We start from the raw sequence: 124,096 nt of genomic DNA, 5'->3' as shown, positions 1-124,096 counted from the left end.
TACTTATTTGTATTACTTAAATTGCATGTTAATAATAATAATAATAATAATAATAATAATAATAATAATAATAATAATAAACTTTATTTTATAAAGCGCCTTTAAAGCAGCTTCTCAAAGCGCTGTACATAAAATCACAGTCCACAGAAAAATAAAACAAATAAAAGTTGATAAGAAAAAAAACAACAAAATTAATAATAAAACATAATTATAAAACAATCTAAAAAGACATCAGCAGTCGAATGCAAGTTTAAAAAAGTGTGTCTTGAGAAGAGCTTTAAAAATGGCAAAAGTCTGGGCTTCCCTGAGTTCAGGAGGAAGAGAGTTCCAAAGTGAAGGAGCATAGACAGAAAAAGCCCTGTCACCCATAGATTTTAGGTGTGTTTGTAGAACAGTTAACAGATTACACTGTGAGGAGCGCAGTCTGCGATTTGGGGTGTAAAGGATTAATAAACCAGATAAGTATTGCGGAGCCAATCCATGTAATGCCTTGTATGTCAACATCATGATCTTGAAATCGACACTGAACCTGACCGGGAGCCAGTGTAAGGACTTCAAAACAGGAGTAATATGGTCACATTTCCCGGTTCCCGTCAGGATCCGGGCGGCAGAGTTCTGAACATATTGCAGTTTGTTAATTGCGGTTTTAGAAACTCCGGCTAAAACGGCATTACAGTAATCCAGCCGTGTGACAACAAATGAATTAATCAGCTTTTCAAAGAGGTTCAAAGAGGTTATTGGTTGTAAGATGATTGCAGAGTTGAGAGGCAACAACACGCTCAAGTATTTTTGCCAAAAACAGAAGATTTGAGATGGGACGAAAATTGTTAAAAACGTCCACAGAAACATTTTCTCTCTTTGGTACATGTGTAACAGCAGCAGTCTTTAGTACTGCTGGAACGACCCCAGTCTCCAGTGATTCATTTATAATGCTGAGGATAGTAGGGTACCACACAGTGAAGCACAATTTGAATAGATTCGTAGGAATTGGATCCAGTAAGCAAGTGGTAGATTTCATGCTGGATACCTCCCTTGTGAGAGCCTCAGAATTAAGCAGTCAGAAATGAGTGAAAGAAGCACCAGTGAACCCAGATGGATGAAGGAGTGAAGTGGCACAGTCAGGGTTAACAGAAATTTCTTTGCGAACATTGACAATCTTAGAATTAAAAAACTGTAGAAAAGAATCACAGAGCTGCTGAGAAACAGGCAAAGTGGTAACAGCATTAACTTGAAGCAATCTGTTTATGGTTTGGAATAAGTGTCTGGGATTATTTTGATTGTTTACAATAGTCTGAGAGAAGTAAGAGGATCTTTCAGTCTCCATTAGTGCACGATAATCCCCCAGAAGATCCTTCCACGCTTGATAGTAGACATTCAGTCCAGTAAGGCGCCATTTTCGCTCCATTTTCCGACATACAGCCTTTCTAGAGCACAGATCATCATTATACCAGGGAGCAGAGCGCCGAATGTGACCTTACGTGACCTTAGAGGAGCAAAAGTGTCAAGATTAGCAGCAAGAATGGAATTTAGTTGCAAAACTTTCTCCTCCAGTGATGAGTGATGAAGATCGCTTAGGATGGAAACCACAGAACTGGAGAAAGCTGTCTGATCGATAGACTTCCACTTCCGGAAGGTTACTGTTCAGATGGTAGGCTCACTTGAATGATACAGTTCGAGGTTAAAAAAGACAGCTGAATGATCAGACAGTCCAATGTCAATAGATGAAAACTGCGATACAAATGAGCCGTTTGCAATCACAAGATCCAGCGTATGACCCTTGTTATGAGTCGGGTCAGTTACAAACTGTGTGAAGTTAAAACAATCAATTAGAGACAGAAATTCCTTAGCTGCTACAGAGTCACTCCGGTCCACATGAATGTTAAAATCTCCCACAATTAGAATTCTGTCAAACTTCATACTCAACATCGATAGGAAGTCCGCAAACTCTGACATAAAAGCTACATGTGCCTTAGCCTTAGGTGGTTTATAGACAGTAGCAATGATATTGGATACAGGAGCTGAAATACTCAAGACCAGGCATTCAAATGATGAAAACTGGGGAACAGACACAGTGCTTGTGTTGAACTTCAAGTTGTAAACCACAACAATGCCTCCGCCTCTGCCAGATAGCCTCGGGAGATCTAAAACTCCAAAGCCCGCTGGAGTGATCTGGTTAAACAGGAGCCCATCATTTTCTTTATGCCAGGTTTCAGTTAAAAACAACAAGTCCAGCTTTTTATCTGTAAGAAAATCCGATAAAAGCAGCGCTTTGTTATTCACAGACCGCGCATTGAATAATGCGGCATAAGCCAGGCTCTGAAGCGGAGACGACAGTGGTTTAATCTCCACGTGGGGAACTGATATTAAATTGCTGTGATCAACACCAGTATGGAGTAGTTTGTTGGTCTTACGTCGACAGATAGGGACATAGATGTTAGGAGAGGATGAGACAGCAAGACTGCGCCTCAAACCCCGATGAATATATCGCTTAGGACGTAGCAGACCAGCATCTCGACAGAGATTGTCTAGCCTATAGGCCTATATAAACTCAGTAAAAAAAAGACACGTCCCTTTTTCAGGAGACTGTATTTTAAAGATAATTTTGTCAAATCCAAATGAGCTTTACAGATCTTTATTGGAAAGGGTTTAAACAGTGTTTTTCATGCTTGTTCAATGAACCATAAACAATTATTGCACATGCACCTGTGGAACAGTCCTTAAGACACAACAGTTTACAGGCAATTAAGGTCACAGTTACAATAATGTAGGACACTAAAGAGACCTTTCTACTGACTCTGAAAAACACCAGAAGAAAGATGTCTAGGGTTCCTGCTCACCTGCGTGAACATGCCATAGGCCTGCTGCAGGGAGGCATGAGGACTGCAGATGTGGCCAGAGCAATAAACTGCAATGTCTGTAATGTAAGACGCCTAAGACAGTGCTACAGGGAGACAGGAAGGACAGCTGATCGTCCTCGCAGTGGAAAGTTACATGTAACCAGACGTGATGGAGATCTTGTAAATGTCTTGGTGGAAGAGTGGAGTAACATCTCACAGCAAGAATTGACAAATCTGGTGCAGTCCATGAGGATGAGATGCACTGTAGTACTTAAAGCAGTTGGTGAACACCACATACTGACTGTTACTTTTATATCGACCCCCCTTTGTTCAGGGACTCATTATTCTATTTCTGTTTGTCAAATGTCTGTGAAACATGTTTATGTCTCAGCTGTTGAATGTTTTTATGTTCCTACAAATATTTACTCATGTTTAGAAATTGCTGGAAATAAAAGTAGTTGAATGTGAGAGGACGTTTCATTTTTTCATGTGTACATATGCCTGAAATTTAAAAAGAACAATAATCATTCACTGTGTTTATAAATAGAAGCTGTTAACATTCAGGTCTAAAATATTTAAGGTTCACATGGCCAAAATGGAGAAATTATCATTTGTTTAACAAATTATAGCAGTATTCTTGACATGTACGATATTTAAACAGTTAAAGGGATATTCACATAAAAAATTTAAATTCTGTCATCTATTACTCACCCTCATGTCATTCCAAACCCATAAGACTTTTTCTTTCATCTTCGGCCCACAAATGGATACATTTTAATGAAACCTGGGAGATTTCTGTCCTTCTGTTTATAGTCAAAGTTACCAAAACTTTCAATCTACAAAAAGTTCATAAAAGCATTGTGAAAGTAAATCATGTGACTCCAGTGCTTTAATCTCAATTTTATGATTTTTTTTAGTTAGTTAGTTTAAATTTAAAATTTTACAGTTAAAGTAATCACAGACTGCACAAAGTTTGAGAACCCCCGATTTAAAATCACACTCAAAAAGAGAGACTGAAACTCTTGAACTTATACAAGTTTGGTTGTAATAATATCAGTATATTACCATACAATCAGGGCCAGTCCATCCACAGGGGCAGATGGGGAAGAGCCACACCATCAGCTGTTCAACAAATGTTGATCGTTTTAAAGTCCTCATTCACCACTCCATACTTTCTATATTCAACTGAAATGCCAAGGACCTCTTTTGTGTGACCAGTGATTTAAAGATTTAAAGATGTTCCTATTTGACAGCTACAATCATATTGCAATTCTCACCTTTCTAGATGAACAATCATGGAGAAAGGTGCTTTGCATGGCTTGTTTTTGAGATGTAGATGGGCTGGAAATTTTGATGATACTGATATTTGTTGCACACACTGGAAGCACAGCTGCTGTATAGAACAGTTGAACAAATGTATTTCTGAAGGCACTCAAAATGAGCTGTTAGACTGTATGCTGGATGACCATGTTGTCGACTCTCAAGTCAAGTGTGATCTGTGCTCACGAGTCACTGCTGCATACATCATTTGACCACTGCAGTCTTGTTTAAATTGAATTTCTGCCTCCTTCCATCTATCATAAGGATATGTAACCAACTATACTTTGGTTAATATCAATATATGGCTATAAAATAATTTCTGTATACAAACATGGAATATTTAATATTCTCGTTAAATAGATTTTTCATAATTTTCTTGAGACTCGTTTATTATAAAAATAGTTTCATACTGAGCAGCAGTTCAAAAAAAAAAAACATTTACCTTGACATTATATACTAAAAGGACACATAAAATAGAACATTTTACATAGCACTAATATGACAAGGTAAAATGAAGAAGGTAGGCAATTCTAAACACCAGCATGCTTAGATTATAACTCAAATGTGATTATAGGACATAATATTTGAGAAAACCTTACAAAAAAAGTATGACATTTGGGGGGGACCCCACATGTTTACAGCTCGTAAACACTACAAACTTTGGCACAATGTGATTTCAAATTCATATTATGCAATTATTGTGAAAGTAAATACAGCAAGATTTAGTTAATTTCTTAGTACACAGCCAAATTCTCTCATTCCAGTCAAAGATAGCTCAGTGTTTTTAAGACACAAATGAATCTAAAGTTATAATTTGCAGAACACTGCAGATTTGAACTAGGGCTGCGTAGTACATGTGGTGGCCTGTGAAATCCCTTCACCTGGTGAAACTCTGACATTTCCTACTATTTATACACAGAGTGTATCAAAACTCTCCACACACGGGGCAAATTAACATTTCTTAGTGAAATGTCTTCCAAAATTTTTCATACATGGTTCATATTATATACTTTTTCCAGCCTTTAAGAACACCTTTGACAAAAGAAGAACACATTGAACTCATTCTCATGACTGCATCGGGAAGCTGTCGTAAGGTTGCAATGGACTTTATGAAGAAACATGACACATGACATGCACATCACACAGAGCACTGTTGCCGAACTTATTAACAAATTCAAAAAGACTGGAAGAAGTGGAGGTCCACGAACAGCCACTGAAAAAGGCACAACTGCCATGACACTGGCACACATACTCCCCTAAATATGGAGACTTTTTGGACACCCTGTAGTTCTGAACATTTAATGGCACTAAGCAATCACCTTTTTAGATCATGTTTTGTAAGCCTTTGGATTAATTGCAATTGTTCTAAATAAGTTTCATGTGGATGTTTAAAACAATTATGGTATTGTTATGATTTGTTTTTTTAATGTCGTTTTGGGCAAATAAATGCAGACCGTGACACATCACGGGTTCACCTCCTTGTTTTAATATTTTGCAAGGCATCTCACAATCCCACTGTGTAGCAATAGTCTTTTCATATTGTGCTGCCCTAGTAAGAGCGTGGAAAAATGTAAATTATACAGTGCTGTGGCTCTTGAGGGATGGAACTGGGGAATCCTGCTATTGGATCATATTAACAGTCAGTTCTGGTACATGACAGACCATTCAGTGAGCTGACAGTTTTCACCATCAACTTTGAAAATACTGCATCCTACAGTAGTGCAGGCAAAGTAATGTTTACTCAAGGTGACAGTAAGCTGGAAAAGAAAATGATCTTTTAAGGAACATTCTAGAGAGTCTTGCGAGGGCGTTTCATGAAGGATAGGCTGTAGTCACCGGAGGGGGTGGGCTTCTGCCGCTTCATCTGAACTTGTGACTGGGCGGTGAGTTGCAGCTTAATGGCACTTGAGTTGATCTTGGCTGCCGAGAGCAGCTCCTTCATGCCCTTCATCTTCTCACTGTGGAATGTCACCATGGGGCCGCTGGACACTACCGCTGCTTGGGTAGGGGAAGGAACAGGACTGTTTGGGGAAGACGTTTCGTTCTTCCCGTCTGTCTCTTTCCCTCGTCCTCCAGCTGAAGAACGACGGCGGCCTCCTTCTCCACCTACTTTTTTGGGCTGGCCAGGCTGGGAGGGCGGAGCTGCACTGGTAGCTGGTGGAGAGGATCCTGCAGATTCCTCAACTTTGGACTCGCGTCGTGGGCCTCTCCTTCTGCCCTCACGGGGGTCGTCGCTGGCTTGATCATCATCGTCTTGTGGCTCTGCCTCTTTGGTAATGATTGTTACTTTCTGTCTTATCTGAGAGAAAGAAGAATTAATCCACTAAAGGAGGAATTCCCCTCTTGCAAGAATGCAACATTGTGAAACAGCATTTTTTGGGGTCACACTACTCTGATAATGCAGATACACTGTAGCAATTTGTACACTGTACCTACTGTAGAAATGCTACTAGTACTATTTTGCCACACTGTAGCATAGTGCACAGTGCAATCTCGAGTAAACAAATTCAACTCAACGCCTACAGCGTCTATGGGGATGCCTCCACCACAAGTCTAATCTTTCTTGTGGCGAATTTGTATGACAGAAACAACTTTAAAATATACTTCAAGCAGGAAGAAGCCATCGAAGAAAAACTATTTCAGACATTCGATCCTATTGGGATCAATTTCAAAATCTAATCAGTTCATCTGCTGATTACAATGATAAATCCATCTAAAGATCCTACAAATATTCAACAACTTGTTCTTGAGATATCATGCTAAGAAGAATCTGACAGACAGAACATATATATAGGATATGTATGATATATGACCGACAGAAAGACGGACGGATGGACAGACACATGGAAAGGCCAGTGATAAAAGTCATAGCTAGCCAGAAAATGGGCCTTGAGTTCCTGAAAATGGCGTGTAAGTAGCAGCTCTGTATGACAAACATGAAGGAAGCTATTGAAGAAAAGCTATTTGACATTTAACCATGCCTCTATTTGGATCTGCTGGTTATAAAAGATAATACCATATAAATCCGACATACATTCAACCGCTCATTGTTGAGATATTGCGCTACTGAGAATCTTGGATGGACGACCTGAAAAAAATAACGCCTCCAGCACTCAGTGGCTGAGGTATAAAAATAAAATAAAATTTTATCAAATTAAAATAAACTAAGAGTGACAATATTTTACATGGAAAAAAGAAGTTATTCTGAACTAAAATACTAACCCCCAAAATTTATTTACTTTTGCAATGAGCTCCCCTCACAGCTTTAAAATGACGTTTTAGACATGGCTAGCAACTCAGGAATCAGGCAGAACTAACTGTCATACAGTAGCTACTGTTTGGTACAAGGTGTTTTTCTGGTCTATTATGGAAATATATTGTGTTTGTTGTGACTTGGATTTGGTGTAACTTTCTTATTTGCATGTACAAAGAGTAGAACCTATAACCTAGTTTCTCTTTGTATGAACTTTGGAGTACTTTTTCCCTAAACCATGTGGCTTTTCAAGAATCCCAACAGAACATTAGGTCCATGCTAGGTTCTGTGCAATTCATATATTAATATATTGCATTTCTAATACACAGTTTTAGATGAGGTCAGTGATCAATAGGCTTCTTAAGTTCAACTACATATGTATACAGTTATGCGAAAAAATAAGTACACCCCATGGAAATTGTTTTATTTTTTTCATATTTGGAATATGAACATACTCATAGGCATCCACAACCGTTTTTCTGAAGGCCTTTCAGAACACTTTAAATCTTGGCATGATGACACCACACACCTCAATAACAAAGGGAACACCAGACACTAGATTTAATAAGACAGGTTCCACCTGCACTCCCTAAGCAGGTTCTAATCACTGGCACACCTGATCTTAATTTTATGGATTTGAAGGTGTGATAAATACAGGGGTGTACTTACCTTTTCCATGTGACTGATCTGTTTTTATTTATTTATTTAAATTTGATAGTGCATCAACTTTATTATTTTGCACCGTTTCAAAGAGGATCAAATTTGTGCTTGTCCAAATATGTAAAAATCTACCACTAAGCTTTTATTATCCTAAGTAGGTTTACCTGAGCATCGAAGCGGCTGAGAGACTGAACCAGGAAGGTGGCCCAGCCTACATGAAGCACTGGTGTGGGACTTCCCTCTTCCCACTTACAGATTCCATCATAGAAACGCAACAAGTGCGCAAAGCATTCTGGGTCCTGTAAGGCAGAGAGGGCTGCAGCCTGCCTTGGTTGGTCCTTCAGGAAGAACACAAACAAACATGCGAGAAAACAGTTGAGTTTCACATACGTTTGTGATAATTTGAGAAATGGTAGTTGTTTCTAACTTGTTAGCTTAAATTATACCTTTTCTGCTCCCTCAGTGCCCTCTCCTCCACTCTCAGCAGCCGTCTCCTTGAGAAGGGTGGGGATGACATCATTCGCTATATCGAAGAACTCCTTATAGATCTCCTCATCCTCACGGCAGTAGTTGTAACTGAGAATAAACAAGAGGAAACTCGTGATCAGAGAACTTTTACTCTCAAGGTCTCTTAAATGACGCATTTCACAACATAAAACCTCAAACATAAGCAGCACATATAATTTAAGAAATCACTTGTCTAATGACTAAAACAGTGGATGCACAGTTTTGATAGCAAGTTCAAGTTTTAATAAAGAATACCTAGCTTTAATAAATATTTAAGGTTTGGTCTGCCCTAAACGTGTGTTGATTTTGCTCACTAATTACAACACCAGTTTTCAAACTGTATCCTGTAAGACCCATGTCATTACATTACAATTCACTCAACTCACAGTGTGCTTGAAACTCACAGATAATTATCTAATTATTACACAGTTTATTAACTAATTAGCACTGTGTGACAGCACTAACCGAGTGTTCCAAGCTGCCAAAACACAGACAAATACTTTTTGGTCAGTTAAGTGCAGGACTAGCTTTTCAAAAACTATTTCTTTTAAAGGGTCTACAACATGTTTGAAAATTGTTTGTAAAAACATTCAAAATGTACAACATGTCCAGAAATAGTTGTTTGGAAAGAGAAGGAGGGAGCACTCTGTGTCCAAAAGGAACAGGAAACAGGAAGAGAGGGAAAGGGAAGAGGCTGGGTTTTGGGCGTGTCCGGTGCAGACATCCTTCGGGACACATAAGCAAACCAGATACAACTATTTTTAGTTGTTCAGTCTGCGCAGCATGTGCTTACAGAGAGAAAGGTACAGATCCAGATCCCCTCCCCATATTTTCCTCAGTGCTAACAGGGTTAGGATGCTGGCAGATAAGACTCTTGCCGAGTAGAACAATACTAAGAAATACAGGGAGTCATACATTGGGGGTCATAACCATTTTGGAAGACATTTTGCTAAAAAGTGTTTATTACTTAATTTATATTATTTATTTATTTTCAGATAGCCTTTAAGAATGTCTTTGACAAAAGAAAAATGTATTGAAATCATTCTCATGGCTGGATCGGAAACCTGTCGCGAGGATGTGATGGACTTTAACAGGAAACATACACACTCACACAAAACACTGTTGCCAAACTTATTAACAAATTCAAAAAGACTGGAAGTGTTGCAGACCAACCAAGAAGTGAACGTCCATGAACATCCAACTGACAAAGGCATAACTGACGTGGGGCTGGCAAACATAGTCTGGAGAACTTTGGGACAACCTGTAGAATGGCTCCAGCAGCCCTTATAATGCTGCATTTACAGCAGCTTAATCACAACTGAAAATATACGGATGTGGGATTTTGCTTAGTTAGAGCATAGCCAAAAACACTTGTGTGTGGTGTATAGGAGAGAATCTTTACACAATCTTTAGCCCTACATTGTTCTTGAGACTGAAACATCTTACAGGATGATAGCTTTCTGAAAGAGAGACCACTAATCACAAGTATTTGCTCTCCAACACAAACATGCACAAGTATGTCATCACTAAACAACAGACCAACACTGCCATCTGCTGGAAATAAATTACTGTAACATTACTTCAGAATAAAAATTACATAAGGTTATGTAAATAAAATCTATCAGGTCATGTTTTTGCAACAAAGTCATCAATATGGTGAAAAGAAAGTTAAACATTTAAAAACATTTTTTTTTTTTTTTTTTAAGTGCTAGCCCTGATACTTACTCTTGTATGACTGTAGCAGCCTCGGCCCAGGCCCCCAGAGCGTCCTGCACATTCCTGTGTCTGTAGTGGTATCCGGCCAAGTACATAAACGGGTAGATATGCTCATTGTTGTAGTACTTCTTGGCGGACTCCACAGCCTTGAAAAAACACAGTGAAAGGTGAAGTATGTGGTTAGTGATGAAAATCTGGTGTGGCCAAAATTAATTCTATCTTACCCCTTTCAAACACCAGTGGGATTAAAAAGATCACGAATTCCTTCTGTACACATGTGCATGCATGCTGAGACCGTATGATGCCGTCATGAATCTCTCGCTTTATACGCATCTTTGTGTACACAATTACAACTTGTGACTACAGTCTGAGCTGCAGGTATCCAACTGTTAGTGGTGCTAGCGTACCGCATACGGTCCACTGCTGAGCTTGCTATGTTAGCTGAATCCGCTAACATGAATCGCTTTATTTTGGTCATCTTAACATGGCCTGTGTTCTGATGCCCACAAAACCATGCAACCTCATGCGAGCCCTACAGTCACTCAGGCTCCAAGCAGGTGCCTGAACACCTCCCATTCACCCCACAGGTCAGGTCTTAAGCAGCATCCATCCCCCACTCCACACCAAAATAATAAAGGGCCCCCAATCACTACAGGGCCTAGAAGGCCTAGGGCTAACATTGGGATGATTTACAGCTGATAGGGCAGCAACAATCAGGTCATCAGTTCCTGGTAACAGGGTCACAGGGATACAAGCTCCAGTTCTGCATTCAGCCCCAATGTTCTCAGGGCCTTGTCCATATCCAACTCCAACAAGATTGCTACTCTGACTGAAGAAGTTCATTCCTCCTTAGATAGCAGCACAATCATTATATTAAAAAAAGAAAAGAAAACAATAGACCCCACAGTTCAGATCAAAGGATCCTACTCAGTGTACTCAATGTTTCCATCTGACTGTAGGTTTGAAAAGGCTGAGCTGGTTTTTACAAGCCCTCCCTAAAGTTGCTAAACCTGTCAGATTCACACTGTGCAACTGCTTTCTATCAGTGGATCTGCACAATACCAATTTCTTTGTTCTCATACACACTGGAACACAGATGATTTTTACAATTAGTACCCCAGTGACATGCATCCGAATTCAAGGGGCAGTGATTGCTCAACGGTTGCTCTGGGTTACTGATCCGAAGTCTGAGGGTTCAAGCAATCACTACCAAGGTGCCACTGTCAGGCCCTTGAGCAAGGCCCTTAACCCTCTCTGCTCCAGGAGTGCTGTATCATGGATGACCCTGCACTCTGACCTTTGCTTCATAACAAGCTGGGATATGCAAAAAAAACAAGAATTCCACTGTGCTGTGATGCAAATTTAACAAATAAAGGTTTCTTCGTCATCATCTTCTAACTCAAAGTCTTATCCTTCAGCTTTGCTCCATCTCCACAGATGTCATACTGAGATGTACAAGATGTATGCAAGCAGCACTGTCTCCTGTAACAGACCGAGGCATCAGGATATTGTCATATTTGGACGACTGGCTCCTGTGTGCCGCCATCAAGAAGTATTAAGCCATTTGGCCTCGCTGTGCACTCGAACACTAAAATGGCCCACACTATTCACTAGCGTGATGCCAGATTCATTGAGAACGCTAGCCAACTTGTGGCGGAAATAACTGCGCTCGCCAACTGGAGTCCGCCAGGCCGTTTTTTTTGTTTTTGGTACTACCTCCTGCTGAGGACATTAGGATCACTAATGGTGCAGGTGCAGTTCTCTTGGGCTTGCTGGAACGAAGAACTTTCAAAATCAGCCTGCGCCTGAACCCCAGACATCACAGGTACAGACACGTCCTTGTCTCAGCAAGAGTTGCACAGACTAATTTGCTGGCAACAAAAGGTCTTGCTAACAAAAAGAGGCCCACTTTGGAGCAGATATTCGCCTCCCTCACTGACTCTAGTATAGTGTAGGGCCACAGGGGGTATGTGGCCTCCTGGTGTGCGATCATATCAACCAGTCATACTGCCTGCAACATACTGAACACACTCAAATAGTAAATTCAACCAAAGACTCACAGGAGCTGTGAGGATACATACAAATGCAAGTGTCTGTTCCCCCCCCATTTCTTTCTGATGATAAAAGCTAAATATCAAAGCCCGAGCACCTTGAGATGGATTGAAAGAGGGTCTCCTTTGCCCAAAGGTTCTTGATCTTCAAGGTCAGCAAGAGTACCCATTGCCATTGGATACCTGAGAGACAAATAAATAGTTCAGATCGCTGAGCAGGAGTTTCAAGATAACCACAACTGTAATTATTTACAATCTTTATAACACACCTGTCCAAGTCTCCTCGCTCATACAGCAACCAGAGCAGCCTCTGTGATGGAAGAAAAAGACCGTTACAAGACAACGTCTCCTGCTTAGCCTCTTTTCATTAAAAGCATGCACCGTCCTCGAGCTCACCTGCTGAAGTTGTAGCAGCTCAGAGCTGTCTGTGTGTAGATCTAAAGACGGGTTGATGGCGCAAACCATGAATGCTACCTCCATGTTGCGGTTGCACTTCATGTAGGATCCTTTCAAATACAACCAGCTCTACGGAGATAAATACCGTAACAAAATGTAGTCGAACAAGTCTGTTTCCTCGTCATCTTTTAAATAATGCTGATTCTTATGTTAATTAACACGTATTTCTATGCCTGATTTCTATGAAGTGCAATGTAAAGTGTAACTACACTAATCTCACCCTCTCGTTGACTCCAGCACTGACTGTCTGGCCTCTCCTGTCCTCGTTGCCCTTGCCATGCCATGTGACCTCAGCGGTTTCTTCACCCCCTTTGCCAAAGATTACCCAGGCGTGGTCCTCAGACAAGGCCAGGTGAACATCCTTCAGTCCAAGAACCTGACACGCAGCCACCACTGCGAATGCCACGCCCGAGCTGTCCAACTTTGTGCCTGATCGGAAACCAAAACAGAGATGGACCAATGACATTTTCTGGGCAAATCGTGACTTGGCTAAACGTATCGACAGTGGCGAAACCTTGGATTGAGGCAACGTAACACTACAACGACTAAACTAGTTATTACTTGTTTAGTAATACTGCTCTTATCTATTTGAAGTGGCCCTGAAATGCCCGCTAATATAACCACACTGACAAAAGGACTTCGATTAGGATAGACCTAGGTGCTTCCTAAAGAGAAAGTTTTAAAAAATAAATAAATAAATAAAAGGTTAAGGAAAAAAAAAGGCGTCTTGCCATGTTTCTTTCTCCTACCCGTTATGAGACTGAAGAGAGACTGAATGTGGGCTCTGTCCTTGAAGTACGATCGGCTCAGACTGTTCCAGATCACATCCGAGACCTTCTTGACGAGCTCTCTGCTCGAACCCGAGGCTGGCCTGCGGTACAGTGACAGATCCACCGCACCACGGATCTGGGCCGTGAAACGTTCGTGCAGTGCTGATATTAAGCCCAGGTCTACTGTAGGGAAGCAGGAGTTGAGGCAGTCGCCTTTAAGGGGTTCAAAGCGCACTCCGGGGACGTTGACAGGTACCACACGGTTGACTGCCAAGAAGTGCTCGACGAAGCCCAGCACCAGAGATAGCAGTGCCAGATCTGGCTCGGGGTTTCCCAACTCATACTCAAAGAGCTGCACCACGCCATCAATGCCCCGCAAGGGGAAGTGTTTCTTCTGAGCTGACCGCAGGCCCATGTCGGGATGCTGAGTTTCAGGAAGGGACCTGTTGCACTATAATTACCTGGAACAGAAAGTAAAAACATTTCAAGTTTTAAAAAAAAAAAAAACAAAGATTCAGGGCATAAACAGAGCAGTTGCAATGAAACAACAGGACAGCTCATATTCATGCATGTTAAACCTGCATGTTCATACAAGATCACGGCTACAACAGATGGAAACATAAGGATTACACCAAAATAGTCAGATTAACAAGACTTTAACACGTGACTTTTTGTTCCTGTCAACTTCCTAACAGTTCCCGCGTGCAGAATGTGTTTACACGTGTGTTTTCACGTGTGTTTAAATGTTACATAACCTACTGGCTCCTCAGTGTCTAGACTCTCATTAGCAGCTCCTCACCAAACCGCATACTAGACCCGCACCTACAAAGAGATACTCACAAATCACAATCTTAACGCTAACTGAACAGAAGTTCACGGTTAGCATGTTAGCAGTCACATGCTCCACGCACACACGTTAGCAACAACAACTATTTAACATTAGCCAAACATTTACTGTGCTCCACCAGCAAATATCCACATTTCGAAATCGTTGGCTTTCGAACTTTCGAAACCGTGTCTGTCATACACACCTGAGCTGAAAATTATGTTCACATGCTTTTGTTTTGTCCCTCGCTTTTGCCGCGCAACACAGTGACTCCAACCCAGAAAAACATTCAAGCAACATACAGCATTCCTTCAGCACTGTTACACAGTGACGCGGGGTTCGTCCCATCCGTATTCTCAGAACTCAGTTGCACCAAGATGGCCGCGGAAGAAATATACTTCCGGTTCGAATGACGCACAATATGGAAATGTGTTATTCTGGGTGTGGTCGTGTTTCTTATTCGGTTACATATCAACTTTGTATGTAAATTGTAATTATTTATAATTGCGCAAATAATATAAATATAAATCAAGATATTATTATTATTATTATTATTATATTTATAATATACTATTATTATATTTCAAAACTACACAGGCACAAAAAACATTCTAAACTAAACGCGGAAGCGATAATATGATCAATTAGCTATTTGTGCTTTGTCATCAAAATGGACAATGTTAACGCTTCTTTTTTTTGCGCGTTTTTAAATGTTAAATATTTAGTTTGCCAGCTGGGGGCGGCAAAGTTCATAAAATGTCAATTATGTCACTACATTTGTGACATTTGTGTTTATATAGTATGATGAATGTAAGTGTAGTATGTGGTTTATGGTTTTTAACTATATAGTCACACCATGAGAGCAATCATTCAATTCAAACACTTTGTTCCGTATAATTATTGTATGCTGTAGCATTACAAATTCCCTTCACTGGAACTTACAGGCCCAAACCTGTTCCAGCATGACAATGCCACTGTGCATACAGTGACCTCCATGAAGACATGGTTTGCCAAGGTTGCAGTGGAAGACCTTGAGTGACCTGCACAGAGCCCTGAGCTCAACTCTGGAACTTGGAACATGGACTGCACCCCAGGTGCACACCAGGCCTCCTCACCCAACATCAGTGCCTTAGCTCACTAATGCTCTTGTGGCTGAATGAGCACTAAAGCCCACAACCACACTCCAAAATCTAGTTGAAATCCTTCCCAGAAGAGTGGAGGTTATTATAACAGGAAAGTAGAAACTAAATGTGGAATGGAATGTTCAGAAAAGCACATATGGGTATGATGGTCAGGTGTCCACAAACGTTTGGCAAGTAATGTATCAAACTGTACTTTTCCTTGCACAGGTGTGGTACAACCAGTAGGAAGGTGCATGTGGTATACCTTTAATTAGGTTTTAAAGTAACGCTTTAAAGGCACATCAATGGTCATTAAAGGTCCAATTATATATATATATATATATATATATATATATATATATATATATATATATATATATATATGTGTGTGTGTGTGTGTGTGTGTGTGTGTGCCTTTTTTTGACTGTGCATTTTCTTTAATATAAATATATACAATATACATTTCCAAGGGGTGACCAGGGCCACACTAGTGTCAACCATAGCCACACCTCTGGTCACCCCAGTAAGTTCCATCCATCCATCCTTCCTATCCTATCCTACAGGGAGCCCAGAGTCTATCCCAGGGAAGGAGAGGGATCACACAATCACGCACACACTACAGACAATTTAGAGATGCCAATCAGCCTATAATGCATGTCATTGGAATGAGGGAGGAAACTGGATTACTCGGAGGAAACCCTCAAAGCATAGGGAAAACATGCAAACTCCACTCTCACAGGTGGTGAGACTCAAACCCCCAACCCCAGAGGTGCGAGGCAAACATGCTAACCACTAAGCCACCATGGTTGTTGTTGTTATTGTCGTCAGTGCAGTTACAAATGTCATATGATATGAAACTGAACAATTTGGTAAATATCGCCGTGATAGGCTAGTTGATAACTGAACATCCACTATGACATCTCTGGGAAATTTTAAAGTTTAGAGTAAAGTCTTACAGAAACAAGCAAGTTTACACTCACTGAACACTTTATTAGAAATACCTGTACACCTGTTCATTCTGCAATTATCTAATCAGCCAATCATGTGGCAGCACTACAGTGCATAAAATCATGCAGATACAGGCCAACAGCTTCTTATAGTGCTCATATCAAACATCAGAATGGGGGGAAATGTGATCTCCGTGATTTTGACAATGGCATGATTGTTGATGCCAGACAGGCTGGTTTGAGTATTTCTATAATTGCTGATCTCCTGGGATTTTCACACACAACATTCTCTAGAGTTTACTAAGAATGATGCAATAAAGAAAAACATCCAGTGAGCTGCCGTTCTACAGATTGAAACGCCTTGTTGATGAGAGAGGTCAATGGATGAATGGCCAGACTGGTTCGAACTGACAGAAAGGCTACAGTAATGCCGATAACCACTCTGTACAACTGTGGTGAGCAGAAAAGCATCTCAAAATACACAACACGCTGAATTTTGAGTTGAATGAGCTACAACAGCAGACGATCATGTTAGATTCCACTTCTGTCAGCCAAAAACTGAAATCTGAGCTGAAGTGGGCACAGACTCACCAAAACTGGACAGTAGAAGACTGGATAAACGTAGCCTGATCTGATGAATCTTGATTTCTGCTGAGGTGCACAGATGGTAGGGTCAGAATTTGGCATCAACAGCATGAATCTGTGGACCCAACCTGCCTTGTGTCAATAGTCCAGGCTGGTGGGGGGAATGTTTTCTTGGCACACTGTGGGTCCGTTAATACCAAAAAATCATCGCTTGAATGCCACAGCCTATTTGAGTATTGTTGTTGACCATGTGCATCCCTTCACGGCCACAATTTACCCATCATCTAATTGCTACTTGCAACATGATAATGCACCATGTTACAAAGCAAAAAATAACTTAATAATAGTTTTATGAACATAACAATGATTTTAATGATCTTGACCTTCCCAGTCCCCCGATCTGAATCCAATAGAACAGATTTAGGATGTGGTAGAACGGGAGATTAGCAGCATGAAAGTGCACCTGAAAAATCTGCAAGAATTGCGTAATGCAATCATGTCAACATGGACCAGAATCTCAGAGGAATGTTTCCAATGTCTTGTGGAAGCCATGGCATGAAGAATTGAGGCTGCTTTGAGAGCAAACAGAGGCCCTACCCAGTATTAGTGTAGTGTTCCTAATAAAGTGCTCAGTGAGTATAGCTAGCTAACAAAAGCCAACTGTTCACTGGCCCCAAACAGTGAAATACTGGGAGAGTGTTGTCTGGTCAGACGAGAGCAAAATTGAACTTTTTTTTACTGTCATACTACACACCATGTTTGGAGAAGAAATGGCACTGCACATCACCCTAAAAACACTATACCAACAGTGAAGTTTGGAGGTGGACGCATCATGGTGTGGGGCTGTTTTTCATCGCATGGTACTGACAGACTTCATATAATTGAAGGAACAATGAATGGAGCCCTTTACCGGAAGATTCTTGAGAAGAATCTGCTGCCATCCACCAGGATGATGACGATGAGACGTGGGTGACCCTTCTTGCAGGACAACGATCCAAGGCATATAGCAAAGGAAACTCTCAATTGGTTTCAGAGAGAAAAAAATCAAGGTGTTAGAATGGCCCGGTCAATAACCTGACTTGAATCCAATTGAACAAGATTTAAAGACAATATGTTTAGAAGAATGGGCCAAAAATCACACCTGAATACTGCGACCCAATAATTTCTTCATACAGGAAGCATCTTGAAGCTGTCATTACCAACAAAGGCTTCTCCAATAAGTATTAAATAAATTTCAGTTAGTGTGTACAATACTTTTTCCTGTGTCATTCTTCTTTATTACACATAACTTCATTTATGGATCTTAATGTTTGCATTTTTTTTTTATATGTTTGGATTTCTTGAGTTAATATCAAAGTCTGGTGAAAATTTCACGTGAATAACCTCATTGGAAATATATTTACTGAAAAAAAATGTTGACAGGTTCAATACCAACTGTATATGCTTAATATGTCCTACTACATAACATAAACCATTTGGTAATGGTTTTATTGGTTAACAGCTGATGGTTTGTAATGGTATTTGTATTGGAAACCGTTAGAATTTCTGTGATTTCTAATATTTGTTAGTTTTCAGTCGGACTGACTATGCCTCTGCACATTTCCAAGTGAAAGCTACATGCTAAAGGTATGTTTGCTACTGGAATAAAGTTGGTTTGACGTTGGACGTTCGATATTCACGGATATGCGGAAATTAAGGGACCGTCTCTAAAGTTATATATGACATTGTTAAACACGATTCTAACTTCAATAGCATTTGAAGGCAATGACTTACAGTCACACAACCAACTGTAAAGTGTTCATCTAGGTGTCAGCTATAATGCACACCTCTTAGATTTTTGATATTTAACAAAATAAACTATTAAATCATATATAAATTTTGCCATGTATTTTATTACTGCATGGGCTCATACACAAAATATACCATAATTTAAAGCTCAATAGCATTTGAAGGGAATGACTTACACAACCAACTGTAAAGTGTTCATGTAGGTGTCAGCTATAATGCACACCTTTTAGATTTCTGAAATTTATTAAAATAAGCTATTAAATCATATGTAAATATTGCCATGTATTTCACTACAGAATGGGCTCATACATAAAATATATCATAATTTAAAGCTCAATAGCATTTGAAGGAAATGATGTACAGTCACACAACCAACTGTAAAGTGTTCATCTAGGTGTCAGGTATGACGCACACCTATTCGATTTTTGATATTTATTAAAATATGCTAAAAAAAAATCATATGTAAATTAGATATGAATTTCACTGGAGAATGGGCCCATACACAAAATATTCCATTATTTAAAGCTCAATAGCATTTGAAGGGAATGATGTACAGTCACACAACGAACTGTAAAGTGTTTGACTAGGTGTCAGCTATAATGCCACTATAATCTAAAAGGTGTGTGTTATAGATGATACCTAGATGAACACTTTACAGTTGGCTTCATGACTGTACATCATTCCCTTCAAATGCTATTGAGCTTTAAATTATGGCTATTTTGTGTATGACCCCATTCTGTAGTGAAATTCATATCTAATTTACATATGATTATAGCTGTGCATTATAGCTGACACCTAGATGAACACTTTACAGTTGGTTATATGACTGTAAGTCATTCCCTTCAAATGCTATTGAAGTTAGAAACGTGCTTAACAATGTCGTATGTAACTTTAGAGACGGTCCCTTAATTTCCGCATATGTGCGAATATCGAACGTCCAACGTCAAACCAACTTTATTCCAGTACATTTGCTGTATCATTGGTGGTCAATAACGAGTATCGTTTGGTACCTTTATTTCTGAGAGCGTAGGATTTGAGTAATTATTTCATTTGAATGTGATTTTAAAAAAACAAAACAAAAAAAAAACTTTAGATATAAGATGTATGTAATTAATGTAAAAATGAGATGTTAGTTTAGTTCAGAGGTTAGTTTACTGTTCCTTTAAGCCAGTCAGCGACCTCACCCTAATAATCTCTCTCTCTCTCTCTCTCTCTCTCTCTCTCTCTCGCTCTCGCTCTCTCTCTCTCTCTCCGCCCACAGTCCTCTCTTCCGCCTCTCCATTTTTGTCTCCTCTCAGACTGTTAAGAAGCTCCCCATGTGCGATCGCTCAGGCATCTCCCGGTCCTGGTCTTGGTGAGGTTGTGTTCCGCTCCGCTCTCGGGAAATAACTCCGGTGATCCGGGCCTATTCACGCGGACAGCGTTACTGAGCTGTTGTACTTAAGTGTTGCGTTTTTAAACGCAAAACAACATGGCAGATCCGATGACACAGTCCCACCAGATATCGTCGTCCCAAGGGCTGAACGATGGACGCGCCAAAGACTCGAAGTTTTCCGGTAAGAGAACCAGGCTGAATCGGTTTAATCAGCGCCTCCGTTCTGGCAGGAAATAAACCCAAAATGATTTAATAGCTCGACAAACCGTCACTCTGACCTCCGCCAAAACAACAACAACAACAACAACAGTGTCGAAACCTTTAATAGAATAGGGAAACGTTTTAGTGTTAGTTTTGATTATTATTATTATTATTATTATTATTATTATTATTATTATTATTATTTTCGAGCTCAGTCCTCCAGTGAATCATGTTTATGTTTACATTTTAACGGCGTAGATGATTTTCCTACTGCGTTGTGGTTCTTTTGCGGTTCTTTTTGGAGCGAACTACAGCCTTTATTGGTTATAGAAAGGAAGTGGCTTTATCTGCGACCTAACTTTTAACTTTATGTCCAGGAAATAGAACCGTGGTGACACATTTTCATGAGCTCCTACAGTAGCTCTGTGCTGCAGTGCAGCGCCTTTGCATTGCTACTGCGGGCGACGAAGGACATGAGCTAGCTCTGTGTGTGTGTTTAGTCTAATGTTGTACAAATGTACACTATTTAGTTATACACAGTGCTAATATACTCTGAATACATGCTGTTATAGCTGCAAATGTTGTGTTTCCTATCCTTTTTTAAGCTTGTACGCTCTTGAAAACGTCGACAAGAAAGAAAAGCCTCGTTATACTTCTACTCTTATTGTTCATTCGCCATTATCAACACTACGCCGTGGCCTCATTAAATTAAATAAACCTGAGGCTCATGCATAAATCTTGTTTTTTTTTCGTGTATGCCGGACTGCATATTTGAAGAGTCATATAAAATATAAAATATGATGTAGGTGGTACTGAGTATTGTTATGGTTCTCTGTTCAAAATGGCCACCCATTGGGATGCCAGTTCTTTTGTTGACAGTCATCACAGGTGTTGGTTTTGGGACGTTTATTTAAATATGGTGGCAGTGTTGCCTTGCAGTATAATACCATAGACACCACACTATTTATGGGATGGTACCACTAAGTACCACCACTGTTTCTGGGCTGGTATACCTTTTGTACTTTCAGTATGTATGTTTACCTGAAAATGTAAGGTACATAATAGGACCTTAAAAGAAAAGTCCACAAATCAAAATTTGTGGCTTTTAGTATGAATATGTTCGCCTTAAGGTTATCTATAAGCTAGTGTGCTCCAAACCGATGACAAAATTTACATTTAGAAGATGTAAGCATTCAAAATGTACAGTCTCTCTCTACCACCAATACGCATCGACAGTTTTGATGACGTCATTCTGCACTTCAATGTCTCATCAGATTTTCTGTCCAATCAAAAGCTCTCTAGAATCTAAAGTGTCCCTCCCTCAACGTTATATATATAAAAAAAAATCACCTTGCTGAAGTTGCCGTCATTGAGCGAGAGAAATCATATCGGCAAGCATGGGTCGTAATTGTGGCTTTGGCTGTTTGAGCGAGTGCATTTTATTCAGATTTCCAACTGTAAGTTGGTTAAGAAGCAAATGGCAATTGAATCCAATGCATCGTTATTGCTCGGGCTCGCGTCCATGGTGCTAACTGTCAAGTAGCCCGGACTGTGAGGTAAGCGAAACGCTTTTGGCTGTTTTTAAAGGGGGAAGGGCCACTCAATATGTCCTGCCCTGATTTCCTGTTTCAGTTGAAATTACATCAACACATCAAATACTGCTGCGTGTTTCAAGGCACTTCATGGGGACTTTAACACGAAAGTTGAAGGTTTGAAACCTTATCTGTTAGAGCTGAGTATACAGATGATATGGTTTGAAGACGGTCAGTCTACAGGACAAAAAAATGCTGCATCACTCTCATTAGGTAGAGATGACGCAAGGGCTAAATCCTACTGGCACCACTGTCCAGTTTGTCAAACAGCATTGTGGGTAATGAAGGAAACTATTGATCAAAGTGACCATGTCAATGAGAGAGTTTTAAAGAGTTCAATTCAGAATTTAATTATAAAATGGGCTAAATCTTGGATGCCATTGAAGATCTCAGGGTAATTATAAATAAAATAATAATTACCCTGGAATTGAATTCTTTTAAACTTTTTGTTCATATTAATATGCATGTTGTTCACAATGGATTTTTTTCCTTGAAACACCACAGAAGACTTTTAAAGCTTCAGGATAAAAGCTAATTAAAGGTACACACCATGCACATTCTCAAGTTAGATACACAATAAAGGTACAGAAAATGTCCCCATGGAAGTACGGTTTAGTACCCGAGAGCGAACACTGGATCAGATGATCAAGTCAGCGGCATCATTCTGAAACACACAAGCCCTAAATGTCATGTATAAGGCAAAATGTATTTCAGGTAAAGGTTACTGAGTTAATAATGCAAGTTTCTGTTGCATTGTTCATAAATATGCCTGTTGTGTTCATGATCTATTATTGAATTAGATTTAAATGCTGTCTCTGTTCTACTGTTTTAATACCTCATATTGATGCAGATATGGTAAATTATTAACAACAATTTTCTCAATGGGGGGGGACAGAACGTACACAGTTGTGAAAATTGGCAATGCATGGGCCTACAGCATTTAAATGCAAACTAATTGTACTCCATGAAGAAACATTTAGATGTTTTGGTTAGATGTAAATGATGTGATGAGTTTCTCACTGAGGCAGGTCTGTTTGCTTAGCTTAGGTTAGCAAGTAGTGTTTGAACAAATTGTTTGAATGTAACTACTACTATTATTTTGGACTTCATGTTATATGGTCATATCACAGAGTAATGACACTTCTGTTACACTTTGATTTTTTAATTTTTTTTCCTATCCAATGGCTTGAGGCTTAAGACCATTCCCACATCTTCAGATCAGACCATTTGGTTATCTGCTAACATGTAAGAAGAGACAGATACTTCCTGATGAAATCCAGTACACTATGAGCAGTTGTACTGTACATATGCAGTATGTCTTACAAAGCGTCAAGCGTGTCATACGCGCCAAGGCAACTCAAATTACTGACCTATTAGTGACCTGAAAAGGACCTAGTCCGAGTGGCAGTTGTCAAAAATTTCAGCTTTGTCTCTGAGTACTAAATTATAAAACTCAGACCTAACTAGGTTAACAGATGCTGAAGCTAAATATAGCTTAAATCTAATCTAAAGTGTTCAAGGCTGAGTCAGACAGGTGGCTGAGAAGACTGCTTTCAGAAGGAATTGATGTCAAAACTATGCACAAGTTGTGTCATGCTGAAGTTTCCAACCTTATGCCACATTGATTTTTTTTTTCACCCACTGCAAGAGATTTGTCTTTTTGCACTGTGTGTAATTTTGAAACTTCTCCTATCAGAGAGCAAACATGTAGCTAAATCTTTACAAGTGTCACATTGCATATTGAATTCAGTTACTGATATCACTAAAGTATCTCAACGACCAGCTGTTAACAGGTTAGAGGACTGTGTGGCATCTAGAAATGGTGTCTGCAGAACCTGTGCGTAAACCAGTTAACTTGGCTAATGTTGGTGATAAACAGATAAGTACAGGGGACAAGTAAAGGAGGAAAAAAACAGGGCTGACAGTTTGTCCACTCGTCCTCTTAGACGGGAACATCAATCCAAATCATTACAAAGTTAGTTTCATCACAGAGTGACTGTTCACCTTTGTTCTGTGATGAAACATTTCTATCCTGATGGGAGTGGTTTCTTCCACGTCTCTTCTTCTACAGTCTCGGAGATTTGTACAATCTATATCAAGGTGCGCTGAATCCGACCTGGCAGCTTATAGTGGTCACTTCTGCATTTGTGGTTATGGCTTGTATTGATGTGCTTGGCCGCTATTATTTATAAAAGTGTGCAAGATGAGTGTCGTATACTAAAATGCTACCTGTGATAAATATGAACTCTGTTACTAGCATGCTTGATTGCTTATCTAATGCTGGTGATGAACAAAATAATTCAGTATTTTAGAAATAAGTTACCAAGCCATTCAAAACTTTGAGTTTATTATATTACTAAGATTGTGACTATGTAAATTGGTACACAGACACCGATACTGAAATCCTTGACTTTCTTTAACTTGCATCTGTCTTACCTTTTAGTTACAGTTAGCTAATTTACCGTGGGAATATCTTTTTAATGACAGCTGGAATACATATTAAACTTCCAGAGTTTGCTAGGTGTGTCTCAGTGAAACTGGATGATGCATGGGGTGGTCCAAGGTGTGTTCTGTAGTGAACAGAGCTTAGAGTAGGGCGAGGTCAGAATGCTGTGCAGCAGGTCCGCACTCCTAAACTCCAGCCAGTTCCGCTTGTCCAGGTTAGGGTGCAGGTGAGCCAGAATTGCTGTCTGGCAGCAACGCACAGCCAGTGCAACTCGTCCGTCTTGTGATTGCGGCATTACAGGACTAACCTGCCACTGTCACAGGTTTACTCACAAGTCTGTTGCACCTTGAGCTTGTTGGGTTTGTGAAGAAGGAGGCACCATAAAATATAAAGGCCTAGTGCTTTTGCATTTGAGATTTGTTTAAAAAAAAAAAAAAAACTAGTGAAGACTGAGCCTTAAAACCGACAGTGTTTTTCCAGTATCACAGTTTCGTCAGAGTGTAGTCAGAAAATGGATTCCCTACATAGATTACATAATTCTCGCCCATGAGGCATTGTGTGGGTGCTTGTTTGGGTCAAATGTTGGAAACTTCAGCAGGAATTTGAAGAGTACATGGAGAATTTTTTTTTTTTCTGCATTGGTAAATGATTATTGGAGAAAGCTGTCAGGATGTTCTCTTGGAACAGGGTAACTTTAGATAGATTTACTTTGCTGGTATGTGTGTTTGAGCTTCCTCATCATAGCAAAAACGATCGACTTGATTCGCAGATCACGTCTCCTAAATTGACACTGACTTTTAAAGGAAGATGCATAGAAAAGTTTGATTGCTTTGCTTTGATTGTGATCACAAGAGACAGGTAATGGGGCTTATGTGTGGGCACTACACTAATATTATCCATTTTTTAATTTGTAGCATATAAGAAGGATTCTGACTCTATTTTCCTCTCATTCTTCTGTCCTCTTTATTTTTTCAGATTCCTTTTTTTCCTCTTCGCCTGTATCTCTCATTCAGTCTCCTCAAGGCAAGTGTATAGTTTTCTTCTGCTGCTGGCCTGCTTTTCTATCATTTTTATCTTCTCTCCTCTATATCTTCTTCTGTTCCATCTCTTCTAAGAATGCCATCTCTTGCTCAGCTGCAGCTACGGTGCTCTCAATCCCTCTCTCTAGTGCCACCCTCCTGAGTAGGTAGCCACACCAGAGTAGGGTGTCAAAGTGAAACTATTTCGGATACTTGGAGTACTCCACCTAATATCACACAATAAAATGAAGCAGAGGACAGGAATGTAACTGGAAGGAGCCATTGTTTCGTTCATGGGAAGAACAGTAATCATCAAAGCCATGTATGCCGTGCCTGTAGTTATCCATTTACTTTGCAGTGAATGTGAGTGTTCTCTCTTTCACATTGCTGCTCATAGATTTTGGACCAAATTGTAAATTAACATGGATATTCACGGTCAATCGTGCATGTCAGCTTGGCACAGTTGAAATTCTCCTCTGTAGCAACCTCAGAGGCACTGTAATATGACCTTGCACTGGTCCTCTGGTGCCTCTAATAGCCCTGCTTGTTGAAATCCAAAATAAATATTCAGGTCCCACCTGTTGACAGCCGTTTTGATTATTGTAATCACTGACCATAATCATTCTTGAGTATCCTCCAGTGTTCAAGAATTTCTTATTCACTTTTCATTGTTGATTTCAAAGCCAGAGAGCTAATATAGTTTCAGTTGTCTTGTATGGTTATCACTCCGCAAGTCAAACACTGGCTACAAACAGGAAAGCAAAGCCCTCACAGATGCTTGAAATGTGCTCTTTCTTAGTCTCTTAACAGCTGGCCCTTATTAGAACAACGGTGCTGTGGATCTGGGATAATCCCAATCCCACGTTATTTTAACATGCCAGAGTTCAAGTTGACGTTGTATAAGAGCAGAATCCTAAAAATGGATCAGGTTGGTATCCCAGAGGAATCCTGTCCTTGATGTTCCTCCTCGGCCACTAACCGTTTATGGAGGCGCCGCCTTCCCATCTTTAATGGTACTGCAGGTAGAGTGACACAGGGAAGGGATGGACCACAAAACCTGCTCCAGGCTGTCGCCTCCATGGCTAAGGCTGCTAGCTAAACATTTCTGCTTATGCATGCAATATCTTATCACAAGTTAGGAATAGAATTCTCAATTGTTATCATTTAGTTATTTCATTATTACCTATTTTGCCTCATGTCTGCACTGCCTTTTTAGATTAATAACTGACTCAAAATCATGATAGTTTTTATATTGAGGAAACGACTGCAGCAGCAGGGGTGTCAGCAGGTATTGAACAGTATTTCCTCTTTTGGACTTAGACAGCATGCGCTTGTGGTGGTTCTGATATGTACACCGGTGTGTGTGTGTGTGTGTGTGTGTGTATACTCTTTCATTTAAGATGTCTTTATGGCCTTGACAGACTATTTGATTTATTCATTTCTGTGTGGTAATTCTGCACTGTTTAAAGTAGTTTAAAGGAGGTACACTTTCAACAATGTTAAAGATGCAGCATTAAGGGGAACATTCACAATATTCAAGATTATTTTATCTTCACTTTGTAAAGCAAGCATCTTCCATTCTGTGTTATTTAGATTCTTAAAGCATACTTTATCCAACTGGCATGCAAAGAATAAAGGCAATCCATTAAACCTTGCAATGCATGACCGCTTCAGCTGCACCAAAATGGATGCTAAACATCCTGGGAATGCTGTATAAAATACTAGTCTAAGTGCTGATTGCTAAAGTTTTTGGGGCATGCCTTTGGCTCGAAATAATGTCCTAAGAATGTTACATGTTTAAAGCATTTGAGTTGATCAAATTGACTACATATCAAGGTGAACATTTTGCATTCACCAGAGCTGCAAGTATGGCCCTCCACTTTAGCATATCTGTATGAAAATAGTGTGCCTTGATTTTTGTTTCCTCCCCACTTTCCCTCTCTTCCTCCCTACTCGTTTAATGAATGCAGACAAACGGGTGGCACTGGACTCTGAGAAGCCATCAGATGGTGTGCCTACCTCACTTCGCTTTTCCTCCCAGCCAAGTTCGTTTTCTCCTGCGAATTATGGAAATGATAACTCTCTTCCCTCAATTGGAATCAAGGATCGTAGTTTCCAAGAGAAAAGGGAACTTTTTGAATCATCGCTTGGATCGCAGAAACAGGACTCTTCCCCTATAAAGATATCTCCTGTGTCTGAGCGAATCAGAGCATTGGAAGCTCTGGCTGCAAAGCAGAATGATTCTGATTGGAGTGATGCAGGGTTTCCTCATTTCAGAGAACGCCACTATGAAAAGTCTCATTCTGAGATGCATGGTATCACTCTTCGTTCATCCATTAAGAAAAAGCCCACATCAAGTGAACAAGATTCTCCAGAATCTCCCTTTGAGATTCTTGGTGATGCCAGGCGTGGAAGTGACTTTGAGGATACTGCTGTCTGGATGAGAACTCATTTGCCGCCAGCACCTAACTTCAACATTGGCGAATCTGACTTTGATCAAATGAAAGAGAGGTCTGTAATGCCCGAATGTCCATCTGATGAGACAAAGAGCAAAGATACAGATGTACAAGGTATTCCTTCATCTTTTGTAGGTGTACCTGATGAATTCATGGACAACCCTGATGAAGTGTCTAAACAAATGAATGATGATTCTAATCAGTCAAAGCAAGACACTATTGAAGATGAGTCAGAATTCGATCTCAGATTTTTACCTACAGCCTACATGTGGGACAAACAAGAGAAACCTGACATGGATACACAAGAACCACCATTCCATTTTGAAACTCCGATAACTGCATCTGCTGCACCTCCTGATGGTTTTGAGGCTTCTTCCCTGGAGTCTCCAACTCCTGTTCCCCAGGCTGACCCTAGTGCAAAACAGCAGTCTACCACTCTAGGCGTTGGCTTGGAGGGTGTAGAGATCCTTGAAGCTGACAGCTCTGGTGAATCTGATGATACAGTTATTGAAGATGCAAGTGGTGTCAGTAATGATGATGCTGTTGAGTGTGAATGTTCTACAGACAAGCAGACTATTCCAAGTGTACAAGAGAAACAGAGTATTCAGGTGCCCATTATTAATGTAATTGAAACAGAAGAACAAGTTCTCAGTGATTATGAAGTGGAGCTTGAAGAAGAGGAAGATGATGAGCAGAGATATCAGATAATGCAGGAACCTGCAACAGAGGCTCCACAATCATCTGAAGAGCTTTCTGACATTTCAAGGTCAGAATTGGAAGAGGCTGTTCCAAAAATGGAGGACATTTCCTCACCTGAAAATATGGCAGATTCTGATGGAGAGTATTCTCCAAAACATAAGATAATCAAAGATAATCTTAGCAATGACATGATTAACCAGACTTCCTTTCCCTCCAAAAGTCATAGCTCGGAGGACTCTCAGACACAATCAATGGTGCCACAGAAAACAGACGAAATGTCCAGAGAAGCTTCCTTCGACTATATAAAATCAGACAAAACATCAGAAATTGTACCTGACCTCCCACCTAACTATGAGGATCTCTCAAATGACTTTGAGTCCAGTGACATAGATACATACTTGGATCATTATACTAGTGAGGAACTGGCTTTAAAAGACCAGTTAAGTTCTGGTGTGATTCCTGTAAACAATGGGGATACGAACGAGTTACTAAAATCCAACTCTCTTCAACACAGTCATAACAATACTATGCTTGCTGAATTTGATGAGGCTGTTGATGCAAGTAAGCAGAATTATGATACCGGACCTAAGCCTTTTCCTTCTAACATTTCCGCAGATGTCACTGTGGAGCCTCTGCTTTCTCAAAATAGCATGCCAAATCTTGATTTAGATGAACAGAGTTTAGCTATCGAGGACAAGATGACGATAACCGATTCAGGGACTTTTTCCTTGACTGAGGAGGAGGATTATGTGACTAGGCATGAAGTAGAGTTGCCCTCTTTCCAAGAGAGTACACCTGCTCAATTTCCCTCTTTTCATAATGATCCATCATGCAAAATCAGCGATGTGATCTCTGATTTTGTAGCCAGTGATTTAACCGAGGGACTATTGATGACCAATACTGAACAAGATGAAATAACCCAGTATGATGATCCACGTTCATGGATATCTCCAGAAGCCACAAACATACCTGAGCCCGTTGAAGCAGAATCTGAACAAAATAAAATGGTCCAAAGTGATATTCCTGATATACAGATATCTGAAGAGCCCACAAAAATACCTGAGCCCGTTGAAGCAGAATCTGAACAAAATAAAATGGTCCAAAGTGATATTCCTGATATACAGATATCTGAAGAGCCTGCAAACATACCTGAGCTCATTGAAGCAGAATCTGAACAAAATAAAATGGTCCAACATGATACGCCTGATACACAGATATCTGAAGAGCCTGCAAACATTCCTGAGCCCATTGAAGCAGAATCTGAACAAAATAAAATGGTCCAACATGATACTCCTGATACACAGATATCTGAAGAGCCTGCAAACATTCCTGAGCCCATTGAAGCAGAATCTGAACAAAATAAAATGGTCCAAAGTGATACTCCTGATACAAAGATACCTGAAGAGCCCACAAACATACCTGAGCCCATTGAAGCAGAAGCTGAACAAGTTGAAATAATCCAGTGCAGTGCTCCAGCTATACAGATATCCCTAGAGATCCCAAGCAAACTTGAGTCCACTGAAGCAGAATCTTCTCCTACAACTGCAACAGATAGTTTTGTGGAGTTTATGAGAGAGTGTTTGAAATCACAGCAGGATGAGGAGTCCCAGAGCCTTGGTTCAGTACAGACCACCAAGGAACCTATATCTGTTGCTCCTTCTCCCCCTGCTATGATCATGGACTTGGAGCAAGAGTGCCTTACAATCTCTGCTTTAAAAGAGCTTGGGAGTAGTCATGAGGAACAGGATGACATCAGTATTCCTAAAGACATTCCAATCTCTGCTAAGGATCCAGTTTCACAACCTTTATTTCAGTCTGAGTCTTTAATTTGCCCAAATCCCTCTACTCACGGTCTTCCAAATGAGAACCAGCCAGATGCCTCGTTAACCAAAGAGATCGAGGCAATCGACATCTGGGTGGCAGAAGCCTACCACCTTGCAGAGCATGTCTTGGCTCTAATACTAACCCACCTGACAGGTAAAGTCCTCCCCTTAGGCTGTCAGCCTGCTAACCCTGCACTCAAAGAATGCCCTAATACTAAACAAACTCTCTTAATCTCTCATAACAGTTTGGATTTATACAACATTATTATATTCAGTTGCATGCTATTGAAAAATCAAGGTAACTTTTGAGCATCAGAAGGGTTGTCGTTGGAATTGTCTGCTCTATTACGAATAAGACATTGTATTATTTTAAGTGTATTGTTGAGAACCTCACCTACACAAACAGAAGAGAAATTTAACATCCTGACAGTTTGATAATATGGCGGTGTCCGTTCGTCCCGTCCCCCCCCCCCCCCCCCCCCCCCCCGTTGGAAATGCAGCAAGTCATGCTGTCGCTATATTCTCCACATGGCAAGTTATATACTTTGTTTAAATCTTGTATCACAGCCTTTAAAACCTGGCAGCATGGTTACATCCAAGTACATATAGTTTGCAGAACCTGCAAAGTAGGGCAGTTCCAGATCTCAAGCTCTGAATTGGTGCAGCATTCTCTAGCCATATAAAGCACTTTATAATAAGGTTTTAGCAAAGATTGAGGGCAAAAGATGCTCATCAGAAGTGATGTGAGTAAACGATGCTGAATAATCATTTTAATGTGCTTTTACACATTTAAATAAATACCGTGCAGTACAGAGTGTGCTGTGGGATAATGTTGAGTGGACCCTTGCTGTGATTGTATTGATGTCATATTTATTAGGCCAGGTGTGGTATGCTTCATGGTTTTATATAGAGAACGTTGGCATTTCTCCCTCTTTCGATCTTATGTCTGCAATTGGTTGTGAAGGCCATGAATAATCTTCACCGCACTAAATTCCACAGTGACATTTATAGGATGTCCAGAAATCCGTAGAGATCTCAGTACAGCTGGAATGAGTACTAGGTTATGAAAACATGAAATTAGTTAAGCGCTTTAATTGCCGTTGCAAGAGAGTAAGCGTGAATTGATGGGCAAATAGAAATGCTGCCTTTTTCTGTTTGGTTGGATGTTTGTGGTCCATGTCACTTTTTTCTACCACTTACAAAGCCTTGAGCATCGTCAGACTGGAGTTGTGTAGAGATTACTACAGGCAAAAAAAAGCCAAAACAAACACCAGGCATCAGTGACCTTGTTTTATTCTTTCAAGGATGTCTATAAAGCTGACTTGGAGAATTGCAATATTTTCTGCCAGGAGGATTTGTTTAAATATTGTTTTTAAATATTGTTTCCCAGTCATTGTGGCTCTCCCAGCAGAACAAACCGGATCGCAATTTTTATGGATTTTGTTGCAGATTAGAAATGCAACATTTCTCGCTAATACAAACCTGGTTAGGGACAATGACATGCTGATGCTGTTGCTATTTTTAATAATATACATATAACATTTAAAATGGCACTTTTTATCTTCCATGCTCCTACATGGGTCAGCCATGCCTATGTGGTTTTTAAATGTCTGAACATGCATTGCCGTGCACCCACTTTCTATAAATGGCACCTGTGCCTTTAAGAGCTTAACAGTGTTGCTACTGAAAAGAGGCCACTGCAGTTTGGCTACCGCTGGGACGTGCTGGTGTATCTGGGGCCGCTTAGGAGAGCGGTGGAGAGAGAGGGAGGGAGGGAGGGATAATGAATGAGCACTCAGTCCAGGCTGGCTCCCTCTGGGCACTAGCAAAGCATGCTGGGAGAGACACTGACCCCTGCAGAGAGTGAGACGGAAACCCCACGCTGGTGCTCATTGTTAGCCTGCGAGCATCTGAAATGGAGCAGTGAAAACAATGGTTTGCTTTCTGAGGCTCTGAATCATTGGCCTTGGTCCATTGTGTTGCAGTTATGTCAAGATGACACATTTTTGTAAACATTTTTAGTTTGTGGCTTGTTTATATGTGGTAATGTAATGTTTACAGTGGATAAATTACCTTCAGTAGATAGATAGCAATAGATATCATGAAATATTATAATAACATGTTGTTGTAATGGAAACTATGGATACAAATGAAGCTTCATTTGAACGATAATTTCGACTTGAAGTGAAACATTCAGTAGTAGCAAAATCCCTGTAAATGTACCATTTTGTAAGGAATAAAACACAATTTGGTGTGTTGTTCTAGGATGCAAAGCAGAGTTACTGTTACCACCCCAAAAGTAGATCATTTTCCTACAACGGCATGCCCGGATGTGTTTTTATTCCTTTGATACGACCGTAATTAAAATTTTTAACTAGTCAAATTTTTTACCATTTTGTTACATTGAGTGGAATGAGTCAGTCCTTTACCCAGCTTTTATTTTTTCCCTCTCTCTTGGTCTAAGATTGTGTAGAATGTCCATCTTGCAAGTCCCTGTGAACGAGTTGTTCCTATAGAAATGATCACAGATTAGAAAGAGCATATTAATATAAACCTGCGATTTGAATTCTAGCTGGCACTGTTGTCAAAGCTGCTCTTATGGAAAATTGATCAACACCATCTGATTGATCAGGTTCAGGACTTCAGCAGTGCTGTGGTATAAAATATTATAAACAATGTTATGATTTAGTCAGAGTCAGACACATCTACAATTCCTCATCTAATGTATGTATTTTCAATGAATGAATAGATTCCTTTAAGGGACTTTAAATGCACAGGCTGCTCTGTGTCTGTATACGTAATCTATAGAGAGAGTCTAGAGGGCAACTTGAAACACAATATGTGCTGGCATGAGTCAGATCTTGTGCTGTAGTGTGCATGGAGGTGTCCTAGAACAGAAAGGAGGAACCAGAGATGAATGTTACAAGGTTGTGAGGACAGTCTGCAACTCTGAGCAAGCTTGATGGCTCGAGAACGTTATGCGTAAATACGAGTGACACATGAGCGTGTAAGCTTTCCTGAGGTGTTGAAGCACATGTACTAAAGGCATCTCCGCACATACAGGCTGTCAGTTATATAAGACTTTCTTAAAAGGTTCCTTTAACGCTTCAGCGGGGGCCATTTTGAGAACTCAGACTTACATAATGGACCCATAGAGAAAATTTGAACGTTGCGTTTCATGTCAAATTTGTTAGCTATTACTAAATCATAAGTGATTCTAGTACAGGTTTGGCAAGTCTGTGCATGATCTGTATTAATTGTTTTCTCTCATCTCTCACCACACACACAAACATACCACATTACATATATTCTCATGGACACATCCATGCACACACACGCGCACACATACACATACACACACATACACACACATACACACACACACACGCACACACACGCACACACACACGCATTCTGTCTTGCAGTGTATGACTTGGTGTACTGGCGGGACCCTAAAAAGTCAGGCATGGTGTTTGGCATTTCCCTGCTACTGCTGCTGTCTCTGGCAGCGTTCAGCGTGATCAGTGTCATCTCCTACCTGCTCCTGGCACTGCTCTGTGTCACCATCTCCTTCCGTGTCTACAAGACCGTCATCCAGGCCGTGCAGAAGTCCAACGACGGACACCCCTTCAAGTAAGCCAAACGATTCTGACTCCAAGTTGGTTATGAATAAGAAGTGCACTGTGCCTTAGTATCTCATGGGTTTTAATGGTGGAAGCCAAATTAGGGGCAAAAACGGTGCAAAACAGTACATGGTTTGAAAATTGCCTAGGCTTTGTTTAAAATGATGCCATGTTGTGCAATTTTCAGATAGAGCTGGGGAGTTATTTGCACAGTCAATATCCCGCAGCCCTTTGTTACACAACATTGCCCTGATTTTGCTGTTTGATCTAGACGAGGCTTTACGTAAACAATGTTAGGAGCAAATTACTCCCTGTGCTTTCACATATGTAGTGTTTTTGTCCGTTTGAGTCAAACCCTTTTGGTGGGGTTTGTTTTTAGACAGGTTTTTAGACACAGCAATCACACTCTGGTACGAACCAACAACCTAACCAAGAACGTCTGAAATTCTCTCTGAAAGTATCCGTGTGTCAGGAAGCTGGGATTATCAGCACTGGGAGTAATTTACAGGTTTGGAATGGAAATTGTGCGATCAGATACAGATATTATTCTATAAATTTGGATGGGAAAGTTTTTAGATTTTTTTTTTTTTAGGGTCCAAGTTGAAGAACTTTTATACTAACTGCTTATTCCTAATGCCATAATACACTTATGAAAGATACGTTAGCCATGTAATGGTTTTTATTTATTTATTTATTTATTTATTTATTTATTATTGTTTTATTTATTTATAATGGTTTTTATTTATTTATTTATTTATTTATTATTGTTTTTAAACAACCCTACAGTCAAGTTAAAATATAAGTACACCCCATGGAAATTGATGGCTTTTTTTTTTAACATTTGGACAAATATTTGATCCTCTTTGAAACAGTGCCTATTAATAAAGTTGATACACTATCAAATGACGCATAAAATTGACATTTTTTAATAAAGTTCACAATTTGCATCAACAAAAAAACAAATCAGTCACATGGACATAGTAAGTACACCCCTACATTTTTCACTCCTTCAAATAAATAAAATTAGAATCAGGTGTTCAAGATTGGGTGCCAGTGATTAGAACCTGCTTAGGGAGTACAAGAGGAACCTGTCTCATTTATACCTCCATCATATCTAGTGTCTGGTCTTCCCTTTGTTACTGAGGTGTGTGGTGTAATCAGACCGAGATCTAAAGAGTTCTGTATTGCCTAAGGGATTTAAAAAGATCTCCAAATAATTTTAAATACATCATTCCACTGTAAAATGGCGCAGTCCTTTCAAACGGCACAGATTTCAAAAAACACCAATTTGTCCAGGACTGGCCGTCCCAGCAGATTCAGCTCAAGAGCAGACTGTCTGATGCAAAAAGAAGTTTCCAAGAAACCAGGATCTCATAGTAAGTCTTGCAACTGTTGGTGTCAAAGTGCATGTGTCTAAAATCAAAGAGATTGCACAGATTTGACCTGCATGGGAGACATGCCAGGAAAAAGCTTTTGCAAGAATACAGCCAATGAGCATATAGCCAAAGACCAGGCCTTTTGGAATAAGGCCTCTGGACAGACGAATCAAAGATGGAGTTGTGTGGCCACGGTAACAGCAGACCAAAGACAACTTTTTAGCGCTTAGCTCTGCTACCATTGGTGTGTGTGTGAATGGGTGAATGAGACACAGTGTAAAGCGCTTTGGATAAAAGCGCTATATAAGTGGGCCATTAAAAAAGTTTTTCAGGAGAAGCACCTCACACCAACTGTGAAGCACGGTGGTGGAAATGTTATGGTTTGGGGCTGCTTTGCTGCCTCTGGGACTGGACAGCTTGCAATCTTTGATTGAACTATGAATTCTGCATCATATCAAAGAGTGCTTGAAGATAATATGAGGCCATCTGTTTGAAAGTTGAAGTTGAACTGAAAGTGAACCTTTCAACAGGGTATTGATTCTAAGCACACTAGCAAATCCACCAAGGACTGGCTCAAAAAGATGAAATGGAGGGTTATGGAATGGCCTAGTCAAAGCCTGGATTTGAATCCCATTGAAATTGCAGCCGAAAGAATATTGCATGGAAGAGTGGCCAAAAATTCTAGCAAGCCGATATCAGAGACTGGTGGACAATTATGCAAAAGACCAACAAGAAGGTTTTTTTCTGCTAAAGGGCACAATACTAGCTTCTGTTATTTCTGTTGAATAAATAATTGAAAAAGCTAATTTTCCTTGAGGTTTTGTTCAAGTATATCAACTTTATTAATAGGCACTGTTCCAAAGATGAACAAATGTTTGCTTTTCAAAAAGGTCAAAAATTTCCATGGGGTGTACTTATTTTTTTTTTTTCACATGAATGTATTTATAGAAGTTTAGTATATTTTTGGGGAATATCAAATCAGGACCCTGCCATATATGAGTGTACTTTGTTAGTGAGAGTGAGGATTTTTTTTGAGCTTGTGAAACTTCCACAAAGCTGTCAGAGTTGCTGCTATCATTGTGCTTTTGTGTTGAGGACTGGGCTGATGAATGGTGTTTATTCTATCACTAGCTTGTCTGTGTAATTGGGCTTTACCCATTTTGCCATGTTGTTTGTCAAAGAGTTTTAGATTTTCTGGGATGATTATGTTGTTTCTGGGGAAAGTTTGAGATAATTGAGTCTGCTGACTGAAATCAAGTGGAGGAGGGCTGTACAGGGATGACTAAAATAAGTATATATATTTTTTGAGGTATTACTATTTTTATGGAAGTTATTCTACCAGTGAGAGAGAAGGGAAAGTTTATTCAGATGGTTAAGGGTCTTGCCCACAAACCTAGTAGCAGTGCCAGGGCTTGTACCAATGACTTTCTGATCAGTTGTTTAGGTGAGCCACCCCTGCACCACAGAATTAATATCATCTACTCTTTTTCAGCAGTTATAGCTCTATATTATTAAACATGTCACTTATTACAACCAAACATGTTTATTTTGTGCTCCATTTTTATCTCTGCTCTTCTCTGCGTGAATAAGAAAGCCACAGAGACAAGAGGGTGTGTCTGCACTCAGTAGTGTGTAGTAATGTAGCTGCCTGGGTAATTAGGTTGACCCGTATGCTTGTGGCAGGGAACTGATGGAGAAGGATGTCAGCTTGTCTCCTGAGACCTTCCGCAAGCACGTGGATGTGTGTTTGACCTACATCAACTGTGCACTCAAGCAACTGAGCCGCCTATTCCTGGTCGAAGACTTGGTAGATTCCCTCAAGGTGAGTTCATTTGAATGAAGCAGAAAGCTACTCGGGTCTCTGCCCCCATGCGGTTTATTTATGATGTGTATGTTTGCTAAAGACGGTAAAATGCAGCATATGATTGCTTTCAATTACATCGAGTTGCTCCTTTTTGCGTACATTGCTACCCTCGCTGAAATTTGTAACACACACCCAGTCTGTATGAGTGAGATGTGTTGATAAGCCTCTTTTGATCATGTGGTGATGGCGAGTGGGAGCTGGTGGTATTCAGAGGAAATAGCGCAGAGATTTAAAGAGCTGGAGAACTGACCTAGAACACTCTGCCCTCCAGAGAGAAAGGAGCAGTTCACAGATTCTATAACTGGCTGCCTGTCGTTATGTCACACATTCGGGCACAATAAATCTATTCATAAGCAAATGATTACCAACCATCTGAAGTTTGAGCCTAGTTTGGAAGGAATCTGTTCCGGTTTGTTGACGGTTTAGTCTGTTTATCTAGCACTTTACTAACTGTGTTATGTTTTTTGCTTGCCTTTTGATTGTTTCAGCTGGCTGTGGTCATGTGGTTGATGACGTATGTGGGTGCCGTCTTCAATGGCATCACCATCCTCATTCTTGGTAAGCTTTGACATCCTTGGGAAGCACTGTGCTAGGTTTAAAGTGCACCTATTATGGTTTTTCAACAATTACTTTTCATGTGGTGTGTGTGTGTTAGAGCTGTTTGTGAATGTAAAACGTCTGCAAATTTTCAAAAATCAAAGCGCATGACAGAGTTATTGACTCCCAAAAGAAGGAAGCAATTCTGAATAGCTGAAACGAGTCATTAGTAATTCCAGACTTACTTCCTGCACACACCTACGTAGGTTTGTAACAAAAAAAACCCTGCCTCTGGTCTTCATCGGCTGCTCGCTGACAGCGGTAGACCAATCACAACAGACTGGGACATCTGACTAATCAGAGCAGAGTATGTGAAGGAGTTTAGAATGAATCTTTTAGAACGGATCATTTAACGAGTCGTTTGTGACACGGGGGGAGATAATACTGCAGTTGAAATTATGAGCACATTAAAGTGTTTTTTGACCTTGGATGCATGTAAATCTATTATGAGACCTTTTAAAACAAAATTAGGCACGTTTCAAAACCATAATATGTGCACTTTAAGGCTGATCTTTCAGAAATAAATCGTTGCTAATACTTCAAGCCAAGTTTATTAGGAACTTTTTTTCTTCTTTTTCCAGTGGACATCTTTGCCTTCACTTTACCACCATTGTATGAGAAATACAAGGTAAGCGCTCTCAAGATTCACCTTTGTTGTTTTTCATAAAATACGTTGTTGAAGTTTTTCTTTGTGTAGTAGTATGAAATGTCACAGGCATCCTCTGCAGCTGCATTAGATGCAATCAGAAAAGATAATTTAGAGCTTTTACTCCACTTTCCTTTTTTCTGAAAGTTATGCTGTGACCTCAAAACTATGATAACCCACTTTCATGTCCCCATAGTGAACTGAAATGAAAGCCTGCAATACTTCAATTCCGACTTAAAATATGTTGAAAGGAGAAATTTACTTATCAGCCATTTTGCACGATCTTTAATCTGTGCCTTTTTTCTTCAGACCCAGATTGATCGCTACATCAATATTGCACGCACTCAGGTTAATACTGCAGTGGCCAAGTAAGTTTCTTCTGATTTATCTAAATATGTAATGTGCAGTAAAGGTGTATAAAACTTGTATGTCAGGAAATAACAAATGACAGGGTGGTGTGATGCTGTAACCACCCAGAATCTTTCAATAACAGCATGTCCCAAAGCGTTCTTTAACAGTTTATTGTTATACTTAATGTTGTGGAACATCCATGAGACAAGTTAATTATAGCAGCTATAAACTGTCATTCCCTCACCAGTGTCTCTCTCTCTTTCTTTCTCTCTCTTTCTTTCTCTGTCTGTCTGTCTGTCTGTCTCTCTCTCTCTCTCTCTCTCTCTCTCTCTCTCTCGCCAGTTTTTTTTGTTTTTTGAGTAAGGCAATTTCCTGAGAAACTATGTACAGAATGCAAAGTCCTCTGTCTGAGGAGGGGAAACTCCCTTTATTAAACTTATTCTTTAAGGGAAAACTTAAAGGAATATAATGTTTAAGAATAGCTTCTGGCCATTACGAAGCACTAGAAGCTACGACTCCTTCCATAAATGTTAAATAAATTTCTCCTTATAGAAAGCCTTACAATATCGGTGATTTATAAATTTTTCTTTGTTAAATAAGAACATATTTATTCTTAGCCTTTGATTGTGTGGCGCGTCACCAGACACGTCTCTGTGAATGATCTGTTACTAGAAAAATGATAACACCCAAGAAGAGACCTCCGATTTTAATTCCAACTGGAAATACTGTCATAGCTGCTGTTATAGAAAATTAATCAACATAATCTGTCCACTCAGAGTCGAGAATTCATCAGTGCTGTGCTCTAAGCAAAGCTGGTTGATACAGCAGTATTTGAAATCACATTTATTCTGCTCTTTGCCCTTTATCACAAAATTTTCAGAATTGGAAACGAAATCCCAGGTTTGAATCAGAACCAACTGTCAATACATAGGACCTGGTGATGCAAGAGAGATGAGTTGATCTTGTGCCTTACGCACACTCCAGGATGACTGGAAATGTCACAAACATTTACATTTAAAATCACAACTGCAGATTTAGACATGTCTTTTTAGATGATCAACAACGTGTCTGGATCACTGGATCACAGAGGCGATAGACAATGACGAGCAAGGACATGTTCGACGTGAACATTACCTGAAGCTCTTAACCTGTATCAGCATGATTTTATGCACTGCGCTGCTGCCACATGCTTAGCTGATTAGATAACTGCACGGATGTGCAAGTGTACAGGTGTTCCTAATAAAGTGGACGGTGAGTGTAAGTGCTCCTTGTGGGCAGTGGATGAAAGACATTGAGGGGAAACGTTTGTCATGTAATGCTTGACCTGATTTGGAAGATTTGTTTTGTTACCACCACGAACATGTTTACATGAACATGTATTCATTTGGTAGACTGTGTCAAAGAGTCAAAGAGATTTTAGATTTATTTGAGACAGGATACAATCCAGGCAAGTTCAAGGACCCTTGATCTAAAATGTGAGCTTTTAAAAATGTTAGTTTTTAAAACCTGACACAATACTACAAATTGTGTAGTGCACACAGAGTTTAAATGTAAATGTCAAATTACAACTAACCAAGTAACAAATGATCTCTCTATTATTTGTATGTACAGTATGTATGACACACTTGGAAAAGTATGGGTTTTACAAAAAGGTTATGGACCAAAGGTCTTTATAAGATCATGCTAATTAACCAATGACATCTAACCATTAATTAATATAGTCTGAGAAAAGGCTAGATAGATTTTTAAAATGTATTTATATTTTACTTTAAGTTCGCCTTCACCTCTTCTTTCACTTGAACTTGAAGTAAAAAAATAAGGGGAATAAAAAATTTCTCCCATATTTTCAGTGTGAAATGAAGCTAATTAACCATAATAACATTTGTTTCATAACCTTTTTCTATTTATTAATGCAGATTGACTTCTTTCTATTCGATTTATAATTTGTTAACTTCATTCATTTCTCTCTTTTATTAACCAACCAGGATTCAGGAGAAGCTCCCCAAAGCAGCGAAGCGCAGTAAAGCAGAATGATGCACCTCTCTCATCCTTTCATGACCAACTCCAGAATCCCTTTATCTCTAGCTGACACCCCCCCCCCCCACCCCCGTTTAACCTCTCATTATAAACCTCTTACCAGCCAGGTGCACTGTACCAGCTAGTCTCTTAAAATCTTTGAAGCTTCTCAATATTCTTCAATGTTAACTCCTGAAGCTTAATTACGAGCATAAGGGAAGAAGACGCTTGCTGAAGACGCGTAACTGAAGCTGGTGACTCAAATGCAGGAAATGATGTAATTCCACAACTGAATGTCCATGTATGGCACCCAACTTTGGGCAGGGTGTGTGTACTAGATTGAATCTGTGACCTGGTTTTGGAGTGTCCTAAGAGTTTGTGAAATAAAGACAAGGGTTTGACTTGGAAACAAATGTCTGTACTTAAAAATAACATTTAAAAAAATGTTTCAGGATGAAAATGGACAGATGTTTGCATAAGCTTTCTCCCTAAAGACACCTACTAATTTATTATGAATCTGTGGCACACTGTTACTAGACTCGCACGTACAGACCAATTAGAGTATGGACACTACAGCAGCTGGGACGATTCGCTCTAGTTCGCTTTCCTGTACCGTTTTGGCGTTTCATTTTTAATTGTGTATGTGTGTGTGTATATATATAGTACAATTACAACACGCTCTTTGCTGTGAAGTAGTTTGCATTGCTTTTTATATTTAATATCAAATATCCTCTGCTGCCTGTTTAAGACTCGGGCTCTTGTTCACATGTTAATGTGTTATGATTATGATTATTAGGTCACGTAGGGTAGCTGCTCTTCACTCCCCAGGCTGTCATCTTAATGAGTAGTATTAATATTCTTATGCTCGAGTTATTTGTACGGAAGCTTCAGAATTGTGGAGATGACTGTGTGGCCTGGTACTGCTGCGAAGAGAATGAGGAAGAAGTTTAATTAGTTTTGGCACCCCATATAAAGGTGGTCTTTTTGCTGATCTGGGATCAGCATTCAGACCAGCAGTAATGACACCATGTAGGTGGGTTTGAATTGGTATATTAAAGGTTTTGTTCATTTAACACATGCCAGAAGTTGGAAACACATTCTTGTTAATTGCATTTGTTTACACAGAAAGTGTGCTGATTACAATAGAGCTATTATAACATGACTAATGTGGCTTCATACATTCACATCTATAAGGGACTTAAATATAAGAGGAGAAAACTCAACGCACTTTTCTGATTGCCTGCTTAATATTTGGCACTGAATATTCTACCTGAATCTTGCTTTAAATGTACCTGGAAGCACTATTAGCTTAGGCTTCAGTGTCAAAAGTACACCTGTATTTATTAATGCACCAACATATAAAATGAACACCGGATAACTACTGCTAATACTACTACTACATGTCTACCAACTGCTGAATGTTTCATACTAATATTTATACAGAATTCTGACTCGCATGCAACTCGGCGTGTTCATGTTGGAAGCTGTTTCACTGCAGTGCAAATTTACTTCATATGGATTGTTTCATGAAAGTTTAGTTCCCTGAACATGGCATTGATGTACAAAACACAATATTACTCTTAAAGCTTGACTGTAGTCACCTGAATCAGGATCCTGAATGTTTATTCAGGTCTTTTAAAGGTTTTTTCTTTTTCTTTCCTCCTATCTTTCATGTATGCATGCAAATAGCACACCCAGACACACTCTTGAACAGGTGAAAGTGTGCATCGTTTGTACCCGTGTCCTCATGTTGCTGAACTAACATGTGTTATGTAATTCATGGGTGTGGTGATGCTTGAAGAATAAGTTCATTTTTTAAGTTAAAAAAATTCAACTTCCTTCCTTTCCCCAACACTTAAAGAAATATTTTTTTTTAAATAGGTGCAAACCTCTCTCTTTCATTCTATATAGACAGTGTGTCTTATAAATTCTCCTTTGTGTGTCAGTTACAAACCTGCATATTTTTTAACTTAATCCTATAATCTGTCAGCATGTTTGCTGTCGTTTGTTTTGGAGTTTCTCTCTTGGGAATGGAGATGCAGAAGTCATGTTTTCTTTGGTTGTTTGCTTTTGAGTCTAGATGTGATAACTAATATCCATGTTCAGTTTGTTAGCAATGAATTAAGTTCATCTGGGTGCTTTGGGGGGATGGGGGGTGCCATGTAATTGTCAACAGGAAATTAATAAAAATGTTTAAAAAAAAAAAAAAAAAAAAAGAAATTATGCTTCTGGTTTGTTTTTGTTTTTTTTGTAGAGAATTCATGAGTAAATCTTGTTAGTCTTGGAAATGAGAAACATGATTTTCGTGTATTCCAAGTTACAGATAGAGAGAGATATATATATAGATATATATAGATATAGATAGATAGATATAGATATAGATATATAGATATAGATATAGATATATAGATATGAGAGAGAGAGAAGCATGTGTTTTTTCTTTGCAGCTAGCATAAGGCATAAAGCGCTGTCAAAGTACCCTGGTTTTCCATTGACAACAGACTGCCAGCATTAAGATTAATGACAGAAATCCTTTGACATGATATGAATGTGATCATTTGAACATCGCCATCTGGGGTCCAAACAACGCTGAGTAAGAATACAGAGCAAAAAAAAAAAAAAAGGTATGTGCTTAAATAAAGAAGAAGACATCAAGTTCATTTTCATAACTTCCACTTCACTTAAAAAAAACCCCACATGGATGTGACTTCCACTTACACAAGAACATGACAGAAATTGGTTGCATCTTTTCACTCAGTGTATAGAGAATTTAATTGCATTATTTAGACTATAATCAGTGGTGAAGTCACAAAACAAAACTGCTGAATCTACAGGATAGATGGCAAGCCCTGATATTACACACATTCCCTGAGACATGGACTTGTGTCCTTCATTTCATTTATGATATAGCAAAGGGCCTTAACCTATATTTCAGTAAGACATGATCATTATGGAAAATCATACTTAATCAATAGGTAATACTTTGCCAGTAGGTAAGTAGAATTTTCTCATGTGTGATATTTATTAATCATGTGTTACATGATTAATGTGTAACATTAATCATGTTATATATATATATATATATATATATATATATATATATATATATATATATATATATATATATATAAAAATGCATGGAACTGTTCAATCTATACACACTGTGTTTTACAAGGTGCTGCTCTAGAAGTCATGCTTCATAACAGTTACCTTGAAACCCCCCCCCCCTCCGACCCCCCATAACAAGTGCTCTGTTTAGTGCTGAATGTGCGACCTACTGCATTGCTGACCCCATGCAAAACGATCCCTCTGGTACTTTAAACCCTGCAATCCACAGCAATCAATAACTCTCACCAAAGACTGCACTGTACAAATACGGATGCATAAAAAGGTGCTTAGGCAGGGCTCTACGGTAACAATTTCTTTAAGGAGCACAGTCAAAAATTTAGGAGCATGTTAATGTGCCACAATATAATACACAAGTAGGCATAAGAAAACTTGAGCTGGTCAATTATGACAGAATTTAGGAACATAGTGTGAGCCATGACACATTAATTTACCTTCTGATAAACTAAATGTAATATTTTCAGTTAATTTTACAGGCTGTATGCAAAAAACAACCGTTAACCTGTTCCACCTTGTAAACAAATACAAAAACCCTCAATGTTCAGTCTTTGAAGTCTGCTCCTCTTAAATATATTTAAAGCTACACTATTAGACATTTTCCACTGTCATGGTTCTGGGCTGGAGTCAGTTCTCGAACCGCTCTGTGTATATTGTGTATATATCTGAATAATCTCATATAGGATGTGACTGGGTGAGTCATTTACCCATCAGATGCAAAGCGCTTTAGTTTAATGGTGTTCATTAGGGATGCTCCGATCAGGATTTTTACAGCCGATACCGATTTCTGGTCATCTTGATCGACCGAAACCGATCCATCTTTTTTTTTGTTTAAGCTTTAATCAGGAGGTCTGTCATAAACAGTTAAATGTAAGATCTCTGCTCATGGTCACTGTTAATTGAATTAAAGTAATAGCATTGATAAATACTGTTAGTTAATTGATAAATAAACAAGCAGCAAATCTTTATTTTTAAATATCTTAAACAATAAAGAGTCCTAATTAAAAGGAGACTAATATAAAAATGATCCATATTAGGAAAATGAAGGCTAATAGCCTTCTAAGGAAATAGCTTACTAAGCTTAATTTTAAATTGATTTTAAATGCAACCCATGGTAATTAAACATTATTTCATTAATCATTATTTATATTTTATGAATTTATTATAATATCATTTTTTTTTATATTAAATGATTTATAACTTTATTTATAACATTTTCTGTCTTTACATTTTATCATTTTTGTTTTGTTTTGTTTGTTTATCAGTTTTAGATGGGTTTCCCCAGTACAGTGTTGCCATGTCTGCTGATAATTCTGCTGATAATACTGCTTTTTTGGGGGAATTAAATCAGAACATGGAAACTGGAGTTGACTTTTCTAGTTTATATCTGGCAACTGTGAGTTTAAATGAAGTAAATGCGCGGTCAATAAGAGTTGGTGAAGGAGAGCGGCAGTGTACTGTGTCTACAGACTGAACAGTTGTTATTCTTGATTATGATTGGTGAGGAATTATTTAATAAAGAAGTTTGAATTAAACCCACCTTGTAGTGTTAGCATTATTATTAATTTACTCTGCCCGACGCCGCTGTGTGTACACGAGCATGTCACAGTCGCAGGTTCAGGTCATTTTGCGCGATCAATAAAAGACGGCGGTTTGTGAGATCGGCAAATTGAAGTGAAAGTAACTGTAGCTAGATGCATTTTGGACTTGCAGTTTTTATTCTAATTGTATTATACAACTCCGACCAGGTCACTCGCACCGGTGCGAATATATTTTTTTTTCACAGTCGCACAAAGTACTTTTCAGTCACAAATGCGAGTGAAATGGTTGCACTGTAGAGCCCTGTTAGGTCCTTCATTTGTATTCAAGCCAGTGACATCATTCCTCTGTAGGAAACAACTTTACTTTTCTCCAACTCCAAGAAGATCATTGCTTAATAATTGAAATCATGTTGTGAAATCAAACAAACAAAAAGTGCACAGAAAAAATTGTATCAAGCTTTCATTCTCAACTAAAAAGCTGTGGAGATCATATTTTGGCTTGTTCCAGCAATCTTCTTCCTGAGTGCAAGAAAGCATGCCACAACCCTCACTGTTCATTAAACCTGGTCGATCTCAACCTTAGTGTTAGTCTGTGCTACGTGACTGTGATCCGAGCCTGAGAAACAGTTTTCAGCGTGAACGAAGTGTAGCGTCGCTTGGCTGTAGCTCTCCACTGCCTGCTGCTTCTCCTCGGCACTGTAGTTCAGCGAGTGAGGGTGGACTTGCTGGATGTGCCTCTTGATCGTGCTCACCTTCAGAGTCGCTAGAGTGGTGCGGCACACCATGCAGATCAGCCCGTGCCTCCTGCAGTCGTAGTCCATCAGGTACTCCATTCGCCAGCGCACCTGGTAGTTACGCCGCTGGTCCTTGCCTGGGTAGTGGACGTTTCTCCCAATAATGGGCGCGGACATGATCTTTGACCTCTCCCTGTCTTCCTTCTTGATGCCACGCTGCCAGGCGAATGGTTTTATGGAAAACGTCTTGCTTTTAACGGGTGCATCACTGGGGGAAGCTTTAACCAAAGACAGAGAGGAGTGGTTAATCTAAAGTTGTAATAAATGTACCAAATTTCATTGCAGGAATGAAAGTTATGTCTGTTGCATACGAGCCATATTATGGATTAAAGGAATAGTCTAGTTTTTTCTTTGAAGCCTAATCTCTATTGACCGCATATATAGTATATGCGCATGTGTGATTTCAACAGTCAGTAATGTTGATACGTTTCCCTGCACTAAATGAAGAGAAAGGAAAACCTGTTTATGCAAAACTCACTTATAATGCAAGTCTACAGACATAATAAATATTTGGTTTAAATGTTTTTGGAAAAGTTTTCATGTATCCTTGGGTCAAATGTATTTGGAAAAAAAAAAAAAAGCTCTAGCTTTGTCCTTTAGGAGATGCATCCATCCATCCATCCATGCTCCATACCACTTATGCTACACAGGGTCATGGGGGAGCCTGGGGGCATATTACAGAAATGTTCTATCTCAAGTCTTAAGTTAAGATCTGATCGGTTAAATTAGGATTTTTCACAAATTCATATTACAGAAGCAAATCTTAACTTGATTTACGATTCTTATCTTTCAAAATCTTATCTCTATTTAAGAAATCTTAAACTGCTCCATCGAGTTCGATAATCAACTCTCAGGTCTGTTACCAAGCAACCAACTACAACCAACAGCTGTGATGTAAACTTTTGTAGTAATAGTAAATCACTTGCACTATGACTGGTGACGGTTCGATGGTCGCAGTTCTTGTGCTAACTGCATTATCATATTTCATGGACGTCTGTAATTATTTATCACTGTTTTGTTGTCAAAGCAGAGCACATCATCTGGGTACTCCAATCTTTCCACCATAAAAAATCACAGTTCTTCCTCTTGCATCATTAATAAATGTAACGGTGTCCTCGGACATGGCTATTGTAATGTGACTGTTATTGTTGGCTTTAAAATAGATTTTAAATTAGGACACCAGTCGGGTTGTACTAAGGTTAAGACACTTTTAAGGATTTTTTTTTGTCATGTTAGGATGCTTCTGTAATACACTTTTCCTATCTGTACTTAAGATAAGATAATGCACTTAGGAAATGTTATTCTGTAATAGCTGTTGTCCTAAATGAGGTCCTAACTGAAATTTCCATGGTTACCAAACAGATAAAATAGGATTCTAAAGTTAGGATCTTTCTGTAATATACCCCCTGGAGCCTATAATAGGGAATTAGGGGCACAAGGCAGGGAACACCCTGGATAGGGTGCCAACCCATTGCAGGGCACAATCACACACACATTCACACGGGCAATTTGGAAATGCCAATCAACCTACAGTGCATATCTTTGTATAGGGTAGGAAACCGGAGTACCCGGAGGAAACCCCTGAAGCACGGGGAGAACATGCAGAGAACCAACACAGGATGGAGGAAGGATTCAAACCCCCAACCTTGGAGGTGCGAAGCAAGTGTGCTAACCACTAACCCCCCCCCGCCGGATAGAGATTAGGTTAGAAAATCTGGAGTACTCATTTAACCACTTTAGTCTTGTAATGTCATGAGGCTAGAAACAATTTTAGGCTTTGATCAATTCAGCTCAGTGTTCTGCTACTTCACTCAGTGAAGTTTGTGTCTTTACCCTGTTGTGAATGTGTTTCCGGCTCCTCCGTGGCCACCTCCTGGGTCCAGGCGCTGGCTATGTCTTCTCTCTCTCTTTGGCTGAGATAGCTGGTCTCAGGGTGACAGTCCTCTATGTGCCTGCGAAAGCTGCTGACTCTCACCACTGGCAGCTCCTCGGAACACACCATGCAGAAGCAGCCTGGCATGCTCGGAGGCCCAATAGCAACCAAATAATCCAGCCGTAGATGCCATGGGCTGCCTTTTTTTAACCTGCTGTTAGGGGTGTGGTGAGAAGGGTCTTCTGATTCCCTCCCAGACCCTCCGGATGGCTCTGTGATGTGCTGGAGAGAGGCAGGCTCTGTGGCAGGGAGCGGTACTCGTCTGTTCACGCTCAGGTCTTTGGTGTCTGGCTCTGTCTTGATATAGTCTCTTGCAGAGTCTGTGAAAGGACATATATGGAACGGAGATACAAACATACCTTAATTCAGAACAATGACAAAAATAGCTGTGACACTGTATACTGTATATTGTGTGTTGTGTGTTCTCAACTCCAGAGCTGGAAGTGTAGAGATGCCACAGTACATAAAAGACAGAGCGCAAGGCTGGTATTGAGCAAGAAGGAGTTAGTTGAGGAACATGTGACCAGATAAAAAGGAAGAAAAACAAACTAGATGGTGTGTGACCTGCAACAGAATATGTAATGAGTGAAACCACATTAAATTAGAAGATAAAACTACTCAATCTCCAATCAAGTTCAGTCCTGCGGATCAGTCGTCCGGGATATTTCAAAGACCTGATCCAACACAAACAGTTTAATGTTTAGATGACGATTTGGTGTTTTAGTGAAGGGAAATCTTAATGATGCAGGAGAGTGCCTTTTTTTTTAATAGCCCTTTCCTCATACATCTATTCTTTCATGTTCCTGTTTCTGTTTTTTCCCCACTTCAATGCATCCTTTAATTCCAGTCTTTCACTTCCTGTGGCTTCTCTACACTTTCCTGTCCAAAAGTTCCAGGTGTTCTCTCACCCTGGCTTTGGGCCCAGCTCTGCAGGACTCGATGTTTCTCCCCTGCACTGTACACCAGTGAGTTGGGATGCTGCTCCAGCACATGCCTCTTGATGTGGTCGAGGTGAAGCGAGGGCAAGGGACGGCTGCACACCATGCACACCAGCCTGCCCACCTCTGCCTGGTACTCCATTAGGAACTCCTGGCGGAACCAGGCGTGCAGCGAGTCGTTCACGTAGCGCTCTAGTATCTCAGTCAACACACTCTGAGTCTCCTGAGCCGATGAGGAGCTCACCACGCTAGGCTCAGACTGGGACTCAGTTTTAACTATCACAGCACTGCCAGGCTTGTCTGGAGGAAGTGGGGAGATTATGTCATATCTGCAGCGTACATCTACAATGAGCAGTATGTTTTATAATACTGCATGTTTGTGTAAACCCTCTTTATAGAGAATACATGTCATGTAATATATCATTAATACATTTTAACTTGAAATTTAATCCTTTTAAGCTATTTGTTGTATTGTACTTTAATCTTTATTCTCATTATTTTCTCTTTGTCTTTTGTGGTTTTCTTTTCGTCATTTATTTTTGCTCTGTAAATTCTGCGCAATATAAATAGAACTTCCACTTCTTATTATTACATATGCACGTCCACCCTTACAGATTTGACGTAAATACAATATATAGGCTTCTTGGGCCCACTGAAAAACTACTTTAAAGTTGAATCACGCACCTGTCTCACTGGCACATTCAAGCGTCTCCTCCGGCTCTGAGGCGATGGCTGAATCTGCACAGGATGTCTGACTAGTCTCTAGATTCAGATGGTTCTCCCAACCTGAACGGATCACCTCCTTATCGGACGCGCTCCACAGCAACGAATCAGGATGCTTCTGTCTGATATGTCTCTTAATGGTGCTCAGCTTTAGAGTGGCTAAGGAGCTGCCACATACCATGCAGATCATCCCATTTCTCTTGGGGTCAAAATCCATCAGGTACTCGGTTCTCCAGTGCTCGTGGTAATAACGGCGGTGGTCTCGACCAGGGATACGACTGTGGCCAGTCCGTGATGCCCAGCCTGCTTTGGCTGGAGATGTTTTGTTTCTAGATGGCCCCAGAACAAGGGACAGGAGGGAGGGTGATTCAGGGCTCTCCGAAACACTCCAGTAGCTCGTCCCTGGTGAGTCCACATGAGTGATCAGACCAGCTTGACTGTCATCTCTATTGTGTCCATTGGTCATGTCATCTTCACCTGGAGCAAAACAAAAAGAAAACATATCAACTTTAAGCTCAAGTTTATATTCCTATGACCTGTTTAATATAAGGATGTAGTATATTTGCAAGATAAAAAGATAATTCCGATACAACTGGTGTAAATCACTCTGGTGTGTCACATGTGGAAGTAGAGGGCCACAATTTGGTGATTTTCCTGCCTGGGTAATCATCAGGTTTAGTCGGCGTATTACTAATTAACATCTGACTGATCAACTCAGTTAAATGACCACGCACGAGTGCCGTAGGAATTTGTCAGTTTAATCCACTGCCCTGGACAGTTTTATTCTAGCACCAGGCAGTTTTGTTATGCAAACTATGCTGTACTTTTATACCCACACTCAGCCTACACAGCTTTCAGGTTGCCTATCCTGGTCCTCTGCACATTTTAGTGGGGTTTTTTTCCTGCTCCCAACACACCTGATTCAACTAATCAGCTAATGAACAGCTCTTTTGGAGTCGGAGTGAGGAAGATGAGCATGGAAAAACACTAAAAACGCAGCACAGAGGGCTCTCCAGGACCAGGGTTGGGAACCTGTGGCCTGTCCGTACAGCGGCACCGTTTACTTCCGCAGGGACAATCGGTAGATGCGCTCATTTCCGCTGGGTGGCGACTGCGCACAGCTGTACAGGCATGGCATGGCACTGGATTCCGCCTTTGTTTATAGTGGAGCCCGTGAAGGCAAGGGGCCATGCTGCTGTGCGCTATTGTTCATCAGCCGGATTAACGCAGCAAACACACACTGCTGTTCGATCTGTTTCAGCACTCTGCTTGTGAACGCGGCGGTGTTTACCTGCTGCGAGCTGTGCCGAAGCGCCGAAAGGCGGACTGGCCTCCTCTTCCTCATCCCTTATTATCAATGAGAGGCTTTCCGTCTGGACCCCGGGCTCCGACTCCCTGCACTCGTTTTCTTCCATGCCTAGCTGATGTTAAACCGACCCAAATCCGCGCTCCGCGTACCAAACGCTGTTACGGGCGCAGTATTTCGAAGAAGCATGCGCTGATCGCTTGTGAAAGCAGCAGGAAGACGCATTCGCCTGTAAGTGTAAGTGTGCGCGGTGTCGCTCTGTGTGCGCGGTGTGCACGCGGCTCAACTTCACTCAACTTTTACACGTCCACGCGAGTTTCAATTCGCACTTCATCCGATCGAAGTACTTATTAAATACTCATCAAATGTTCCAGATGGCCTCCTGTGTGTGTTTTTCAGAGGCTCCGCTTGTCTTCAGGGTGGGGAGCCGAGCTTTGGGGCCCCTGGGGCTCCTTAAGGGGCTCCTGGGTAAATTTAAAGAGACAGTATGCGGTCACGTGGTTTCCGGACGGGGCCACTCAGCTACTGCCGTACAGATACAGTTCAGTTCAGCTGCAGTACACCATTTCACCTACAACAGTTTATCTGTAATCTCCTGCAGTTCAATTTAAGCAATACAACAGTTTAGACTTTGGCCTCTTAGTTATGTATCTGCGATTAGCAAAATATTTATTAATGTGATTTTTGATCAGGTTTTTTTTTTTGGTCAGTGTTTATATTTGCTTTTACAAAAACGTCTAGTTTTGGTACCATCCCTCCTATATATTTCCTCTGCCCATGAATAAGAAATCATGTCTAGTTATTAATGATCATGTCTAAGAAAAGCCCTAAATGCTAGAACATACAGAATCAGTTACTACACAATGGTTGTATTAAGTATTTCAACTGAATTCCTAACCTGCACTGGGAACATCTGTCAGTTTACACCATTTTAAAATATTTTCACACACTTTGAGTTGTTTTACAGTGTAACATTTACAGAATTGTATAATGCCATAAAGTATTAGATTAGTGACATTATTAGCAGTAGTCGCTTAGTGGTAATTTTCTTTCTGTCACACTTAGTTAGGTGGGTCTTGTGCTAATTAGTGTATTCGCCAGAAATATATGGACTTAACTGCATAATTGCATATTCCTACTTTAGAATTCACTTTATATCATGAAGTTAATATCTAGAATTTTCTTCATGTTTCAGGTTTGTAGGTAATTCTGTATATTTTATATATACATATATACATCACAATCACAATTACTCACACATAGTCAATGACTTTGACACTAGCTACAGATATTAGACATTTGAATTATTTTTCTTTCATGGCATGTACTGACAGAAACATTGTTAAGATAGGATGCTAATGTGTGTGTGTGTGTGTGTGTGTGTGTGTGTGTGTGCATCATGCCCAGTGATGTATTGGTGCCCCATCCATGGTTTAGCCCCACCTCATACCCAGTGTTCATAGAAGAGGTCCTGGATTTATCCCTCAACAGGATAAAATGGTTAAAGATTGGCCCAGGGGCACAGTGATTTAATCCGGGTGCACACTGTTTGATATTTAATAGTTGTTTGTGACTGTTGCTTGTCAGACTGTACAAACATGATCCCTGCTGTAAGCCATATCACATTGGATCTCAGTTGTGATTAATGCCTCAAATCTTCCAACACTGCCAGAATTTAATCAGTGGAAAATTTTGATCGCAGTGGCCATTAATCTGCTGTCGGGGAACATGTCAAACAAGCGATCAAAGGCTACAGATTTTGGCCTAGGATTATAGGAATTTTGGGTGCACGGTGGCTTAGTGGTTAGCACGTTTGCCCGTTCGCCTCACACCTCCAGGGTTGGGGGTTTGATTCCCACTGTGGCCCTGTGTGTACGGAATTTGTGTGTTCTCTCTGTGCTGCAGGGGTTTCCTCCAGGTACTCCGGTTTCCTCCTCCAGTCCAAAGACATGCATGGTAGGCTGATTGGCATGTCCAAAGTGTCCGTAGTGTAAGAATGGGTGTGTGAATATGTAAGTGATTGTGCCCTGCGATGGATTGGCACCCTGTCCAGGGTGTATCCTGCCTCGTGCCCAATGCTCCCTGGGATAGGCTCCAGGTTTCCCCGTGACCCTGAAAAGGATTAAGCGGTATAAAAGATGGATGGATGGATTATAGGAATTTTTTAGAATTCTCAAAATTTGTCTCAGTCGACCAAATCGTGGCCAAAATCATACAATGTGAACCCTACTTTAGGGGTTAACACATTAGGCTCACTCCTCTAGGGTTGGGGGTTCGAATCGCACCTTAGTCCTTTGTGTGCGGAGCTTACATGCCCTCCCCGTGCTTTGGGGGTTTCATCAAGGTACTCCAGTTTCCTCCCCCAGTCCAAAGACACGTGTTGTAGGTTGATTCCAAATTATCTGTAGCGTCTGAATGCATGTGTGATTGTGCCCTGCAATGGGTTAGTACCCCATCCAGGGTGTCCCCCACTTTGTGCCCCGAGTTCCCTGGAATAGACTCCAGCTTCCATTGCGACCCTGTGTAGGATAAGCGGTGTGGAAAAATGCATAGTGGATATGGAAAAATAACTCATTAATCAGTTGTTCCACTGATAAAGAGCTTGATGGATGGTAAATTTGCTACTGGATTTCTTTTCTGTTTACAGTGCATTGTCGCTTTAAGAGTGCTCTACATTTCCGCGAACACGCGCAGTAGCAGTAGGGCGCGAGCTCTCACATCCTGGTACTTTGCACTACATGGCAGCAGCGGGAGAGAAAGGGTGATCCGGGAAGTGAACCCCACTGTCCTAACTGGACTCCTGTCTAAGCGTCTGTAAACAGTCCAGGGAAGTTAAGCCTGATCGCCAGGTAATACACGTGCATGTATATATATTTTTTACACTTGTCTTAAGCAATCGCTTTCAACCGCCGCGTGATTTTACTTCAAAGGCGGCAGTGAGCGGCCGGAGAGACGCGAGGACAAGAGGAGGAAGAAGAATTGATAACATTGTAGCTGTTCGGTTCCAGACAACGACCGTGTATTGTTATTTTTCACAGCGCGCTTTTCAAGTCGTTTATTCAAAAAAGCACATTCGTGTAGACATAATAATAACAATAATAATACAATAAATAAAAGAATGAAAGAGAGCCGACGTCAAAACAAATGACAAACACTGGCGAAGAGATGCGATTTAAAGTGGCTGTGTGTGTGTGTGTGTCCCCTATGCATCCGCTTCACTATAACTGCATTTAGCTATTTTTGTTTTCGTTATTTTCTTTCTTTCGTTTTCTTTCCCTTTATTTGAATTTATTTACCTTTCTTTCTTCTTTTTCTTTGTTTCTTTTACTTTTCTTTCAAGCAACACATATCATAAGCAGACAAATACGTTATACATTTGACTAGTTGGCAATAACATTCAAAATGGCGGAAAATGATTGATTAACCGTCTCAAACATGCAGATTTGTATATTGATATACCAAAGCAGTCAACTGGCTAGCTAAATGTAGGCCTACTGTAGATAAATAAAATGTCATGCGCCTATACGTGTATTTATGTAGTAATTATTCTGCCTGAAAACAAACAAGAAAACAAACTAGACCCCCACCCCAAATGCAAATACTGCTCTTAAAAAGTAGTTATATAGACAATATGAGCACAAACTACAGTAACTACAATGCTTGTCTGCAGGATTTCTAAGTGGATTTTTTAGCCGTACATTTTTCATACAATTTGTATATGCTATAGTGTAAGTGTGTGTGTGTGTGTGTATATATACACTATCTATACTAATCAATTTCAATTTAGCATGTAGCCAAATATTCAGATTTAATCTAACTTTGTTGGATGTTGCAGATGAATTTTAAGGTATACGTCAGTAACTGAAGCCAGAGGTACAGACTGGAAACCAAAGCAAAGTCTTGTAGTAGTATTACACATAAACCCTCAACATTTATATCATTTGGCAGACGCTATTATCCAGAGCGACTTACATTTATCTTATTTGTACATCTGAGCATTTGAGGGTTTAGGGCCTTGCTTGAGGGCCCAACAGTGGCAGGATGGCAGTGCTTGGGTTTGAACTCATAACCATCGATTAGTAGTCAATCATCTTAACCACTGAGCTACCACTACACTGTACATACTTCAGTCTATCTTGGATTGAGTTGGATTTTAACGTTACTTAAATTTGTATAGCATTTAAATATTTCTACACTCTCTACAACAGAGCAAACATAGGTCTGGTCACTTTGTATCAACATAAAACAAATGTCTGAATGTTGGACGTGCTCATTACAAGTTATGCAATAAAAACTGATTTAGTTTTTTGTTTGTTTGCAGGTTTTGCTCTTGGATGCAGTTTTTGGAAAAATAGGAACCATGCTGCAGTCATTTACTGTAAGCCTAATTTTAAGTAAACACAGGAATGAAGACAGCCACAAATAAAATATAATGTGACTGTTGCAGAGAAAGCATCTGTCTTAACAACGGACACCTTCTTTGTTGGATTTGATGTGTACATCATTAAACTGTGGTGAGGGAGCAGGGAACAAACAGTAGGTATGTCTAAGACAACGACCTTGATGAGGCACCGATACCGGCCTGTGTCGGAATTCGATGAAGTCACTCTGGCCTCTAAAAGGGAATACTGGAGGACTAAGAAAAGGGAGCAAAGAGCAAAGCTATCCAAGGCCAAGAAGAAGGTTAAAGCGCCAAACACAGGAATCTGTAAAACTGTGTGTAGAGATGGACATGTTCCACAAATGTCTCGTTCTGAATTTAGACCTACTTTGCTTAATAATGATGGTTCATACCAAACACGTGTGGCACAAAATCAGACCAAGGGTATGGTGATTTGTAAAAAGGAGATGAAAAACTTGACCACTGAAGAATCAAACATCGGTGCTTCCATGGCCAAACTTAATGGAGCACCACTCACCAAGGGCTTACCAGTGCCTGCAGCATGCATAAAGGTACACCCAAACAGCATAACACCTCGACATACACTGAACAGATCATCAGCCTTTAACGGCAACCTCTCAAGCATTTCTCAGATAAGTGCTGTATCCCAGCTAGCACCAAAGTGCAGCAAACAAGCCCCTCAAATTAAATGCTGTGTAACACCCAAGTCCTTGGCCTTTGTGGAATGCAAGTTTGATAAAGACCAGCGCATCCTAGCAAGAAATGGTACCAATACAAATAAAAATGCTGGTGCCAATGTTCCAGTATGCAGCATGGTCATGTGCAAAACCACAGAAGTGGCCATGACTGAAGAGGAGAAAGCTGCTAAACGTAGGGAGAACTGGCGTATCAAAAAACGAGAGCAAAGGGCAAAACGTGCCGAGAAGCTGAAGATGGATCGAGAGAAGCTGCAATGTTTTGAAAAAGGACAACAGGAAACAGAGAAGCTTTCCTGTGCTGCCCCAGCACATTCATTATCCGCTGTGAACACAATGGCTTTGAGAGGAGCCAAGCAACGTAACTCGGTGATGTCTGTTGACTCAAGACAGAGTGCTGGAAAACCATTACATTATGGAGTCAGAGTGGAAAGAGAGAAATTATCACCCCCAAGACCCTATAAACCACAAACAGTGGTTTTAAAACTAGCTGAAAGGCACAGGTTACTAGCCAAAAACCTCTCCTCTGTTTCAGTTTATAACACAAATCAATTTCAGGATTCAAAACGAAATCATATGGCCATATCTTCAGGGGTTTCTTTGCAGCCTTTAAGATCTACCCAAGCAATTGGGCAATCCAAAATGCCGCAACAGAAGTTTGTCCGAATTCAAAGGCGGCGTGGTCTACCACAAGGGAATGAGACAGCTGAGGAGCGGCTTGCCAAGCAAAGGGAGTATTGGCGTATCAAAAAGCGGGAGCAAAGAGCAAAGCGTTCTTTGGCATTGAAAGGCCGCTTGAAGGACCGGGATGCATTTAACTGGCGTGCAAAGCGATACCAGAGCATAATGGAGCAAATGCGAAAGACACCAACAGGCCTCCAGAAAATGTCACAACCAAACAAAAACACACTGCTCAACACCTCTAATCCTATTAGTAGCTTTATCAAAGAGGATGGCACAGTAACGGTCACAATCTCACATACAGCTGAGAAGGGTCCACCTGCCATAAGCTGCAGTTTATCAGCTGTGAAATCACCGGGGTCATCTGGTCCACCTATGTCACAAAATCTCATTAGGACCAGAGCTAGACCTGTTCTACATAGCATTCCCAATAACACAAATGTATCAACAAATCAGCGACGAACTCGAAGGTCAACGGGTCAGAACATTACTGCTTTTGATTCTGTGGTTGGGTCAAAAATAACCAGTGGTACAGAGGATGCGACGATTCTTACAAGCTCAACAGAAGCCACCCAGACTGAAGACCTAATTGCAGAGAATAGGACAACTTATAAGACAGAGTTGAAGAGCTTTGATTCCTGTTCAGATGTTACCCCAGGTTTGGTCTCAACCCCATGTGATGCCACAAAACAAGAACCCATTTATCCTTCAATAGCCATGGTATGTTCCCTCACAGAACAAAATCAGACTGTGAATATTAAAGAAATAAAATCTGCACCATCCTGCCCTGAGAATAGTGCTGAGGCAGAGCCTTGTTCGAATAGTGACAGTCAGTCCACCACTCTCTTGGTGGTGGCATCTATGAAAAAGCTCCTGGAAGAATCTCTTAACTCAGTAGGTGACTTTAATAGCTCTTCTATAGATAAAGGTGAGCTTTTGCCTTGTAAAACTGAAGATAAACCCTTTCTTCAGGAGGAGAAAGAAACAGCCAGAAAGCCTGACCTTACAACAACTCAGGAATTCTCTGCAGACACGTACTCTTCTGTAGTGGTCAAACAGAGTCCATCTCCTTGTCATTCTCCCCTGCAGGCACATGACTTTTCTTCTGACGGTATTGTCCTTTCATGCAGTGAGTCCTCAAGTCAGCTTCCTTGTACTGCCACATGCTTCAGTAAAGGTCCACGAGATGAAAGATGCGAACTGCCTGTGGCTGTGTGTGTGACCCCCTTACACAGGGGCACTTCAGTACATAGTGGCAAAACTTCAGGACCCCAGCGGAATTTTCCTCCTCAGGCCCGTGGAGGTCATCAGCTAAATGAGAACAGTGATCTCCAAAGAAAGAGAGAATACTGGCGAGTAATGAAAAGGCAACAGAGAGCAAGGAAGGCCAAAGAGATGGAGAGAGGAACAAATGCTCTGCATTCTTCACAGGTATTGCATCTTACTTCAGTTGTGCAGATTGTACATTGTGGAGATATTCCTTTAACTGTAAGTGTAAATAAATTGAGTATCAAAATAATCTTTTTTTTTTTGCTGTTTTCTTTTCTCTTTCATCAAATACAGAGGAAATGTGGCACCTCTCAAGTCATTCACCCACCTGTGGCTCAGAAGATGAATCACACAGCCCTAAACAATCCTGTTATTTTACCCAGTGTCACTTCACGTCCCACCCGGCCTGTGTTAAGTCCGACTGCATCATCTAACCAACAGCGATCAAATGAGGCAAGACAGCTTTTGTTTGAAGGACAGAAGGGTAAGCCTAAATTTTCAGAGGTGTCTCAGGTGAACAAATGGCAGCAACAGGTTCAGGGAAATGTTCCTACTTCAGCCACCAGACCAGGTACTGTGACCTCCATGCCAATGAGTCATGTAAAGCTGTCAGATCCTCGAATACAGACTAGAGGGTCCTCAATGACCAAATTAAGAAGTAATCAAAGCCAATTAAAGATAACCGCAAATCAAGAACTAGATCCCGATGATGTTATACAAAGGAAGAGGATGCACTGGAGAATAAAGAAGCAGGAGCAGCGAGCTCGGAAGGCGGCACGGGAAAGAGCGCTCAGCCACCAGACATCACTCAACCAGTCGAGACATAGCTGGTCAAACAACGTTACACATGTAGTTCAAAGGTAAGTGAATATGTAGTTGTATAAAGTGCTGTAGTTCCAGCAGCCTAACATTATTTACTTTGATTCAGGGGCAGTGGGAAATCTGTGCCTATGTTAAACCATGTTAAGAGTATTTAACTGACTAATTCATAAAAATACAATAAAAACACACACCATTGACCTTCTACCTATTTTCATATGAGCACCTCAAGTTATATGGTTATGGTATGGTAATATGGTACAATATACACTGACTATAAAAATCATTCATCCCTTAAACATTTTTCTTTTTTAATTTTCTTACAACATGGAGTTATGTTTTTGTTTTTTTACCCCCAATAAAACCAAATGGTCTTTAATGTAAACATGAAAAAAGAATCGCTTCTATATGCAGTTAAAAACAGAATATTATTGTATAAAAATTAAAACAATTTTAGAACCAGTGTTCATCTATCCAGAACTGGCTGACCTCCACAACTCAGTGCAAGCTGAGTCAAACATATTTTATAAACACTGTGCCCAAAAATTGACAGATCTTTTGTCAGGATAGTAAATTTAGAACTTAATACACAACAGCATGTGTAAAGTTTGTCCATAAATATCTAGTAGAAATGAACAGGGAAGTGTATTCTTCTCTTCAGCTACCGATTCAAATGAAGATGTCTAACTTCCCTTTTGACATCTATATTTTTGGATGTGGGCTGTGTTGGTAAGAGGAAACAAACAATGAAAAGAAGAATATGAGGGTAACCATGGTGAAAAAAAAAATTCTTTTCAAGCAGCTCTTTCAGTTGCTGCAGTAGGGTTCAGGCAACTGTCCTGGTCCATAGAGAAAGAAGGAGACAATGATACACCTATAAAATATACAGATCCATCATGCAGTATACATGTTTTATAGTGATAGACATCAGGAGTGGATAAATCAATAGCACGTGTGCTTGGGACAAGCAGATTACATATCTAGGCTATCCGTTTCCCATTGGACAGGCAGGTTCATTAAGCTGTTATTTAATTTTAATTGTCACTAACTTTTTTTTTTTTTACTTCACTTATTCAACAAGCACCTCAACCTGTCAGCGCATACAACTCTCTCGAAATCTGCTGCACTATAAACATGCAAACGGAGGAAGTGATCTGGCTGTTGGTAGAACCTATTTTCACTACGCATATTAATCAGCTTGGATGAAAGCCAGATAATCTTTTCATAATCAAGGGTAATAATGTCTGTGCAAACTGACATAATACAGCACAGTGCAACACAAGAACTATAACTTGAACACAAAAAGTCATGTTGCATTTAAACACGTTAGTGACGCGAGCTCAAATGTTTTTACATGTGACAAGAGAACACCACAGCTCAGACTCAACACCAAACTCTTTTTGTTGAGGGTGGAAACATGATCCTTCCTCACCAGAAACATTATAAGGAGAGGATAAAGTGGATATGGTTATGCAAAATCAAACAAGGGCAGGTATTCGAGTATTTGCTTATTTTCCATAGTCTGTATTGATGCACATAAGTAGCTCCTCTTACTTTTGAGTTAAACCGTTAGTTGCTAAGAAAGTTGCACTGCCTGGGAAACCAGTACAAGCTGGTAGTAGCTTCATAGCTTTATATAATCCCCTCAGAAAATATTGGAACAGCAAGGCCAATTATTTTGTTTTTGCTATACAGTGAAGACATTTGGGTTTGAGATCAAAAGATGAACATGAGGCAGTATATTAGAATTTCAGCTTTTATTTCCTGATATTTACCTCTAGATGTGTTTAAACAATTTAGAACATGGCACAATTTTAGGTGAGCAAAAGTTTTGTAACAGAAAGTCTTAAAGTAAATAACACTAAATATTTGGTTGCATTAATACTTGCTTGCAATAACTGCACCAAGCCGGTGACCCACTGACATCACCTAACTGTTGTGTCCTCTTTTGTGACGATTTTCCAGACTTGTTCCGCAGTTTCTTTCAGTTGTTGTTTGTTTCGGAGAGTTTCTGCATTCAGTCTCCTCTTCAGGTGGTGAAATGCTTGCTCAGTTGGGTTAATGTCTGATGATTTGGTAACTTGGCCAGTCTAAACCTTCCACTCATCCTGCTCCCCCACCCACAATAAAATCCTTTGTTGAGTTGGCAGTGTGTTTTGGGTCAGTGTCTTGCTGTATGATGAGGTTCCTTCCAATTAGATTGGATGCATTTCTGTAGACATCATCAAGAGACAGAACATTTCTGTAGACATCATCAAGAAAGATTAGTGAGTGTGTTCCAGAAGCAGCGATGCAAACCCAAGCCATTACGTTACCTCGACCATGCTTGACCAATGAGCTTGTGTGTTTTGGATCATGAGCAGATCCTTTCTTTCTCCACACTTTGGCCTTTTAATCATGTTGGTAGAGGTTAATCTTGGTTCCAGAACTTGTGTGGTTCATCTCTGTATTTCTTTTTGAATTTCAATCTGGCTTTCCAGTTTTTACTGCTGATGAGTGACTTGCATCTTGTGGTAAGGGCTCTATATTTCTACTCTTGAAAGTTTTTCTTCACAGCTTTCATGATGTTTGTCATCAACTGCTGATTTCCTTGGTCGATCTGTTTGATGTCTGGTTGTCAGTACACCAGTGGTTTCTTTCTTTTGCATGAAATTCCAAATTGTTTATTGGCTGTGCCCAATGCTTTTGATCGATTTTTCCCTCTTTTCTCAGCTTCATATTGGCTTGCTTTTCTCCCATAGACAGCTCTCTGATCTTCATGTTGGTTTATCCTTTTTAACAACAAATGTGATCTTCACATGTGAAACCCACAGCTCAAACCAAGAGTAGACAATAAGAGCTCTTAATTGTTTAAACAGTCACTCTAACAGGGCACACCTGGGTAACAAGAAACACCTGTCAATCACATGTTCCAGTATATTTTGATCACTTGAAAGATAGGGGATTCAAACAAAAGGTGCCATGTTCTAAGTTGTTTACTACATCTAGATGTAAATATCAGGAAATAAAAGCTGAAATTCTGATGTATTGTCTCATATTCATCTTTAGTTCTCAACTAATGTTGTCAGTGTATAGAAAAAAAAAAACTAAAGACTTGGCCTTGCCATTGTAATAATTTCAGAGGGGATTGTATGTTAATGTCATCATTTGACAGTCCAGGTTTTTTTTTTTGTTTTGCTTTGCAGCATCCCACCAGAGAGACTGGACTACAGGCCTGAAGAGTGTCAGACTACATCAGATAAAGGTATAGCATTCCTTAACTTAAAAGCTTTTATAAAGCATATAATTAGCATATAATTTTGGTATTTCCTTCTAGTATTATCATTGCCCTTCACCTTTTATTGTTCACATAGACATTTAAAAATGAAAACATTTATTAGTCTGAAAACATTTTCATGGTCAAATACAACTGCTACCATTCTAACCTGCCAGCCATTAACCTTGCATACAGTTTTTATGAAGCCAATTTTGATTGGCTCAACACTTTCTGAAACAAATGATATTTGGTCAATTTTGGTGCTTGGTGGAGCTTTCTGATGGCAGTCTGTTGCCTTTACTCATCTCTAGTGATCATATCTCTTTCCAGATGAAGCAGAAGTATGTTATCTTGCTGATGATGATGATGATGGCTCAGATGAGCCCTTGTCAGAGGACAAGTGGAGAAGCACCTACCTCATGGATTATGATCCTGTAAACCAGCTGCTGGTGTGCATGGTGTGTGGGGAACAGCAGTACACCTTTAGTGCAGAGGGAGTGAGAGCTCATATAGAGGAAACCCACCCTGGCACTCTGTCATTGGAAGAGGCTGAGCGTCAACGCATCCTAAAGGCCTGGGATGAACAAGTGGCAGTGAGGGAGCGCTTCTTCACCAGTCAGCTGTGGCAGAACAGCAATGTCCTCAAAGGTAATGGAATGTATTGATTGTGTACAGTTATTTATTTATTTTACTTTTAAGGTAATTGGAAATCATTTGTACCAGTCCCATAACAATGCTGGTTATCTTGTTTACAGAAGAGAGCTCAAGGCACACGGCTGAGGTCGAAGTGATTCTGGGCCAAGATGACAAAGCAGATCAATCTAAATAAGCCTTGGTTTGCCATCAGAAAGCAAGGTAGTGTGAGAAATGACATTCTCCCCAAGAATGTCAAAATCCAGTGCTTTCAAATCTGAAATGTATTTGTTAAGCAAAACACAAAAGCACAGAGGGACTTTTGAGGCGTACTCTGGCTGAGCATGTTAAAGATCTTTTTTGAGTAAAAACCCAACACATGGTGTTTCCATTTGGATTGTACTGCATTGCTGAATTGCAGACTTTTTCTTAGAAAGGGGACAAAGTGATGCATCCAGCATAAATGTGTGCAAATGATTTCAATTTTATACGCTTATGTTTACATACATGTATTCGTCTGTGTTTAACATTCAACATTAACCTCCATTGCTGTTTGTGTTCTGGATCTTTCACAAACCAAGGAGTTGCATTCAAGATACTGTAGACCTCTTCAATGGGAAGCTGTTTCTTTCACTCTGGTGCTTATCCTTTCCTATAAGCATTGCCTTCCTCTTTTAATGTTATTATTTAATACTACATACTCGTACACCGTGACCTGTTGCGTTACATGGTGATCTCACTAAACCATTCATGTTAATGGTGTTTAAGTGTGCATTTGCTATACCTGCAGCACATACTGTACATATAGCAGTTACTTCTGTTTTAATAAAAGCCTTTTTGTTCTGGGGAAAAGAATAAAGAAATTGGTATGCATTTTACTTTCTGACTCTTATCACATTGGCTGAGAAACTACCTTAATTTGCTTTCAGTTCAGATTTAATAACATTATTTTTATATTAAAGTCTGTTTATGAACAGACCTTAGTGTGGCTTGATGGAAAAGACAATTTAATAGAGAACAGAAACTAAGCATCTTAGCTGTTTAGTCACCAGATTTAGACGTTGATAATAGAAATTTTAAATAGTAAACTTTAAGGAAGTCAGTAAATGAGTTTCTGTTGGATGACGCAGGCATGAAAGAAAGAGAAAAGATGTTATATATAGTCACATGCTTTGTATCCAGAAATGTATATACACAAGTTGAGTGTTACTATGTATTCTTGGATGCTTCGAGCTTGTATGCTATAGAAGACATAAAGGCATTAAATAAGTTGCTATGGGATGGGGGAATTGGAATAGTGATTAGGAAAAAAAAAAAAAACAAGGAGATTTCATTTATACTCAAGCTCCACAGCAGGTTTAGTGGTTTTATGTTTTAAGTTTTATCTTGAAATTTCATTTCATTTCATTGGGAAGTTACCTCTAAAATGTTTGGAGGGGTAAATTAGAAGGAAGGCAAAGACTGATATGTGAGTAATGGGAAATGGAAATTTGCTACTCCAAATGAAAGATTTTGAAATGTTTTGCAGTTTTATCTTAATCTGTAGGAACATAAATGCATAGTATGTTTAGAAATTCATAGTAGTAGTAGTAAAGAGGAATAATATAAAAAATAAGATGCACCAATTCTTATTTACTTAACATTAAAACATAAACCAAACTGAAATCCACATTAGAATTGTATTGGAACAGTAATCTGCTTTTAATAACTGGTTTCAGTAATACAGCTTTGAAATGATATTTATACACTCACTGCCACACATCTGTTGTTAATCATACTTAATCAAAACTAATACAGCACAGTTGACTTTCATTTCCTTTTGCATCATATGAAACTAAGACTGCAAACCATTCCTAGATCTGCTGAACTTATGACGACAAATGTAAATTCTTCAGAAATCTCTTGTTCAGTGTTCTCGCACTGATAGCTTTTAGCAAACTCACACAACCAATACTATGCAATTACAGGCAATATGATCAGTCCGTTTCAAATCGGCCGAGAAGATAGACTGTTTTGGGCTAAAAGTGCCGTCAGCAGGGCACCTTTCTCATGAAATTGTCTTAACACCAGTCTCAATTAAATATACTTTTAAATGTTACAATCCATCTTAGTCAAAGCTGCCCAGCTCTATGTGAACTGAAAAAAGGAAGAAAAAACATAGTCGTATCTGAATTGAGAGCGAACATAAAGCATCATCTTGTAACCAAATAATCTTAATTTAGTTAACAAATAAGGTTATCAGCATTTGGCTACTCAAGGGACAAACCAGAGCCCAAGACCTTTGTCTAGCCCTTGCCTAAGTTCCAAGAACACACACTCCATTGACTGCTGCCCAGTCACCGCTTCATACCCTGTGAGTGCAATACTTCTTCCTCTATGATGTGCTCCTCTTCAGCTCCTGAGTGTTGATTTTGTTCAGAATCATGGTGAATATCTTCGACTTTCTGCAGTTCTCTGAATCCAGAATCCAGGCGAAACACAGTGGGAACCTGCCCTAAGATTGGGTTGTTCTCCTGCAGCCCACTGATCCACTGTGCTAGTGTAGCCTGATCACCCTGTCCGGTCATGCACATGGCATAGACTGCCCCTTCCACCACTGAACAAAAGAAATCAGACATCACTTACACCAGTGTATCCGATTCTGTTGATTTGCTAAATGAGAATATACTGTTAATCAGAACTACACAGTAGGGTTAAGAAGGTTTTAAGCATATGTTATGTTTAACTGACTATAAACACATTTTGCTGAACACTGTTAAAGCCACATATTCTACGGCAGATGTAGATGCATTTACTTTATAACTTTTATGGACACTTTATGATTGTCGTCTATGCTCACCATCGTCCACATCGAAGCTATCATCATCTCCCAAGTCTCTCTTAAGGTCAAGGTCAATACACTGGGGATAGAACAAGCTCTGCTCTGGACCAATCAATTCAGGATCGAGCTCCTCCTCTATCTAGATGGGCAAAAAAGTTATATCAATTACACTACAGCATTGTGATTGGTCATTAATGTCCAATAACAGGACGGCTCGGACAGTAAGCACAAGTCACGTTATTATTCTAATACGTTTCTATAGTAACAACTCGTTCACGTGGACTTGTATGACGAATGCTGCACATAATCTAAGGCTAATAATAAACAGATTTTAAAAAGTAAAACATCTAATTGTTGATATGTTGAAGCTTTCTGTAAGGAGATTTATTCAGCATTTGTTGAGCGAGTATCAGCGCTTTGTAAGTCGGTAACTTTTCCATCATGGTAGAGTCTTCAGGACAGAGGACTTTGCACTCACAGACATTCCACAACATTAAATGTAACTAAAACTGATCAAATTTACCATGTGCCGTTCATTAATAAATATAAAAATGAAATCATTGGCAAATTTCTCTGGTATAAGAGGAATACGACACAGCATCACACAACCCCATAGCTGATTATTTTCCTCCAACAGTACACCATGTTGTTTTTTATTCCTTATATAACTTTCCTCTATATAGCAGTAGCTACAGTCGAGATCATAGGTTTACATTCACCTTGCAGAATCTGCAACGTTACTAATTTTAAAAAAGAGGGATCATAAAAACTGCACTTTGTTTTTATTTAGTCCTGCCCCGAATGAGCTATTTCGCATCACAGATGTTTACATATAGTTCACAAGACTTAAAAAAACAAAACTGAATTTACACAAACGAACCAGTTCAAAATTAACAGCGAAATAAACAAAAGTATTTTGTTTAAGCGACATAAGATATTTACATGTTTCCTAGAAGACAAAATAACAACAATTTACACTGATCATCCTGTTAAAAAGTTTACACCCCCTGGCTCTTAATGTATCATGTTGCCTTTTTGAGCATCAGTGAATGTTTGCACCTTTTTTGTGATAGTTGTGTACGAGTCTCTCAGTTGTCCTCAGTGTGAAAAGATGGATCTCAGCATCATATAGTTGCTGTTGGAAAGGGGTCAAATATGCAGAAGATGCTGGAAAAGAAAAGAATGTGCAGGACCTGGAGGATTTTTCTGAAGAACAGTGGGCAGTTTAACTGCTCACGACAAACCAGGGACTCATGAACAACTATCACAAAACATAATAAACAGTCGTTGAGCATCCAGGTAACGACGCACAGTATTAAGAATGAAGTTTGTAGAAACTTTTTAACCAGTTCATTTGTGCAGATTCAGTTATTATTGTGTCTTGAGGACTACATGTAAATGTTATGTGAAACAGCTTATTCAGGGCAGGACTAAATAAACACAAAATGCAATTTTTATGATCCTTTTTTTTTATTAAAAACAATTAGCAGATTTTGCTAGGTGTGTGTAAACTTATGACTGTAACCACTAACAGAACCATCACTATTTTTCATTTGCAGGAGAGTGAGATCTATTTATACCACTTTGTGCTAGATCTCTGTAAATGTACTAAATTGCATGGCTTTGTGTTACTGGTGTAGTAAAATATCCACAGGTCATTTAATATGATAACTGACATTATTTATCATGTTCTTACAACAATTCACTTGACTATCATGTGTGCATTACATCTAATTCTCTACAGTATGTCACATGAGGGAGCTTGTTCTGTAAACAATATGGCACAATCATTCACGTCCCTTTTGAGGCAGCAGATGATTATCTGAGTCGCTGTAGGATATCTCTTATTTTGAAACTTGTGGATCAAAGGACAGAACATTGAGTTTCTCCAAACAAGGACAAATGATGAGATAAAACAGTCTAGATCTTTATTTAGTTTAAACGAAAAGAAAACCTGAAATGATTGGAAGCCTGAAATGTCTTTGGTAGGCCAAGCACACGTAATTATCACACAATACTCATTCTTACAGTACCTGTTCCTCGGGGGGGATAGGGTCAGCTCTGAGCAGATAATAATGTACACAGGTCTTCCTGAGCCACAGAGGAAAGGGGCCTTCCACAAACACAGGTCTACTTGGGTTATGCTTAGCAAGCAGGGTGCGCTGCTCTGGACTCTGGATGCCTGTTATGAGGGGAGAGAATGAAGGATATATTAAACATATATTAAACACCAAATTCATGGGTGAGGATTTAATGTATGTTCCATTTAATGCTTTTCAAATCTCAACTAGTGTTTACAGGAAGATTAAAAAAAAAAAAAAAAGTCAATATATCAAGCTGTACAAAGTTGTCTTAAAGTGTCAGTGGGCTGGGAAAACATTGAAATTCTGACATTTGTACTATATATACAGTCCCCTCCGAAAGAATTGGAACAGCAAGGCCAATTCTATTGTTTTTTTTCAATACAGTGAAGACATTTGGGTTTGAGAGCAAATGATGAATGAGACTATGGATCGGAATTTCAGCGTTCATTTCCTGATATTTAAATCTAGATGTGTTAAACAACTTAAAACATGGCACCTTTTGTTTTCAACCCACCCATTTGTTTTCAAGTGATCAAAAATACTGGAACAAGTGACTGATAGGTGTTTTTAATGCTGCAGAGGTGTGCCATGTTAGATTGTTTGTTTAAAGAATTTATAGCTCTGAATGTCTACTCTGGGTTTGAGCCCTAGGTTTCACCTGTGAAGACGGCATTTACTGTTAAAAAGGATAAACCAACATGAAAACCAGAGAGCTGTCTTTGGGAGAAAAGCAAGCCATTTTGGGACTATAGTTCTGAAAACTAAAGACTTACCTGAACCGAAATATGGTTCACTTTTGTATTTATCCTAACACCCAGCATTTTTAAGTGTGGTTACTGTATCCGATTGCAAAAATGAACTGATTATGTTTATGTCCATTTTGCTGTGGCAAGTAGCTATCCAAAAGCTTCTGATATTCTGAGGTCTGACATTCACTGTGTGAGGAAATCACACTTAGCTACCGAGGTTTTAGAAATCTTTAGGCAGCCTTTTTTTTTTCTTTTTTAAACACTGTGTTTGTTAACTGGCTCCTTTGTAAACTGACGTCTTACCCAACATTATCTTTGTAGGAAGAAATCCTCTGCAAGATTAAAAAGTAAAAAAACCAACCATTTCCATGTCATATTTAGATTTCTGAAAGCTGAGATGTAAAAATGTATGAAAGTCCAAAAGTCAATTATTTGGATTTTTTGGATGTTTGCCAGAATTCAGCCACAGCGACATTTGATGGGTTTTCCCAAACCACCACAGGTCATTCATTCTACAGAGTGTCTGAAAAGTCATGACCCAATGTATAGTGTGTAAAACTACACATAATTCATTATGTATTTATTTGTATGCTCTTTGTATGCGGACACCCTGTAGTATAGTATCAAATCAATCTGTCATAATTTAAGTTAGAAGACAATAATAAAACACCAGTAATTCATAAGGTATTTAAGGGTCTAAGTGATGATACTAAACAAAGTTTTGGACTTATGCAAATCATCAAAATAAGGCCTGACGCACAACGGGTTTCATACCAACGATATGTGGGTGTGAGATCTCCTCTCCTGCCTCTGTGATGTGTGTTGAGGGAAGCTGTAAGTGGACAGAGCAGATCACAGAAAATGAACACCTGAACAGCGACATTTGCCTCAACAAAGCAGGAAAACCAGTTTTACAAACAGGTCTTTAAATCTTTACATACAGTAGTGTTGTGAGTGTAATAGGGTTTTCCCCATTTCCTTCAACTTTCTTTCCTTTGCAAAGCCACATCACTGTAAAAGCAACTTTATTTTGCATTAAAAACAAAAGAACGTCTTTTGGTTTTACAGCAGGCAAGGGCACGAGATTGTTGCGAATTAGAGGGTACTGATTGTTTCATAACATTTCAACTCTTTTTCAACAGCTTTTTGAATTCCAGAATTTCATTCAATTTCAAAAATTAATTTCAGCCTCGCTATTATTTATGACACGTTAATCATTCATTCACACACTACAAAGCTAACTCGAGGTGTTTGTTTATTTATTGTTCTTTTAATGCCATGTCAGCATCAATTGCTATTTTCCTGACAAGATCAAGGTAAGTAAAACAGGATATTCCTTCAGTTTTTATAGTATTACAACAATAAAATCTTTAAATAAAATTTCACCAGTATCAACAACGGCAGCTATATAAGGTCCTTCACTTTAATATTCAATTCTAGGACTTGTCCTGGTGAGACATAACTCGAGGTGTTAAAATCTTCTTTTCCGTTCATAAATGCAGCGGATGCCTAACAGACTGGCTGCTCTTAGTGGTTACCTGATAAACTGTAATTTTTGCGTCCAGGTCATTAGCGATGCGGGTGAGGCTGAAGCGGGAAAGGTCCACTGGGTCTTGTGGGAGCTCATGAGGCACTGGGAATGGATTCAGATTCTTGAATTTGGGAAACCAGTACATGATACGCTGGTACTTCCTCATTGGGTGGCTCTTCTCTCCAAAGATCTGAACCAGGAGGACTTTAGTTTCCATGTTAGGCATAATTCCTGCCAATATATAAGAAAAATAAATATCACAAACAATTTGCCAGTTTCCCGTGTCAGACATTATACAATGAAACCAGACTACCCACAAACACACATCATAATCCATCCATCCATCCATAACACTTATCCTACACAGGGTCGCGGTGGAGCCTCTCTCAGGGAACTTGGGGCACAAGGCAGGGGACACCCTGGACAGGGTGCCAAGGGGCACAATCGCATACACATTTACATATTACAGACAATTTAGAGATGCCAATCAGCCTACAACATATGTCTTTGTACTGGGGAAGAAACCAGATTATCTGGAAGAAGCCCCTGAAGCACAGGGAGAACATGCAAACTCCGTGCACACAGAGAGGAGGCGGGATTCAAACCCGAATCCTGGAAGTGCGAGGCAAACACGCTAACCACTAAGCCAGCGTGCTCTCACAATTCATAATAATTGTGTAATAATTAATTATATAACACAGCACATCACAATGTTTTTTTTTATAACAGTGGTGAAATTGTAATAGATTAAGTAATTGTTATTAATATTAATAATTCATATTTTAAATTCAGATTTAATGCCATCTTTCAGTGGATAATACTGGTGATCAAACATGGTTGTTTCTTTGTTATTTTTAAGGAGTCCACAGAACTTGTTATAGTGTTTGCATTGCATTATACAGTAAAGGGTTGAAACTAATGCTGCCTGCATCTGAACTGCGCTTTGTAATTTGCCACTGTAACATGTCATCTGGATTTGGAATGTGTTGGTTTGACATGAACAAATACTAATATGTCCAATGCGACTTGGTGAGTAAATTTCAAATATGAATAAACTTAAGATGATGGCGGTGCCATATCGTATTATATTATATCCATGATATAGCGGTACAAGTCCTCCCCATGAAAAGAATTGATGATATAGTTAATGGTATTGATGATATAGTTGATGAAGTGTTTACGCGCTGCAACGTGGGCATCTCAGGCGTAGGACGAGAACAGGCAGGGAGTTCAAACCCTAGATGAGGAAGAAGAATTAATCCCCCCAAAAAAGGAGCTTCCTCCATAATACAGAAGTGGTTCGGATACAGAAGATCAGCTGTGAATCAAACGTCTGTGATTTGTAAAGTGTGTCAAAATGCCGTATCAACAAAGGGTGGAAACACGTCAAATTTGTTCCACCACCTCAAGCAAAAAACACTGATCACTCTATGCTGATTTGACTCGTGGCCAAAATAGAATAGTGTCGAATGTTACTATAGTCATATCGTCATTTATATCGTTACTGTGAAAAATACCATGAAATATCATGATATAGTTTTAAGTCTATATCTCCCATCCATACTTGAGGTAGTGATAACGGACATCTCTCTCTAAGAAGATGATTGGTATCCTTTTGCTTTTCCTTCTACTGCATTCATCCATGAAATAGGCATCTTTTGTACACAAAGGCTTAATTACATTTATCATATAGCAGCCTTATAGAACATACATTGGTGAGTATCACATACTACAGCTGTAAATTAACATAAAAATAGGGAACCTGTGGAGTGTTAGAAGCTAGGGTTGCCGCCTCACAGCTTCAGGTTCCCTGGTTTAATCCTGAGCTTGAGTTACTGTCTGTGCTGAGTTTTGCATGTTCTCCATGTTCTGTATTCTCACACCACCCATAAACCTGCAGAATGTCTGTGCTTAACTGCAGGTATGAATGTGTATGCAGGTGTAAATGCATGTGTAAATCTGTGTGATGTCCTGCGGTGGACTGATGTCCCATCCAGGGGGAATTTTCCCCCTGACCAGAATAAATCAGTTACTGAAGATGAATGAATGAATGAAAAATTTTCAGCATCTCTACAGAACACTATAGTACAATTAAAGAAAGCTAAAGATTTGAAGGAGATGCTCCAACACATTTATGGTAACAGAAATGTGTGTTATTGTGTGTCTGAGTGTGCAGAATTATCCTACTTTTCCAAAAGATCACCTCCAGCTAGATGTTTATCCAAGTTATGTTTTAATAAATGGAAACCACAATACACACACACATACTCACCATAATTTTCCATCTGCTCCAGCACCTGCACACCACACTCCTGTTGTCTGGGGTAGTGATTGAACATCCTCTGAATAAAGTTCCGCGGCACAAAGACCTCTTTGGGAAACACATCCAAGAGTTTGTTGTAGACTGTGATGTCTCGCTCCACCCCGAATTCAGGCATTTTCTTCAGAGCAGCATAAATGAACTCTACATGCCCACGACGGCGGATGTCCTTCTTGTTGAAGGTGTCCAGAACTCGGCTGAAATTGGCTTTGCTCTTTGCATCTCTGGCTGCTCGTTCAAAGAGCTCATCGTGTGTGACCAAGGATTTGGTCTTTTTCTCAATCTCATGCTCTATTATTTCCTGAAGATCTGTACTGTCCGACTTGCTCTTGCAAAACGCTGAACTGCAATGCAACCACCTTGGCACCTTAAAACAATGATGTACAAAACCACAAGTTGAAACGGTTTCTTATGTACAGACCTCTCTGATGATGGAAAATATTCAATTGGGAACACTGACATGACCATAGCAGAGCTGTGTGTCCAGTCGAGTAACTCCAGGGATAACCGTGGACGAGATGCATCCAGCGTGATGGATTTGTAAGAGAAACCTGCTGGCCTTCATGATAAAATGACATCGTTTCTGCAGAGAAAATGGCCTCTCAATTTGTCACAGCAAAGGCAAAATAATAGCATGGGGTAAATGCCATATTTATTACTACAACTTGTATAAAATGTGTTATCGCAGTGCTCAGTTTGTTTATGTTTTATATATATATATATATATATATATATATATATATATATATATATATATACATACATACATACATGAGACAAATGTAAGTCTCTCTGGATAAGGGCGTCTGCCAAATCCCATAAATGCAAATATAATACATTTATGATACAATTCTTGTACTATGTTTCAATCCTAAGAATAGGAACCCTTAGGCTGCATCCAAATTCTTTCTCAGGTTGACATTTAGTGTACTAGATAGTATGTAGAATCAGTTAGTTCATAACTTATGGAGTATACTTTTATACTGAGTAGTGTGACATTTGGGATCCAGCCTGAGAGCAGCCCTGGCAACATGGAGAAATTATGTATTTAATAAGTAACAGCGTATGTGTTTGCTTACCATCGCCATGTCAAATTAAAACATGCCTTGTTGTCTTGTTCGGAGTAAATCTCCTTCATTTAGGAGGAACTGGCAATCAAAATAAAAATCGCATAATTTAGCATTCGACCACATATCGGTCAAATCTCCTTCAAACCGAATCGACCGGCACGATGACTTCCGGGTCCGTCAGCACTCGCGTTCCGCTTAAACAAGGAGAAACATTTGCGCTCTCGTTGGTTCCGCTTTGAGTTTGTTCCTCAGAATAACACCATGGCGGTCGTGGCTTTGCCACTAGGTGGCGGATCGAGACATAAACTTGTACTGCAGATGTCATGAGTAATCTAAGTTTTACTGGACCGTGTGTGTGTGTTTTGCAACTTTATGTCACCCCTTTTCTTCCGAATTGAACTAGTGGTGCTGTAAGACGCCTGTTTAGTAGTTTAGATAAAGGAGTCTGTCTTTCCCCGAAAAAAAAAAAAGTTTTACTGTTGCACCGAAGAGTCTTATTACATGAAATCTATCCACACCTACTGTGATTATATGTGCACTTGCCTCCGTCGCGCATTTCCTGCATATGTGTGGTTTTGGACTGGAGTTGCATTTTCAGATTTTCAGTCCGTCGCCCAACACACACCCGCACACACACACAGACACAGACACACACACACACACACACGTGTCTTCTCCCTTTCCCTGGATGTTGCTGCTGAGCACGGTTTCTTTTCTCACTTTTTAAATAGTAATAATAATAATAACAACAACAACAACAATGACTCGAGTGGATTCCTCGCACGCGACCCTGCACCGTTTCAGAAAGGTCTGAACTGGATACGATTGAAACATGGACGGATCAACTAACAGTCTGGGTGAGTGTCAGATACAGTTGGTTTCGCGTCTCTTCGCGACTCGTGAGATTTGCCTCAACTGACAGCTTCGCACCTCAACACACATCCACCGGTAAAAAAAAACAAAAACAAGAAGTGTGAACGTAGTGTAGATGAGAAATCAGAGGTGTCATGAACTGGGATCCAGTTTGGTCCTGTATGTTTATGTTTATTTTGAAGACCACAGCCTGCATGAGTGACGTGAAGTGAAACGAGAAACTAGCTATTCCTGTCGTTTTCGAGAGCTACATGTCACCATTCGATGCAAGACAAGAATGTTTGATTTAATTCACCAGAAAAAAAAGGAAATAAAGTCCATTCAGCAGTTAATTAAGGTGTGTAGTAGACATTTCAGTTGTTCATGGCGGACTCTGGAGAGTTCATGTTACACTGTTCAGTCTGACAAGTTTCTAGTTGTGGAAATAAACCGAATTAGTAGTATTGGTGTATAACGTGAAAGTTGCCCTGCCTACCCTGTCACAGGTCATATTCAATTAAATTCAGTTCAGTTGATTTGTATAGTGCTTTTAACAATATACATTGTCTCAAAGCAGCTTTACAGAAATATATAAACACGGGATATAGACCTATTGAGCAAGCCGGTGGTGACGGTGGCAAGGAAAAACTCCCTAAGATGTTAAGAGGAAGAAACCTTGAGAGGAACCAGACTCAGAAGGGAACCCGTCCTCATCTGGGTAACAATGGATAGTGTGAAAGTAAAGGAAAGTTTTTTTATGAACTCTGTTTGTTGAACTAGTCCACTGTTCACTAAAGGAGACTTGAGTGCAAAATTGTATGTGGTAATTGCAGTCCTAAGACCATAGCAGCAACCGTAGTCCCAGCAACCACAGCGAAAATATCCATGTGGAATTGAGGTCCAAAACCATTTCTGTGGTACTACAAGTGGCACCATCCTCAGCAATCTCCAGGCTGCAGTGCTTGGGGTCGTCCTTAGTGGCAGGATGTAGCCTCCAGTTGATGAGAGCTCCATCCAGAGGTAGGGCATCAGGATGGATCAGGCAGGTCTGGAGAGCAGAAAGGATCAGGATCACTGGCATCTCCATAATATCATGTGTGACTTGACAGAAGGACAGAAGGAGTGGGAGGGAAAGAGAGGGAGAGATTGTTAGGTATGCTTATTGTCCCATACTGGGTAAGACTGTGTAAAAAGTCTATTCATGGTAAGCTTGAGTAAACAAATATGTTAAATTGGAAGAGCACTAAGAATGGGGCAATAACTTTACTTTATGTGTTATTACACAGCATTATTAACACTGCTACCATGGAAATGACCTTTTCAGTATATCTATTTCAGTGCTAGGATATGAAATTTGTCTGTCAATTGCATCAATTTTGGCATCAAAATGCTGTAAGACTCAATACAGTATGGCATACACCAAAGAATGTATAGCAACTACTGCTTGGCTGAAGGAATGCATATTTACCAAAAAATTTTGCTATATAAATTTTTATTCAATAGTAACAACTAACTCACACTAGGGGTGGATGATATGACAAAAAAATATTATATCACGATACCTTAGGACATTTCTATGATACACAATGCGTATCTCGATATATCATTTATATAACAAACTGTCTGCAAAACAGTTGTAAAATAATATTTTAAAAATATAATATTAAACCGAGTTTGATGATACTTTTCTTTAATGCCTACAAAGACAAAGAAGATTAAGTTAAAAAAAATATACAAAATCAACAGCATCCATTCAGTACTATTTAACTTGTAATTATTAAAAATTTTTGAAAATACATAAAAAAAAATCACCATACCAATGATATCTCAGAAATCATATCGATATTACTGTATATTAATATCACAATATCGATATTACTGTATATTGATGCATCTCCCAGCCCTAAGTCACAGGGACTTGTATGGCAGATAAGTTACATAACCTAAAACTAGTAATAAATGGTTAAAAAGTGTTTGTTATTTAACAAACAAAACATAATTGTTAATTCGGTGAGGATTTCTGTAAAGAAATGTTTATATTTGACATTTATGGACATAGTCTCTGTTGTCAGCCCTTTGTAACAGGCAGTAAGTGTTCTGCCACTGGAGAGTCTTTAATACAGAGACAGAGGTTTGTCAGTAACATGACAAGCTGTAATGGAAAAAGATCAGGGGAGTTTTTTTCTAATCTTCAACTGTCCAGTTTGGGTGAGCCTGTGCCGATTCTTGTTCTTGGTTGACCGGAGTGGAACCTGATGTGGTTTTCTACTGTTGTAGCCCATCCACCTCAAGTTTTGATGTGCTGTGCGTTCTGAGATGCTTTTCTGCTCACCATGGTTGTAAAGAGTGATTATATGAGTTACTTTAAACTTCCTGGCAGCTCAAACCAATCTGGTCATTTTCCTTTGACCTCTCTTATGAACAAAGCGTTTCCACACACAGAACTGTCACTCACTCACTGTTTTACCATAGGTTCTAGTCATGCTGTTCCCACTATACATGGGGTTTATGAGTGATGTAAGTAACACCAAAGAGCTTATGGTATTCAGACCATTGTGTGGTACCAGCATGTTTTGTTGACAGCCTTGTAAACCTCTTGCGCTGTAGTGCTTTGGGGAACAGTAAATATCACATGGAGAAAAGCCTCAGACGTCTACTGGCAATGCTGAAGTTTCTGATGAAGTGCTAACTCATGCCATCGTTTTCTCTTGGACTTAGGAAATAGTCTACCAATGGAATTTTCATATGGTCTGGATTAAAAGTAAGGCTGGTTGACATGGCAAAATATAACACTTGAAGTGTTTTATAGGCTACACAAGACATATGGTGGTTATCTGGTGGTATTTTGTGTGGTCTATTAACAGGTAGGAACAGAAACAAAGTACATGTGCATTCTTAGCACTTGTATTGTTAGCAGCACAATAGCAGCACATTTACAAAAGGCTATGAAAAACCATCAATGAGTTTAATGCAACATGTAAAAAAATAAAAAGCTAGTTACAGGAGGAATGGGAGGAAAAATAAAGAATAAACACAGGCACACAGGACCAACATCCAATCAGATGTTTGCTACTATGCAGCTTTGATTTGATGTTGTGATCTTATTGGTTGTTGTTTTCAGGCTCTCTGAAGTTGCTTCACTTGTGCATGAAACATGGATTTGGTCAGAGCTGTAATGGTATATTTAACATAATGCAGACTTGATTTGGTATAATAACTGCCACTTGCTGTGTGATTATTTTTTATGGAGGAGACATTTTTGAGGTTTAGACGTAAAAGAAGCAGAAATTAAGATTTTATGGTCAGTAAGGGTACACAAGCTGCCATCTGTCAATCATTATCAGCCATTAATGGAATATTGTTCTTAGTCCTAAGAACAATGTAGAAAGCTGTGATTAATCTAACAAGTTTTTGTGTGTGTGTGCGTGTGTTGTGAGCATCCTGACTAACCTTACACAAACCAGCAGATTGAATTTGTTTCAGGAGAAAGAACAGGCTGGCCTTGTGGAGTCATTAGTGTTTGTGATATGCAAAGTCACAATATGTAGAAATAAAATCTAAATACAATTTCAAGTCAATAGCTTCACTTACACACATGAACAGCAAAATATCTGACCTACGTTATTAGTTGTCCAAGAAATTAGAGTGAACCAAAAGGAATCTGTTTATAGTCCCATCTCTTTGCACTTCAGTGTACTTTGACTTGGACATTTACACAAATCTTTTATTTTATGAAAATCACTGGCTATATTTACTTGCAAAGATTCTCACCAGATTGAATGAATTCATTCAGACACACATTCCATACATTATATGTGAGTAATTAATCAACTGGGTGGTTAGTAGACAATCCTGATTTATATGCGTGTTACATGTAATCCGATCTACAGTTATGTGCATGTGCAGAGCGAAATTTACTGTTGCCCTAATAACAAGGAGCACACAAGTCCAGGCATTACATGCTGTTTTTTTAAAAGAGCTTTCTGTTTTTAGTGAGTTCATCTCAGGGAAACATCATCCAAATATTGGCTGGATAACAAATAGAGTTTGTGTCCACAGTATAATGGCTCAGCATTATCACATTATCCTTTGGCAAGTCAGATACTCATCTTATAAATGTTACCAATGGCATGGTCTGGAGAATAAGTGCCCCACAAATATAACTTTTCCCCTTTTTTACTGCATGCATGTTTGGCATGTTCACTGAATGTCTACGCTTAGCCAATATTACTGAGGACAGTTTGCATCCTCCTTCTGCCACATGTTAGTTTGATGCCCATCCCACCCCTGAATTATTATTTTTAAGTAGACTGAAATATGCTAGATGAACTGGGATTTTCTCACAAGGCAGAAGTTTTTTGTGCAGCAGGACACAAAGGTGTGTCTAGGAGGGGGCCTGGGGTCACCACTGAAATTTGGTTGGCCATCACTGGTCCCCACCGAAGCTGGCAGTGGATTAGATGTACTAGATCAGTTGTAGAACTGTTACTAACTCTCCTCTTACACATTTTGTCCGTCACTGACAGACGTTTATATGATGTTTACATTGATTTGTTTATCATAAATTTAAAGCTGGTCCCCTTACTGAAGCTATTGTTAAAGTACACTATATGGCCAAAACCATGTGGACATCTGACCATCACACCCATATGTGGTTCATCCCCAAACTATTGCCATAAAGTTTGTTAAGCACACAGGTGTAATGCTACAGCGTACAAAGACATTCTATACAATTTCCCTTCACTGGAAAAAAAGGCTCAAACCTGTTCCAGCATGACAATGCCCCTGTCGACATGGATTGCCAAGGTTGGAGTGGAAGAACTTGAGTGGCTTGTACCTCAACTACACTGAACACTTTGCTAAATCTGGAATGAGATGTTCAACAAGCACATAGAGGTGTGATGGTCAGGTGTCCACAAATGTTTGGAAATAGTTGTTCCATGCCTCCCCCAGTCTAGGGTTGGGGAAGGAATATCAAGGAAAGAAAGGAGTTTTTAAAGAAAAAAAAGAAGGCAACCAAGAGCTTTGTTTGAGTGGTAGAGTGGTAAATGGACAAAAACAAGAGAAAAGGAAGCTTCAAAAGGTTTCAGGAGGGGACCAGGCCAAAAAACAATAAACAAAGCACTTCTAACTTCAGGGGAGTACTACCCAAGCTTTTAAAATAAAATTCAAAAAGCAACAAATGTCTTACCTCATTCCCTCTCTAACCAAAAACAGGAGAAAACAGACATGATCAAAAAATGCCATCCACCTCCTTACAGCTTCCAAGGGGGAAAAAAAAAACACTCAAGACTGCACTTTTAGTTATTAAAACATAGATAAGATACAAGCTGATGTTAACCACATTACTGAACAAACACTTGCACACTAGCTGAAGAAACAACATAACCACCAAAGACACCTATAGCACACTAGCTAGCATTCTAGGGCTGGAGAAGACAAAATTATAGTATCCTGGAGAGAAAAAGCCTCCCTGAACTGCAGTTCCTCTCCAGCTTTATCCACTGGCTCAATCTCCAGCAGCCAATCAGAGCAGTCCTGCAATTATCAGCAAGAAGAGTCTGATGTCCATTAGACTCAGGGCTCGAGAGAGACCAAGAGCACACGACACACAGGGCAGACACTGCAACAGCTCTCAACACAAGCAACAGTAGACTACTATTAAACATGAAATACATCCACAGTGTAGATTGGATCGAGTTAATCTGCTTGGATGTAAGATTAATCCACATTTATTTAAAAAAAAAAAAAAAAAAGCAGTACTCCAAGCCCTTCTTTTTTGCATATTTACATAAAAATACCCTTCAGTGATTAGAGCTTTTTAAAAAAAGGTGTCAACATCTTTGCATGCTTTCTGCAATGACATGATCAAGCTTAACTCTCGACACCTGAATGGACAAAACAGAACATGGGTAAGAACTAAAAGGCAGGAAGAAAGATGAAACCTCAACTATGACTAATATTTCACCACAAATTATGAAATACAGTACATCGACCATCTTTCCAAAATTGCACTCATATTCAAATGTGTATTTGAAATGAGACAGATGGACACAAGACTTTAGTCATCAGACTCTATTTTTGTGCCGAGGCCTATAAAGAAATGATTGGAACTTCTCTTATTACTGTAGCCAATGTTTAGAGCAACAGTATTGTCAGGTTTCAAGGAAGGAAACCCATATATGCATAAACGTATAGGTGCATCACGAATGGTGGCGTTTTATACTGGAGTGCATGAAAATAAGATTATAATCAGAAATCTTTTTCTTGGCTTGATTTGTTTTTTAACTTATTTCTACTTTGTATGCATGTAAATTCATCTGCTGTTCTGACCTTTTGGTGTGTATATTCTGTATACACATGAGGACCATGTTCAACAGCTATTTATAAGCTGAGTCTGAAATCACACCTTATATACGACATCGACCATGCACTTAATTCAAACAGCATGGTGCGTTAAGAGGGTTTTTTTCCCTGCCAGATGGGATTTCATAAGATTTCTCAGTATTCGCCACTTTGCTTTCAGATATTATGCTTACAAAATAGTTTGTGGTTTCCACAGCCATTTAAAACCATTTCCCTGATCAGATTAAAAGATAACTCACAAGCTTTGTTGACTCAATGCATTTGTTCAGGGTTCCTCTACCTGTTATAATAATAATGATGCCTTTTTTGGGGTTGTACAGTTAACTGTCTCCATATTTAACGGTTCCTGTTAGTGTTCAAGCATTTCTCTCCTAGTCATATTCATTTCTGCTCTAAATAAAAAAAACTTTCCTTCCATTTATTTAAAGTAATATCTTAGTGAAGTGTGGGTGTAATGTAATAAATTTATATTAAACTCTAAGTCTTAGATCTGATCAATTTAGGACACGTTGTTTTCATGTTTGTACATTTCAAGCACTCATTCACTTTCACAATTACACCTATTTTTTTCATTAATTATCCTGCATGTACTATCCAGCACTTACTTACTGACAACATTCTAGACAAATTATATAGGCTAAATAAATAATGGCTTTTCTTTTAGAATAAATTCAGGTATGTTCCTTTCATTGTGTTGTAAATCCCCGTTACAATTTATGAACCTTGAAAGTAAAAAAAAAAAAGTCAGAAAGAAAAGTACATTGTGACTGTCCAACAGACAAATCATTTTAAAACCAGAAAGTAGTTGTGTACTTGTTGGAGTAGCTGTCATGCTTTCTCATACCGAGAGGTGAAAATGTGTGTGTACCTTTTGTGCCGTGTGCAAGAGAGTGAAAGTGCAGGGGCAGACAGCAGAGTGCAGGTTCTAGAGACTGACAGGAAATACAGCAGCTGAAGGTGGGCGGCCTGACGGAGAGAAATGCACACTTACATCTGTAATGATTCGTAAGTTGGGTAATAGTTCATAGGAGACAGAAACATCATGTTTGATTTGTTTTCTGGCAGCCTTTAACACTGAAGTCTGTGTCAGTTCAGTATCATTTCTAGCACATGAGTGATGAGCAGCGATACTAGCTAAGACAATAAATTCCATGTGTGATGAAGTGTAACTGGTAGCATTAGGGGTTTAACTCCTTAAAGCAATGGTTCTCAACCAATGGCCCATGGGCTGTTAGTGGCTTGTGAGACATGGAAGTGCAACTTTCTCAACTCTGAAAGTAAAATCCATTTTGTTTTAAATTAAATACATTCACAATACACACAGCACAAGCCTTTGAGAAATGTAAATCAGACTACTTTTTAAGACAATGTGTGACAAAGCGATAAATTATTTGCACGTCACCCCTGTAAGAGAAATTAAAATGAGATAAGATGAGATAGCATAGAATGACAGAATATGGTGTGTGCTGTTGCAGGAAAATAATCCACAACAGCGTGGTGTGATGTAGCCCAAAGCAAAGCAGAGTTACTGTTACCACCGAAGTAAATTATTTCCCTAGAACATCTCATCCCAAAGTGTTTTATTCCTCTTATACCACAGTGATTTACCAACAAGAAGAAATTTGTAATTTATTAATGAACGTCACATTGTGCTTTTTAACCACTTATTGTTGAGGAATGTTGAGGAATGTCCATGAGACAAGTTAGTTCCTGCTGTCACTTACGTTATAGCAGCTTTAAACAGTGCAACTTGTTGTCATGATACTGAGAAACCGGAAAGTGTAAAGTACTTTGTCCTATAGACTCTCCTGTGGCGTGTCAGGGATTTGTAGAGGAGGCGGATGCAAGTGCGGATACTTTATTATACAAAGTGCAAACACGACAACTAGAACCGTGAAAACAAGAACCATAAACCTTAAATCCAAAGCAAAACCATGCAGACTATGAGCACGGTTGTGGCACACATGACAACACTTGAACACGGCAAGGCATGACAATGAGACGCTGAAACACAGGAACTTATATAGTAGTGGTAATCAAGGTGAAACAAGACACAGGTGAGAGTGATTGAAAAATGTGACGTGCTGGGGTTGATGGGAAGTGTAGTTGAGCGCCCCTTTAGCGAAATCATGACATGGCAGAAAACCTAATGATTGTTACAAAGCACTGACACACAAATAATTGTTTTTCTTTGTTAAACATTATTATTTACAGTTCCTTTTCCAATGCTTTACCTGTGTACTTTTATAGCCAAACTTTGAACTATTATTTAATTATTATTTATTTATAGAAACTACATTCATGATGTTGTGGAATATATGAGTATAAAGTTGTAGTTGTCATTCTAATTTGCTTCTGGGTTGAGGCTTTTACTTTTGATTGACATCATTTCCTTTTTTTCCTTCTAACAAGCAGTGATGGCCTATATACACAAAGTTATTCAACCCAGAGCAACTATTCTAAAGAACTATTCTATTCTATAACTATTCTAAAGAAATTCCATCAGTCATTTGACTATAGCCAGAAATAGAAACGACAAGAAATAATAACAAGCAAATATGTACTATGTAGTCAAAAAAAACCTTTTCCACCAATGCAAGAGACATCATCTGCCTGCAAAACCAAGCACACTATGTGGCCAAAAGTATGTGGACACCTAACCATTACACCCATATGAGGGTTTTTCCCAAATTGTTGTCACAAAATTGGGTGCGCAGGTTGTCTTGAATGACTTTGTGTTCTGTAAAATTAAGATTTCCCTTAACTAGAACTAAGAAGCCCAAACATGTTCGAGCATGACAATGCTCCTAAGCACAACGTGAGGTTCATAAAGACAAGGTTTGCCAAGGATGGTGTGAAAGAACTTTCACACCAAGAGTGAGAGTAAGAGAAGAAAGAGTACAGAGCCTTGACCTTTAACTCAGTCAACACCTTTTGGATGAACTGGAACGCTGATTGCGAGTCAGGACTTCTAGCCTGACCTCACTAATGCTCTTATGGCTGAATGGGCAAATCCCTACAGCCACGTCCCAAAATTGAGGGGAAAGCCTACCCAGAAGAGCAACGCCATATTAATGCCCATGGTTATGGAATGGGATGTTTAACAAGACTATGTGTGTGTGATAGTCAAGTGTCCACATACCTTTGGCCAAATAGTGTATGTCTATCCAGACAGAAGTAAAATTAGCTGTAAATTTAATTTGGGCTGGAATTGTCTCAAGGGAGAAAAAAATCACAAGATTTGGTGAACTGGATGTAAATAATATCACCTCCCCATGTAAGTTAATCCTGTCTGAATAAATTACTGAAGGCCAAGATAGATTCTCTGTAAGTTTCCTTAACCAAAATAGTGTTGCTGGTACATTGTTAAGTTTAAGGTCTGCCTCTCTAAAAATGTAAAATTGAAAACAGATACACAAGTGTGAGACTAGTAAGTCTAGATGAGCTTATCTAGTGAGAATTATCATTGTTAATTGTGCTCAGGTGCTCAGTGATGACGTTGGGTTCAGGAAAAACACACACTGCATCCCAGTTCGCCTACTATCCGTCCTAAATAGTATCCAAGATTAGTGTGCCCCAAATCATAGTTTGTTGAAATGAGTATCTCAGAGGTACCCAGATGGTCTACTATTTCTGGTAGATTTTCGAAGTGTGGATCCATAAACTTTTTTAGCTAATATTACCCACAACTCCTACCACGAGCAGGAGTTTTGTGACAGTTTGCTTCGCCGAATTCAACCTGCAAACATGGCGGACGAGTGTAATGTTGGTGATACATCTTCAATATTTAAGTCTAAGAGCTTAAATGTTAAGCACTAAATATAAATTAAAATAAATCTAGGGTATGGTATATTAAATGATATAGTATGAATGATATAAGGAATAATGATATGAAGAAAAGCTGAAATGCAACCAGTAGTAGGCAAAAACTTTCTCTTCCATTACATGACGTGTTAATATGTCCAAGTACTTGCGTATTCTTTTGCTACACACTCAAATGTATGTACTTCTTCTTCACAAAAAGAGTACACATTTTTAATGCATAGTATAAGTAGGTGAATTGGCAGCAGTTGTTTTGGTGGGAAGGAGAAGATGAACAAAAAATAGATTTAAAAAAACGGATATTAAATTACATTAAAATACACACCACAACTTCCATTTTGACCCCCCACCCCCTGATTAAATGTCATGCTCCTTCCACTGTTCTACTGTATTTAGTGATAAATTCTGTTTACCTTTTAAACAATGCCAAGGAAATAAGTGCAAATCCATCGTAGTTTCATGGAAATGTGAATATGGTTCTGTGCTGCTCCTTATGTGGCCATGTAGTTTAGAGTAGCACTTGGACAATTTACTCTGTGCAAACTCGATAAACAAGATTGTCATGTGATTGTAAATCTTCAGAAAGGCTGTAAACAGAGCTATCATCCTAAAAAGCTGTAATGGCAAGAAACAAGTCTCCAGCAACAAAGCAGCATTTAGTCGGAAGCCCTCAAGTGACCAGACGAAATAATGAAGAGAGATATTCCAAAAAGCTTGACGTAGAGCGTGGCTTTGCCGCTCACATTCCAGAGCTATCACTCATCAGCTAATCTTGAAACATCGATTCCATTGAAATCAAGACTGTAAAGCTTATCATTTCATCTTTTTCGTTTTAATTGTTTGATGTGTTATTGCTCCATATGGTATTTACAAAAAAAAAATGATTGAATTAATGTAAATAAATTTCTGTATTACAACGACATTTGTGTGGCAAAAGAAGGCGAGACAGAGCGACTGAGAGATCTCCTCCTCACTGTGTACATACAAAGACAGGAATCTGGTTGTAAAATGTTTACCATGGTTTCCTGTTGCTACCGATTTGGACCTTACAAATTCTCAAAGCTTTTTTGTGTATAAAATACCATGCAGGAAATGCAGTGTATGTGGGCTGAATACACACATCCACTCTGCTATTAGCTCAGAATAGTTTATCAGTCTGCACTCTTGTACAGTATATTGCAGTGTTTGCATAGTACACATGTAGGAGGATGGAATGGGGAGTGATCGGGAGTGAAAGAGAAGGCCAGAGAAGATTCCTGTTTCAGTCTTTTTTTTTCATGTGAATGTCATGTGACCGTACACATGTCAGGAAATCATCAACGGCCAAGTAAAAGAGGACGAAAAGAGGAGCCAGATGAAGACAAATTGCTAATTGGTTCCCGATGTGCCTAGACGTGCACTTGGCTGGTTCCAGCATGCCTCTTAAAGGAGCAATACAGACTTTTTAACAAGTGATGGCTAATACTGTAAACAACATACTTGTAAAACATTGTAGAGCTGTAAACAACAGTAAACAGCAACAGACAGGTAAGTTACTAGTGCTTATTATGGTTTGAGAATTGATTGAATTATTTATTAAAGGTTATTAAATCAGCTTCCTGAAAGCATGCATTATATGTGTTTGACTTGTGTTTTTATGTGAGATGATCATGAGCCAAATTGCCTCAGGGGCTCTTGCGTATGTGTCTTTCTATTTCTTTTGGCATTTTGGCCACAAATGCTTTCATCCATTGTAATGTTACCGGTTGAATCAGCTACACTTTTGTCCTAATGAAAGAAGGAGGGCGCACAAAATAGGGCACTTTGTTTGTTCTTTTTTTTTTTTAATTGTTCCCTTTTAAGTGACCACCAATGGAAAAAGAATTGTATTCACGCATACAGGTAAGTCTGGCCTCTCGTAGCGGCCAAAAATTTCCCAGCTTCTCTATTTGGGGTTTACACAGAAGCTTCTGCAGAAGTAGGCTAAATCTCCCGTTATGAAATTGCTTTGGAAAGCACATATTTCTTTATAACCCACCTGCGTGTTTTGGTGATTTTCTCTTGGGCATGCATACTCTTAACTCTTTTTTTTGTCAGTCGGTTGTTATACAGATGTATAAGGTATCAAATCCTTCATGCAGTACGCTACAAAAAATCTTTTTCAGAGAGTCTTTATTCTTGAAAGTCAACAACAATTGATTAATACTATTACATTTAATATTATTTCTATTTGACCAAAGGGTACAAGTTTGCAATCTGAAACAAGTTGACAGAATCCTGTCTTTAAAAGTTATTCAGGAGTTTTGTTTAAAGCTGTTAGTGTTGAGTAAAACAGATCAATTTGAGTGTTTACCAGTACGTTTACTGAAGTTCTGTTTGGTCATTTGCCATGTCAGTCAAATTTCCCCTTTCTGTGAAAGTATGTGGTTCGTGGCCACGTCTATTGGTGCAGTGTACCGGACATTCTTGCAAAGTTAGTCAGCCTTGTAAGACATAGTAGAAAGTAGCGGTCCAGGATCAACAGATGTTTCTTCCTGTATGCTTGACAATGCATTGCAGAGGTCACATTGTAAAGCCATGACATACTAATTGCAAAGTTAGCAGCCTACATACTTTGAGTTGGTAGTACATGTCAGTGAGAGTCTATGCATGGTGCTTACATTTACATGTATTTATTTGGCAGATAGTTTTATGTAAAGAAACTTACAATTGAGCTGAGCAGTTGAGGGTTAAGGGATCAGCAGTACTAGAATTTGAACTTGCAGCCTTGCAACCGCAGAAGCTTAACCACGGAGCCACCACTGCTGTAAATTTTATACTGCAATTAAGAGAAAGGTAGGAATTTTCAGACATATGCAGGATTCAGACCAATGAGGTAGGATTTTTATCACTTTACTCAGTGAGTTGACATGCATGAGATGCCTCAAGTCTTGTCTGTTGCAAGTAAAGATTCTGGACTGGGTTCAGCTTCAGTGATCCATGAGGAAGGCATTTGTTTCTAATGTTCAGAATGAACGTTTAGACCTGTCGTAAAACAGAGACGCTAAAGAGAGTTTTTGGCTTTCTTTTTGTAGGTTATAAGCTAGGACACTCAGAACTCCAGTCCATGTTGGCCAGCTGTCCACACCAAACAAATTTGCAACAACTTCTTCAGAGGCTTCAGTTATATATTCTAATCCCTTTCCATGTCGTGGTCCTGAATAAGGTCAGAAACTTGGAAATTAAAAAAATTATATAGGTTGAATTTGTGGTTTTTAGAACCACTTTTGCTTGGGTAATTTGGTAAGTCAACTGCTTATTGTAATACATTGAGGGATTTCATGAGTGCTGGCTCAGACAGCATAGAATGAAACCTCCCACATTTTCAAAGAGCCTTTTGTGAATAGAGGGCCCCGATGGTTCTAGTCCAGAAACTCTGTGCTTCTATGTTTGTGACTACTTCAACTACCTCAGTATCTCAGCTCATAAATATTAGTGCTGAAAATTCAGGGGTTCAACTACGATTCTAGTTTAGAAACTTTCTGGTAAACATGTCTCTCTGTCTGTCCATCCACCTCTCTAACAGCCTCTTCAGTCAGTCTGTCTGACTTTCTGTCACTACAAGGCCAGAGAACAATAGAAATATCTATGTAACGAATCTGTACAGGGCGTGTAGAGTGTAGGAGTTCATATTTGATTTAGAAAAGCGGTGTAATGGTCACAGAGTGATTTTTTGTTAGTTCATTTATACGATTATACGACACCACACCTGTAAGATAAAATTCGTTGGGATTGGTATTTGTAGTTATGACATAATTACCTGTGGAGTGTTTTGAAACAACTTGTGCAGCAGTTTCTGTCAGTAGCCTCTTTTGGCTTCCAGGGTTTCCAGGAAGTTTGCATGCTTAATTGCACCAGTGTTTTTCAAACTTGGTAATCTGGACATTTTTTTTAGAAATGAAAACAGTAGATAGTGTTGGAATATAGTGAATGTACAGGGGAAATGATGTACCTGTAGAAATAAAGCTGTAGTACTGTAACACTGTAGTAAATGCATATTAACTACAAATAGTAAGGGTCAGCTTTTGAGTTTCAGTATTGGTTTAACTCTGTTGACCAGCTAGTTTTGAATAGTCATTTTACTGGGTTTGTCTCACAGATCTGACAACCCTCCTAGCTAAATAATGCTAGCTAGCAAGTTCCAAGAAGCAATTTGAACATATTGTCATGTTATTTTATTACAGAGGTGTCATGTTGACTAACTGGAATCATTTTATATATATAAATATAATCCCATTTCTGTGGATATAAATGGTAATAAGAGACACTGGAGACTTGGTTGGTTCATGTAGTATATGAATGACATGGCAGATTTTTTATTGGCTATAAAAAAAAACAAACCCCAAACAAACTGTAAAACTGCCAAACACTAATTAAACACAGGAAAACCTAATTTACTGGCATGTTAAAACATTATCTGCTGTAACAGGTACAAGCCAAGCTTATCAGCTTGATGTAACCAACAGTGTTAGGTGTAACTGCTGTTGGGTGTTACTTTGTAACGGGTTACAGTAATCTAATTACTTTTTCTGATAATGCAGTAATGTAACACGTTACATTTTAAATGTATGTAATTTGATTGCAGTTACTGATGTCAATAACATTACGTTACTTGCATTACAAATTTATTGTTAAGAAAACAATGCTAAGTAAAATGCGTTTTAAAATAAATGACGTTTTGCCCAAAAGATTTTTTCTTTAGCCCCGAATAGTTCTCCACTTGGAGCGATTTGTCACTGCGTAACTGAACGTCAGTATATAAGGACGGCGGTGTTGTAATTTTATATCTTCAGTGAATGGAGGTGAGACCAATCAGACAGGGTTTACGGGGAAATATGTGGAAATACTCGTGTCTTATCGGCTGACAGTCTCAATTCTGCCAAGCGCTAACTCACAGTCAGTATGAGGAAAAATGGATATATGCTGATTTTTTTTTTTTTTTTTTAAATCAGTAAAGGGGTTGACACTGAGACAGTAACAGTGTCTGAAGCTGAGCAAGAAAACAAGGTGTGTAAATGGCTGTATTAGCTCCAGTTTACGTGAACATGATATGAGCAGAGCATAAGGGAAGATAATGTACTCTGCATGGCACTGTATTTATTACACATATTTTATCAGTCTGATAGTCCTACAAACAGTGACAAAACCCGAGGCAAGTTTTATGATAAATCCGACTTTTTCTGATCATGTCATACATTAAAATTACTGAAAAAACTGAGTTTCACTTTGTAGTGTATTTTTGTAGGTTTGATTGGTTTTGAAAGTAACGTGAAAGTAAAGTAATTAGTAATCTGATAACTTTTTACATGCAGTAATCAGTACTGTAATCAGATTACAATTTTAAAGTAGCAGTTAGTAACCTGTAGTGGATTTCTTTTTATGTGTAACTTACCCAACACTGGTAACCAAATAGAAATCTTGTACTTGTAGTAGAAGTGCTTTAACTTTTTTTGTCATTTATTCAACCCACAATTACCTTCAAGCTTCTTGCATTAAATAAAGAAACAACTATTGGCTCCAGATTGGCTCAACAAAAAAAAGCAGAGTAAAAAAGTGAGTTCAAATCCAAACAATGCCACAGCCATGGATGGCCAGGAGTACTAAAGAGCAAAACTGGCCATGCTGTCTGGGTAGGAGGGATGACATTACTCTCTCTGGTGTCAATCAGCATGACTTTAGCCAATCATGGATTAATGTCAACTGATGTAGCAGCAGTTTGAAAAGATGATGAAAAAGATGAGTTGGCTGGCTTCACGTGTCTCAGAGTGGTTGGTAGCTGTCTTGTGAGAGTGAGTGAGAATTGGCAAATGACTAAATCAGGGAGAAAATAGAGAAAAATGGAAAAGAAATATCTATCCAGGGATGAAAAATAGTACTGAGAAATTATACTTAATGCCTCTTAATTAAAAGTGGATGTATCCAGCCAATGATGTACTCAAGTGAAAGAAAGGAACTTTCAAATGTACTCAAGTATTAAAAAGTAAAAAGTAAATGTTTTAACTGATTAAATTAATGTCATGTTTTGATGTGAAAAACCTATCATTATTGTATGGCCAAATGTTTGTGGACACCTGACCGTCACTTCCATATGTGCCAATTCCAAAACCATGAGCATTAACACAGATTAGTTCTCCACTCCACTCTTCTGAGAAGGCTTTCTACTAGATTTTGGAGCATGGTTGTAGAGATTTGTGCTCTTTCAGCCACAAGAGCATTAGTGAGGTCAGGCACTGATGTCAAGTGAGAAGGCCTGGTGCATTTCAATTCATGCCAAAGGTGTTCAGGAGGGTTGAGGTCATGGCTCTGTGCAGGCCACTCGAGTTCTTCCACTCCAACCATGGCAAAACATGTCTTTTATGAACCTCAGATTGTGCACACGGGCAGTGCTGGAACATGTTTGGGTCCTTTAGTTCCACTGAAAGGAAATTGTAATGCTACAGCATGCAAAGCCCTTCTAGACAATTGTGTGCTTCTAGACAATTGCGTGCTTCCAACTGTGGCACCAGTTTAAAGAAGAACCACATATGGGTGTGATGGTCAGGTATTCACAAACTTTTGGCCATATAGTGTAGTTTGTACCAACACCTAGAACAAATCCTTGGTTGGCCTATGTAGTGCAGCGGTGTCATGATTTAAAAAAATATATGTTACAACGCCTAGGTGTTTTTTAAAAAATATATGAACCAACTGGTGTGTGTTATGTTTAAACAAACATGTTTAAACGAAGCAAAACTTTTCAAAGGAGTTTTTCTTTCTGTGGTTGTTGGATGAGTGAATTTAAAAAACCACTGGTGACCATTATATGAACCTGTCTGTCTACTGGGTAACTGTGAATGAAAAACTGGTAGCCTGGATACATAATATGATTGTTCCTGGATGCCTGTGCTAGTGATTTATCCTCCCTTGTATTGCACAACCCTTTATGAGTACATATGCATGTCTTCGTGGGACATAGTGAAACATGGCTTAGACATGGGAATTTTGTTTCTGCTTTCCTTATATATGCAAAGCGTATGATACATTTATCAGCTGTAACTGGCTGTAATTCTCTACAGATGGCGTATCCTGTCTATATCACAGTTAATGATATTAGCAGTCCTCTGTTTGGCTGTATTTCATTGTATTTATTGTTCTGAATCTGGTGTCCTGAAACCATGATAGAACACTGAATTATTGTTAGAGTATCACTATGACTGTGAAAACGATATAACGTTCATGACAATGATTTAAGGTGACCAGGTGCTGATTGTGTCTGTGTATGTGTATAGATGATGTGTCGGCTGGAAGCAGCGCAGAGTTTCCAGACAGGCTCTCACTTATGGAAGTACGCCTGCAGGCACAGGAAGACGAGATCACACTGCTCAAGTCTTCATTGGCCGATGCGTTGCGTAAGCTCCGCCTCCACGACCAACAGATCCCACTACTGAAGCAGCAGCTGATTGCAAGTAAGAGCATCCAAGATTTAAATACTATTGTACGAATCTAAATATTGTGATGTGACATTTTAGGTGTTAGTGATGTTTTATTTTATTTTATTTTTTTAATTACTATTACTAGTTTAACGTGAATTTGATGGATATGTGAAAAGGATATACAATATAAAGTACCTGTGTGTCTATTCCGACAGTGAACCCTGGTGCATCTCGGCTGTTGAATCAGTCGTTTTGCGTTGATGGCTTCTCCAAGCCCTACAGACACTCCACCAGTTCTCTGGACGGACTGCACCACACATCCGACAGGTATCAGTGCAGGTGCATCTGTGTACTTTTTCAACCATATTAAAAGCACTGTATTTTGTCATCTAGAGCTGTTCATTATGAAACACAATGGGCAACCAGCATGTCCTTATGAGCAATCATTATTCTTTAAAATGTGGAATAAACTTTAAAGTCAAAACCACTAACTTTAAATGTACAGTATATTCATTACAAGAGAGACTGAATCACTTTGCATGATTCGGTCAGCGGACGGGATATGACAAAGCTTCTTTCTGTAATGACTCCCTGGAGATGCAAGTTCCTCAAGTTGTGAGAAATGCAGTCTTCTCACGAACACATTTAGCACAACAAAGAAAGAACACAACATTCTTTGGCACACTCAGACATTGGGACAGCTGAGCTTGGTTTGTAAGAACATTAGGACTTCATCATGGTCCTTTTATTTGGTGTAGCAGTCCCTGAACAATATACAGTATTGCACTGAAGGAAAACAGATATACAGTTTGTTGAGAAGTTTTTTTTTGTGTTTAAATCAAATTATAGTTCATATTGGTGTACCTGAATTATACTTCTCAGCAGATGGAGCTTCTAAAGGTTTTATATTCTCTAGCATATTTTAATGTAATTAACTGAGAACAACTTTTTTTGCAATGATACTCAGGGTTATGTGTTAAAAAATTATTTTAGGCCTCAATCATATCAGACTTCAAGGGCGAGAGTTGTTTTTCAATGCAAAACATGATGGTTTATTGCTTGAATCCCTCTTGATTGTGTGTGTCTTCAGCCATGTCTCACACTCAGCTGAAAATGGAGAGGGCAGTAGAGCTCACTCCATCCCCAGCCTGAAAACAGGCACTAGTGAAAAGGCCATACAAACTGAACCCTGGAACCCTGAACCCGAGAGGACACCTTTGGCCCTCACCAGGGCCTCCCAGAGTCTTTCTCTGGAGGACGCACTTCCCGAAGGGGTCTCGCTCATGGACGAGGCCCTGCACAAAGCTCAGCAGGAGAGTCAGGAGGAAGAAGACAGCGAAGAGAAGGACAAAGGCTGGCACTCTAAAGTAGAAGAAACCATCCAGCGGACTACGATCAAAAGCCTCCAACAACAACACAGCAAAAGCAGCGAAGAAAGCCAAGGCTCGGCCCCTCAAACTCCAACTTCTAGTTCTCCAGCGCCGCCTAAAGAGCCTACACACAGTGGACCCCTTTCTCCCATTCTGGAAGGCGAGAAGAAACTGCTGTGCGTTTACCCACCCATCAAACCAGTCTTTTTCCATCCTCGCATGACCTTCCTGCTTTGGCTTCGTTCAAAATCTAACCCTATCACTTGTGCTACTGCTCTAATTATTAATACCTACAAATGCCTCCTTTTTTTCCAAGATGCAACTTAAGCCTTTGGTGAAGAACAGTCTGAATGAATGTGACTTTTAAGGGCTACTTATGGGCACAGAGTGTAAACTGCACTGAAGGTTGTTGAAGACAAATCTATAATATTTAGAGTCCTGGGCCAGGGTTGGGGATTAGTGCTAAGCTCAGCCCTTTTTTTAGTGCAAGCCTATTACTATATATGAACGAGGTTAAATATAGCGTATGTAGTCCATTGAAAGCCAAATTGCAAGTCATTCTAACTTTGTAAAAAAAAAAATTGTAATAACATTTTGCTAAATTGAAACCTTGGAATTATAAGGTTCTGACCTTATAATTTTGTGAATGAAAGTTTTGAGCAGATAAAACATTCCAGCTTAATATTTTCTTTTAGTTTAAAGCAGTATTTTGGAGTCCACTCTTCTCACGTATATTTATTTGCATGTAAATATCATAGAGCGTCTAACATGAACTCACTTTTGCCTAAGAAGTCAGACAAAACCTTATAATTTCCAGTTCTGGAAGTATAGCATGCAATTTTCAAAATCTTGAGCAAGGACTTGCAGTTAGATTCTATATAAACTTTAAAAAAAAAAAAAAAAAGAAGCTTTATATAGAAAGATTTAATTCATGTCATTATATCACATAATACCACATTATATTAGACGCTGCTCGGCATTATGTTTTAGCAGAGACGATGCCAATGCTTACTTCCAGTTTTAAAGTTGTTTATGGTAAGCACTGCAGGGTTGAATGAGATGGTTTCGGGCTTCACTATAGTGTTGAGTGATATGTGTGAAGAATTAGGCTGAGTGGAAAATGTGACTAGGATCAGTAGTGTTTACGCGCTAGCTCAATGACGAGAGACGCCGCGGGTTAGACCGAAAGTTTACTGCAGCATATAGAGCAAGTGAGGTCATTGCTCAAGTCTAAATTGGTCAGAGGAAGGAAGTGATCATTGGCGTGTTTATAGTAGAGCTGTTTGGCTGAATAAATACTTATCCCAACGAGAGAATGAAGAATTCTCTCACAGCACATTTGCATCTTGGACTGGTTTCTGCAAAAGTGGCACAAACTTTTGTAGAACCGAAAAACTTGGGGAATGATTGCACACTAACCCAATCAAAATCAACTTATCTAATCGAGTATATTTTATAAATTCTTTGATGCATTGTATTTTCTGCCTTGTTTTTGTGCATGCAGGTTTCTGGGTGATCTTTCTTTGAATAATGCATTTGAAATATTTCTTGTGTGTGTGTGTGTGTGTGTGTGTGTGTGTAGGAATTAACTTTTGACTGTCAAGAAAGCATGTGTATTTCACCAAAACGAATGGTTTTTGCTCTGTAATTATTTTATCCTGGAAAATGCAACACAACACAACACAACACAGCACAATGAAATCTTACACAGTGCAAGTTCTCATCCCCTTTAATTTATTGTTATTAGCGTGATGCAGTGTAAATAAAGGAAGATCTTAGAACTGTAGATTTTAGAAGCTTCATAAGCGTCACTTTGCATAGAAAGATTGCGTGCACGCCAGTATATCATGTAATTAGATTTATTAGACTGATTTTGTCAGCAATCATGGCGGCCAGTATTCAGGCTGTTTATGACAAGGAATGCGGAGATGAACAATAAAAGTTTTGGCTCCGTTGCGGTGTTGAGCGATATGTGTGTGTGCGTGTGACAGGAATTGTGAGTGGAAAAGTGGCCGTTTGAGAGCTCAGTGGCAGGGCAGATCAAGAGTTAACTACAGAATACAGAGCAGGTGAACTCGGCGCTCATCAGTGCAACAGTACAATCGGAAAGAGACAATAAACGGAGAGGTAAAACAAGGTGAAGAGGAGTAGGGTGTATCAGAAAAAAAAGAAAGAAAGGGAAGAAATGCACCTATACGCTTTGTAGAGGTCAATCAGATTATTAACCCACAGCTTTACATGTGCAGACTTTAAACTGGAGGCTGTGGTTGCATCTGTAAGACAAACTCAGCAGTAGTAACAATTGTCACAGTGTGATTTGTTAATTTCATTTCAAGTTTGAATTTTCATCTAAAACCTAATGACATTTTGGATAGCTGTAAAAAAAACAAAACAAAAAAAACCTCACACTCTTGTGTGTGATGGACAGGAGTCGATGCCCCATGAGCAGAGTTTCACTTCCTTGTTTGGCCAGGACTGCTGCCGTTTCCTATTTCGTATTTCTTAAATTGGAGAGCGTATGACTCTCTTAGAGGAACAGGAAATGGGGTGTGTGTCAAAGGAAACAACCGTTCAATTCACGCGCCCACACACAGCGCTTCGAGTACGTTCAAGCACGATTACGTTTGCGCTGAAACAGAGCAAATGCTTTTTAGTTTTAAACACCTCTTCTGTGTCAGAGGGAGTGTTTAAGCCATAAGTACTATAGTGTTTTGATTGGGTGTGTGTGTGTGTGTGTTGGATTGACTTTATAGAGAACCCACCATGTGCTTTGAAAACAATTCCTTTCAAATCTTATATAAATGCTTTAAATCCATAATCCACCTAGCTATTATACTATTAAAGAAATGATTTCTCTGCCCCTTAAATCAGTTGTCACATAGACTTGTTTGTGTACAGGGAACGGAGGAATAGCGAGAAATTGGGTAAGGACACGCAGGACAAAACCAAACAGCGAATGCCTAAAAAAGCAGCATCATCAACCAACCTGCTGACCCGATCTCCGAGTCTAGAGAGGTGAGTGGGTTTACGTTCATCATGGGCTGTTTCTTTTACAAACATGGACCGTTTCCAAACACCTTAATTATCCCTGGGATGTTAGTATGTCCTTTCTTTTGGCGGAGCTTAGAAAAACTCAACCCTAGCTTCATGTTACTCTGAAAGAAGCAGGCATGGATTATACAGATCCAACTATTTTGTATGTTGTCAGCCAACCTACGGGCTGTAACCATGTTCTTTAGCGCTGAGATCCTTGATTTTGATGGATGTATTCAATAAAGTATGGGGAGAATTCTAATAATGTGAACTCTTGGGGGGGATTATTTTGTGGAAAGCCGCAGCAAAATCAAGCATTTTTGGCCACAACGATTACAAAAAAACTCTGTAATCCTGCGAAATCCTGTACAGACTGTATTACAATTACATGCTATGTTTACTGGCACATACTGGAAAAAAAACCCAACAGATTAAAAAAAAAAATTAAAGAAATATTATTTCTGGATCTAACCCAATCAGAGTACATTAGAGAAAAGGAACTTGCTGAAGATCTACAGGTTATAATATCCACTTTACTCATGGATTTGAAAAGATGCAAAGTTATAAAAAGAGAAAGAAGATCTAGACACAGTTCTTAATAACTTTCTTTCATCTTCTTTATCTCAACGTAAGCAGTAGTACAAGCAGTAGTGCACATATCAAGCCCCAAGCTTTTAAGCCTGTTGGATTTTAACATGTGGTGACATGAATCGAGAGATTCCCACAGACTTTTTCAATGACGTATACGTCGTGTTGTGCAACTGAAAATTTCCAGGGATCACTGACAATATTCCTTTTTCTCTTCTTGTTTGGTTCATTGTTTTAATAGCCGAGCTAAAGACCTCCTCTCCAGCACAGGTAATAAAACATCTCTTTCCTCACATTCTCACAAACAGCACTGTAGTGAAGCATTGACACACTGTTTGCCTGCTTGGGTCCTGATCCAATCCTGTTCATGTGCAATCCAATCCAACCCAAACATGCACACACACACCAATGAACTGGAGTGAAAAATGAATTTGTGTGTGTGTCTGTGTCTGTCTGTGTGTGTGTGTGTATGTGAGTTTGTGGGTGGATGTGTAGGGAAAAATACGAACCTCACTACTTTCATTCCTTTAGGTTAAAAATTGTGGTGGATAAAGACAAAAAAATGTTAGAGAACTGTTTCAACCCAGTCTTTGTTCATGCAACAGGCGAACATATTTCTTTGACTGATATACCAGCCCCAAATGAATTTTCAGAGCAGTGTTCCTTGGCAAATCAAACAAAGGAAACGCTTTATGGTTTAAAAATCCTGTGCAGACGCAGTCCTTCACAAGCATTTTTAAATCTTAATGCTGCGCTAAAATGAAAACAATGAAATAAAAACTTATTTTACACGGTTTTGTGTTAAACGTTACAAATGCCTGAACTCACAGGAATTGCTCATGTCGCATCTTTAGGAGTTAAAAGTTTTTTGGCTCGGCACCGCTTTAAAAAAAATAAAGAAATAAAAAACACTGGGGAGTTTCATCTTGCTCTGAAAGAAACTCTATACAATACTTAGAAGATACGATCACGTTTTTCCACCTTAAACGGAAAAAAAAAAGACAGTTGCACCCTGGATTTCTACTTCTTTCATTCCCATGGGAAAATTGGTGTAGAGATATACATGCGTGCGTATACACACATACACACAGACACAGGAGAGCTTGTTAGTGTTGTGTGCTCCGGCTGGAAGTTCACTCAGCGTGGTTAGTTGCATTACCACACGACTCTAAACTCTCTGACAGGAACGATGAATGCCTTCTTTCCTCTGCCACAAGAACTAAAAACTCGTGGGAGATGTTTTTTTTTCTCCTCACTATTTTTGAATACATCGGGTCATCTCAGTATGTCTGTTGCCTGAATCCTGAAATGTAAGTACAGTAAATAAAAAGCCAGTAAACCAGCAAACTGGGAAACGTTTTTTAAGGACTAGGACCGATGTTTTTATTGTTTTGTCTTATCAAACACCTGTGACTGTTTCCCATCCTGCACTACGGCCTACAAACATGGCCACCATGGACCGCAATTCCCAGAACACTCATTCATCCTAATCACGCACACGTGTATCCAATCTCACTAACAATCACATCACAGTTTGAAAGGACTTTCGAGGCATTCACTCTTTGCGAAGTATTGAGTGTTATCACTGTACCAAGCGTTTGTACCCTGTTCCTCGTTTTGATTCACGTTCTTGAATCAAGTGTCATGACGACACTGACACTGAGCGGTCTTTCCAGATACACCGAGCATAGTTGAGGATTAGGGTGTTCTATTTATAGGGATTCTTGATACTTGTTTTTTGTTTTGTTTTTTTGACTGAAAACCCTTTTTAAGCCGATACAATTCTGGCTGTCATGAATAGAACAAGAAAAAACACAAACTAACAACCCCTGCCCATGTCTCTTGGGATTATTTACAAAATCTTTCCTACACTTCACTTGCTTTTTGCGCACTAGAGTAAAACACCATGTATTGTTCTGTGATCCATCCAAACAGATCAGCATCATCAGTATGACTCGAAGCTAGCCGACTCTGCCAAGTGCAATAGCGGTTTTTGGCTTTACGCTTTTTATTGTCATAACGTTGCACTGGGCACAGATGGGATTTCGTGCCCCGACTGCTTAAACGGGCCAGTAAGCGTTGCGGTTGAAGCCGAACTCTTCCTTTTCTGTCTGAATTGAGTTAGACAGTGTCGTGGGGAAATTGCTGGAGAAACAATCTGGGCCACGGTGCTGGCGCATGGCTGAGATCAGGTGGCTGACGGATTGTGATCTGCAGACTTAGTCGTGTTTATGTATGTATTTCTCTCTTTCAGGATCCCAGGGGTCAAGGAGAGGAACACAGGGTAGGTGTCTCTGTTCTGCAGTTCACAATTCTACACAGATTTAGCACCAGTGTAATGGTGTAATAGAAAGGCTACAGTAGGAACTATGCAGTATCACGCTGTAGAGTTAACATTCATCAATAGCTCAGTGACTGTTGCTACAGTAGAGTAGATAGTGGGGTTTTTTTCTATTTCTGTACATATTCAAATCACCATGTCTGGAAATGTTACTATGCCAAATGAAGTGTTTAGAAAGGAAGTGCATGCAACTGTACAAAATGAATGCAGTGCTAAAACAAAACTATTTGACAAGCAAACATGTGCAACCAGGGGGACACCAAGAAAACACTCAGTGCTCTATCATAACTGATTTTGCGATCACATGGTGCACATGAGGAAGTATTCCTACCAAAGCTAACAAATGGGATAAACAAGGAAAAGCCATTAGTACTCAGGAATCAGAGTGTTAATCATCTACTATCTAGAAACACTGGAAAAGAAGGTCTGACCAGCTCGGTGTGTGATTTGGCAGATGATAGCTGATCAGACCAAGCTGGGTTTTTAAGCAGATTAGTGTCACAAAAAAGCCGGTGATTCTTAATCTAAGCCCTAACAATCTAGCTAACATTTTGTTGCGTAAATCAGTAGGCAACTGTTTTGATAAAGCTAGCTAAAATTAGGTGAACTATTTTCAAAGCTGCTAGTGTAAATAAAACTATTGATCACATTTGCTAGCAAGTTCGATTTCCTATTATATAATGTAAACCAAATTTGCTAGCAACAATCGTCCCTTGTGACTAAGCATCTGCCTTTCTGTTTTCACCTACAATCGAGTAGCCTCTGCCTTTAAAATATTTCACATACATGTATATATGTCATTGTATATTTCATTCTACTGTTTTACAGTGTGTGTAAACCTCAGAATTCTCAAATAAAGTGTTGTCTAGCTGGATTAGATACCGTTTCATTTCAGCAATATCGCACGAGTAAGAGTGCCTGTTATACTGAACATTGGCATGGCTGTGGTTTGGCCGAGTGCCACTGGTAATCATAGCCATGCCGATATTCAGTATATCGCACGATTGCTTAACGGTTCTACAAACAAGAAATTAATATTGAGACATTTCAGACACAACATGGCCAAATGTTCTATTTATTTTTCCTCCGCTAGCGGAAATAGATCCCGAACAAGTAACACCCACTTTATAGCCCGTCGGCCAGCTGGCTCTCTAGCTCACATTGATTATGTACATTCCTGTTAAAGTATATATGGAACAAACTATATGGAATTATAATACATGGTGAATAGAGACAAGTGGAGTGATACGAACAGTGAAACAACCCGGTGCAGTTATACTAAATTTAAGCACTCTTGGAACTTGTCCAATCAAATTAGTGGACCAGAACTAGCTGGTGTGTAAATACACAGTAAAGCCTTCATGTACGAGATTATGACTTACAGTATATGAATATAGAGTGGCTCATAAGGCCAGAATCATTGGAGAGAGAATAAACAGCAAAACAAATGCACAGATACATCATTTATTTTTATATATATATATATATATATATATACTGTTATTCCTATGATGTTGAACTTATAGGACACCCTATTTTGTATCTATATCTTGATATACCACCATATATATGTATATATGTGTGTTAATAGATGATTGGATGTTAAAATATATTTTGGTATATTTAATTTTCGTTGTAATTCTGTATTTAACATGTTCTTTGAATAAATTTATAATTAAATAAAAGCATAAGTGATAACATAATTATTAACATAGTTCTTATGTTTTCAACAATTCTTATGCCAATATTAGTTTCAAGCTTTGATATTTTTTTCCATCTTACCCGTGTTAGAATTTCATGTAATTATTCCCTGTTTAATTGGACCCTAGGTCAGTCAATCAAAATGTTCATCCGTGGGCGGCCGATCACTATGTACATTCCTTCAAACATCCAGAACTATGAAGAACTTAAGATGGACCCTCCTTCTGAGAAGCTGGAATTGGATTGGGTGTATCCACTTTCAATTATGGTCCAGGGCCATCTTCAGAATATGCATGTTAATGAGAAACATCTCTTACACTATAATCCAAATGAAATTCCTTGACCTGCTCCTAGCTATGGATATCGAGGACGCGACTGTAGGGGGAACTTGTACATGCTTCCATCAGGGGAGGCAGTGTATTTTATAGCCTGTGTAGTAGTTCTTTACCACGTCACCGGACGAACGCAGCGCTATTACCGTAAACACACAGACTGTGTACGATGGTGAGTACATCACATCAACACGCAAAGTATACAAAAAATATACAGTACTCATCTTGCTACAATTTGAAATGTTCTCTTTTTGTTCCACGTGTTAAAATTAGAAAAATAAACCATGTTTACTATTAAAATGAATCTTTAAAGGAAAACTACACCCTGAAACATTAAACATCCTTATATTGATATTTGTTATGTGTTTAGCAATTCTGGTGCTAGTTGGTTTGGTGGTTTCATTTTTCTTGTGAGAAGTTAGCAGTTGTGTTCCACACTGACAACACAGGGAGACAATGATAGTGCAGTTACAATAGCTATGTTTCCAACCACAAAGTCATGTGACTTTGCCTCAACAAATCATGTGATTGGATAATTGGCTGATGTGATTGGATATTCAGCGCATCTGGCCAGTGTGTTTTTCTGAATGCCTGAAAAAATGTCTGAGCCAAAGTCTGATGTCGAAATGATTTGGAATAATTACCTCCCAGAACTGTCTCATGCTGTTCCGTTCCCAAATATCAGCTATCCGCCTCCGATCGCAAGATAAGATGAGGATTGTGATAGCATTTCATCATTTATTATATTTGAAAAAGATCCACAGTTGCAACAACTTTCATTTGTATTGATATTTTGCACCAGTTTCCCCCGAAGTGACGATTTTATTCGATTTTACTCAACGCTTTATTCACAAATGTTTTATGCGAGATTCAAATTTTCTGCATAGTTCAATACGCAACTTGGATGGAAACATAGCTACTGACATTTAATAGGAGAACAATTTTCAGCTATCTGAAACATAAGGGATAACTGTCAAGTTTCTCTGTTAGCTCATAAAAACAAAAGAGCAAGAGCTTTTTTTTTCCTCACTTACCATTTTCCAGCAATGTTCAATGTCATATTAATGAGAAATCCAACACAGAGATAGTGGAGACTGCAAACATTGGACTCAAGGCTCCATAAAGCAATGTGTTTATCTATATGACACAGTTGCACTGATTTACGGCAGAAATTTGGCTTGGCCTGTTAGCGATTAATGAGATGACAAGTATGATGCAATTAGCAGTAGGATTAGCATGAAAGCTGAAACCTTATCTGTCTGAGCAGAGCCTAGAGATGAGGAAGCGAGAGAGCTGTACAAAGGACTAAAGCGCCGCTACATCAGTCACTTTAGGTAGAGCTGAAGCAAGGGCAACTGTTAAGCAAAGTGAATATAGACCAACATTTCGATGAAAGAAACGTAAACCAAAAAGTCAACTCAGAAGTGAATCATGAAATAAATATTTTTGCACGATTGAAGATCACACATTAGATTATAAATTTTTTTATGCATGTTGTTCAGGGTGGATTTTAAGTTGTGTTTTGTATTAAATTTCTGTTTTGTTTTGTTTATTTAGTCTAGCAGTTCATCCAAACAAAGTGCTCATAGCGTCCGGACAGACGGCAGGTGTGGATAAAGATGGCAAGGTAAGTGAAACCGAGTTGAACTGAACTGCAGAGGTTTATTTAATGTAGTGGTTATTGCAGTACTCTTATTTCCTCCAGACTCAGAACTCTGTGTATTCATCTGTGTTCTCTCACCAGCCCTTACAGCCGTTTGTACACATCTGGGACTCCACTACACTGACGACGCTGCAGCAGATTGGTCTGGGCACATTTGAGCGAGGCGTCGGATCTGTGGCCTTCTCGAGTGCAGTACGTATTGTGTAGCAGTCATAACATATAATGCAGTGAGATGATGGAAGGGAATATTTTGATAATCTGTCAGGACTTTAACCTTGTTTAATGTTTTGGCACAGGATGCTGGGACATTTCTGTGTGTGATTGATGATTCCAATGAGCACATGCTGTCTGTCTGGGACTGGAACAAAAACACCAAAACTGTTGAAGTAAAGGTATATACATGCACAAGCACACCCACACAACACTCCCAGTGTTCTGGGTTTTTTTTTTTTTTTTTTTTTGTATATCCTGTTTACATTATCACCTTTAAGGTATTTTCAGGGAATGTGCTACACCTCTTTAGGGAAAACGACTCTTTCAATCCTGTTAAAGTCATCAGTATTCCACAGTTCAAGTAAATAGTATTATTTTTGTAATATCATGTTGTCATTTGTGACAGCTTTTTTTCCCCTCTAATATTAAATTCAGTCAGTCAAATATGCAGACAGCAGCTTTCAACTTCTCTGTTTTATATCTGTCCATATCTCTGGCATAGACGTAGAAAAATGTCTTCCAGAAGAACCATTCCATTGCAGGTACCATGGCAACGGTGTAAATATTTAAGCCGTGGTATTGAGTGGACGAGTATGGGGGTGTAGAGGAGTGGGTGTTCATTGAGCTAATTGTTCCTCATTGTTTTATTTTTAGTAGGTACCTTTGGCATTGTGGGAGTGTGCTCAGCAGAGTGGAACCATTTGTCTTGATATCCCTGTGATTTAGTATCTCAGTGGAACCAGCGTGTACATACAAATCTGATAGCTTGTTCAACTTCTGGTTGAAGATCTGTTTCTGAAGTGTGGTTGTAATTATGCAGCTATTCAGCTGTGCGCTCCAGAGAGGCTGTTAGTAGCAACTTGGACAGTTTAATTAATTAGGCCTCCTTCTTGGATGCACGAGAAATCTACAACCAAAATAAAATGGATTCTCAGGGAAAGACTATTTGTGCTGGTAATAAAAGATAATTGTACATAAGTACATTGTGAGGTCATATGAGGGCAGACTAAAAGGTTGGTACTATTAAATTGAGCTGAAAAGCCATTTTTACAATGTCTTTGAGCAACAAAAGAATATGCGACAATATGACGTGTATTGCGTATTATTAAAAGTCAACAAAAAAAACATCAAAAGTGTTCTCGACCAATCCACAGTTGGGTCTTGAGAGACATGACTAATGCCTATAAATTTGATATTTGTGTGTGAACATGAGTGAAGCTCCACATAAAAACACTACCACTACCACTCTAGAGCCTATCACAGTAACCTGGAGCTGTGACTGATCTAGAAAAACAGGTGAACACAATCAGGTAACAGACCAGTGAAGGAACTGAGGTGGAGACAGGTCTAGAAACAGAAACAAAGGCACAAGTCACTGTAAACAAAAGTACATTGAGAACCCAAAACAAACCACATGGCACGAAAGTAGTGCTTGTTGCGCTGGGAAATGCTGTGCACAACGAGAGAGTGAATTCATAACAATGGAGAGCTGTAATAAACGCAACTATATATTTTTTATTCCATGATGATTTGTCTCATGTCATATTTTTACAGTAATGTTGTTGTACGGTGTTGTTGGGCTGTTTTCTAGATAAAATTATGTGATTAACCTGACAAGTTTTTTTTAATCTGGATTTTTTTTTAAAATACAGATATTGGTAAAGTTGGTAAAGTAAAGTTGTAATGTCTCTGTGCTGTGATTTCCAGAGCACTAATGAGGCAGTGTTTGCGGTGGAGTTCAACCCTGCAGACACCAATATCATCATCACTTGTGGGAAGTCTCATGTTTACTTCTGGACCATGAGTGCTGGCACATTGACCAAAAAGCAGGGCATCTTTGGCGTGAGTGCTTTTACTTGTTGTATATTCTAGGTCAGGAATTAAACACGATGGGGCGTGCCGTTACAGGAAAATAATCAGTGATGAAGTGATGTGCTACGGCCTACAGTTATTTTCCAATAACATGCATGTGTTACAAGTGTTTTAGTCCTCTTATACCACAGCAGTTTGCCAACACTAGTGCGTTCTTACTGATGTATGTTTTCACCATTTAGTGGTGTTCAATGTTGTGGAATGTCCGAGAAACAAGCAAGATCCTGTTATCACTTACGTTATACTGGACACTCACCGGCCTCTCGTTTATTCACTCTTGACGTTAATGAGACACACAAATGCAGTTTGCCGTGTTATTGAGAAACCACAAAGCTCTCTGTCCTGAAGGCTTTCTCACGAAGGAACAGCTTTACCTCTGACTGGTGTTAAGCATTGACTCTACGGACTTACATAAATGTTAAATAACTTCCACATATCAACAGTCAGAAACAATTTTTTAAAATCTGTTTGTCTGGAGTTGTTACTATAGAAACAGTAACATATTAGAAAGTACGCATTAATATAAACCTGTGATTTGACCTACAGCCACAACTACTGTCCAAGCACTGCTGTTATAAAAATTTATACCACAGTACGGTCGAATGCTTCAATCTGATTGGGTTAGAAGGTGTGCATTCTTTCCATATAACAGCACAGGAAGTTCTAGCTGTAACGTGAACGATATCTTTATATTAAAATTAACACGCTCATTCTAATACGTTATCGTTTCTATAGTATCAGCTCATACGTACACAGGGACTTGCACAGAAGACGCTTCACATATTAGCAGATTTATTAACAGGTTGTTGTTTAACAATGTCACGTTTATAATCGTTGATGTGGTGAAGTTTTTTGTCAGGAGACATTTGTTTAACATTTAAGGAAGGAGTCTCGGTTGTAAGTGCTCTAAGTCTCGGTTAGGCTTTCCGTTTCCTCAGTAAACTGACAGGCTGTGCATTTTGCTTGAGAGAAAGCGAGAGAGAGAGACAAAAAGAGAGCAATCAGATCGAGCATGAGAGAGAGAGAGAGAGAGAGAGAGAGCATGAGAGAGAGAGAGAGAGAGAGAGAAAGAGAGAGAGTCGGATCAAGCATGAGAGAAAGAGAGAGAGAGAGAAAGAGAGAGCAGTCAGGTCGAGCATGAGAGAGAGAGAGAGAGGCAGGCTGGTGAGGGAACGACTATTTATACGTCTAGAACATAAGTGAGAACAGGAACTTGTCTCTTGAATGTTCCACAACATTCAATTTAACCATAAACTGTTGAAATGTGCGACATGTCGTTTGTTAATAAATTAAACATTGTAATCATTGGCAAATCGTTGTGGTTTAAGCACAATACTGTGCTGTTTGCAGGAAAATAATGCATCACATACCCTATGCGTTATTTTCGTATAACAGCACAGCCTGTTGTGTGTTGTTCCTTACTTAATCAACAGCTTCTGAGCAACCAGAATCCAAAAATTCAACAGTGCTGTGGTATAATGAAAAATTTATGTTAACGCTGGATTTGAGATGATGATGTTGATGATGATGAAGAGTTATGCTGTATGATTATAGCTTGAGTTGTGTTTGCTTTTATGCTTGCAGAAATATAAGAAGCCCAAGTTCATCATGTGTTTCGTGTTCAGTTTAACGGGAGATGTATTAACGGGCGACTCCGAAGGGAATATCCTCACATGGGGCAAATCAGCAGCTGACATCAAGACACTGGGCAAAGGTGCAAAAGGTATAAGTATGTGTCATTGTATTTATCGACATTTTTTAACATCAGCCCTCCAGGTTATATCTCCAGCATTTTGGAATGAGTAGCACTTACTGTCTCGTCAGTGACAGCGTGGAAAGAAAAACAGGAAGAAACAGACTGAAATATTGACAGTAAATATTCATCGCATTTCATTATCCCTGGTTATTAAAGCAGCTGTAAGAACAGTAGTGATGCACGTCTCAATTCTCTTTGACGTGTGTGGACGCCTCTCTCTTTGTGCAGAGACATTTCAGATTATGAAGCAGACACGAGCGCATGAGGGCAGCGTCTTTACCCTGTGTCTCCTGCAGGGCGGCGCTTTGCTCAGCGGCGGCGGGAAAGACCGCAGGATCATCCGCTGGAGTGCAGACTTAGCACCCGAGAGGGAGTGTGAGGTGAAGAGTGTGTGTGAGTGAGAGAGAGAGATAGAGAGAGGGAGAGACCTTGACACTGACACTAAGAGTTGCCCTAATGATGTGTCCAGATTCCAGAGAAGTTTGGAGCGGTCCGTACCATTGCAGATGTGGATGGAGAGGAATTGCTTGTTGGAACGACCCGGAACGCGATTCTCCGAGGCACATTTTCAGATGGGTTTGTGGCCATAGTGCAGGTGAGATATGCTGATCGGATGGCAGCTTTTGCAAACTTTTATCCCTAAGGAAGCCATGTTGAGGGAGGAAGTGTGTAATAGATTTTTTTTGTACTGGCACAGTGCCCATCTATCCATGGGAACGAGCACAAGTACATCTTCTCATCAGTCTGTCCAGCCTTGTAACATTTTACACATGTTTGCTGTTAAGCGTAAGCATTGCTCTCAACAACATGAACTTCATTTTGAGTGAGTGTTTGAGAAATTTGAACTCATATTGGCTTGCTTGGCTCATGTTGGGCAGTTTGGATGTCTGGTCATGTGATTTTTTTTTCACGGGGAACATACAAGAATTTTTTCCAGATTCTAAAAGATGTACACAGAATTCTTTTTGACTATACCGATCAGCTGCTTGTTCAGGGCTCAGCGCATCTGATTTCCTACCATTTTAAAGATCTCTGCTTCTGCGTGTGAATAGAACTACTGTAAATGATTACACGTGATTAATTAATGCATTACTTTTTGTTCATCTTTTTAATCAGGCGGAAATTTCACGAGTTAAATGATGTCATGAGTCAATCAGAGATGAGTCATGAGTCAAGTGTGCAGCTTCCTCCCAACTCTCAAGTCCAAGTCCCTAACAAAGATCTCTGATCTTTACATCCTTACATTGTTCATTCATACATTCATTCATGGGGGGCAAGGTGGCTTAGGGGTTAGCACGTTTGCCTTGCACCTTCGTGGTTGGGGGCCCGAATCACACCTTCGCCCTCTGTGTGTAGAGTTACATGTTCTCCTCGTGCTTTGGGGGTTTCCTCCAGGTGCTCCAGTTTCCTCCCCAAGTCCAAAGACATGTGTTGTAGGGCTATTGGCAATTCTAAAATTGTCTGCAGTGTGTGAATAGGTGTGATTGTGCCTTGCAAAGGGTTGCCACCCCATCCAGGGTGTAACTCTACCTTGTGCCCTGAGTTCCCTGGGATAGGCTCCAGGCTCCCCTGCAACCCTGCGTAGGATAAGCGATATGGAAAATGGATGGATGTTCATTCATGTTCTGTATGCAATTTATCCTGGTCAGGCTCATATTGGATTCAGAGCAAATATCAAGAACACTGGACACAGGGTGGGAGCATTCACCCCCGTATGGGAAGGCAGTCCATCGCAAGGCATCACGCATACACATGCACATTTACACACTCATTCTCACCTAGGTGCAATTTACCATAGTCAGTCTGTCTACCTGGATGTTTTTGGACAGTGGGAGGAAACTGGAGAACCCAGAGAAAACCTACGTGAACACATGAAGAACAAGCTCTGCTACGACAGCTCAGGATCAAACCCAGGACCCTGGAGCTGTGAGGCTGCAGTGATACCTGCTGTGCCACCATGCTGCGCATTTAAATAATATCACAAGAATGAGACTTAAATAAACACAAAATATAGAAATGTATAGGGCTTTTTTGATGATTTTTGCAGCCAAAAACGCTTGATTTTGCTGCACCTTTTTTCAAAATTTGCAATGTGTTTTGCAGAGTTTTTTTTGTTCCAGAAAATGACTCGAATTGGCAAAATTGTTTTGCACGGCCTTGACATTTGTAGGTAAATGAGACCTTTTAGCTGTACTCATGTTCAATGAATGTGAATCAAAGAGGGCTTTGGCTGAATGTGTGTTGTGGTGACATCACATGACGCGTCTTGGCCCCAAATCTGTGGTAATTTAGAAAAATTGCAAGCTCCTCGGAGTTTGCTTGATTTTGCGTTAATTTCTGCAGTCACAAAATCTCTAAATCCTGGAAGGACTGAGTTATGTACATTTGTGAGGAAACTGAATATCTTGGTTCACAAGAGAAAGTAGAACAGAAAAAAAGCATTAGGTGTATCGTCAAGAGATCGCGAGTTCGAATCCTGATAATGCCACAGCCATCTACGGCCTGGAGTCCAAGAGAGAGTTACTGGCTGTGCTCTTTGGATGGGAGGGGTGGTGTTACTCTCTCCCTTGTCAGTCAGCATGACATTCGGACAGATGGCCTCACATTATCTTCAAGCACTCTTTTGATATGATTCAGAATTCATAGTTGAATCAATGAATGCAAGCTGTCCAGTCCCTGAGCCAGAAAAGCAACCCCAAACCATAACATTTCCACCACCGTGCTTCACAGTTGCTATGAGGTGCTTCTCCTGAAAAGCTGTCTTTGGTCTGTACCAAACATGTCTGCTGTTACTGTGGCCAAACAACTCTATCTTTGATTCGTCTGTCCAGAGCACATTATTCCAAAAGGCCTGGTTTTTGCCTATATGCTCACTGGCAAATCTTTGTATTCTTGCAAAGGCTTTTTCAAAGCCTCCCGTCTCAAATCTATGCAATCTCTTTTTGATTGTAGACGCATGCACTTTGGTACCAACAGTTGCAGTAGTTACTAGGGTTTGAGATTGCAATAAGGATTATGGTTTTGTTGAATGGATTTCAGCTCCAATCGACAGATCAAATTGTGAAATTAAGTTAAATTGTGAAAATTACTACAAAATGTCAATTTTATGTCATTTGATAGAGTGTATCACCTTTTTAATAGGCACTGTTTCAAAGAGGATCAAATGTGTGCTTGTCCAAATATGTAAAAAAAAAAAAAAAAAAGAAGAAGAAAAAAAAAATTCCATGGGGTGTACTTGTTTTTTCACATGACTGTATAGTATATTTTCCACATATAAGGGACACACAGAGCTAAGCTCCTTGTTCTGCCAGTCTCAAAAGAAGAGGAGTCATCGCATTACTGTATGAAGGAGTTTCCAACTTTAGTTTTTCGGAGTGTTGTGATCCGTGAAGAAAGAACCTTGCATATAATGTTAATGCTTTTAAAAACGTGAACTGTGTACTCAGATCCATTTGACACATGCGTTGTGGAAGATAAAAGCTCAGATAGCAAATTAAAATGAAGTTTTAAAGTTCAAAATCTGCTGCTACCTCCTAGATACTTTATCAGGAGGTTTTTCTCAGTATTCAAACCTGTAAATCCTGTTCTACAGACTACTGTCTCTGCTGTAAGAGGCAAGTAGGTCTGTTTACACTTGATGTGTTTATGGTTACATTTTCATTCTGTCCCTTTAAGTGGCAGTTTAATTTTATTTCATTTTCCAGGGTAAAGTTTACATTGCAATAAATTGCTCTGCTGTTTCTCAGGGTCACGTAGATGAGATGTGGGGTCTAGCCACACACCCATCTCAAAACATCTTTCTCACTTGCGGCAATGACAAACAAATGTGTGTGTGGAATGCTGAAGAGCACAGCCTGAAGTGGTGCACCACTTTAGAGGTAAAATAGCTAAGGAACGTAGCCACACACAGAACTCCCACAGAACACAGCTCTGGTATTTAGATGTTTATCAACTTTCTGTACTGTTGCATTTTAGGAATCAGGTCTGTGTGCTGATTTCTGTCCCAGCGGATCTGTTGTTTCTGTCGGACTGAGCACTGGAAGGTAAAGTGACATTACTGAATTCACAAGCCTCTGTTTTATAATGCAATAGAAATCGAGAAGAAAGGAGTATGGTTTCTTTGGTGAAAAAAATCGGTGGATATTGGCACTGGTTTTTACCTCACTGTTTTCTTACTGTTAATTGGAGCATATGTGGAAAAAAATAGCTAGCTTGCTAACGATACCCCTTGATTCTATCCAGAATCACACGCCATCACGACTGCATTTAATTGCCTGATTTTGAATCACCAACGAGTTAAATAATATGGTGACAGTCCGGTGTGGCACTGGCCTTGTCAGAACTAGCATACTGATGATGACTCAATGGTATCATGTGATCAGTTCATCTGCATGCTGAGTGGGAGAAACTAACACCAGTTAACTGTATGCAAAATGGTGGAATGTGATATTTAAAAAAAAAATTAAAACAAAGTATTTTGCATTTCTTTCCGGGCTTGACAGACAAAACAATGTGTCGCCATTTTAATATCTATAGGTATATATATATATAAAACAGCATCAGATTTTCACACAAGTCCTAAAAGTAGACAAAGAGAACCTATCTAAACAAATGAGACAAAAAAAAGATCCAATATTACATATTGAGTGAATATTTTTCCCTGCAGATATTTTGTAACAATTCTAATAATGCCAATAAAGCCAAACATTTCTGCAGAGCTCAGTTTAACACCAGTTCAGTTATGTCACGGATACGCCAGAATCTGCGTCAAACCACAACTCCCAGAATACAAACCTACAAACATGGCCGCCAAATACTTCAACTCAGCGGCATCACAAAGGCTGCGTCCGAAATCGTGTACTGCCCTACTACACAGTAGGCGAAAAGCAGTACGCCAGAGGTGTATTGAATTCTCAGTAGGCGAGAAAAACCCGGATGACGTACTGCTTCTAGCGAGATTTTTCAGTATGCAACTAATAGACACTACGCAAGTCAAAAATCCCATAATGCAACGGGACTGGTGCAGACGAGCTGAGAAAAAAAAATGGGGGAAGACAGTGCGTCGGGTCTTTTTAAGTATTAAACCTTGTTTAAAAATATCTGAGTAAATTGTTAACCTGTTGAAGGTTGAACAGTTGTCACAGGGTTTGAAACCTTTTTTATGATCTCCATCGTGCCTTAACCGGCCAAGCTAACGGCAATGAATTTACCTCAGCCTATTAACCCCACCCACATTACATTATTAATTTAGTTAACTTTCGAATGCAGTATGTACTGTCACAGTACACGATTTCGGACACAGCCAAACACTCTCTCGTTCACGTTCACCCGATTACCTGATTGCACACACCTGGACTCAATAACCACCACACCCAGCATTTACAGTACAAAAACGCTCACAGTTCACACACACGCTCTCTGTTGTTTATCACCAGTCGTTACCAAACCGTTTGATTGTGTATTGCTATCCTGGCTTTTGATGTTGTTTCTGGTTTGCCTTGCCCAGTTTATGTCGTTTGCTGCTCACCCGACCTTTGCCTGCATATTGACCCTGACCTTGAATCTCGTTCTTGTTTTGATTGTTTGGATAAATGAAAAACCTGTTGACCTGTACTTGCGTCCTCACCTGTGTTCAAACCACTGCAATCATTTATGCTGTTATCCCAGAGTCTTCTCATCCACAGACATACACTAGGCATTTTGTGATAACATTCTGGGTTTTTTTTTTTCTTCTCTCTCTGCCTGAAATGTGAATGTTAATAAATAGACATAAAGTTACAACCACGACCATTATTCTCTCACTTGCTGTGCTGCAGGTGGCTGGTGCTAGACCTGCAGACCCTAGAAGTGGTGTCTGATTTGACTGATGGAAACGAGCAGCTCTCTGTCATGAGATATTCACCAGGTCAGATCACATAGCCTAAACTCGGTGGCAGTGTTCCATCTAGGAGGCGGAGTTGTTATTTCTAAAGTTGTAGAATATGCTATTGTCTCACTGGTGTAAGATGTAGTGAATGTCAGGATATTGTTGAGCCGGTTTATAGTATCCATATAATGCATTATAACGTTTAGCAGAATGAGAGGCTAACAAATACAGCCTGACTTAATCACACAGTGATGTCATTACTATGTTTGACATGGGAGTATGGTTTCTTTCCGCCTTTATTAAAGACATTGCTTTTTACTTTACAGATGGCAGCTTTTTGGCTGTTGGTTCCCATGACAACTTCATTTATATTTACAGCGTGACAGAGGGGGGTCGGCGCTACACACGCTTTGGAAAGTGCACGGTAAGCCATGCATGCTGGAGCAGATGTTCCTGCACTTGTAAGTCTTTTATTGGGTTATGGTGTATTTAACAGTGACATTTAGATCATAAGTGGTAATGTAAATAGTTGGTATAAACTTTTCCATTCTCTTTGCTGTTTCAGGGTCATTCCAGTTTTATCACACATCTTGACTGGTCCAAAGATGGGAAGTACATCATGTCTAATTCAGGAGACTATGAAATCCTTTACTGTAAGTACTGTAGGTTGGGCATATATCTACCATGTCTGTCTATTGTGTGAATAAATTGTGAGATTCTTTAAAATCAGGTTTTGGTTTGTTTTTGTTTTTTTAAATTCTAACTCAGTGATTAATGTTGAATGTGTATTTTTGTTGAGTAATGCCTACTTCTGCTCTGTTAAAGCTTGTCTTCAAAGCCTTTAACAATAGGGTGTTCCTCATCTGCCGGAGGCACCTTAGTGTTTGAGAGAGATGACATATGCTCGTAAAGGTTATCATGACTTTAGTGACCCAAACATTAAACATGACATCTTGGGTCAAGAGGCAACAATCCATCAGATGGAATAAATACTCCAGCATTTTTTCAACTTAATCTCTATCCACTGCATCTGTAGATGTATGTGTGATTACCATGAACAACTATTCAACTATAAGGAAAATAACTCACTTAAATGGAAGTCTATGGGCAGGTGTTAAATTCTTAATAAAAAATAAACATTTATATGTAATCTAATATTTGTAGAACATTTTTTTTTTCCTGACGTCTTCAGTCTAAGGAATTTTGTAAATTCAGGTTTAAATGATAGCATTTATCTTTTTAGATGAGAAACTAAATTTTGGTGGTTATGAGCTATCAACACAGTTGTGTGGATCTAATTGCACATGCTGATCATGATACTTTCTGGTCAAATGTAAAAAAATAAATAAAAAAAATAACAGAATTCTGTTTTACTGTATTGCTTCAGTGCTTTAGGTACAATATGTAAGATTAGTCTTTTTTTTCCAAGATTGGGTCTCAGATTAGGTCAAGATTAGGACAGTTATGTGGGTTCAATATTTGAATGATTCCTGTCCATGTTCACAAACCTCTGCCCCCCAGGATCTACGGTGGCCCGTTAGATTATAGATTGTATTGTAAATTATAAATTATAGAGTGTCTATAAAATGAGTAACAAAGTACATACAAACACAAACGAGCATTTGGGACCGGACGTCAGTTTTCCAAATGGGTTTTCTTGCCCACTTAATGATAATGATAATGATAATGAGTCTTTATTTGTCACATACATTACAGCACAGTGAAATTCTTTTTTATTCGCATATCCCAGCATGTTAGGAGGTTGGGGTCAGAGCACAGGGTCAGCCATGATATGGCACCCATGGAGCAGAGAGGGTTAAGGGCCTTGCTCAAGGGCCCAACAGTGGCATCTTGGCAGTGCTGGGGCTTGAACCCCTGACCTTCCGATCAGTAACCCAGAGCCTTAACCGCCAAGCCTTAATGTGTTTTTGTTTTTGTTTTTTAATCATGTTCATCTTCCAGGTTATTTGTACAAGTAAGGAATAAAAACAAAATCAACAATGGGTAAAATTGCATAAGAACAGAAGAGCTTGTCCTCATCTTTCTTTATTTTTAGTGTGTCATGGCTGTAGTTTTTAATCTGTGATCTATAGTTACATTTTTTTTAATTCACAAAATAAGTCTAACAACTACCCGTAGACATGTAGAAACAAGTTATCTGGGTTTTTTCCTGTTTGGAGGAAAACATACGTACTCTACACGTAATCTAATGCTGCGTCCCAATTCGCCTATTATCCGTCCTAAATAGTATCAGAGATTAGTATTGGTGTGTCCCGAATCGTAGTATGTTGAAATGAGTATCCCAATTCAACTCCTTGCACGAGGGAGTCTTGTGACAGTTTGCTTCATCGAATTTAAGGAGGCATTTTAAAGAGGCGTAAATGAAATGTGGAGAAATAAATCAAGGGAATGGTAAATTAGGGGCGGCTGTGACTCAGGTGGTAGAGCGGGTTGTTCACTAATTGTAGGGTTGGTGGTTCGATTCCCGGCCCACATGACTCCACATGTCGACGTGTCCTTGGGCAAGACACTGAACCCCGAGTTGCTCCCAATGCCAAGTTAGCGCCTTGCATGGCAGCTCTGCTACCATGAGTGTGTGTGTGAATGGGTGAAGGAGACACAGTGTAAAGCACTTTGGATAAAAGCATTATATAAGTGCAGACCATTTACCATAAATTAAATTATATTGTAGAAATTAAATAAGGAAAATGAATAAAGACAAGCTGAAATGCAACAAGAAATTTGTTGATGGGGACAGTGTGCGTAACTAGGCAACAACACTCTCTTCTGTTACACAACATGTTAGTATGATCCAGTACTTGCATACTCTTTTGCTAGACTCTCAAAAGTATGTACTTTTTCTTCAAAAATTGAGTACATACTGCCATTACATAGTATTCTGTAGGCGAAATGGGACGCAGCATAAGACTAACAATAAACAGATTTTAAAACGTGTTATGTAACAAAGACAAGTGTTTAATCGTTGGAATGGAGATGTTTTCTCTAAGGTGGAGTGGATAAGGTGATGGATGGAGTCTCTGGTGTCAGTGTTTTGTACGAGTCAGTAAGTTTTCCATCGTGGGAGAGTTTTCAGAGAAATTCACGCTTTCCGGTTTCACTGTAACATGACAAGAAGTGAATTTTTTTGTTGTTGTATTAACTTCAAGAGAGAAACTGAAGAGAGGCTGGTGAGCTATAACATGATAATGGAACTGCAAATGGAAGCAACTTGCTGTGGTATGAGAGGACTCACTTCGTGATGCTGTTATTGGAAAATAATTAACTTTAAAGTACTAAAGGCATCACACCACCTCGTCGTTAATTATTTTCCTTTACCTGCAGGTCCTGATGTGGTTTATTACTTACTTAAAATGACCATTTACATTGACAGAGGTGTAGCTTAGTTGCTGGTTAGGGGGCAAGTCCTATAGTTGACTTGTAATAGGTGAAACTCGTTTTTGCTTTGCTGCGAGATATTTTTCTCCAGCCTGAGACAGAGACTCAGAAAAACTGCAGACGGAATAAAAGAAAGTGTTAGGTTTAAAATGAATTCACTGTTGTTTTGATTGAACTTTTTTGTAACATTTAGTCTTTTCTGTTTTAGCTATGAATCATAAAAACTGCTTTGTTGTGGGACGTATTTTTGTGTTTTTTTGTGTGTGTTTTTTTTGGACTGATTTCTTTTTAATTATACAGGAGTCCTTATAATTCACATGTGCACTTGAAAATCCCAGCACTTGTATGCATGCAGGAGGTCCCTGGCTACACACATATAACAGAGCTTGTTTTTAATATAGGGGACGTGGCTGGAGGCTGTAAATTGCTGCGAAATCGCTTCGAGAGTAAGGATCGTGAGTGGGCTTCCTATACCTGTGTGTTGGGCTTCCATGTCATGGGTAAGAGAGACACACAAAAAGAGAATGTTTAATGTGAAGTACTCTGCAAAAGTCTATTTTTTAGTATGTACTTTGTATAGATTTTTTATTTTACGACTTCTACATTATCGAGTCAGTACAACAAACAGTTTTAGATTTCCAAACATTAGTTTTCCAGCTTAAAATTAAACGTTATAGAAAAATGTTTGTATGTCAATAAAGAAAGCAGCATATTGCGTAAGAGCCATAAAGACAGCTGCTGGGTTTTGCTGCAAAAATAAGAAGCAAGTGCGACAGTCAAAGTGTCCAGAGGAACTGTGGCTGGTTCTGCAAAATGCTCAATAGAACTTACAGCTCATTTCCTTGTAAAACTGCACACATTGTACCTGAGACTATTTTTAAGTAAAGGGTCATCATACCACATATTGGCTTTGTTTCCTTTATTATTGTTTACAGTTCTTTGCAGTATTTTTTATTTAACGTAGAAACAAATTCATTATATTTGAAGGCACGTTTGCATATTACTGTATGTTTCTGTTGATTTTTTTTGTTTGGATATTGAATACTTTGAATACATGTTGTGTTGTATGTTTTGATGTCTTGTTTCCTGTAGGCGTGTGGCTGGAGGGTTCAGATGGAACAGACATCAACGCTCTGTGTCGCTCTAACAGTGAAAGGCTGGTAGCAGTGGCTGATGATTTCTGCAAAGTTCACTTGTTCCAGTATCCATGCCCTAAACTGAAGGTTAGTACAAATTACATAATGCAGCGTAATATCTGGAAATCTTTTCTTTGCTGCCAGTGATGGACTGGAATTAAAGATGGCAGAAATGTGGGCTGGCACTGGAATCTGCTAAAGTTGCCAAATTGCCAGTCAGGCAGTGAACTTTGTGTGTCTTGAGGCAGTCTGTGTATCTTTATTAGACCAACTTTTTCCTGTAAATCAAGCCACATGTACTATAATTATAGTCTGGTCTAAATAGCTTCAACTTAAGAATAACGTGCTAAATAATAAAGGCATATGTGTGTGTGTGTGTGTCTATTTTATGACATTCCTGATATTTCTTTTTCAGGCACCCAGCCACAGGTATGACGGACATGGCAGTCACGTGACAAACGTACGCTTTACTCACAGTGACAGTCACCTCCTGTCACTGGGTGGAAAGGACACATGTATCCTCCAGTGGCGAGTTAGGAGGGGCGGGGCTGGGGACAGCAAGGACCATCCAACCTCTTCAGTTCCTCCCTCCAATTCCACTGGCTGTCCAGAAACAGGGAGCCACATTGAGAAGGGGATAGAATGAACAGAAAGAAACAAAAAAAAGACACAGAAAAGAGAATATCAGGTTGCAAAAAAAGTATAATTCAGCCTAAGATTGACTGTGCTGCAAATTTCATCAAGTTCATGACCAACAAGGAGTGAAATGATGGAGTTGCATAAAGTTTTCACCAGGTTTATATGTTATACCATGCAAATTCTATAGAGAGGTGGACCAAGATGTGTCTTTCTGTATTCTGATATTACAAAGTCAGCAAAAGTTTTTGTTGATTAATGTGGCTTTACATTGCATCATCTCAAAAAAAAAGTCACGTGTCCCATTTATCATACTCATCATAGTACCTGTTTACATTACTGAACTTTTTCTCCTGTTAATTTCATTTGTAACTGTGTGATGCGTGACTATGACTTATTAAATGTGTTTGTGTCTTTACACTATTAAACATAAATCATTTGTCTGTGTAATACTGAATTATTGAAATATAACAGGTGCATTTTGTCACCAGTGGCACAGTGGTACAGCAGGTAGCGTTGTCTCCTCACAACTCCAGGGTCCCCAGTTCAATCTTGGTGTGTGTGTGTGTGTGTGTGTGTGTGTGTCCGTCCAAGGTTTATTCCAGTCTCCTGCACAGTGTTGCCAGGATAAAATGGTTACGGAAGATGAATGAGTGAATGATTGAATTTTGTCACTGTACTCAAACAGAAGTATGCAGTCCTTAATCACAAAATTATGCAAAATGTTATATTATTGTTGCATTGTTAACTATTAACAATTGCAGTAATACAACAGAAGTGAGTACACCCCTGTGCAATATCACTTAAATGTCAAATGATTCAAAATTGTACCACCTGTCAATAATTGCATTATTTCTAATTAATCTAAGTCGAGTATTTCATCTTATGAACAATCAAAAACAAATACTTTAGAAAGACTATATTGAAAATACAGGCCCCAGAGTAGAAACTCAATTCAGAAAAAGTCAATACACCTCTCATCACTGACACACAAGTTAGAAAACCTGTGATCATTGAAACAAAATTGAGTACACCTGTGATTTTCAGTTAGCCTAATTGCATGAATATGGTTATAGTATTATCTGTGAACACCAGAACTTTCTCAATTTGGGACCTATTGGCTTTTCCACATGGAAAAGAATTGTCAGAGGAATTGAAAAATCTGATTGCGAGACTTTACAAAGATGGAAAGGATGATCAGTGACACAGTTGCGGCAGTAATCAGGAGGTATAAAACGAGCCGTAATACCACTAACCAGAGACGCAGTGGCCGCCCTCCTAAAATAACGCCACTGACAGTGTGCTATTTGGCACCTGGGTTATCAATGGAAATCAAAGTTTCTGTGACAGCTCAGACAGTGCAAAGGACATTGCATAACACCAACCTCTATGACAGCATCCAAGAAAAAAAAACCTTGCTTGCTCTTCAGCACAAAACTGCAAAGTTAAACTTGGGGTAAAAAAAAAAAAAAAGCCTGATGAATTTTGGGAAGCACAATCTTCGGTCAGATGAGACCAAAATAAATTTGTTGGCTCAAATGGGGTCCAGCATGTTTGGTGAGAACCTGACCAGGACTACCACAGTGAATGCATAGTCCTGTCAGTGAAGCACGGAGGTGGGGGTATAATGATATGGGGCTGCATGAGTGCAAAAGGTGTTGAGGAGATGACATCTATAGATGGCATGATGAATGCCTCTGGATATACAAAAATACTGGCTGAGAAGAAAATTTTTTTAGGGGGTTAACTAGGTAAGTATAGTGTGCATGCAGAACATTTCTTTTGCCATTTTTTATGGAGGCGGGAAAGTGCTATTTGTTTCAAATTCCCCTCACTTTCAGGTTGAATATCTCTGGTGCGGGACCAGATACGAACCTGAAATTTTCACAAAAATAAGTACTCTATAGTAGCATTCTGCTGGAAAAATTGTGAGTTTGATTGGAGGTAAACTCTGCAGAACAGTGGACCTCAGGTGCCTGATCTATCATGTTGGTACAGATGTACAGTTGGTGTGTGAATATGTTTGATATATGGAAGCACAGTGTTCAGTTTGGTGTTTTACAAATGAACAGTGTCATAAACAGAGCTGTGGTGTTGTTTCCCCTGTGATAAAAGCAGTAAGTGGCTTATGAACTGTAGTTACATACTGCTTTGTTGTTTTTTTTTTATTGTTACAGGAGAAACAATACCACAGCTCTGTTATAACTTTGTTCATTTTTAAAATGTACACGTACCTTGTAATGTGCTCTAGATGTCAGTTTTTTTTTCTAAGGAGCTAGGACCATCTGAGGTATTGAGGTTTCCGTAAACAGCTGTATAAACAAAAAAAGTTGTGTGCCATGACAGAAAGATGGCTGTTGTAATTAAACCAAGTAAAATAAAAAAGAAATTGGGTGGTTTTGCAAAGCCAATACATACATGTAATCACTCAAAAAATTGGAAAAATTAAGCATGTTCAAGCAACCAACTTTGCAATTATTGGACCATTTCTAAGGCCCCGGGACTGCAATTACAACATGCAGTTTTGTACTCGGGTCTCCTTTGAACAGTGGACTAGTTCAACAAACAGACTTCATATAAAACCATAATGAACTTTCCTTTACTTTCACACTATCCGTTGTTACCCAGATGAGGATGGGTTCCCTTCTGAGTCTGGTTCCTCTCAAGGTTTCTTCCTCTTAACATCCTAGGGAGTTTTTCCTTGCAACCATTGCTACTAGCTTGCTCAATTGGGATAAATTCACACATTTAAAATCTGTATTCCCATGTTTATATGTTTCTGTAAAGCTGCTTCGAGACAATGACCAATTGTAAAAAGTGCTATACAAATAAAATTTAATTTAATTGAAATTGAACCATTTCAGATAGAATGGCTCAGAAGAGGAATATTCCAGCATGATAACGATTCAAAACACACTGGCAAAATCATGCCACAGTTTCTAAAGAAGAAAAAAGTGAAAACTATGACCTGCCAAGTATGTCGCCTGATCTGAATCCAATAGAACACCTTTGGGGTATTTTAAAGAGAAATGTAGAGCAATACAACCCCTCCAGCAAAGAGCTGGAAAAACATTGTCTCTGAAGAATTGGAGAACATCTCTTCAGAAATTTGTGCAACACTGATATCCTCCATGCCGAGGAGGATTGAGTCTGTCCTCAAAAATAAAGGTGGACATATGAATGTATTGAAAAAATAAACAATTTGAATCTCAGTAATGAAGGATGTACTGACTTTAGTTGCACTGCATTCCTACTGTGGGGTCTGTATGTTAAATATAGTAAATGTAAATTGTTAGTTTTTAATTGTACATAAGAGCAAATACCCTACCCTTCAACTTAGAAGTAATGCAATTACTGGAAGGTGATACAATTTTGAATCATTTGACATTTTAGAGGTTAGCACGTTTGTGTGGAGTTTGCATGGTCTCCCTGTGCTTCAGGGGTTTCCTCCAGGTACCTTGGTTTCCTCCCCAGTCCAAAGACATGCATTGTAGGCTGATTGACATTTCCAAATTGTCCATGGTGTGTGAATGTGTGTGATTGTGCCCTGCGATGGGCTGGCACCCTGTCCAGGGTGTCCCCTGCCTTGTGCCCCGAGTTCCCTGGGATAGGCTCCAGGCTCCCCGTGACCCTGTGTAGGATAAGTGGTACAGAAAACCGATGGATGGATGTACAGGGGTGTACTAACTTCTGTTGTATACTGTAGGTTGATTTTCTAAACTGTTGTTGATGCACCTAAGCAAACCTACCTATTTTATTTCAGAAGTGAAGGAGCAATAATAATAATAATAATAATAATAATAATAATAATAATAATAATAAGAGGAAGAAGAAGAAGAAGAAGAAGAAGAAGAAGAAAACAACTTTAAACAGTAGCTAGTTTGTTCCAAAGTGCTCCCTAGTGGCCAGTGTATATATTTGGAAGGTCCAGTAATTAATCTAATCAAATCAAGAATACAGATTTGGCTTAAATTAAACATTGCTTAATGTAAGCATGAAATTAGCCTTAATTTAAGTAGTTAATTTCATAATCAGATGTTGTTAATTGTCTCACGACCGTATAACCTTGTTTTGCAGCCAATAAATTACATAAATAAACAAACAAACAAATAAACAAACAAACAAATAAATAAAAATCAAGAGAACAGGAAACAGGTGCAGTTAACAAAGTAAAAGTCTGTCTACTGCTACCATGTAAAACATTATAGCTAACAGCTCTTCTGGATCATGTTTTGAGGCTATTAACAAGAAACCAGGGAAACGGGTTTGTTTGAGTAAGTGAAAGGTGATACAGTAGGACTTAAAATTACAGTAAGAATTAAAAATAATCAATTATGCGGAAATGCTGTTTGTTGGAGCTGTTTATCACTTTGGAGATCCCTCTGCTGCCTGTGAGGAGAATTACAATCACAGTAAAATATTGACAAGACTTCCCTTTCCGTTAAAACGACGTCACATCCTCTGTGGATAAGACATATGCCCATGAAGCTGCTTTGAACAAGGCTACTGAAACTCACCACGCACTGCATGGCAATGCCAACAATCTCAGTCACAGCCAAGTATATTTATTTCATGATTAATATTAGTACAGGCCTGAAAACACTTTTAAACATTATAAAGAACTCTTTAACAAATGTAAGCAACTTTAAAGTTATTAAAACAAAGGGCTTACAGTATTTCAACAGTATATATTTTCAGAATTTGATCCGCCTCCTCAGGAATCCATCAGCATGAGCTCAAAGACGGTCAATGTGACTTTGCAACCAAAAGGGGGCAGTATACTACCAGCTCTCATTTCTTGCTTCTAATGTTTTTCAAGAATAAATGGCTACTTAACCCTCCTATTATGTTGTGGGAAAAAATACATCCATTATGTTATGGGTCAAAATGACTTCCACAGTTTAAATACACACAAAAACAGCAAAGAACAGCTTACAACAGTAAACTTTTATTATGGCTTGTCTGAGACAGTAAATATATTTCCAATGAGGCTCATTCACATGAAATTTTCACCAGACATCAGTATTAACTCAAGAAATCTGGAAATATAAATAATTCACAACATTAAAGTCCATAAATAAAGTTATGTGTAGTAAAGTTGAATGACACAGGAAAAAAGTATTGAATACGCTAAGAAAAGGCAGTTCTCCAAAGCAAGGTAAGGCAAGGAACCGGCTGAAATCCGTAAGTAATTATACCCCCTATCTGTGCACATTAATATCAGCTGGATTAGTAAATTGATGGTCTATAAAAAGGCTTTTCGTTACCGAGGTGTCACACAGGAAACATCTCATGATGGGTAAAAGCAAAGAGCTCTACCAAGAACTTTGCAACCTTATTGTTGCAAAACATATTGATGGAATCGGATGTATTTCTTGTAGGCGTGTATGTACAGATGTATTTCAAAACTTCTGAATCCTCCAGTAAGCACCATTGGAGCCATTATCCGCAAGTGGAAGCAACATCACTCCGTTATCAACCGGCCACGCACAGGAACTCCTCACAAGATTTCTGACCAGGGAGTCAGAAGAATAGTCAGGAGAGTAGCCCAAGAGCCAAGGACCACTCAGAAAGAGCTCCAGAAACGCTTGGAGGCAGCAGGTGCCATCGACACAGAGAAAACAATAGGCAGTGCACTCCACCACCATGGTCTCTATGCACACTCATCCTGCAAGACTCTATTAGTAAAGAAAAGGCATGTCGAAGCTCGTTTAAAGTTTGCTGCAACTCATTTGGACAAGTCTATGAAATACTGGGAAAGTATAGTCTGGTCAGACAAGAGCAAAATTGAACTTTTTGACTGTCATACTATATACCATGTTTGGAGAAGAAATGGCACTGCACATCACCCTAAAACACTATACCAGCAGTGAAGTTTGCAGGTGGAAGCATCATGGTGTGGGGCTGTTTTTCATCGCATGGTACTGGCAGACTTCATAAAATTGAAGGAACGATGAATGGAGCCCTTTACCGGGAGATTCTTGAGAAGAATCTGCTGCCATCCACCAGGATGATGACGATGAGACGTGGGTGGACTTCCAGCAGCACAATGATCCAAAGCATACAGCAAAGGAAACTCTCAATTTATTTCAGAGAAAAAAAATCAAGGTGTTA

At 39.3% G+C, this 124,096-nt stretch overlaps 6 protein-coding genes across 20 annotated transcripts; 3 read left to right on the top strand and 3 right to left on the bottom strand.

The window, feature by feature from the left end:
• Positions 1-5,622: 5,622 nt before the first annotated feature.
• men1 (multiple endocrine neoplasia I) lies at positions 5,623-20,111 on the bottom strand. 6 transcript variants are annotated; one of them, XM_053628846.1, is made up of 11 exons: positions 17,960-17,978; positions 14,330-14,392; positions 13,550-14,031; positions 13,021-13,229; positions 12,741-12,869; positions 12,614-12,654; positions 12,443-12,527; positions 10,303-10,439; positions 8,517-8,646; positions 8,235-8,408; positions 5,623-6,456 (listed from the first exon to the last, which is right to left on the bottom strand). In XM_053628846.1, exons 3-11 carry the CDS (start codon positions 13,983-13,985, stop codon positions 5,947-5,949), a joined length of 1,851 nt encoding a protein of 616 aa, XP_053484821.1. In that variant the 5' UTR covers positions 13,986-14,031; positions 14,330-14,392; positions 17,960-17,978; the 3' UTR covers positions 5,623-5,946. The 6 variants fall into 6 exon arrangements, with proteins under 6 accessions (XP_053484821.1, XP_053484820.1, XP_053484817.1 ...); XM_053628845.1 differs by lacking the exon at positions 17,960-17,978 and adding an exon at positions 14,602-14,762 and having other exon boundaries at positions 14,326-14,392; XM_053628842.1 differs by lacking the exon at positions 17,960-17,978 and adding an exon at positions 14,602-14,761.
• A 143-nt stretch (positions 20,112-20,254) lies between these two features.
• rtn3 (reticulon 3) lies at positions 20,255-43,137 on the top strand. 2 transcript variants are annotated; one of them, XM_053628850.1, is made up of 9 exons: positions 20,309-20,393; positions 25,427-25,474; positions 27,441-30,602; positions 33,874-34,081; positions 37,131-37,269; positions 37,800-37,869; positions 38,490-38,536; positions 38,864-38,922; positions 40,891-43,137. In XM_053628850.1, the coding sequence occupies exons 1-9, from the start codon at positions 20,309-20,311 to the stop codon at positions 40,937-40,939; spliced, it is 3,867 nt and encodes a 1,288-aa protein (XP_053484825.1). In that variant the 3' UTR covers positions 40,940-43,137. The 2 variants fall into 2 exon arrangements, with proteins under 2 accessions (XP_053484824.1, XP_053484825.1); XM_053628849.1 differs by lacking the exons at positions 25,427-25,474; positions 27,441-30,602 and having other exon boundaries at positions 20,255-20,393; positions 40,891-43,020.
• A 2,349-nt stretch (positions 43,138-45,486) lies between these two features.
• On the bottom strand, positions 45,487-52,466 carry zfta (zinc finger translocation associated). 2 transcript variants are annotated; one of them, XM_053628837.1, is made up of 5 exons: positions 51,265-52,466; positions 49,935-50,450; positions 49,221-49,550; positions 48,213-48,632; positions 45,487-46,597 (listed from the first exon to the last, which is right to left on the bottom strand). In XM_053628837.1, the coding sequence occupies exons 1-5, from the start codon at positions 51,386-51,388 to the stop codon at positions 46,143-46,145; spliced, it is 1,845 nt and encodes a 614-aa protein (XP_053484812.1). In that variant the 5' UTR covers positions 51,389-52,466; the 3' UTR covers positions 45,487-46,142. The 2 variants fall into 2 exon arrangements, with proteins under 2 accessions (XP_053484812.1, XP_053484813.1); XM_053628838.1 differs by lacking the exon at positions 49,221-49,550.
• On the top strand, positions 51,401-63,901 carry si:dkey-28a3.2 (uncharacterized). 2 transcript variants are annotated; one of them, XM_053628827.1, is made up of 7 exons: positions 51,401-51,516; positions 53,927-54,128; positions 55,601-58,488; positions 58,621-59,186; positions 62,331-62,389; positions 62,732-63,049; positions 63,157-63,901. In XM_053628827.1, exons 3-7 carry the CDS (start codon positions 55,822-55,824, stop codon positions 63,228-63,230), a joined length of 3,684 nt encoding a protein of 1,227 aa, XP_053484802.1. In that variant the 5' UTR covers positions 51,401-51,516; positions 53,927-54,128; positions 55,601-55,821; the 3' UTR covers positions 63,231-63,901. The 2 variants fall into 2 exon arrangements, with proteins under 2 accessions (XP_053484802.1, XP_053484803.1); XM_053628828.1 differs by having other exon boundaries at positions 51,452-51,510.
• Positions 63,902-63,956: 55 nt separating this feature from the next.
• Positions 63,957-74,250, bottom strand: ecsit (ECSIT signaling integrator). 3 transcript variants are annotated; one of them, XM_053628839.1, is made up of 8 exons: positions 73,619-74,250; positions 73,000-73,140; positions 72,492-72,906; positions 70,227-70,450; positions 69,463-69,520; positions 67,889-68,037; positions 65,874-65,994; positions 63,957-65,630 (listed from the first exon to the last, which is right to left on the bottom strand). In XM_053628839.1, the coding sequence occupies exons 1-8, from the start codon at positions 73,625-73,627 to the stop codon at positions 65,371-65,373; spliced, it is 1,377 nt and encodes a 458-aa protein (XP_053484814.1). In that variant the 5' UTR covers positions 73,628-74,250; the 3' UTR covers positions 63,957-65,370. The 3 variants fall into 3 exon arrangements, with proteins under 3 accessions (XP_053484814.1, XP_053484815.1, XP_053484816.1); XM_053628840.1 differs by having other exon boundaries at positions 73,000-73,122; XM_053628841.1 differs by having other exon boundaries at positions 73,000-73,098.
• Positions 74,251-74,271: 21 nt separating this feature from the next.
• eml3 (EMAP like 3) lies at positions 74,272-118,400 on the top strand. 5 transcript variants are annotated; one of them, XM_053628833.1, is made up of 24 exons: positions 74,272-74,466; positions 91,936-92,112; positions 92,295-92,406; positions 93,170-93,625; positions 96,348-96,464; positions 97,312-97,340; positions 99,325-99,354; positions 101,241-101,361; positions 101,467-101,616; positions 103,002-103,071; positions 103,189-103,299; positions 103,404-103,499; positions 105,028-105,162; positions 106,777-106,915; positions 107,177-107,328; positions 107,418-107,543; positions 110,695-110,826; positions 110,924-110,991; positions 112,765-112,853; positions 113,141-113,238; positions 113,380-113,467; positions 116,612-116,710; positions 117,303-117,433; positions 117,762-118,400. In XM_053628833.1, exons 1-24 carry the CDS (start codon positions 74,442-74,444, stop codon positions 117,990-117,992), a joined length of 2,982 nt encoding a protein of 993 aa, XP_053484808.1. In that variant the 5' UTR covers positions 74,272-74,441; the 3' UTR covers positions 117,993-118,400. The 5 variants fall into 5 exon arrangements, with proteins under 5 accessions (XP_053484808.1, XP_053484807.1, XP_053484805.1 ...); XM_053628832.1 differs by having other exon boundaries at positions 92,295-92,418; XM_053628830.1 differs by lacking the exon at positions 74,272-74,466 and adding an exon at positions 85,636-86,176 and having other exon boundaries at positions 92,295-92,418.
• Positions 118,401-124,096: the final 5,696 nt, after the last annotated feature.

The sequence above is a fragment of the Ictalurus furcatus genome, chromosome 7 (genome assembly GCF_023375685.1).
Source record: "Ictalurus furcatus strain D&B chromosome 7, Billie_1.0, whole genome shotgun sequence".
Taxonomy (NCBI): Eukaryota; Metazoa; Chordata; class Actinopteri; order Siluriformes; family Ictaluridae; genus Ictalurus; species Ictalurus furcatus.
The sequence above is the reverse complement of the archived record's forward strand: the minus strand, read 5'-3'. Positions and strand labels throughout refer to the sequence as shown.

What these genes read in the sequence shown, in the direction of transcription:
- rtn3 (XM_053628850.1), top strand. Translation starts at nt 20,309, where the DNA reads ATGGCAGATCCGATGACACAGTCCCACCAGATATCGTCGTCCCAAGGG. An exon ending in CAAAGACTCGAAGTTTTCCG is followed by an intron (nt 20,394 to 25,426) that starts GTAAGAGAACCA and finishes TTATTTTTTCAG; the next exon opens with ATTCCTTTTTTTCCTCTTCG. An exon ending in AACGACGGACACCCCTTCAA is followed by an intron (nt 34,082 to 37,130) that starts GTAAGCCAAACG and finishes TGCTTGTGGCAG; the next exon opens with GGAACTGATGGAGAAGGATG.
- ecsit (XM_053628839.1), bottom strand. An exon ending in CTCACACCCACATATCGTTG is followed by an intron (nt 68,038 to 69,462) that starts GTATGAAACCCG and finishes CCCTCATAACAG; the next exon opens with GCATCCAGAGTCCAGAGCAG. An exon ending in TAGCTTCGATGTGGACGATG is followed by an intron (nt 65,631 to 65,873) that starts GTGAGCATAGAC and finishes TCTTTTGTTCAG; the next exon opens with TGGTGGAAGGGGCAGTCTAT.
- zfta (XM_053628837.1), bottom strand. Translation starts at nt 51,388, where the DNA reads ATGGAAGAAAACGAGTGCAGGGAGTCGGAGCCCGGGGTCCAGACGGAA. An exon ending in TGAATGTGCCAGTGAGACAG is followed by an intron (nt 49,551 to 49,934) that starts GTGCGTGATTCA and finishes CACTTCCTCCAG; the next exon opens with ACAAGCCTGGCAGTGCTGTG. An exon ending in GGAAACACATTCACAACAGG is followed by an intron (nt 46,598 to 48,212) that starts GTAAAGACACAA and finishes CTTTGGTTAAAG; the next exon opens with CTTCCCCCAGTGATGCACCC.
- men1 (XM_053628848.1), bottom strand. Translation starts at nt 13,985, where the DNA reads ATGGGCCTGCGGTCAGCTCAGAAGAAACACTTCCCCTTGCGGGGCATT. An exon ending in TCTCTTCAGTCTCATAACGG is followed by an intron (nt 13,230 to 13,549) that starts GTAGGAGAAAGA and finishes GTTTCCGATCAG; the next exon opens with GCACAAAGTTGGACAGCTCG. An exon ending in GAGCGAGGAGACTTGGACAG is followed by an intron (nt 12,528 to 12,613) that starts GTGTGTTATAAA and finishes TTTGTCTCTCAG; the next exon opens with GTATCCAATGGCAATGGGTA.
- si:dkey-28a3.2 (XM_053628827.1), top strand. Translation starts at nt 55,822, where the DNA reads ATGTCTAAGACAACGACCTTGATGAGGCACCGATACCGGCCTGTGTCG. An exon ending in ATGCTCTGCATTCTTCACAG is followed by an intron (nt 58,489 to 58,620) that starts GTATTGCATCTT and finishes CATCAAATACAG; the next exon opens with AGGAAATGTGGCACCTCTCA. An exon ending in GAACAGCAATGTCCTCAAAG is followed by an intron (nt 63,050 to 63,156) that starts GTAATGGAATGT and finishes TCTTGTTTACAG; the next exon opens with AAGAGAGCTCAAGGCACACG.
- eml3 (XM_053628830.1), top strand. Translation starts at nt 86,104, where the DNA reads ATGGCTAATACTGTAAACAACATACTTGTAAAACATTGTAGAGCTGTA. An exon ending in ACTGGGCAAAGGTGCAAAAG is followed by an intron (nt 106,916 to 107,176) that starts GTATAAGTATGT and finishes CTCTTTGTGCAG; the next exon opens with AGACATTTCAGATTATGAAG. An exon ending in ATCCATGCCCTAAACTGAAG is followed by an intron (nt 117,434 to 117,761) that starts GTTAGTACAAAT and finishes TTTCTTTTTCAG; the next exon opens with GCACCCAGCCACAGGTATGA.